General features: G+C 40.4%; 6 protein-coding genes and 1 non-coding gene across 14 annotated transcripts; 4 read left to right on the forward strand and 3 right to left on the reverse strand.

The window, feature by feature from the left end:
- Window positions 1-1,439: 1,439 nt before the first annotated feature.
- Window positions 1,440-11,641, reverse strand: LOC107387645 (LIM and SH3 domain protein 1). 2 transcript variants are annotated; one of them, XM_015962738.3, is made up of 8 exons: window positions 11,553-11,641; window positions 11,385-11,468; window positions 11,197-11,291; window positions 10,040-10,124; window positions 5,886-5,990; window positions 5,250-5,319; window positions 5,097-5,170; window positions 1,440-1,792 (listed from the first exon to the last, which is right to left on the reverse strand). In XM_015962738.3, exons 2-8 carry the CDS (start codon window positions 11,451-11,453, stop codon window positions 1,619-1,621), a joined length of 672 nt encoding a protein of 223 aa, XP_015818224.3. In that variant the 5' UTR covers window positions 11,454-11,468; window positions 11,553-11,641; the 3' UTR covers window positions 1,440-1,618. The 2 variants fall into 2 exon arrangements, with proteins under 2 accessions (XP_015818224.3, XP_054605323.2); XM_054749348.2 differs by lacking the exon at window positions 11,553-11,641 and having other exon boundaries at window positions 11,385-11,546.
- A 736-nt stretch (window positions 11,642-12,377) lies between these two features.
- On the forward strand, window positions 12,378-12,449 carry trnac-gca (transfer RNA cysteine (anticodon GCA)). The gene has a single exon. It is a non-coding gene; the product is annotated as a tRNA-Cys (tRNA).
- Window positions 12,450-14,546: 2,097 nt separating this feature from the next.
- LOC107387644 (plexin domain-containing protein 1) lies at window positions 14,547-43,392 on the reverse strand. Of its 2 annotated transcripts, none has more exons than XM_015962737.3 (13): window positions 43,178-43,392; window positions 26,952-27,106; window positions 21,443-21,583; window positions 21,301-21,370; window positions 21,058-21,180; window positions 20,859-20,977; window positions 20,645-20,744; window positions 18,817-18,912; window positions 18,667-18,748; window positions 18,527-18,587; window positions 18,336-18,459; window positions 14,931-15,091; window positions 14,547-14,853 (listed from the first exon to the last, which is right to left on the reverse strand). In XM_015962737.3, the coding sequence occupies exons 1-13, from the start codon at window positions 43,251-43,253 to the stop codon at window positions 14,728-14,730; spliced, it is 1,434 nt and encodes a 477-aa protein (XP_015818223.3). In that variant the 5' UTR covers window positions 43,254-43,392; the 3' UTR covers window positions 14,547-14,727. The 2 variants fall into 2 exon arrangements, with proteins under 2 accessions (XP_015818223.3, XP_015818222.3); XM_015962736.3 differs by having other exon boundaries at window positions 21,443-21,586.
- Window positions 43,393-56,408: 13,016 nt separating this feature from the next.
- On the forward strand, window positions 56,409-58,389 carry LOC107387586 (dickkopf-related protein 3). Of its 2 annotated transcripts, XM_054749349.2 has the most exons (4): window positions 56,409-56,715; window positions 56,850-57,024; window positions 57,107-57,308; window positions 58,073-58,389. In XM_054749349.2, exons 1-4 carry the CDS (start codon window positions 56,563-56,565, stop codon window positions 58,131-58,133), a joined length of 591 nt encoding a protein of 196 aa, XP_054605324.1. In that variant the 5' UTR covers window positions 56,409-56,562; the 3' UTR covers window positions 58,134-58,389. The 2 variants fall into 2 exon arrangements, with proteins under 2 accessions (XP_054605324.1, XP_015818127.1); XM_015962641.3 differs by lacking the exon at window positions 58,073-58,389 and having other exon boundaries at window positions 57,107-57,312.
- Window positions 58,390-63,176: 4,787 nt separating this feature from the next.
- tectb (tectorin beta) lies at window positions 63,177-70,476 on the forward strand. Of its 2 annotated transcripts, none has more exons than XM_054749350.2 (11): window positions 63,177-63,432; window positions 63,498-63,573; window positions 63,753-63,943; window positions 66,017-66,168; window positions 66,247-66,349; window positions 66,486-66,589; window positions 66,673-66,756; window positions 68,979-69,141; window positions 69,335-69,413; window positions 69,771-69,803; window positions 70,210-70,476. In XM_054749350.2, the coding sequence occupies exons 2-11, from the start codon at window positions 63,507-63,509 to the stop codon at window positions 70,305-70,307; spliced, it is 1,074 nt and encodes a 357-aa protein (XP_054605325.1). In that variant the 5' UTR covers window positions 63,177-63,432; window positions 63,498-63,506; the 3' UTR covers window positions 70,308-70,476. The 2 variants fall into 2 exon arrangements, with proteins under 2 accessions (XP_054605325.1, XP_015818220.1); XM_015962734.3 differs by having other exon boundaries at window positions 66,277-66,349.
- Window positions 70,477-71,932: 1,456 nt separating this feature from the next.
- gucy2g (guanylate cyclase 2g) lies at window positions 71,933-98,110 on the reverse strand. Its single transcript, XM_054749351.2, has 22 exons — window positions 97,763-98,110; window positions 96,561-96,909; window positions 96,335-96,444; window positions 95,213-95,398; window positions 94,977-95,121; window positions 87,568-87,703; window positions 87,330-87,433; window positions 87,048-87,214; window positions 86,801-86,938; window positions 83,869-83,952; window positions 82,920-83,024; window positions 82,770-82,841; window positions 80,436-80,604; window positions 79,950-80,105; window positions 77,845-78,022; window positions 74,398-74,538; window positions 74,121-74,313; window positions 73,741-73,915; window positions 73,399-73,497; window positions 72,694-72,785; window positions 72,481-72,588; window positions 71,933-72,158 (listed from the first exon to the last, which is right to left on the reverse strand). Exons 1-22 carry the CDS (start codon window positions 98,108-98,110, stop codon window positions 72,075-72,077), a joined length of 3,339 nt encoding a protein of 1,112 aa, XP_054605326.2. The 3' UTR covers window positions 71,933-72,074.
- A 5,834-nt stretch (window positions 98,111-103,944) lies between these two features.
- acsl5 (acyl-CoA synthetase long chain family member 5) lies at window positions 103,945-112,864 on the forward strand. Of its 4 annotated transcripts, none has more exons than XM_015962730.3 (21): window positions 103,945-104,081; window positions 105,706-105,874; window positions 106,403-106,514; window positions 106,783-106,847; window positions 107,082-107,183; window positions 107,252-107,351; window positions 107,531-107,709; window positions 107,778-107,810; window positions 107,889-107,940; window positions 108,762-108,835; window positions 108,909-108,986; window positions 109,046-109,180; window positions 109,259-109,393; window positions 109,468-109,563; window positions 110,519-110,591; window positions 110,670-110,758; window positions 111,085-111,201; window positions 111,977-112,120; window positions 112,186-112,287; window positions 112,488-112,559; window positions 112,711-112,864. In XM_015962730.3, exons 2-21 carry the CDS (start codon window positions 105,719-105,721, stop codon window positions 112,846-112,848), a joined length of 2,052 nt encoding a protein of 683 aa, XP_015818216.3. In that variant the 5' UTR covers window positions 103,945-104,081; window positions 105,706-105,718; the 3' UTR covers window positions 112,849-112,864. The 4 variants fall into 4 exon arrangements, with proteins under 4 accessions (XP_015818216.3, XP_015818218.3, XP_015818215.3 ...); XM_015962732.3 differs by having other exon boundaries at window positions 103,971-104,081; window positions 105,710-105,874; XM_015962729.3 differs by lacking the exon at window positions 103,945-104,081 and adding an exon at window positions 104,842-104,887.
- Window positions 112,865-143,266: the final 30,402 nt, after the last annotated feature.

Raw genomic sequence — 143,266 nt, forward strand, 5'->3', positions numbered from 1 at the left:
TAACAAATTCAACTCAATACTTTGTAACATAACCTTTGTTGGCAATAACAGAGGTCAAACGATTGCTATAGGTCTTTACCAGGTTTACACACACAGTAGCTGGTATTTTGGCCCATTCCTCCATGCAGATCTTCTCGAGAGCAGTGATGTTTTGGAGCTTTCGCCGAGCAACACGGACTTTCAACTCCCTCCACAGATTTTCTATGGGGTTGAGGTCTGGAGACTGGCTAGGCCACTCCAGGACTTTCAAATGCTTCTTACAGAGCCACTCCTTTGTTGCCCGGGCGGTGTGTTTGGGATCATTGTCGTGTTGGAAGACCCAGCCACGTTTCATCTTCAAAGCTCTCACTGATGGAAGGTTTTGGCTCAAAAGCTCACGATACATGGCCCCGTTCATTCTGTCCTTAACACGGATCAGTCGTCCTGTCCCCTTAGCAGAAAAACAGCCCCAAAGCATGATCCCACCCCCATGCTTCACAGTAGGTATGGTGTTCTTGGGATGCAACTCAGTATTCTTCTTCCTCCAAACACGACTAGTTGAGTTTATACCAAAAAGTTCTACTTTGGTTTAATCTGACCACATGACATTCTCCCAATCCTCTGCTCTATCATCCATGTGCTCTCTGGCAAACTTCAGACGGGCCTGGACATGCACTGGCTTCAGCAGCGGAACACGTCTGGCACTGCAGGATTTGATTCCCTGCCGTTGTAGTGTGTTACTGATGGTGACCTTTGTTAATGTGGTCCCAGCTCTCTGCAGGTCATTCACCAGGTCCCCCCGTGTGGTTCTGGGATTCTCGCTCACCGTTCTCATGATCATTTTGACCCCACGGGATGAGATCTTGCGTGGAGCCCCAGATCGAGGGAGATTATCAGTGGTCTTGTATGTCTTCCATTTTCTGATAATTGCTCCCACAGTTGGTTTTTTTTCGCACCAAGCTGCTTGCCTATTGTAGATTCACTCTTCCCAGTCTGGTGCAGGTCTACAATTCTTTTCCTGGTGTCCTTCGAAAGCTCTTTGGTCTTGGCCATAGTGGAGTTTGGAGTCTGACTGTTTGAGGCTGTGGACGGGTGTCTTTTATACAGATAATGAGTTCAAACAGGTGCCATTAATACAGGTAACGAGTGGAGGACAGAAAAGCTTCTTAAAGAAGACGTTACAGGTCTGTGAGAGCCAGAGATTTTCCTTGTTTGAAGTGACCAAATATTTATTTTCCACCCTGATTTGCAAATAAATTCTTTAAAAATCCTGCCATGTGAATTCATGGATTTTTTTTCCACATTCTGTCTCACAGTTGAAGTGTACCTATGATGTAAATTACTGACCTCTGTCATCATTTTAAGTGGGAGAACTTGCACAATCGGTGGCTGACTAAATATTTTTTGCCCCACTGTACTAACATCTGAGCTTGTAAATTATAGTTGGCAATAGACATTGATCTGTTTTTATTTTTTATTTTTTTTACATTTTTGAGAACAGTGAAAATCCCAATTTAAAACTGAGGAACCAACAAAGAACATTTTATTTTATTTTGCAAACAGGTTCTGAATCCACACACCAGGACAAGACGTAAACCTCCTAATGTGTCTTTGGCAGCTCGGTTTTTACTTTTTTGTCTCAAACGGGTCGCATGTAGTTGGCTGGGAGCATCCCCCGCTTCCCCGTTCGCTGGTTGCAACCGAACATCCATCCCTCATCAATCGGCACCACGTCTAAGATCAGATCTCCTTCCTGCAGAGAAACTTCATCAGCTTCTGCTGCCGTGTAGCTGTACAAGGCCTGGTAGCGCCCCTGCATGAGTGGAAACACACCAGGAGCAACTTGAATGAACAAAGAATGATTAGTAAAATGAATTTGCATCTATGAGGGAAGTGAAACAGTTTTACACAAAACATTCTTTTGATTTTAGAATCACAAGCAAAGAAAACATTTTTATCAAGCAAACTTGCAAACAAAAGTTTAGCGTTGTTTAGTTGCATACAGCTCTTGTATGTTGGTACTCAGATTTTTTTTTACATTGAGGAGCATATAAAGCAGCACTATGGTGATTCAAGGACACTTCCGTGTGTGTGTGTGTGTGTGTGTGTGGTCTCTACCAATGAGCACTCAACAAATACACAGTTTTGCAGAAATGACCCTCCTTGAACATAAAAACTATTTATGGTCTAATGCTAACTTTAAACTACTGATGCTTCTGCGGTTCAATTACATCTAATGCCTGCAGATTTTTTACATTGAGGAGCATAGGCGTCATTTTAACCGGGGACGCCGGGGACATGTCCCCGGCAAAATTTGTGATTGGCAGCTGTGTCCCCCCCACTTTCAAAAACGCCTGCTGATGAGGATTTTTGTTTTACCAGCTCAGATCTTATCCAGGGGTCGGCAACCTATTCCCATCAAAGAGCCATTATTACCCGTTTCCCACAGTAATTCTGGACGGACCTTAATAAGCAGTGACTTAAGTGAAGCAGGCAGGTCGCACTAGAAAATTTAGTTTAAAAAGACGTCATAAATGTGTTCCCCCGTCATTTTTATTTATAAAATATGAAGTAAAAACTCACAATTTAATTTTCATTCATTTGTCATTAATATGTAGTCTACACCCGTGCGTTAACCATCTTCCAGTAAACGCACAGCATCCAGCCCACCTCTCCAAATGCGTAAAATGTGCATCAGCCGCTAGTTAGGCGCACCATCAGCTGATCAGCCCAGACAAGAGCAGAGCAAATAGAGACAGAATAGAGGATGATTCTGTCTGGATGTGGATGGAGATTACATTTTACAGCAGCCTGATCATCATTTAAATATGTAAACCATCACCTGTCTTCTAGTCCATGCTATCAGCATATATTTTAATTGGTGTGTGTGTGTGTGTGTGTGTGTTTTCCACTTCAAACACTGGTCTAACCAACCAGACCAGCGTGTCCAGTAACGTATTAATGTTACAATTAAACAGTTTCCCTTCATGTAGGCTAGGAACATTTCACCTGCCGTGGCCCGACCGCTTCTGCTCCACACGAACTTTGTGCGTGATCAAATGTCTCTACGCATCATGCGTCTCCATATTAGAGACGGGAACAAGCGCTGTTCAGCCAGTTTCATAATTTCATAAGAACATTTTTCCAAGTGACACATCCTTCAGAGAGACCGGGTTTCCAGACCGCTTCAGTGGGAGGAAATCATTGCATGCACCATGGTTCTGCGCTGCGCTGCGAACCCCTCAGATCTTCAGCTCACTGTCCACCGTGGGCGCTCCGAGCCGCGCTGAACACAGTGTCCAGTATAAAGCTCTGATGTTCTGATGGGAATCTTTTACCTCCGCGATGTGCGTTAACGATTAAAATGTCAGCTCATCCATGTGCATCAGTGTGCGTGGGGGTAATTCTTTCAAACCAAGCAACATCCTTGAGTTCATCCGTCAAAATAAACAGTCAAATGGAAATATATGTAACCTGCCGTTTAACTGTTTTGCCTTCTTGTGAAGATTGTTGCAAAGAGAAACAATTAAACTTGATTAACCCCAGAGCCACCCAGAGCGCATGTGGGAAGGTTCCTCCCACTGAAGCGAGTGTTTTCCAAACCCGGTCTCTCAGAGAGACTTGTCACTTAGAAAATGTTCCCTGATGATGAAACTTTGGCTGAATAGCGCTTGTTCCTGGCTCCAATGTGGCGACACATCCAGGAGCCGTCTGAGGAGAATCCCAGAATCTCACATCGTCTTCAGCTAATAAAGCGCCTATGATTACGCACAAGCGTGACGCGTCAACCCGGTCTCACAGTAAGACCAGGTTGGACCTGTTCAGGTTTACGCAGACAATCTTTACATTTAGAATTGGCATACAGATGTAAAATTAATGCAGTAAAATATAAAGCATTTTATTTAAATATCCATTCATTATTTTACAAACACAGAGCCGCATCAGATGGATGGAAGAGCCGCATGCGGCTCCAGAGCCGCCGACCCCTGTGCTAGCCTACTTTATTGTCCCCAGCAATTTTTAAACCCCACTCAAGTGTATGGTTATTGTCCCCAGCAATTCTGGAAACAAACTGACGCCCTTGTTGAGGAGCATATAAAGTAGCACAATGTGGCAACCAAATAAAACCAACGTTTAAAGGGTTAGGGTTAGGGTTTGTTCAATAAACCGGACCGGCACCCTACAGTTGCAAGTGAGATATTCTAGCCACAGAGACTGATAGGGGTCTGTCAAATCTGCTCGGTGATGGACGATGTTCTGGGGGATGATTGTTGCTGTACCCCTGGCCATTCGGTGCTCTATGCACAGCTGCGTGTGGGCGGAGTGCTGGTACAGGGTAAGACAATTGCTTAGATTTCTAAAAAGTCTACATTATTCCTGAAAGGGGGAATGGTAAATGACCTGTAATTGTACAACACCTTCATAGGGTCTACAACTCCCCAAAGCGCTTCACAACACAGTCATCCACCCATTCACACACACAATGACACGCTGCCCTGGGGCGCACTGACGGAAGTGAGACTGCCGAACACCATCACCACCAGTCCCTCTGACCAACACCAGCAGGCAAGGTAGGTTAAGTGTCTTGCCCAAGTACACAACAGCAGCATCCTCTGGTTGGAGCTGGGATGGAACCTGCAACCTTCCGATTACTAGACAGCCTGCTCTACCTGTTGCCTGGGAAGATGTAAGAAGTTGCCTTTTGATTCTGTAATTTGTTTGAACAAGTATGATTGTTTTGTTTTGTTCATTTGGGCTAAAGAACACCCTGAAAACAAAATAAGGGATTTTGTAACCACACAGAAACATGACAGAACCTCAGTCATCTTCATGTTGAAGTTTGGCAACCAGCAGGACAACACTGTTTCTTTATCCTAACCTTAACAAGGCCTTAGTTTCTCTCTGGTTCTTATCTATATTCGCCATAACAGCTTTGTTTCAAGTGGTTTTTCAGTAGGAACCAAGGTTGTCATTTTCTAGAACCACTCATCATTTTGCCTAATTTTTCATCACATCTTAGCTTATGAATTATGATCAATTTGCTTGTATTTTAACCACAAATTCCAAAGATGGCCACAAGAGGGATCAGTGGAACTATAGTGCTGTAATAGCCTTACCCCTCCACCAGATGGCGCTACAGCAGCAGGGCGCATTTGTTCAGCAGGCTGTCCGGTGGTCGATGCTTGGTTTTCTGCACAAAGATAGACATGAAATCAGCTCAGCTGTTCAGAGTTAAATGTGGGGATTAGGCGTGTAGCAGTATATTTCACCTTGTCGGTTTTCAGGAGGAGGAGCATCACTGCGAATCTTGCTCTTCTCGAATTCTTCATGGTATTTTATCTGCACATACATGCACATTAAATCCCCAGGAGGGCACTGAACCCTCAGCTGTTCTGCTTTAATTAAGCTCTCCCTCTTTTTGGAGATGGAGTAACTAAACAGTCGGACTATATAGTTATAGCAGGTATTAGACAAAGGAGAAGGCAGTGTGAGGAGGAGAAAAAGGAGCAGCAAGCTCATTCTTAAAACCTCAGGAGGAAAAGGATGACAGGGAAATGTGGGAAAGGAGAAAAAAAGGACAAGATTTTGACCTGTTGACATGCAGCTTATTACCCACCATTCCTTTCTGCAACTAGCCCTCATGAGAGAGTGTGTGTGTGCGTGGGTGTGTGTGCGGACAGCAGTGGGGTTTGTGTTCACAGCTGAGAGACTTTGACCATATAGGGCTTCAGGTGGACGGGGAGAAACGTCAGAAATGTGCCTCTGTGTTTCTGCAGGGTCTGAGATCCTTCACTGCCATCTGGAGATCCTTTTCTCCTCTTTTCCTCATGTTCAGCTTTGAGTCTACTAGTGAAAACTGCTGTCAGAGTGAACAGGAAACATTTAGGAAACCAAACTGGACTCACATTACTGATCTGGTCTTGAGTCTTCTTGAGTCTTTGCATCTCCGGAGTGTCGACCACCACGCTGAGCTTCCCCTTGTTCTTTTCAAAGTCCTCCTTGTAAAGAGCCTGAAAACACAAGCCTTATTTCAGACTAACTGTTGAATGTCACGAAACATCTATAATTACAGGATTTACATCTACAACCAAGTCAGTTTGTTGCAACAAAAAAACTCAAAACAACAGAGAAGTATTTATTAAGAAATTATTAATGCATATTTTAGCAAATAAAAGACTGAAGACATTAGTTTAAGTTCAAAATATTTGTCTTTAGGAGGAAGCAGTCACACGTTACTGATCTGAAGATAAAATAAAGGCTTTCATTAAACAACTGAGATTAATCTCTCAACCTAAATAAAACCATTCATAACAAAATCCACAACATTAACATTCAATTCTATATGAATCCCAAATAAACACAAACAGAGCCATGCTGTGATTTAGTTGACAGTTTGTCACAGTTCTCCATAGGTTTAGACCTCTGGGGAGCGTTTAAAGCATTAAACAATGTCAAAATGTTTATTTGAAAGTAAATCAGAGATTGCTGCACGCATGCACACACACACACACACACACACACACACACACACACACACACACACACACACACACACACACACACACACACACACACACACACACACACACACACACACACACACACACACACGCAAACTCAAGTGAGTCATGTTCTGGCTATGAGGGATATGCTGCCCCAGAGAAAGAGACTTTTATGGGAATAAACAAAGACACGGGTAGGTTGGATGAAAGAATGAGAAAGGAGAGAGAGAGAGAGAATCAAGACGCTTTAGATGTGATCTTTAGATTTTGATGTTATTTACAGTCATAAAGTACAGTTTAGTTATGTTTGGAATGATTTTAACTCAAAACAGAGCCCCTCTAGAGACTCTTGTGTTGTTACAGCTGCTGGAAGGATGTTGGTTCTGCTCTGTTTCTCCTATGAACGTGTTTTTGTGGTAACTGGATGGGTTCATGTGTCTGAAATTGCAGCTATGTGGACTGAACCAAACACCAGAATCACTGTCTTTGATTTGGTCAAAAACAGTGATGATGACAGAACCAGTCTGTGGGGTTGGCTGTACAGGAACTAAAACGGGGTGAAAACAGATTCTAAAAATATGCTCAGCAATTCTGAAATGTGTTTATGTAAAACTTATAATTTAATAAAATAAATAAAATAATTTAATGATTTATTATTATTATTATTATTATTAAACAATTATAGTCTTACCAATAGATGGTAAGTGGCCTGTATTTGATATAGCACCTTCTACAGTCCTAGAAAGCTCCCAAGGCACTTTACAACTTAATCAGTCATTCATCCATTCACGCACACATTCACACCCTGATGCTGATGAGCTACAATGTAACCACAGCTGCCCTGGGGCGCACTGAGAGAAGTGAGGCTGCCGTACACAAGCGGCCACCATACCAGCAATATCAAGGTGGGTTAAATCGTGTCTTGCAAGGACACAACAGCAGTGACAGACTAAGCGGGGCTCCAGTAATGGGGTGAACACTTAGATAGCTTCCTGAACAGCCTCAATTAGGAGAAATACATTTTATACCCTTCAGGTACTAGCTTGTCCGAGTGCAGCTAAAATTGAGCATTTTGCTGCTAATTTAAAAGCCACAATATATAAGAACTGTGCAGTGAAATAATCACAAAACAGTCTAATGTCTCAATCATGGAAGAAGGAAGGTTACATTGAGACAGATTTCCTTTTCAGTTGACTTGGGGGTTGTCAGTTTTTCGCCTTTTGTCTTTGTTTACAATTTGTAAGCCCACAGGGTTGCTAAGTCTGTGCCAAGCGAATGCTACCACACCTGCATTTATAATGAGAAGCCGGCAGGCAAAAAGCTCCAGATTTGTGGACAGTGTGTTATCCAGAACAAGTATCAACCCAGATGTTGTTTTTTATACCCCCTAAAAATCAATCAATCAATCAATCAAAGCTTTATTTATAAAGCACCTTCCGCAACCCTGTCAGGAAGTCCAAAGCGCTGAACATGGTTCAGTTGAAGGTAACTAAAAAGCCACAGAGATATGTTTTACTCATATCAGGTAAAAAAAGGACGGAGGCTGACGCTGAGTTAACAGTGCTAATAGCGAATTAGAAACCGTCGGCTCTAAAACTGTCATGCTACTTTTTATTCCATCAACTCAACTGCTTGCCACATTTAGTGTGGTTTTCTGTGTTTAATGCTCCTTCCTTCGTCATGAAGAATGATTCGAAGCTCGCTAAACTAATCATCTCCTCTTCTCCAGGTCTTGTTTGAGGACGTCAATTTGGTTAGACAAACATCTGTAGTCCGCTACGTCTTTTCACACAAAACCAAGAATAACTTTTGCTGCTGTGTGATAAGAGCTTTCTTGGCATCAAAATGTGTATTCAAAATGATCGGCTTTTATACGGAATATGTAACACGAACACCAAAGTGACATCTAGTGTGTGGAGGTTGTAGTTGCAACAACAGAACGAGGTTTCCAGCCGTCGGGATACCAGGCTCACTGTCGATACGTGAAATGCTTCACTTGGGTCCATCTGTTGTAGACTTCACCTAAACTCACTCTGGTTTTAGATATTTTATGGTCGCTCCCCTTCTGAGAAGGATAACAACATCTTCTGGGCTCAGATGCAGCTGCTGAACTTGCAGAGTCCGCCATTTTCCACAGAGCCAGCCTCGCTGTGCTGAGCGGACAGTTCGGCAAGCTGCAACAATGCCCTCTAAAGGCTGGTAGATGTAAACATAAACCCAGTGTTGTGCCCGTCAAAATAAATGTGATTATTTTTTATTAAAATATGGCTTTTACATTGAATACTATAACTTCATCCTGCACACCTCTAAACACCCCGTGGAAGTATTGTTTTTAAAAATATAGCTTTTTGTTAAATTGTTCCATATTAAACCTTTAAATAAATGGCTCATATTAAACTGAATCAGAAAATAACTTTTATCCTCTTTTAGACTCACATTGATTTTTTTGGACAGCTGGGGACCCATGGTCCGGAAGCAAATGGGCGTGGCTTAGACTCTCTATTGACCCTTTGTACATGATGTCACGCCACTCAAGGGACCACGCCCTTGATGGATGACAAAAAGACCATTTACCCACAATGAAACTCCAGTGAAGCTAGTCAAAACAAGCCCGTTTGTAGCCTTTTATCGCTTTTGTTGAGTTGATTTCACAGTAAAATGGCAACACCTTGCTGTGCGGTGGGCTGCACTAACAGAGAAGGGTGTAAAGTCAAAAACTTCAGATGTGCAGCGATCACAGATCTGAGATTAGTAAAGTGAGTGTTTAGAAACACTGACTATTGTTTAAGATGGGTGATTTTTTTACATCTGTTTGCAGGACAAAATCTATGCAGATAAACTGTCTCCCTGCTCTGTGATCCTCTACAGAAACCCCACATGCATTGGTTTTAACGCCTTTTATGTACTTGATGTCTGTGGTTTGGAAGTTTCTGCAGACAATAAAAAAAAGGATCACAATCAGGAAATCTCTAGATGATCTGTCTCTGAGATGTAGCAGCTAAACTATCCTTCTCTGTGCTGAGTTAAAGCGTTAAATGGACGTTTTTTTTTTCTGCTTCTTGCATTGGAAAGTAGGCTGGATGACAGGACACTCCTCAATGCAAAGTTTTCCTGATGGGAACTCTTTTTAAATTTGCGTGACTTAGAGGACTTATCCTTTAGATCGGGTTAAAGAGCTGGCAGGAGAAGTGTGATTAGATTAAGAACAGATGAGGGAGCCAGTGCCGTGACACATTTACTCTGTCAGACACACAAAAACTAGCCTTCTTGTGCATGTATGACTTCATCATGTCATATAAGCCATGCCAAGTGCTCTTATTTCAGGATTTTGTGATGGCTTTGCCTTCTTCAGAATAATTTAGTGATTGGAAATGTTGACCTGAGAATCCCATGTGTTCTGGTACTAATGAATGGAGTGAAGAGTCTGTGATAAAAGGGAGAAATCCACCAAGTCTGGGTGATAAAGTAAGATTAAGATTTAAAGTGTTTCTGACAGCAGGAGAAAACCAGCACTGGGTGGAGATTACAGCAGAAGGAGGCCTGATCTGTGATCTCACCTGGCTGTTGAGCATGGTCTGCTGTTTGAGACGCAGGTTCTCCGGAGTGTCAGTCACAATGGTGAAGGACGTTTTAGGATAATGCCTGGAGGAAGGAAAGAAATGGGTTCAAAAGCACATTCTGACCTCAAGACACAGCAACATTTAAAAGAATTATTCATTTTAGTTTTTGTAAGACAAAAGTTAAAGATTTTTATGACTCGCTACAGCTTTCCAAGTCAAGAATATTCTTAAATAAATATTTTTAAAACATCAGATGAAAAATTAACAGGAATTCATTTTGGATTCCAGCAGATAAGAAATTCCTGAGAAACAATTCAGCTTATTTTAATTTGAATGGAATTTAAAACTCATCATCCATTTAATCATATAGTTAGTTGTTTGTATTTTATGTGAAAACAGCTAATAAATTAAAACAAAGTTTACAATACCCCACCCACATTCAAATGTTGTATTGTTCTAACCTGGCTTTGGTGCAGTGAATTTTTAAAGTTATTTACAATTGACCTCTTTAGTTTTACACTTTTAATTTATCAGGAAAAGCCACAATATTCAGTAAAATGATAGCAAATAAGACATAATTTTTGATGTGTGTATTAAAAACAAAATTTCTTTCATTTGTTTTTATGATAGATAATTAAACCATAATAAACTAAATGGTTAAAATGTATTAGCATCTATTTTACAACACCAAACTGAGCTAAACTCATCAGGGTGGTTATAGCATATCAGTGACTTCATGGATGAGTTCATTTGTTTAAAAAAATGAAAATATTTTAAAATAGGTTCACGTGAGTGAGCTTAAACTTTAAATGGCCATAAATAAAATAAATAAATAAAAACATAAAATAACATCTGTATTATTTTAAAAGGATATTTTTGCTTTTCCTAAAACGTAAGTTTAGTTTAGTTTAGTTTTTGTTGTTATTACTGATATTGTTTTAGACCTGTTAAGAAATGTGTTAATTGATGAAAAGGCTGGCTTTATCTTGTTGAACTTTGTTCATTTTTGTAATTCATTTTTTCTTTTTGTCTCTTAAATCTCTCCATCATACTCCTAACCTAAACATTTACTCTCACAGCCAGGTCAATAAAAAGTAGGCTATATGGCTTGAGTTTGTGTTTTAGTTTTAGCCATGTTCAGGGTGAATACTCACATACTGCAGTAGGGTTTCTTCTCAAAGCCTTTATAGTTGGTCATACTCAGAGCCATCTTGCAAACCTCACAGCTGAAACAACCTTTGTGCCAATACTGAAACAGTTTAAAACAACACAATAAAATTAATATATGGTGACAGTAGAGAAAAACATCATGTCAATAAATGATATATATTAGTCATCATACCTTATCCAGGCAATTGATTTTTTCTGTTGGATAAACTGGTTTGTTGCATCTTCCGCAAGGCGGATTCATGTTGGCTCAGTGGGTCTTTGCTCAGAGAGAGAGGGAAAAAATCTCAAATAAAAAGAAATCTTAGAAAAGTAGGACCACTGTTGAGCTGCCAAAACTTACCGTCCAGCGCGCGTCTGCAGGTCTGCAGGCATTTCAGCACCGACCCGACGGCGAGGAGGAGTCAAGTCTGCATGGTGCCTTCAGGTATCCTTGGAAATATGAGACTTTTGTCATGTCACGTTGCCAGAATCATTTTAACATTTTAGATTGTATAAACAAAATAATTTGTAATCACATGTTTTTTCACAATTATCATGGTTCAGTCAAAACTTCTACTTTTATTTTTTCGGTTATCATATACTGCATCAATGCTCCGAAGTTTTAATACCTGAAGAATTTGATTTCACTCGAAGATTTACGCAAGTTAATATGTAAGAGACTCACTGGCAGATGCGTGATAATTAATATAAAAAAACAGTTAAACCCACTTTACCTGTATTATTGTGTGAATTTTGCTTTGAGTTCTTTCACGTGTTTGAGTTAGAAACAGATTTTAATGTTTTTTTGTTGTTGGTTAAATCAATCCGTAAGCGCGGAACAAAGTCTAAATATGGACACGATAAGAAAACAGCCTAACAGAACACACAATGGATCTTTTCGAAGGACTTTTAAAATCCACATCGAAATAAGGATGAATTCCCCCTTGAAGAAGAGTGACTAACTTGCGCTCTCTGTCGGTAGGAAAACAAACAAAACATCCAATGCTGCCATGTTTGTTTTGTCACCGACGGTAAGCTAGTAGTTTACCCTCACGAGCCCCAATAACTCAGGAAAGAAATGTACGGAAATCTAGAAACGCCTACAATGTATACAAAATAGAAAACCCAACCAACAGAAAATGCTATACATAATCAAATACAACATATTCTGCTTTTTCGTTATCGTGGGGGTATAGCTCAGTGGTAGAGCATTTGACTGCAGATCAAGAGGTCCCCGGTTCAAATCCGGGTGCCCCCTCTTTTTTCACATATTACTTTTGTTTATATACAAATATAGTTTAACATGAAATATAAACAACTATCTAATTGCGCGGTGCCATCTCCTGTCTCGCATAGAAACAAATTACTTGATTTCCTCATCTATTCAATCTTTATGTCAGAATTTTGCTGTAAACTATATTTTTGCTTTCCTTTTGTGGGATATGTTATGGAATAGGCTGTTTTTGTTTAGATCTTTACCCTTCTGGAGGATGGTGATCAAAATGATAAATCTTATCAAGTCTGGTCAATCAGTTTGGTGTTGCAGCTCTAGGTCCGTATTTGGATCAAGGTTTGAGGGTAAATAACATCTAAGCACTGTTCATAATGGCATAGATTATTTAATTGTTTTCAATAATTAGGTTACTCAAAAGTTGTTATGCCCTAAGTGTTGTAAGATGTTTAACTATAAGTATTTCTATAATAAAAACAAGGTAAACCAACCAACAAGATGGTAGTTCAGCTTCAAGCTGTACTTTTATTGTTGTGATAAGTTGCTGCACCATTAGCACCAGTCCAAAGTCTGTAAAAAATATTGTATGGCTCTATAGCGCTCTCTTATGGAAGTTTTTAAAATTGCCTGTTTAGAAGTTGAATTAGTGTTTGTATGATAGTTGAATTTATTCCATTGCGAAATGACTTACAGATATTTTTTAGGTATTATATTTTATTATATTATATTAAATTTTTGCATTGTATGGCGCTTTTATGCTTTAAATGCAATTATCTGCTTTTATGTCCTGATTTTTGTGTTCTAGGTTTTTCTTTATACTTTGGGCAACTCTGCTTTTTTGGCATTTTACCACCCAAATGTTTTGTTAAATATACTTTGTTTATTTTAGGAAAAATGTTTTAGTTTTGCTTCCGAGTGGGACAGGGTCACGTAAACTTGAAAATATGTGGGAATTATTTCAAATCAAATCAAATCAACTTTATTTATATAGCACTTTTCATACAAAAAATGCAACTCAAAGTGCTTTACAGATTAAAATGGCCCCATAGATCCCACATTCCCATCCCAGCCCCCCTCCCCAAGTATACAACAATTAAAAATTACAGTTCCCCTCCCGCACCCAACTTCCAAAGTGGACATACAATCACCCGCACACACACACACACACACACACACACACACACACACACACACACACACACACACACACACACACACACACACACACACACACACACACACACACACACACACACACACACACACACACACACACACACACACACACTCGTGAACACCAGAGGAAACAATAGGCTGAGTTCAGATGAGTCAGGTAATGAACGACACATCATCAGCGGAGCCATCTGCCTTGGCAGCAACAGATCAACGGCATCAGCCAATACACCGGCCCATGACGCCCAGTGGCGTAGGGCAGAAACCCCCACCAGTGCCCGGGCACTACCTGGGGAGCGCCCCGGCCGCCGCCGCCCCTGACCACCGGCCCCAAGGCATTAAATACTTCAAATGATTTTCTCACAATTAGAGGATAAGTTTCATAATAATTTTGAGCTTATCGAGATTGTTGAAAACATGAACAGAAAAGTGTGTTTTGCTACTGCACTCACCTCGATAAAACCTTTGATGTTTTCTTCTAAGAGCTGGCACAGCTGTCCTGAATATCAAGCTGTTACTTTTTCATCAAACACAAGGCGTATCTCCACATTGATCGTCAGCTTTTATTAAAAGACATTGAAATAACAATGTTCAGAGAAATCTCTTGACTACTCCAAAATCCAGTCATATTATATTTTTCCAAAGCAGTCCAAGATGATCATTATATTCACTATCAGTCGTATAGTTAGATATCTTTTGTAGATACGTCCACAAAGCGTTGAACCAGTCGACACTTGAAGTTCCATGGAACAAAAATAACTCTTTAAAGTAAAAGATGAGAGAAACATATAGTTGAGCTGTACGCGCGTTTGCAGTTTGAAGGCTTGTTCAATTCATTCCCTGACAGTTTCTTTCATTGAAAGTTCTTCCTTTATACATCATCATCATCACCCTGTCAGACCCTCCAACCCCAGGATCACATGGCGAAACTCCTGTGTGGTGGCAAACAGCAAAATACACAGAAAAAGCAGGCAAGACCTAGAAGAGCAGTTACAGTAAACACTTTCCATCCACAAAAGGTTGGTTGGAATGAGGACACCTTGTGTCTGTAATCTGCCTGAATGGCCAACTTCATCCTTTTTAGTCTCCTTGCACCCTCAAAAAAGACCCTTTTCTGAAAAGTCCAGGATATTTAGCAGCAGGGCTCTGCTTCAATGAATCCTTCCTTCTCATGAACCCCGAGCTCCACTTCAGCATAGCTGGAGTGACAGCTCTGGTTGCGAAACTTCATGGAGGGCCAGTAATTATTTGTGCGTCTCTGCAAAACAACAAGGATCATGTAAGTTCTATTAGATTCATTAAGTGTGGGAACATGTTTTGCATTGTTTTTCTCACCTGCATGAGGTAGAAAGGTGGAGCAACCGTTGGGTGTGTGTTGATGTAGTAAACAGCCAGTAAGGTCAATGTTACGAGCAGAACTAATGCAGCAACAACACCCGCTATGATGGCTGCGTTCTCTGTTATCCCTCTGTGGGTCGGAGCAATCGTCTGTAAATCTGAAGAAAAGAAACATTAATGAAACAGATCATCTGCTTCAGATCACTAAATGCGTACTCTATACTGACTTTTCTTGAGTTTACAGATTAAACATAATCTAGTAGTTTCCATTTAACAATCAGGCAATTTAAAGAGGAGAGATTATGACTTATTTCTTAAGATACAATAGTTCTATGGCCAGTAAAAAAACATGTTCATGAAGCTCTTTGCACTAAATGCCTCTCACAGAAAGTGATTTCAGCTTTTGTATTTCTTGACAGTTTCAGTACCTTCCAGAATGAGCCATTTCAGTGGTTTGTCACTTTTAAGAAGACAAGCTGGAGCTGGCCACGTCCACCCATGACTCTCTGCTATAAGCTAAGGAGCTCCAATATCTGGGAGAGTTCGGAGTATAGCAGCTGCTCTTCTAGCAGTAGCTCTCTCTTGCATGTGAGAGGTGATACCATTCTACTATCCCCATTTGTGACATCACACATGGGGGCCTTTTGAAATGGCTTGTTCAAGGCATAAAATTATCAAAACCAAACACTTACAGATGCATGAGGGATTTTTTTCACGTTTATAGTGTTTACAAAGGCAGTAGAGACCCACATGGCACCATACATTGTGGCAAAGGTGACGTTAGCATAATATATCCTCCTTAAAAACAGACAGAAAACTATCAGCAATTTAACGTCTAAATAATTTACATTTACAGACATTTTTATTCTATTTTTGCCAGCACCTTACAACTTTTAATGCCAAAATTTTCATTATGCAACATTATTTTGAGTTTTATTAGACTAAGTAAATCAAATTTATAGGAAAAGTATAGGATTTATAGGAATACCCATCCACCCATCCATTACTTTTCAGCCACTTCTCCGGAGCGGGTCTTGGGGGCAGTAGTTTAAAGAGCAAGTCACCCCCAAATCAGCTTTCTTTCCCCAATAAACTGTATAAATGAGTGCCCAATCATGCTGTAGACACCTGTAGTCAATAGTTGAGCACTTTAGTGCATTTTAGTTAAAATTTTCTGCCTAAAACTGTCAGTGTTGTGCCGTTGTCAGGTAAAAACTCTGCACCTCTTCTTCTACACCTCCTCTAAACACACCCACATCACCCCGCTTCTCCTCCAGCTTCATTGGCTGCCAGTCAACTTCAGAGTTCATTTCACGATCCTGGTTCTGGTCTATAGGGCCTTACATGGACAAGCGCCATCTTACATTGGTGATCTTCTTAGTCCCTACACCCCCAGCAGGTCCCTGAGGTCCAGTGATCAAAGCCTACTGGTTGTGCAGCGCACCAGGCTAAAGACCAAAGGTGACAGATCATTTGCTGCTGTGGCCCCCAGACTCTGGACCTCTCTCCCCCTGAGCCTGAGATCAGTGGACTCAGTGGTCTCCTTTAAAAAGCAGCTGAAAACTCACTTGTTCAAGCTGGCTTTTGTATGACCTTCTCCAAACCCACTCTCTTTATTCTGCTCTCCCCACCTATTCCACCTTCCTCAGGATTCACTGATTTCCCTCTTTCCTATTTATTCTCTCTCTTTCGTAACATTTTTAATCACAATTGTCCATTTTGTGCTCATTTAAAAATATTTGTAACCATTTTCTAAATTCTTTTTTATATTTTTACATTTTTTGTTTTTGTGAAGCGCCTCGTGATTTTTATCTTGAGAGGCGCTATAGAAATTATATCTTCTTCTTCTTCTTCTTCTTCTTCTTCAATGCAATTGAATTTAAATCTGTCATTGCTATTGGCTAAGAGGTACCCTAGAATGTTATCTGGTACGATATGATGTCACAATGTTGTTGTAAGCCTGTGTGTGTGTGTGTGTGTATCTGTTAGTAGCTCTACCCTCTCGGTCTGCTAGGCAACAGCATTTGTTGCATTTTCAAACAGGAAGTGGGAGAGAAGTAATACTCTGGTAGGGGTTGACTTGCTCTTGAAGCAGAGGAGCCCAGACTTCCCTCTCCCCAGCCACTTGGGCCAGCTCTTCCAGAGAATCCCAAGATGATCTCTGGCCAGCCAAGAGACACAGTCCCTCTAGCGCAGGCATGGGGAACCCTGGTCCTCGAGGGCCGGTATCCTGCATGTCTTTGCTCCAACACTTCTGATTCAGTAGTTGATTCACCTGTTCTACAGCTCATCAGGCTCTGCAGAAGCCTGTTAATCACCTGCTGATTGAAATCAGGTGTGATGATGCAGGGTTGACACTAAAATATGCTGGATAGCGGCCCTCGATGGACCAGGGTTCCCCACCCCTGCTCGTGTGTCCTGGGTCTTCCCTTGGGTCTCCTCACAGATGGACGTGCCTGGAAAACCTCACCAGGGAGGCATTCAGGAGGCATCCTGACCTCAACTGGCTCCTCTTGACGTGGAGGAGCAGCGGGTCTACTCCGAGCCCCTCCCAGTTGACAGAGCTTCTCACCCTATCTCTAAGGGAGAGCCCAGCCACCCTGCGGAGACAACTAATTTCAGCTGCTTGTATCCATGATCTTGTTCTTTCGTCACTACCCAAAGCTCATGACCATAGTGAGGGTAGGAATGTAGATCAACTGGTAAATTGGGAGCTTCACCTTCTGGCTCAGCTCTCTTTTCACCACGACAGATCGGTACAACGCCCGCATCACTGCAGATGCAGCACCAATCCACCTACTGATCTCACGCTCCATCTTTCCTTCACTTGTGAACAAGAGATACTTAAACTCCTCCACCTGAGGCAGGACCTTGTCCCTGACCTGGACAAGGCATTCTACCCTTTTCCGACTCCAGACCTTTTATAGGAATAGTTTTAATTAATGCTAGAGCTGTTATAAATAAAAATGAAGAGCTCTTGAGGTCATTTCAAATTTTTTTCAGCAATTTAATACACTTTTAAATGCTTTTATTTAAGCAATATTTATAATAAATTGTTTTTAGTTCAGCTAAAATCTCCAAAACCTTATTTTTGAGGATTCCATGAGGATGATGGATTTTATATCCTGTTTTTTTTGACATCACACCTGTATCATCATTAGTTAGATCTCAGTAAATATTCTTCTATTTTTGCAGATTACTCTTGATCGGTAGAATACAACAAAAGAAAGTTCCCATGCCTAACACACGCTTCAGTGCAAAGGCATCATTTGCCATGTCTGACTAACACTTCAGAACAATTTTTATTGGCCAGTAACTTTAGTTTCCGTCATTAAATTGAGCCAAAATAACTCTCTTAGGAATCAAAGTTTCCAGTTTGTTTCCTCTGTCACTGAAACTCACCTCTAGTTACCAGCTGCTCTTCGATGTCGGCTGTGGATGGTGTTGGGCCTGCTGATGAGTGGTTGTAGGAGCTCATCGATCCCTCAGGAAGCACAGGGTCGTAGTCCTCACATCTGCCTTTAGACTGTGTGAAAACAAGAAGAATGTGACAAATCTCACCTCTGTTCTGATGAATTGGTGCAATGTCTCACCTCCTCGGGGCAGTTGTAATCCAACCATTCATGTCTGTGCCGATCAATACCGTCAGAACATCTGAAACTCAGTGAGGATCAAATAAGACCAGAAAGACTAATTGCAGTTGTATAGGACAAGATGTCAAGTACAATGTTACCGTTGGAGAGTGTTGCACCAGCCGCAGCCACTTGTCAGGTTGGACGTCATGCAGAGATCACAGGAAGTGTGCTGAAGACAAGCTGTAGGAATCAGAGGCACAAAGTAAAGCAGAGCCTTCAAGCATGAACCAGCTTGTAGAAACACTTACTGGGTAGAGGTGTAAACTCGAACGCAGACCCATTCACTATCCTTGTGATGTTGATCTCAACACGATGGTATTCATAGATGGTACGCCGCCGTGCATCTTCAAAACAAATGTATGCGTAAGTTTGCATGATTTGTTAGTATATGCTCTAGGCTTAGATTGCTGGAGGACATACTGACCACTTTCCACACTCTGCTACTTCTAATTTCTTCTACCACTTCTCAGATTGTAAAGTAATTGTATTATTTCCTGCTATTTCAGCTGTTAACTTTATTTTCTCTCTAAGTGTTTTCTCCTCAGAATAAGCTAAAATGATGTTCTGCTGAGCTGTGGTGCCCTGATGGAGGTGGCCATCGGCTTGAACACTGTTGCTAACCATTTAAACATTCTTCCTCTCCTGATAATAACATTTTACTTTCCTTGACATTGAATGTGCTACTACTAGTTTACACGTTTAATTACAGATTCACTAGGATAAATACAATAAAGTTTATCTCTCACGAAATAGAATATTATTATTGATGTTATTTGCTGGGTTCCTTATATAGGAAACTTTTTATTGATTGGCTTAATGAACTGAATTCTATCGGAATGTTTACTTTGTGAAGTGCCATGAGACGACTCTTATCGTGGTTTGAAGCTCAATTTCCATCCATCCATCCATCCATCCATCCATCCATCCATCCATCCATCCATCCATCCATCCATCCATCCATCCATCCATCCATCCATTTTCTTCCGCTTATTGAGAGTTGGGTCGTGGGGGCAACAGCCTAAGGCCACTAAGGCCAGCTCTTCTGGGGATATCCCAAGGCGTTCCCTGGCCAGGCGAGAGACATGGTCCCTTCAAGTTGACCTGGGTCTCTCTTTAGGTCTCCTCCCAGTCGGACGTGTCCAGAAAACCTCATCAGGGAGGCGTCCAGGAGGCAACCTAATCAGATGCCCGAGCCACCTCAATTGGCTCCTCTCGATGTGGAGGAGCAGCGGATCTACTCCAAGCCCCTACCGGATGACTGAGTTTCTCACTCTATCTCTAAGGGAGAGCTTAGCCACCCTGCAGTGAAAACTCATTTCGGCCGCAATATTAAAAAAACTGAATTGAGTTGAATTAGAGTGTTAATGCTAATATATGAAAGCATTTAATCTAATGTTTTGCATCATTCTCTGAGCGATAAAATAAAAAAAAAAATAAAAAGTTACGTACTTTCTGATAAACTCAACTGGAGGCTGAAGACTAAAACAAGCTACATGTGTTGCCTGTAGATGGTTTTTGTAATAAACTGAGTTAAGAGTATATAAGTATTTATAAATAAGTGTTTCACATACCAGATTTAACTCAACTCTCTTGAGAGAAATAATTGGATTTAAATCTACAATTCAATTGGATTGTGCAGTATTTTCAAACTGTTAACCGTAACAAACACTGAAATGTTTCTAGCTCTGTTTGCTAGAAAGATCATCTGCCAGACCGATTGTAACAACACTTTTAAAAGGCCTTCGTTGGATCAATGTACAACTTCAACTGGTAAATGTTTGGCATCATCTTGATTCAAGATGACCCTGCAGCCAGCTGACCTAAGCTAGTAAGTCAGTTTAATGAAGACATCCTGGAAACTTTGACAATTCTGACGGGAACATGAAGAGAATAGTTAGTTATCCCTAATTCTCTGGTGTGAAAGAGAGTGTCTTTATGTTGTTTTATGTTGCGTTTATGATCCCATTTGGTAAAATTGTTCCTGATTGGGTGTTTTTGTAGAAACAGTAAGCTTCTAAAAGCTTAGAAATCACTTTATAAACTGAGGAAAACACTTTTTTCCCCCCGAGAACTGACCTGGGAGCTGTGAAGCTGGGATTAATGCCATGAAAGCATCAGAGAGTCCAACTTTAACCGGATGGTCTGTAGAATTCATCTTCTCCACCAGCATGGGAACCTGAACAAGAACAGGTGAGTTTTAGCATTAATCAGATAGAAATACAAGCTGAGATTCATCTTCATGGCACGAATCGAGCCAATGTGATTTACTTTGGCAACATTCCGAACTTACATCCTTGTAGTTGAAAACAATAGTCCCATTGCTGTGGAGGACTAGCTGGAAAGTGAAAGCCCCTTCATCCTCTCGGTCCTTTAGTCGCACCTTGTCCCACTGCACCACGAACAGATTGCCTAGAGGACAGCAGGAGAGTAATGCCAACAGGTGGAGGCCAAACTGGATCTTCTCGTCATCATAAAGAAATTTTACATACCATTGTCCATGTACCTGACTGTTGAGTTCTTGGAGAAGCTGGGGTCAAAGTTGGCCATGAGGGGAGCAATGTATTGTGTTGCAGTCAGCATTCGATGAGTGACCTCACCCATGAAGAGGAACCCTAAGAGATTTGAAGCAAAATCAGCGAGACATAAGATTTGCACTAGCTTCATACACCTTCTCATTTCTTCACATTTCATTTAAAAATTATATTATACAGATATCAAAGAAAGCAACTCACCTCCTGTTGCTACAATTACTTGTCTCAAGTTGTGTCCATAAAAAGGGAAATCAAAAGACAGCGCCACTCTCTGTAAAAATGAAAACTCATCATCAGACATGACTGAGTGTGAATGAAAGATTTCTGTTAGCTGTCATCTTACCGCTCCCTGTCGGTGCGCGTTGGACAGGAGGCCATGGATTCTCACTTGACTTTTGTGCATAAAGTTCAGCTCAACCCACAAGCTTTCAGTTTTTCTGTCTGCTGGACCAAAACTCTGCCATCTATAGTATTTCTGGGAGTCCTTCTAAGAAAGAGATAGACCACATTAGAAATGTTGAGAGTGTTTGTGCCAAAGAATAGAGAGTTATATCTTGAGTAAAATCTCATATATGTTCTCTGGCCTGAACTCATCTGCTTCTGTAAAAAAAAAAAAAACTAAAATCAAAGTTTCATGCACAACTTTTTAAAATTAGGATCCAAAAGCTAGTCTTGATTAAAGAGCAAGTCACCCCCAAGTCAACTCTTTTTTTCCTGATAAACTATATAAATGTGTGTCTAATCGTGCTGCAGACACGTGTAGTCAATAGTTTTGCACTTTAGTGCATTTTAGTTAAAATTTAATTTTCTGCCTAAAACTGTCAGTGTTGTGCCGTTGTCAGGTAAAAACTCTGCACTGCATTTGAATTTAAATCTGTCATTGCTATTGGCTAAGAGGTACCCTAGAACGTTAGCTGGTACCATATGATGTCACAATGTTGTTGTGAGCCTGTGTGTGTGTATTTGTTAGCGGCTCTGCCCTTTCGGTCTGCTAGGCAACAGCATTTGTTGCCTTTTTCAAACAGGAAGTGGGAGTGGAGTAAGACTCTGGTAGGGGGTGACTTGCTCTTTAATAATTCTAAGTTGTCTAAAAACCACCTGGCCATTCTAATGTGTTATCTTGGACAAACCATGTTTATACTTTTGTTTAAAAATAAAGTGTTTTGTTCCTTTTGAATTTCTATGGTAAGAAAATGAAAGTAGATTTAGTTTATTTCTCTGCAGGAAACAGAAATGATCATCAATGCAGAATAATATCTGCATCAACCCTTACTCCTAGAAGAGTTTCATTTTAAAGGTGTGGTTCACTCATTTAATTATTACAATTGTAGTAGGAAGGAGTAGGAATGAATGCCTTGTTAGACGTACTCAAAAGGAGGGGTAAAAAACACTGGTGCACAATTTCCTCGAACTGTAATCCCAATCCCAATCTTAATTCTCGCATTACGGTCTTCTATAGTACACTTGAGGAAGTGCGCAGTAAGGGTTTGAGTGCGTAGTGCACAAATGTGCCGAATTGGGACAGGGAGCATCACGTCATCGACCACAACGCATGCTGGGATGCTGGTCACTTTTTGTGCTACTTTAAAAAAATCTTTATTAACAACTTTCAAACAAAGAAACAAGCAAACAAACAATTATTTGACAAAATTTGCAGTCATTGCTGTCGGCATTTAATCTTAATCAAAAACACTCAGAATGTGAATACATATCATTAGTCGCAGTGATGCAGACGCTGAACTGATCTGTCGTGGGGAAGAGGGAGCTGAGCCAGAAAGCCAGGCTCTCGATTTACCGGTCGATCTACGTCCCAGTCCTCACCTATGGTCATGAGCTTTGGGTAATGACCAAAAGAACGAGATCGCGGATACAAGCAGCCGAAATGAGTTTCCTCCGTACGGTGGCCGGGCTCAGCCTTTGAGATAGGGTGAGGAGCTCGGACATTCGGGAGGGACTCGGAGTAGAACCGCTGCTCCTCCGGATCGAATGGAGTCAGTTGAGGTGATTTGGGCATCTGGTCAGGATGCCTCCTGGAAGCCTCCCTGGGGAGGTGTTTCGGGCATGTCCTGCTGGCAGGAGGCCCCCGGGTCGACCCAGGACACGTTGGAGAGGTTACATCTCCAATCTGGTCCGGGAACGCCTTGAGGTCCTGCTGGAGGAGCTGATGGAGGTGGCCGGGGAGAGGACGGTCTGGAGCTCCTTCGTTGGTATGCTGCCCCCGCGACCCGGACCCGGATAAGAGGAGTTCAAAAGGGACGTGGTAAACTTCTCCATTTGAGAATCGGGGCACCCTACGCACTCGCGCCGCTGGACGGGATTGTGCAATTGAAGGGCTCTAAAAGCCGGCTCTATGAAGTGAACGGCGGGAGCCGCCTCGTCATTGGTTGGGTTTGGACCGAGCCAACGCGAGGGGGACCTTTCAACTACCAAGGTGGAGGTTAAAAGCAGAGGGTATTTGTAACCTCCCCCTCGCCAGATGGTATGTTCTAGTGTTCCCCTTGGGCGTCAAATACGAAAATTCACAGTCAGAATGCATGGGAAACAGATGCTTGATCACAGTGAGAGTAACGTTTTAAGTAGCAAGAGGGTTAAGGTTAGGATGAGGGCGAGGGGAAGGTTATAAATAGTGAAACGTTAAGGTTTAGGTGTGGTTAAATGAGCTGGTTCGGTGCCGCATCAGCGGATACCCCATCACGTCAGTTTTACGCTGCATTGGGATCTGCAGTTAGAAAAGGGAAAAAACCCTTTTCACACATAAGTAATGAAAAAGGGCAGTTTTGGCGTTAGGGGTCTGAGGCGGAGGGTGGCTGACCAAGCGTTTGTTTTTTGACACGCTGGGAGTGAGAATGTGTTGGATTGTAGGCCAGTTTCAAATTCCCCCTTTTTTCTGCTAAGTGTGAAAGAAACCGTTGAGTGAAAATGTTACTGTACTTCTCCATGTGAATCTAAACAAAGTTAATCTCAGGATATAAAATGTGGATTTCTGCTACAAAAGCTTTGATTGTCTGCGTTGTTGGTATGTTCAAAGAAAAAGGAAATAAATTTAAAAAAGGAGGGAAAGAGTCTTTCTCACAGATTTATTCTCCCTCGTTGAGCCCATACATCCACTTGAGGGAGCTATTTACACATGTTCCATGGTGTCACACAGCCTGTGTCTTCCTACTTATGTCCAGTTTTGATGGCATTATTAATGTATGGTATGCTCCAAGGTGACAGAGAGCAATGGTTATGGGGTTTGGTGTTGGCTGAGAAAGTATAGCAGTTAAATGCAGAACTCACACAACCTCTCCGGCTGCTCCACATACAGCCGATGACCCACTTTCTCCTCCATCTTCAATGCCTGACACCAGCCTATTTTTCTCAAGGGGGGATTTCTAGTTGAGGAGACTTACAAACTTTTTTATTTTTTCAGCTGACTGATTTTTGTTTTATTTTGTTTTGTTTTCTTTAAAACGCTTACAGCAGAAGTACGGCAGGACTTTGTGTGATCTGGTCCAAGTGAATCATTCATGAGCGTACATGTGCACGCACACACACACTCGCGGACAAAGAAACATTGTTAGCTGGCAGGTTCAGCACTTTGTCTGTTTTCTATTTGAGATCCAGGGAGAGGGGAACGGAATGAGCAACACGGTTTATTTGGATTGAATTTTACTGAGGCTGATTTAAGTGAAAACTGTGTGTGGGGCCCAAACAAAACGCAATGAGACAAACACTGATTGAATGAGCTAAAAATGGCACTGGACACTAACTGTCTGCCTCAAACTGCCTGACTGAAAATGCAATCTTCAAAATAAAAACAAACTTTGCAGTTAAGCATCAATGCAATGAATTTATTTAGTAAAAAAGTATAAAGCTGTTATATTTACTTTATTACTTTACAACAAATAAAATTATTCAAGTTAGAAGAGTTCTTCCATTGCAAACAGCAATAGAGATGATGAGTTCCAGTTCTCTTGTTTATGTTTTTTCTTCCAGTAGATTCAAGATTTTTTAAGTGAGTGTTTTGAATTTGTGCGATGAACTTTCAGGGGCTTTCCCAGAGGTTTTCAAAAAAAAAAAATAAAACCTCAAAAGGGATTTACCTTTGGCTTTTCTCCAGTAAAGAATAAAGTGTTCCGATGTGTTACAGAGGTGTGTTTGACCTTTTTTAAATGTGAGAATAACAACTTTGCTATGAAACAAGACAATGTTGGTTTAGGCATCACATTGTGTGACTTAGAGGATGACATGCTGTGGAGTCCACCCCAAAAGATTTTCAAAGACAAGCAACATTTCTTCAGACAAACATGTTGGTATTGTTGCTTTTTAAATTTGAGCCAAATTAAGTTTATGAGTTAAAGCTGCATGTTTAACAATAAAACCGTATTCACAATTATTTTGGACAATGCTGAAATTACAGCAATTTACTGTCATTGCTGTGTGAGTTGAAGAACACTCTGCACATATTTCTCTTCTTCAGCCAAAAAACCCATTGGGAAAGATGAGGTGTGATTCATCAAAATTACAATTGAAAGCAGCTCTGCACAACACTTAAAATGGGGAAACGCTGTTACAGAGGCTCGGATGGTAAAGAAGGAAGCAAGTGCGCCTTAAAAAACGTTTTTCTTCGTGTCATCATTTGATTTAGTCTGATTTACATTGTGCCTCATGTGCAGCTGCTCAATGCAATCATACTCGTGCCTCACCTGTGAGTCACAGCATATCAGCTCTCCTCAGTCTCTCCCAGTGCCAGACTGTCTGCAGCCAGAACCACAGCATTCCAGTGCTCCACAGTTTGTGTTTTTGACCAAATCTGTGTCCCTTTGACCGTGTGTCTTTGCATTACTGTTGTGGGACTGTATTTGTGCTTCCACCTCATAGTTTTTGATCACAAGCCTGCTTGGACATTGTCTCTCGTACACATGCATGTTATTGAGTTCCAGTCCTGGAGGGCCAGTATCCAACACATTTTAATTTTAACTCCATTTCAACACACCTGATTTCACTCAGCAGGTGATTAACAGGCTTCTGCAGAGCCCGAAGAGCTGCTGCACGGGTTTAACCACTGAATCTAGTGTGTTGGAGCAGAAAAACAATTAAAACATGCTGGATACTGGCACTCCAGGCCCGGAATTGAATTACCCTGTGTTACATGATCAATCTGGTTCTCTTGCTTTTTTAAAAAAATTCTCTTTAATGGATTTGGTTCTTGTAAGTAAATATTTTACATTGTTTACAAGTAAAACTTTGACTGCAAATGTGAGCAAGTCTATAGCTTCTCAAGACACCAGGGTTTGTTATAATCCCCCACAGCAGTGGTTCTCAATTCTGGTCCTGGAGGGCGGAGGGCAGGTGTTCAGCATTTTTTAGTTTTAACCCTGCTTCAACACACCTGATTTAAATTAACAGGCTTTTGCAGAGCTTGATGAGCTACTGAACAGGTTAATCAAGTGTGCTGGGTTAGGGAAACAACTAAAATAGGCTAGACACCGACCCTCCAGGACCAGGATTGAGAAACATGCCCTACAGGATTAAAAACTGCCGGTTTATGATAAATATCCAAACGGATAAAGTCTTAATGAATCCTCCTCCATGTTTACTTTGCGCAGGTGTCATGTGCTCCCCATAAATAGTCCAGGTGCTTCACCTCCAAACTTGTTAGTTCTGCCAGGTACACTCTACAACGTTTTTGTTAATTGCAGTTAATAAAATAAGTTTTACAACATTACACCATGAAAACATTTTAAAATTGATTTAGAATAGTGTTTGTCTACAGCACCATTTAGAATCTGCTCAGCTTGTTTCAGCAGCTACTCGTCAAATTTAGACTCATAGTTTATTGTAAAATGTGTCATTTGTTTGCATCTCACCACTATGTAGGTCACGTTGTCTGGTAAGGTACTGATATCCAGTACCTTACCTCCTCCTGTCTGTGCTGTTTCTCTGTGGTTCTGCTGGTCCCTCCTGGTTCTGTGAAACCTGGATCCATCTCCATCTGTCCTCAGAGCTGTCCAGCTCAGCACACCTGGAACAAAACACAAGTTACGGTAAGTGAACTGAGTCAACACACATTGATTCGTATTCACTTTACATTTTGTGGTCACATCTGCTTTTTATTAGGTACTATAACGTGGCTCATTTATAGGCCAACATATCCACAGCAAATTAAATCCACATTTAGAGGTCATGTAGCAAATATTCTAACAAAGGTTCAGGAAAGTGACAGAGTGGGTTTTCCTTACATCTGTAAAACAAAACTTGTCATGATTCCTCTTTAATGTCTTCATTTTAAAAAGACAAACGTGTGTGTGTTTGGGGTGGGCTTCCAGTATTTAAAAGGCTTGATTTAAGCCTTGTGAGTAGAGTGGTGTGTGTCTTGGTGTAACATTATATTTAAAAGCATATTTAAAATAGGTATGTGCATTATCAGCAATAGACTTTCTGATGACCTCGACCAGTCGTGTGTTTTTGAAAACATCTGCTCAACAGATTGTAGCTGGGTGTTTATACCTTTTCAATCCATCTGCGACTCACTGTTTTTGGAAAATGGTTGCAGAATCAGCAGAACACGCTGATTGTTCAGCAGAGTGAATATCTCTGCTGTTGTCTTTCTGAAGTCCAGTTGGTTGTTTCTTGTGAGCTACCTTTGAAGATGATAAATCCAGAGTTCCTTCCCTATCTATACTGTGGGTCATGTCCCTTTTTCTTTGAGGGGTTTGTCTGGGCCTTTCTCATTGGTTTGATGTGGTTATATTTGTTTGTTCCAGTTAAAACATCAAACCTACATCCTTCAGTGATTATAAAGGAAAACAGTGAGTCTTTGGTTTTGCAGCTGTGCTTTGTCCTTTCCAATACAGCAGTACTTATTCATACAAAGCCACAAAGCAGAGTAAAGGGTTTTGTTTGTCCTGGAAGAACTTTAACAACTCGGACACCCCTGACTGAGAGCCAAAACTTTGCACCCAAAGTAACACTGATGGAGTGGCGCTACTAATAGGCTAACAGTGCAATGCGCTCTCTCAGATGCCTGCTTGTAAGATTTTACTGCAAAACTTCAAACCACAGAAGTGGAAGCACTTATCCTAAAATGTTAATGGCCATAATCTATGATCCATGACCTGTTGTTCTGCTTGATGGAACAAAAGAAAGGCTATATGAGGCCTTTTTAATTTATTTAATATTCAATTAAAAAACTCATTTGTAAAAAAAAAAGTACAATAAAATAATAACATCATCACCATATGGGTAACAATACCATCACTGATGGGACAATGTGTAGTTTTAACTATTAAACTTTGGAAATATCCATCAAAATGTTGTTGAAAATTTATAAAATGATGTCCAGTTGTTGGAAAATATTGGCGGCTTTAACATATAATCATAAAAATCAGGTCTAAAATACATGGGAGCAGATCTAAGGGTGTTTCTCAAAGCCAAGGCACCTGGACTCACTAGGCGATGTCTTGTGAGGCCCGGTGGCTTGCATACAAGCCCAAGTCAAAGAAAACGGTTAAATGGAACGGACTTGCATTACATCACCGCGGCTTCCGTGGCGGTCAAGTAACGTCACATGATACAGGAGGTAATGTTAGATTTTATACGTATAAGTTTCAATATGAATACATAACGAGACTTTTACTTTTTATATTGTGTATATATTGGTTAAATTAAATATGTAGGCAAATCAATTTCCCTCTGGGATTAATAAAGTATTTTTGAATTGAATTTGAATTGAATTAAATTGAAATTGCTACCTGCTAGCCACCGAAGCTGCAAATACTAAGCAACTAACCAACAATAGATAAATGCTTTGGATAAAAAAATAAAATAAAATAAAATAAAACATTTTAGTAATAAGCCTTATAGCTACAATTACTTGAAAATTTCCCCCGAAAGTAGCTGTCGGCTTCTGATCCGCCATCCTTTTGAAGATACAGCACTGCATTCTGGGAAATTTTTGACTAAAGTCAGGCCACAAGGCACTTCCTGTGTATCCTTGCTCAGCTAGCTAAACGGCTAAAAAACAGACGCCTCGGTAGACCATGGACATTGGAACATGCCTTGGAGTTTTCTTCTAGGCAACCAAAGGGCGGGACCAAGACATCAAGGCGAGGTTCCTTGGCATTGAGAAACACCCTAAGTCTCCGGGCGACCCCATATTAGATGCCATGTTTCCTTCTACCGGAGCCCGTGAGGACAAAATGCATTTACAGATTTGTAACAAGTGGTTACAAAACGTTTGCCATTCATGAACATTGTTGTTTTACACATTTACCTCTTCACTCATTGCCAGTGATGAAAAGGAGTCTGATGTCATTTTGCTGAAGGTTGTGCTCCCAGTGATTTTTGACCCTAATGACCATCCGTTGGTAAGGTCTTCCTTGAACACAAAAATACTGCTTGCGTGCAATAATTTAGGTATGTATTGCCCCCTATCAGCAGGGAAAATCAAGCCCCCACAATGCGGCTCAAAAATTGAGGCCAACCCGGAAGTACCAAAAATTGCAGTTCCACACTCATCCGCTGGGGGCTGGTGTCAGAAGCGAGCAAATCCTCATTGACTGCCATGTTAAAAATACCAATTTCACAGCAGAAATAAACATGTTTACAGCCTGGTACCAAAACATGTTTTTGGTTTAAATGATCTAGTTTACACTCATAACAAATCTGAGGTGGGTGCATTTTTTTCTCACTCTTCTGTTTAAGTGTATTAAAAGCCTAAAATTCTGTATAATTAATGAGCATCAGACCCACGTGACCGCCGCCTCAGACCCACATGAACAGAGCTCGCTCTGTGGAAAGGCCTCAGTAGAGCCTCGGTCTGGCTTGGAAACTGTTCCAGGATTTTGAGTCTCTGTGTTTGTGTATTCTGTTTTGGATATTATTTGTGCAATTGTTGGACAAAATGACTTGCTGTGCCATTAATTGCACTAATAGAGCATCCAAGGAGTCTCCACTTCATTTTTTCGGTAAGTAAAATTATATTTATGTATTTTAGGTCACTGCCGAGCTGAGCTTAGATTTTAACATGTACTGTTTAACCATGAAATTTAATGTAATAGGGTAAAACCCAGTGCATTTAACATAATGCTGCACTTTAGAAAATGGGTTGAAATATAACATGTTGGTGGAGCTGGGTTCCGACTATCGGCTCGTGGAGCTCTCGGGAGACCTCTGTTTTCCACCCCTTTCTCCCCTCCCCGCAGCCCGGCGCATCTCTGTCTGATCGCGGCTTCTGTCTGCTGTGTGGGCTGCCGGCTGGCTCTCCCCGCAGCTCGGCGCATCTCTGTTTGATCATGGCTTCTGTCTGCTGCGCGGGCTGCCGGCTGGCTGTCCCCGCAGCTCGGCGCATCTCTGTCTGATTGCGGCTTCTGTCTGCTGCGCGGGCTGCTGGCTTGTGGAGCTCTGGGATGGAAACCTTTCCACCCGGTTCTCCCCAGCAGCAGCTCCGCGCATCTCAGATTGCAGCGGCGCTTGTCTACTGTGCGGCTGCCGGCTTGTGGAGCTCTCGGAGACCTCTGTGTTCCACCCGGTTTTACCCAGCGGTCAGCCCGGCGTATCTCTGACTCAGAAGCTCTGGTGTTGTGCACAGTTAACTCCGGTTGTAGCTAGGTTGATACCTCCGGTAGCTTAGCTCCCACCTCAGCGTTAGCTTTGGGTTAGCTTCAGGTTAGCTTGTAGCTAGTTCGACCGGTTGTCGTCAGTTGATCTCCGCCTTACAGCCCCACCCTCAGCTCCACCTCTCTTCCCTTTTGTGGAATTGTCTGGGCTTGACGGAACCTGTGACACGGTCAAAATGGTGGCCACCTCCCATTTAGCCTCAAAAACGTGTTATTGGAGCCTATGGAAATGAACTGTCCAGTATATATGTTGATGGGGAAAATGCACAGCATCACTTTAATGAAAAAATAAAGAAGAAACATTTTTTCTGAATAATAAAACTTTGCGGCACACAGTCAATAACGATGTTGGTACAAATATTGTTCCAAACATTGGGGATGTCGATTATTTAATGTTAATGCCTCATTTCAATAAATGTAACTGGGGAAACTCTAGTTTGTCTTTATTCATTGTTAACAAAAGATTTTACATTGTTTCACATCTTTGCTTGTTTTCATTGACCAAACAGAGAAGTTGTTTGCTTTCCAACAGCCTTGTTTGTAGGTCAGGTGAGCAAACAGCATCTGTCTTGTGGATTTAGCTGTACTTTCCATGTTAAATGTTAGTTTGGCTCTTCAGCCATCTCTTCTTCCACAGGTAAAAACTGAAATTTCACCTTCCAACCTCAAAACCTTATAATGACAACAGCTTTCATGGTATGTGTTTAATCTTGAGAGGCTTTGTGAGATTTTCAATCTCACTGGGAAAAGTTGGAGTGTGAACTCGGTTCATGTGAAAAGTGTAGTATTTTCTAGCTGCATATCTCATAGAAGGACCAACACTGTTATGGGTGATTTGTTTTATTTTATCCCCATATAAGGTGTCTCTCACGTGTTAAACATAGTAGGACATTTTTAAAATCCTGCCTTGAGGTGGTGCTAGCATCACCTCAGAACTAGTTTCAACCTTCAAAGAACTCAACTTAGTTTCAACATAAAGAGCCAAATTTCATTCAGATGTGAAAAATGCTGTAAATGAAGAATGCTATCATAAATGGAAGTGCTGATCAATTCTTTTCATCAATCAACAAAATCATTGAATGAACAAAAATGAAGTCTAAATGAAATCAATATCTGGTGTGACCACCCTCTGCCTCCACAACAGCATCAGTTCTTCTAGCTACACTTGAACACAGTTGCTGAAGGAACTGGGCTGGTAGGTCGCTCCAGACATCTTGGAGAACTAATCACAGATCTTCTGTGGATGTAGGCTTCCTCACACCCGCTGACGTCGTTAGGTCCGTTTTAGGGAGGCTTCAGCCCCCCTAAAATAATCACAAGCCCCCCTATCATTTTGGTTTATTTTATTTTTTCAGTTAACTTTTTTTTATTTGTTCACATCTACATGCTCAACACAATCACGACACGTGTAGTTGGTACATGAGTTTTTTTTTAGTCTGAAACAGAAATAATAATTAATGAATATAGAACTACACCGTCGCACACAGGAAGTATCAAGAAAGGACTTCCTCCCCTTAAGCCCGGCAGCTTTGTTGACAAGTCAGGGGCGGGGGGTTATACAGCAAAACCTTTATATCGATGAGCAAACCCTGCTCAGCGCTCTTGTAAGTCACTCAACATCACATTAGGGTAAGACAGCAACAGCAGCACACCGTTAATATTTCAAGGTTATAGTTCAGACGAGAGAGGAAAATGTTACCGCACCGACATGCTAATGCTAACTCCGCTAGCATGTTTACATGCCGCAAACCATAATGAAAAGCCGCGCCATAGTTAAATGGTCGGAAAACTCCCCTGAAGTGACGTGATTAATGAGCCAGCCAGTTCATTGAGTGACAGTGCCACCAACTTGAGCGTACAGTAATGAGTCTGCACAAACAGAACCTGCTCTGCGCTTGTGTGCAGGAGCTGCAGCCCTCTGTGGGCTCAACTCTGTCTCTGCGATGCAAATCTCTCCCTGCTCTCCTCAACAAGTAGCCTCTCCAACAGTCAATCACAGACAGCTCTGTTTTATCCAATCAAAGCATGTCCAGGAAATACTGCTTTACAGAAAAACACCCATTTAACAGCTAATTGAACTGCTTTCTGCTGCTGGTTAGCTACCAGTCACCATCCACTGCCTGCAAGATACTTTGTTGTAATTCATGTGTCATGATTAGAGTGACCATATTTGACTTCCAGAAAAGACACATTGCCCATTCCTAAAACTGTTAAATTGCACTATTTTCAGTTAAAGAGGACTTTTAATTTCAACATATAAAGTGTTTCTTCTCTGTTTGGTCAGACATAAATGATCCCTTGATGTGTAAAAGGAAGTGAACAGTGGAAATGTCCCAGGAAAAGAGGAGGGTTAATCAACCTAATTTAATATAATTATATAAAGTCCTCTTTATCTGAAAAAAGTGCAATTTTCCTTGCAGTATTTCCTGGACATGCTTTGATTGCATAATGGAGAGCTGTCTGATTGGCTGACGGAGAGGCTACATTGCTTTGTAAATTGCAAATTGAGCAACAACAGGGAGATTTGTGCAGGCAGAGACAGAGTTGAGCATGCAGAGAGAGGGCCGCATATGACTGCAGAGCAGGTTGTGCTCCTGCAGATTGATCACTGCACGCTCCAGTTGGTGGCACAAAAATCACTCCACACTACAAACCTGAATCAGAATATGGCCGAATGTGTATATTATTGACCATTTTTCTATATTATATATTTTTTCTATAATATATATATTACATTATAGGTACATATATGTATCTATAATATAGTAAACAGCCAGTTTTATAATGTCACATATATTCAAAAGCTACATCAAAACATATATTAAAACCTATATGTTTATATGAATTCTTTCCATGTGGGTTGTCAATTGCTTAATATTTCCTATGTTTACCTATGGGAAAGAAAGGAGATATTGTACTCATCTAACTTTAACATAAATTTTGGCAGCTTAATGTGACATTATTGAAAATGCCATCATCATGAGCAACCAAACATAGGCTATATTAGGCTAACAGTTGTCCATATTCTGTACCATCTATCCACCAATGGCTGTTTCAATTATTGTGAGTGAAAACTAAATGGCTTAGTAGCATTTTTTTTTTGGCATTAGAAATTGAAAATGTTTTTCAATGTGTTGGCTAGATGGATATACGAAGATTTTTTTAAGAGAGTGAGTGAGGAACAGGAGAGAGACCAGGTGGTTGATGTTGAGGAGATCTGCATGGTCAAGGTCAGTGATCTACAGCGAAAACAGGGGCGAGCGCACCGTTATGAGCGTTTACCTGAGCACAAAGTTCCCAAGCAAAATTGAACAGTTTTCTATTTAGGAGTGAACAGGTAAGAGACTTTGAGAAAAAAAAAACTATAATAATCATGTGACCTGCAACCTTATGTCAAGTTGTATCTGTATAGTTGACTTTCTGTATTATAAGTTCTACTACTTGCTGGATATTTTCATATATACTGTTATTTTGTCTTGTAATAATTATATACTCCTTTATTCCATATCATAGCAGTGTTATTCATATATTAAAACTGTCAACTGCACACTCATTTGGCAGAATAAAAGTTTGACAATTATTCATTTGTTCTTTATTGTCACATTTCAGTAACATTTATAATTAAACAAGTTGTAATTAAACAAATTAAATAAATGACTACAACATTTCCCCCTGTTAAGTGCAGTAGACTGAAATGAATAACTTTATTTGGAAATATAACATATCAAATTTTTAATGGACTTACATAAAATCTTTCTTCAACATAGACCCCACTAATTAACTGATTAAGTGTTATTTTTTATAAAAAGAAGAGAGAAAATGCACAAAAGTAGGAAAGGAAAGGAAAGTGATAAAATAATAGGTTTTGTTAGATTTTCTTCAGATAATGAATTAATTGACAAAGTTTTTGCAGGGTGTGACAAAAAACGTTCGAGGTCAAGCTCCTGGGGCTAAGCCCCCCCTATATCTCAATCCTAGTGACGTCCATGCTCACACCCTTCATGTAATTCCAGATCAGGGCTCTGAGGGGGCCAGACCATCACTTCCAGGACTTCTTGTTCTTCATGCTGAAGTTCTTAATGACTTTGACTGTGTCTGGGTCCACTCAGTTTTGATTTAGTAAATTGATTAAAAAAATGTAAACACACACACACACACACACACACATACTGTATATATATATATATATATATATATATATATATATATATATATATATATATAATAAAATAATTTTTATTTATTTAATTTTTTTTCAGAAAGCACTCTTTACAGTATTTTTCACACCTGCCTCAAAACCTTTGCACAGTACAAACGATTTTTGGTTTGATTTTTATAATTTTAATGAGGCTAAACCTATGATAATAAACCCCAAAATGGTTGTACCAGTCTCTAAATGAGTGTAACCAAGGCTCTCTAAAAGAAAAAATGGGACAAGAAAATGAAATCTAGAGAGGTTATCATACACTCAAGGGAGTTCGCTTTAATGAGGAGTCTTGTATGATCAAGATGCAGCAGAAGCTTTTTATTCATCTTCGGATCATGAGGCTTGTAATTGGGTCAGATTGACACACATCATCGCCACTGAGCAGCTGAGGAGGCGTCAAACATCAGGGGAAAAGATGAAGTGGGTAGGAAAACCGGAAGTGGTGCATCATGTAGACAGAATATGAAAAGGTATCACCTTTTATGGAGTACTAGAAATGTTCCTTAATGTAATTTTCTGCTTTTACATTTTAAAAGCATTGAGCCAACTTTTTTTCCTCTCGTACAACCATCCGAATGCAGATCTAGATCAATGCCCAAGTACAAGATATCCAACAGCTGAAGAAAGAGCTGGGCTTTGCCTTGATAAGACTTTAGTAGCTTGAGGTCTGGCAGGCATATGTGCATGTGGACACAGGGAATGTTCAAACTGGTTAAAAAAAGAAGAAATCTGTTCCTGTTGCATTTTAAACAAGGCCCAAAGCACCCACATCTCAGAAGACAGATGAAAATAACATGGTGGTGGGTAGCAAGTAGCTTCACTGTACACACACGCTCTGTGATGTGTCTGCCATTTAACAAAATGCAATCATTTCTGGACATTTTGAGCATTTCTATTAACTGTGATCACATTGTTGGTTTATATTTATACATGGACACAATGCCAAATTTCTCATTTAGTAATTCAGCTAATCTTTCTAGACCAGGAGTTGTTGACCTAACTGGGAACGAAACCTCTAATCCTTCAGGTTTTTGTTGCATCATTACAAACAGGGATTAGCTATTTTGAGTCACCTGCATGGCAGCAGTGTCCGTTTTATCGGCCTCTTCAGATGTGCCTGCATTGCAGCAGCCACCTTGCATATCTAGTGGGTGTTGGGAGTCACATCAAAGTAGGACACCGCACGTTGAGCCATTTAGAGTGAGCTATGAATGCACACATCACATCCATTCATCCCCTTCACTGATCCTTCTGCACTGCTCCTGCCTCTTACCAGAAATATGCTGTCGCTTTATTTTTCATGCACACACATCATCTGTGGATTTACAGTTTTTCTGACAATCTAAGTAGTTCAATAGGTGACTTTTAAAGCGGTATGCAAATGTTAGATTGCAGCAAATGGACAAATCAAAAGCCAATCATAGGTTCTTAAACAGAGACAAACTCTAAAGGGTCTTTGAATCCGTTTAATTAATCAAAATACTTTTAACTAACAGATTTAAATTATAATCACCTTATATAGAGAAATCATAGAATTACAATTGTTTAGATCAGATCTTGGACGCTGCAATTTTATCCCATATTGACCCTTTGCATGTGACATTACACTATATGCGAATGCCTCTTTAGACACTATGGACGTCAAAGAAACTTTTTACGTCCATTACAACGCTGTAAAGCTTGTCCAAAACAAGCTAGTTTGTAGCCTTGTATTGCTTTTGTTTTGCTGGTTTCCTTTCAAAATTGTAAATAGGTTGCTGCATGGTTGGATGCACCAACAGACAAGGGTGTTAACCACACTTGTCTTTTTATCAAGTACTTTTGATGAAGACAGAAGACAAGGGTGAGCAGCAGCTGTCAGACGGACTAGCAGCCATCAAAGAATTTTTAGATCTGCAGCAAACATTTTACTGGTTAAGATTTACATTCCTAAATGTCATCATCAAGACAAGGAGAGACTTTGGTGGATCTGAAATGACAAATATGATGTGTTTATACAGGTGAAGCAAAAAAATTTAGATCATGGTGCAAAAGTCAATTTATTTCAGTTATTCAACTTAGACTGAGAGACCATCTAAAGCAGTGAACCTCAACTGGTGGCCCGCAGGCTACATCCACCCTGCCAGACCCTTCCACCTTTCCACCCGGCCAGGGGCGGCATTAGGCCCGGCTACTTAGGCTCAAGCCCCGAATGTTTTATGAAAAGCCTCAGATCTAAAACGTGGAAGTAACATACAGTACCAAGTCCAACAGAGAGGGAGCAGCTGGCAGTCGTTTGTATACAGCCTGCCTGAGCCTCCACCACTGAAGAAGCCCTTCAGCAGCCGGCTTCTTCTACAGTCTCTGCCTGAAACGCAAATGTAAAGATGGACAAAAGGACGCGACAGAACCCCAGCTATGATGAGACTGGTGTTTACTCAGGTTTGTGAGTCTTATTTGAAAATATTTGTTGTGCTGCTGGTTTGCCTAAAGTTAGCTTACTATCAGGTAAAGTTGTTGGAGAAAGAAAGGGAATATTTACTATCATCTCACACTAAACACTAACAGGAACAATACTCTGCCCTGAATATGCTTAATATGTAGCTTCAGATTAAAAATTATGTGGTACAAGACAAATATATATGATGTTGACTAGTGCGTGCCACCTGTGTGTGTGTGTGTGTGTGTGTGTGTGTGTGTGTGTGTGTGTGTGTGTGTGTGTGTGTGTGTGTGTGCACGCACGTGCACATGTGCGCGTGTGTTGAGCCCCGGATCTTCTTCAGTCCTAAATCCGCCCCTGCACCTGGCCTCCAATCCTTTGGGCCCTAACGCCTCCCAATTGGGGGACTTTGAAGTTTAGCAGCTAAATTCATATCCCAAATATCAATAATTGTTTCTGTTCTCCAAACAAATACAACTACAATCAAAACAGTTTAGATGAAAAACAAAGCCCTTTTAAATATTATTAAATTATAATAAATTAAGATACAATAATACTCACGGTGTCTGCTGGAAAAAACTCAGACTCTTGAACAAATGTAGTTGAGGTCCTCTGATCTAAACGCTCAGGAACCCTTTGCAGGTGTTCTGGATTCATTAGCTGATTAGGGAGTGACACTTTGGAGTCTAGAATATTCAACCTTTTCATAATATTCTAATTGAATGTGTGGGTTTCATCAGCTGTAAGCCATAATCATCACAATTATAACCAATAAAAGTTTGAAATAACTGGCTTTGTAAGGAGTCTATCTCATATAATAGTTTTACCCTTTTAAGTTGAATTATTGAAATAAACTTTTGCACCATATTCATTTTTTTGTTTCACCTGCCTTCTTTATTTAGTATCCATAAACCAAAATTTCACTTTAGAGGATGTGCGTACCGTTCAGTTAATTGCTATACTCATAATATTGTTTGATTGCAGGAATGCATGTGTAAAAGTTACATCATTCAGATAGCATGAGCTTCTCTATTATCGATATCTTGCCCCCGCAGTGTGAGCAGCAGCTGGTCCAGCTGGACCCAGCCAGCAATAAACCCTAGTAGGGATCTGGACTTTTTAGGCGTTTTAAATCCGCTCTAGAATGAAGGGAATGCTCTTTACCACATGAAGTTTTAAATTGTGCTGAGTTAAATTCTGGCAAAGTTGGCAACTTGATAAGATCAGTTAACACTTCAGCAGGGAGAATGTAAGAGCCACTTCATAAGCTAGTTAACTCACACTTTTGTAAATACATCTTTCAGTGAGCTCCACTTAGGTGAGCTGAATCTTCTGACAGGTGAACTGGGCTTGAACTAGTAGAAGCTTGGCTAAAGTGACTAAAAAAACAACCTCAGTTGCCACTTATAGCCTACATTCAATGCTCCTGTAATTCACTGTTGATGTCCACTATGGCAGACCCATGTTATCACGTGACATAGGTGCAAAGGGTCATGCCTGATCTCAGACAATCAGTTAACCCTAAAAGGTTTTGGTTGATTCTCAACTACTGTAATGCATTGTGGTGTCTTTACTATAAAAATGGAGCTCCACTCAAAGCATAACTTCATTCTGATCTCTTAGCATGTTGTATCTCAGAAGCAGAACAACTCAACCCAGCGTGACAGTCAACTCCTGCCTCTAGTGGAGTGGAGTGGTAATACAACCCACAGGCATTTGCGTTACTGCATGACCAGTATATCTCATGTCAAAACGTTTAGTTTAACTTCTGTAAAACCATCGACTGTTTAGTAGCTAAAGTTGCTACCATAAATTGGGTTGACAAAAACATTGTAGAAGTACATCTAATGATGACTTTCTGAGAGTTTCATTAAAAATTTCCATCTGGTGGTTACTCGGTGGTTTGCCAACATTGCAGACAAACAAACCTGACTTTCACCCTTTAGTGATAAAAATAATGTATTCCCTTAAAATAATCTGCTTTGAGTAAATGCACATGCAGAAATTAGAGTTCAGGGAACAGCAAGGGGATGGAGGGAAGATCTTTGTTGTGGATGGAAAGAAGAAATAAAAAAATATAAAAAATAACGTGTGTCTTTGAACAAGGAACAAAACTATTACATATCAGCCAAAGGCTGCCAATGAGAAAGGATTCAGTCTCAAATGAAAGTCTTGACCCCTGTAGTTGTGTCTATTCTTTTTGTCTGGAGTCAGGGATTAGTGACACGCCTGCATGTTTCACAACTTGGTAAATTATATTACTGAGACTTTCACACACAGTTTTTATTGAATTTGGATTTAAAAAATCAGTTTGGAGCTTATGATGTGGGTGGAAGCAATTTGGCTCCTTATCCTATGAAACAGCAGTAACCACAACACATAATCCCAAACACTGGCAGCTGGAGTGATAAGAAAACACAATGAAATGGAAAAATGTAGCTTTCAGATGTGCAGATCAATCACGTGTAGAGCTTAGAAGCTGTTAGATTTAAATGATGGATGATCCTACACTGAAGACGTTTCATATTTACATTTGGAAAGGATTTTCCATTTTTAACATTGGTGGTGTGATTCCAGTTAGCAGATGGGCAGAATATGTAACTATCTGCTTTGAAAGATATCTCCAGAATTTATTTTTATAAGAAGAGATGAAAATAGGGACCTACGCTAAAACACATCAAATATCTTGTTGATCGTAAACGAGTCTTAGTTTGACAGTTCTATGATTTATTGTCTTGCAACATTAAGATTATCGGACCCTATGTCAAACCGCAGTGGTTCAAACATCAAACAGCTGTTACTTTTATAACCACATTTGGCAGCTCTTTTGGTGGTTCAACAACTGAAATTGAGTTATTTATATTTGTTGGAGTAAAATTTAATACCGGTGATGTTATTGTATGTTTTTGTGTTGTAAAATTTTAATTTAACAATCAAAATTAATTTAAACACATTCTTTTCAGATTTTTTCTGAACGTCTTTTTGACAATTAACAAATATTTGAATAAAGTAAAAGTGTTTATAACCAAGCGTTGCTAAATAAATAAGAACTGCTGGAGAACACATTAAGAAAATTGGAAAGTGTTGCTTTCTGGCTGATAAAATTTTTTTCTAGTTATTCTAAAATAAATAGCACCAAGCCATCACTGTCTACTCCTTAGGTCTTAGGTTGTTTTCTCTGGACCTCTCAGTGTTTATGGATTGGGCATACTTGTGCAGCACATTCTTCAAATGCTTGATTGACTCAAGATATGCAGAATGTGTAGCCAAATTCACACATCTAACATGTGGTTAGACTTCTCACACTATTCTAAAATGACTTATGGTGTATGACAAAATCTATATTCCTGCTGAAACAGGGCACGACCCTTTAGAATATCAGACCCATTTAGGGATGAGCTTGGTCAGCGACAGTTGGAAGGAAACACCATAGATGTGAACACTAGATGTCTCGTCCCCGCTGTTCGCCAATGGGATGCGACGTAGGCACGTGGCAGCCGTCTTATCTCAGACAGCTGCCCCCTTTCTTGACATTGGGGTGTATGGTGCATGTACTATTTAAACAATTCTAACTTGCTCAATTTTCAACCGATTTTCAAAAGGTTTGATTTGTTATAAACGCCAAAGATGTGTCTATGAAATAGGATGGGCTTGGCCCAGAAATTCCTGTTATTTTACTCCACAAGTTAACTTAGAATTTTCAGGTCATAATCAAGTCATCTGTCCAACTTCAATTTACATTTAATTTTGACAATGATACTAAAGAAATTCCAGAAATAAAGCTTCATTTATTTGCTCAAACAAGCAGAAAGTGCAACTGAAATTGATTATAGTCACTTATAAGTGGTGCTGCATTTAGCAGTACAAGATCAAACCCAGAACGAAGAATGATTTATGATTTTTGTCCATGTCGTGCCACTTTTGTGCTAAAATAACAAATATGCTCAAGTCTTCATCAAGTCAACAGATGCAAGTCGATTCAAGTCGCAAGTCATTGGTGTTCAAGTCTGAGTCAAGTCATAAGTCTTTAAAGATTTTATCAAGTCAGAAGTCATTAAAATGATGACTCGAGTCTGACTCAAGTCCAAGTCATGTGACTCGAGTCCACACTTCGGGTGATTAGTTAGATTTTCGTTGTAATCTGTTAACTTTAGATATGCATTTTTAACTTTTTGTGTATCATTCAGATGTGTAATAGCTTCTTACCCGGCTTTAATTTAGACCATAAACAGGATGAATCTTAAATAATGAACCTCATCTTCTGCCAATTCCACATGCATTTTTTTCTTTGTCAGAAACTTTGATTCATGACTAAACATCTGCAAAACAAATGGAATTCTTGTCCGCCTAAGATGGTCTTCATCACCGCTGATATGCAAATGGTAGCCTGCTGTAAATATTTGTGTTACATGTCTTTTAAAATCTTCAGCACACTCCAGGGCAGATGTCAGCGTTTAGTTGAGAGCAGTGCAACCTCAAATTCTTCAGCGTGACGTTCACCACCAACCCTAACAACTTCTCCAAATAAATTCCATATTGAATAAGCATTTCCACAAACAGATTCCAACTCACGGCCTGATCCCATTCTGCAAAGTGGGATGTTTGGAAGCCCGGTCTCACCGGTTTTGCCCAGGTTTCATGGGCGGGTCGTGTGTTTCAGCTGAATCACCAGACTGATTTAAACAGTAGGCAAAATAAGCACAGAGGTTTAGTGTGAAGCTGCATTCTGGTCAAATTTTGTGCCAATCAATTGCAGATGTTCATTCAGTCTTGATGTTTTGTTCCTTTTGGGGAAGAAAAAAAGGACAGCCTTACTATCACTTTTGTGCAACCTCTGTAAAAGAGATTTAGCAGTCTGTGTTCAGTCCTGAGGAAGTACAGGACTGTTCTTAGATTCGAATGTTTGAAAATGCAGCAAGTTACCACACAACTTGCTCTGTTCTCTTTCACTATCTGTTCTCCTCAGGCCCAAAATATGAATTCATAAAATCAATCAAACTAGGGAACAAGTTTAAAGGGGACGAGCAGACGGCTAGACGAGGATGGAGATTCTTCTGGACTTCAATTAGACATATGCAAGGATGAATCTGTCTCTGTGGTGCATTGGGTCATCCTCTGCAGAGCTAGGCCCTTGATCAGAGGATGGGACCACAGGAGAGGCCAAAATAACTGGAGCACCGCTGATTGTCGGAGGAGGAACAGCAACAGAAGAACGGGGGCTACCTAAAAATAATGCATCTCCAAGGAGAACAGAAATACATACATGCACATGTAGACACATGAAGACACGGACAAAATGGTAGAAGTGCTTTAAAATATACATGTAAGGAACATATAAAAAAGATGCACATTCTGGCATAAAAGTAGGCAAAATACATTCAAATCCTCATCATTTTCTAAATGAGCTTTCGTCTTTTGCAGTGAACAACTCTTTACATCAACATCTGGTTAACCTCAAACATTTAATGGCCAAAGTAAAAAAAAAATCTTGAATTATTTTAGATTTTGTGAAATGACAGTGGTTTTGGAGACATCCCAACCTTTTACACAAACATTAATGTGCTTCCCTGTGAGTGACAGAGAGGATTGTAATAAGACCTGACAGCTTTTCAAGTAACCACATGCTCCTACAGATACAAACATTTGTAATTCAAACACGGAAAGTGCCAGAAATGTATTATGAGTGTGCCTGCTGCCAAAGACTGAGGCCGAGAATTCAGGTCAGGTCATTTTCCAACCTTCAGACATTTGCAGCAAACCCTAGCCCTCTTTCTGCAGTATTTGACTACATTTTTTGACAACGTTTTTTTAAATTGCAGTTTTCCAATATGGTGAAATGAATGATCTTACCTTTGTGCTCTTGAGCCCAGACTCTACCCAACTCTGCCTGGGAAAGACAGATGAGGAAAACAGCACACAGCCCCATGTCGGGACAACTCTTCTTCCTCCTTCTTCTACTTTTAATGCTCCCTTCTTCTTTTTTTCTGTTTTCTTCTGGTTGCTTTGCTTGGAAGAACAGGGTGCCTCACTCCTCCTCTCCCTTACCTTTTCTCTCTCCTCTACTCTCTCTCTCACACACACTCACAGATGCTTTTTTCTCAATTGAGCCAAGGTTTACTGCTTTTTTTCCCTCCTCCGTCTCCTCTCTCTGCCCCCTCAGAGCAGATATTGTTGTGATCAATCCACGCTAGGAAAAGAGATGACAAACAGCTGAAATGCTACAGTGAGAGGTCAGTCCTCTTTGCTTTTCCTTTCCTCCAGCCACTTTAAGTTCTTCTCCTGGAAGTCATTTTCCTCTCCATGCCCCTTCTTTATACACATCTGCTTCTTTTCCTGCCTTTGCCTTTCTGTGTCTCAAGGGTATTCTGGATTTTTGCATCACCTTTCCAAACAGGAAACATTTAAGTATTTCAACATTTTTGTGGATAATGAATTGGAACAAAAAAGACTGTAGGAATAGGGAGGAGCACGTCTCCCCCACGTGGAAACATGCTGAACCAACAAGTGTGGTAATTAGATAGTTGATATATTGACATGTGCTTTCCCTCTGGGTTGACAAAACCTCTCACTGGAGAGTTTAGATATCCTAACTTGTGTTTTTAGCCAGTGAACTTCTAATGTAGCAATTCCCTGTGGCTTGTAATGCTTTTACTTCTCCTGTGGAATAATTTCTGCTTCCTCATCAGTTTTTACTGGTCAGTTTTAACTTCAGGGTGCTCATCTAATTCTCATTAAACTGTCTTCTACTTGTCCAGGAAGACGTTCTCCTTTAGTACAGAACCTACATTTAAAACTTCTTTTTTCACCCACTGTTGACAGGTGGACTATGATGTTTTTGTCTCTGTAAGCGTGTGTGTGTAATTGTTGTAAAAGTATCTCATGAACTACATTTAAGGGAAACTCTTAAAATATATATATATATATATATATATATATATATATATAATGTATTAGGGCCGGAACTTTAACGTGTTAATGACGATTAATTAATTAGAAAAAAATAACGCATTAAAAAATTAACGCATTTAATCGCAGCTTGTATTTCAAGCACGGCGGAACCTTTGTCATTGCACGACTTCCTCGTAGACTGAATATCACTGACACACACAACAATGCACAGTGCTAATGACTACTAAAACTGAATAAAAACAGAAAGAAGTTGCTTTGCTTGGACTGATGCAGGATTTAGGAAACACGTCCGCCTCTTTTCTTAACTTGGAAAAAAAACGTATTGTATTTCGGGGGTCTATATACTACAGCACAGGTTGCGGATGACCAAGTTCGAATAAGCACATTTCAAAACTGGTATTAGGAGACCAGGACTGCAAATGTTTCATCTTCAGATTAGCTTTATAAATAACCACCAATCCACCGCCACGTTTAGTGGTCCTCGGCACATTAATAAAGGCACAGTCTGCTGGGATCAGTTCATTAAAAACAGCGGACTCACCAGGAAGAATCCATGACTCCGTCACACAGAGGATGTCGAGAACAAGCGTTGTAAATAATTCATTCACAATGAATGTTTTGTTAGCCACAGACCTAGCATTGACCAGGCCCCACCTTAAGGATACTTCAGAACTGTGGATGGTGGAAGAAGCTCTAGTCAATGATCGGAGATTCCTCAGATCGGATCGTCTCCGACTGAATCTCCGAAAGGGTGGGGAGCGCTTGCCAAACTCCCATGAATTGCCGGCAACAGGAACGAGCCACGGATCCACCGGATCCACCGCATGCCACAACGCCAGGAACCGAGTGGACGAACACAAGACCACTCGTGAACCGCCAGATGAGGCAAGCTTCAATGTTTTCAGCTTTATGAGCCGTCTACCCAGACAGACTCTCCTCCTACGTTTCCTCCTTGCAGAGTGCGTAAATGGCGGTGTTTCCCAGCACGCCGAAAGGCTGTCCAGGTAGAGGGGAGAGGAAGTATTCCGGTGCTCAACAGCTTCAGACGGTAAAAATCCAGTCGAAAAACCTACTTTAAAAAGCGAATGACGATCATACACCAATCTCGGGTGAGCGGGTTGTAACACATAGGCTAAAAACAATAAAAATACAAAAAGTAGAGCAGCTGACAGACGGCAAGCCGGCAACACTGGCGCCATCTTGATCACCAAGCTGCAACAACAAGACCACAAATTGGAGAGAGTGACTAAACTTGGCCTTCACGGAGGTGTGACTGGTTGGCACGGTTGCCTTGCAGCAAGAAGACCCTTGTTTCCTGGCAAAGTACTTTTTTGTGTGAATTTTGTATCTTTTTCTATATTCTTGTTTTCTTCCTGCAAACCAAAAACATAGGTGTTAACTGGAAACTTTAAAACAACCTTGTGCATGAGCATATGGTAAATGGCCTGCATTTGATATAATGCTTTCTAGAGTCCTGGAACCCCCCCCAAGGTGCTTTACAACACAATCAGTCATTTATCCATTCACACACACATTCACACACTGGTGGGGATGAGCTACGATGTAGCCACAGGTGTCCTGGGGCGCACTGACAGAGGAGAGGCTGCCAAGCACAAGTGCCACCGGTCCCTCCGACCACTACCAGCAGGCAACGTGGGTTAAGTGTCTTGCCCAAGGACACAATGACAGCGACAGAACCTGCAACCTTCCGATTACGGGGCGAGCACTTAACTCCTGTGCCACCACCGCCCACAATATGCATATGCAAGGTTGCATCTTTCTTTATAACCTTGCGATGGAATGGTGACCCAGCCAGCTGTACCCCTCTCCCAGTCAGTGTGTTTACATGTGCATCTTAGTCTAGCTATGGCAATATTCAAGGCAAAACTGCTCCCAACTGACCTCCATTTGTCTGCCGTTTAGCTAACTGACCAAGGATACATTGGAGGTGTCCTAGTTGCCTTCTCTCAGTCTGAAATTCTCAGAATACAGTGCGATATTTTTTAATGGATGGCGAGGAGCCAGCAGCCACTTCGGGGGCAAATTTCCAGTTTAATTGTAGCTATCGGACTTATATCTAAAATGTTATTTTTAGATCCAAAGTGGTATCTATGGTCGGTTAGTTGCTCAGCAGTTGCAGCTTTGGTAGCTAGCAGGTACTAACATGCTTACATATTTAATTTAACAAATATAAACACAATTTAAAAGTAAAATGCTCTTTATATATCTATACTGAAATGTATAAAATATAACTTAACCTCACGTGTCACGTGATGTGACATGATGGCTCGGAGCCACGGTCACGCACGGTAAGTCTGTTCCATTTAACCATTTTCTTTGACCAAGGAAGGACAGTGCCCTCGTAAGCAAGGTGCCTTCCTGCCTTGACATTGAGAAACACCCACAGACTGATGGTGTTAGCTTGTTGTAAGCACAAGCTACAGAAGGCCGCAGCAACAGTTTGAAATTCACTTTCAACTGCGGAGGAACAGGAAACTGCCTAGTGTTACCTTAAAGTGACAGTGTGTATTTTCCTTGGCGATAGGGGGGCAGTACATACCTAAATCATTGCAAGCAAGTGGCATTTTTTATTCGAGTAAGACCTTACCAACGGCTGGCCATTAGGGTCAAAAATCCCTGCAAGCGCAATTGTTTAACATGTACTTCATCAGATCGTTCAGCCTCCAGCAAAATGATAAACACGTCATCACTGGCAATGAGCAAAGAGGTAACTGTGTAAAACATCATTCATGAATGGTAAAAGTTTTGTAACAAGTTGTTACAAATCAGTAAATGCTTTTTGTCCTCACGGGCTCATGTAGAAGCAAACATGGCGTCGCTCAGAGACTTAGACCCCCTCCAGTGTAATTTAGACCCAATATGTATAAGCTGTTTTTACAGGACCATGGCGTTTGCAAAACGGGATTTGCTGCGGCTCCCTGGGGAGGATTTTGGCATTTATAGTAGCAAAGCTGAAGCTAGAATGAACAGCCATCAGGCACCTCTCAAACTAAGATGGGATAAGAGGAGGGATAAAGGGAGGTCGCTGCCCCCCCCTTCCATGTGACGTACAGGGTTGCGCATTCAGCGTCAGATGGAAGACACATCAGACTTATGAAATGTCTTTTTCAGGACCTTTAGCTTTGATGTGACCTGCTTTTTGTCCCGCTTGACGCCCCACTCAGCCAGTGTTTTCACTACTCTGTTGAACAGCTGGCTGTCTCTCACCATCCCCGTAAAAAGGCGACTTATCTGTTCGTCCGGTCGCACGGCCAAAAGCTCCATGGTCTCCCCATCCGTCCAGTTTGCCATGTTGTAGGTGGTAGAAAAGATGCTAGTGAGAGGCCATGTTTATCTGTGTTTATATCCTTTCCGGCCGGCAATCGGCGCGTATAATACGTCACTAACGCGACCACCCTCTTTTGCAGGGGGGCCTCCCACAGTCGCTCCAAAGGGATTAGTGGGGCTGACACGTGTTTAGCCGTCAGAGGCAAGGGGCTCATGCGGCAATATTCCTACGAGGCTATGCACATCAGAATCGAGTTTTATCACCTTTCCCCTTTGCTCATTGCCGCATTTACGAGACCCACAAATTCGGATTCATCACTCTGTAATGACGCGATGGTCTGTCTTATAAAAGAGGTAAAAGTCAAATGTTACGAAGCCGCCAATATTTTTAAAAAACATTTTGATGGATGTTTCCAGAGATTAACAATAAAAACTACACGTTGTCTCTTAAAGGGATGTACTGATGATTTAGAATCTTGCAATTCTCATTATTCCTAAAAATTATTCCAGTCTCGAACCATTCAGCTGAACATGTTTTCTTGGTAATTGTAAGACAAGCTCTCCATACTCTCACATTTCTCTGCTACCTGTAGGTGGTCAAGGTCCATTACAATAGACAGACATCAGTCTGCCCATTGTTTGTGTTAGGCCCTAATTGTAAGAGCCACCGTGATGTTGATTCTGACAGATGGCTCATTCATTATGAGCACCATTAGCAGAGACTTTAACTCTGAAAGAACATGTTTGGAGACAGTTATCAGTTGTTGGCTTGGGGTAAATAAAAAGAGGGGATTTCCAGCTGTAAATACTGACGTTAAACAACTATTTGAGTCTGATAAGTGGTCAGAAGTTGTCTTTCACATTGTGATTCTCATGCGGCAAAATGCATTACTTTTAATTATTCAGACTGTTTAATTAAGAAAGACAGACAAGGTTGTGGGTTTCTTCCTTCTCTCACACTCAATACACTCAGAATGATTGCGTATTCTTAACCCATATTAATCCATGTTTTGCATAAACTAATTGTTGCTATTGTTCAAACTAACTGACCATCAATTAAATTAGTCAGTGTCAGCCTATTTTCATAAGAATTTAACCTTCTGAAGGTCCCAATTATACAAATGTTATCCAGGATTTTAAGCCTGAGCCGTTTCTCAGTTTGGAAGGTTTGGACTTCCTCCATCTGGGCATTTACCACTCATCAAACAAAATAATGTAAAAAAAAAAAAAAAAAAAAGCTAAAAACAACGTTTTTAAGATCAGTGTTGAGACAACTGAGGAAAAGCATAGTGCCTTTTTGTTCTTTCCAGCAGAGTGACGTCTGTGTTTTGGACCAAAATAGCTCCAAACATCAGTGGTTTTGTCGGTAGAACCACAATAAGGATGAGTTTATTCCAAAATGGGATAAAAATAGTCTAAATGTTCCTTTTATCTTAACAACCAATTTGTTTGGAATTCCAAGAGAGTGTTTAGCCAGCTGCTAACAACCCAAATGATTTTTTTGAAAAGCTGAATTTATGCTGTTAGAGCAAGTTTCCATTCATGAGTTGGTTTTTCAGACTTATATTTATGTCTTGACACACATATCAATTCATGCTGTGCTTCAAGAGGTTAACTGAACTTTCATTTAATTTCATTCAAAACCTCCCACTAGTAAGAAAAGCACACAGTCTTTCTTGTTATTTTTCTTTATACTTGGAGAAATGACGAATGTTCTAAATGAAAATCCATTTTAAGCAGAAATCAACATGAGCAGAATCTAACCCCCTGATTGCAACCCAGAAGTTAGAGCCAACACAAAACACCCCCCTCCCGGCACACTGGCAGGTTCCACTTTTAAGCCCCGCCCCTCCATGTAAACAAATGGGGCATGTCCTGAAAGCAGAACAAAGGGGTGTAGGGACTGAGAAGATAAATGATAAATGAAAAATGACCCGCACTTGTATAGCACCTCTCAGAGTAAGGACTCCAAAGTGTTTTACACTACAGTGTTTCATTCATCCATTCACACACACATTCACAAGATCACCAATGTATGATGGTGCTTGTCCATGTAAGGCCCTAAAGACCAGAACCAGGATCTTGAAATGAACCCTGAAGTTGACTGGCAGCCAGTGACAAAGGATTCCTTGGAGAAATGCAACAGATGGATGCTTTTTGTGGTTTCTAATTGCCTTGGAGTGAGGACAATTAAAACTCTTTCCTCCATGGTGTGAAAGGAAACAGACTCCAAATGGTCCTGTCCACATTGTGACATGATTTACATGCTAAAGGAAATATTTTCAACCGATTAGCATAGCCACACACTGGTGGAGAGAAGAGGACGTTTGTGGAACTGATGCAATTGTTCTTGTTGACACTTTTCAAACAGGTGCAGAGGAGAATGTGAAGCTACAAAATCTCCACGTAGCGTAAGAACATCAAGACCCGAAATGAAAAGAATGAATGAACATATCACATTGTTTCCCTAGTATGTTAGACTTAGTCTGGGTTTTAAATACATCTAAAATGCCATTAAGATGGTTGGTAAATGTAAGTTTTGAGTATAGAATGGCAGCACAAAAGTACCGCAGTTGTTCCAGTCATGTGGTTTTCCTTGTATCTTTTTATTATCTGTTCACTGTGTGGTGTGTTAAAGTGCTGAGGGATTTCTTGATTACATTTTCAAATTTAAAATCAAAACGTTCATGAAGACTTTTCATAACGATGCATTAGTGCCACTGCAAAGGGAAGAAAAAGAGAAACTGCTGAGGTTAAAAGTTAAACGTCTAGAAAAAAAAGTTGACTTACATGGGGCAGCAGTAGCTCAACAGGTTGAGCGAGTTGCCCAGTAATCGGAAGGTTTCAGGTTCGATCCCGGCTTCGGACAGAGAATTCTGCTGTTGTGTCCTTGGGCAAGACACTTCACCCACCTTGCCTGCTGATGGTGGTCGGAGGGACCGGTGGTGCCTGTGCTCGGCAGCCTCACCTCTGTCAGTGCGCCCCAGGGCAGCTGTGGCTACATCGTAGCTCATCACCATCAGTGTGTGAATGGATGAAGTGTAAAGTGCTTTGGGGTCCTTACTCTGAGAGGCGCTATAGAAGTGCGGGTCATTTATCATTTATTTACCATTTATGTTTATGTATTTAGCAGACACTTTTGCCCAAAGTGACTTACAAGTCATAATGAAGCCAGCAGGTTGCCCTTGAGGCTAACAACAAACACTAATCAATCAATCTTAGGTGGCAGTGAGGCAGCATGATCAGTCATAGAGGGAAGTGAACAAGGAGCGGACAGTAGAGGACAGGTGCAGGGAGGGTGCTAGTTTAGAAGATGCTCTCTGAAGAGCTGGGTGTTCAGGAGTTTCTTGAAAATCAACAAGAAAGCCCCTGTTCTAGTAGTGCTAGGTAGGTCACTGCACATCTGTGGAGCGACACATGAAAAGAGTTTGGATTGTCATGGTGTAGGCACTGCTAGCCACGATCCCTTGATGACCGGAGTGGCCGGGCCGTGACGTAAGCCATTGCAAGAGGATTCAGGCACATGGGTGCTGTACCATCCAGGACTTTGTATGCTAGTGCTAGCAATTTCAGTTCAGTTCAGTTCATTTTTATTTCAAACATTTCACACATATATCATTACAAAACATAATTTCATTATTTGTTTGAAAAGGTGTAGGAAGAAATATTAACTTATTTGTCCCTACCCCCAAGTTTTACTTCTTATTCATTTAATTTTCTTTCCATCTTAAATTAAACAAACCACCTATGAGGAAAAAAAATATATATATATGTATTTTAAAAAGCAACAACAAAAAACTAAACAAAACCAAACAAAACAACCTATGGAAAACAGAGAATGTGTAAATTTGCAGATTCACCAGTTATGGAGAAAGAAGATAAACCAAGCAAACCAAAAAAATAAAAATAAAAAATAAAAAATCACCGAAAAGAAGCACAACAGCATAACCATCCACTTTACCGTCCTGGGTTAACCATGTTTTCTTCATTCTTATACTTACTTAAGATTAGATTTTTATATTTGACTATAAACTGGTTTATGTTTTGACTTTCTTTCATCTCTTCTGTTAGACTGTTCCATAATTGAACTCCTGCAATTGCAATTGACATAGTTTTTAAAGTTGTTCTAGCACTTTGTATTTTCAAATTCCATTTCCCTCTTAAGTTATACCCACCTTCTCTTTCTTTGAACAATTAACAGATTTCTTTTGGAAGCAATTTATTTCTTACTTTATACATTATTTGCGCTATTTTGAACTTCACCAAGTCTTGGAATTTAATAGCTTGGATTTCGACAAATAGTGCATTTGTATGGTCCCTGTACCCCACATTATCAATTATTCTAATGGCCTTTTTCTGTATTATAGTTATCGTCTGTATGTTACTTTTGTATGTGTTTCCCCAGACCTCTACACAATAACTCATATATGGCAGTATTAAAGCACAGTATAATATGTGCAGGGTTTTCAGATCCAACATCTTGTTTGCTTTCCCCACGATGGCAACAACCCGTACCAATTTCCCCGAACAAAAGTAATGTGTGGCTTCTAACAAAGCTTATGGTCAATGATCACACCAAGAAATTTTATTTCATTTACTCTTCCTAAATATACATTATCCACACAAATGTCAATTTTAATGTTTTTCTTTTGGTTACCAAATAACATAAATCTAGTTTTATCTAGATTCAATGATAATTTATTTATATTAAACCACTTTTTTAATATCATTAATTCCCGTGTGATCATCTCCAAGACCTGTGTCAATTCCACACCTGAACACAGTATAATTGTGTCATCTGCAAATATTACAAACTTTAACGTTTTTGATACTCTACAGATATCATTTAAGTACATAATAAACAATTTTTGTCCCAGTACTGTACCTTGAGGTTTGCCACAAGCTATATCCATTTGAACAATTTGAATTTGATGCCTGCAGCTAGCGGTAGCCAATGGAGCTCAATGAACAGAGGGATGACATGTACCCTTTTAGACTGATTGAAGACCAGATGTCTCACAGTACAGGCTGGAAGACCAGTTAGAAGGGCATCGCAGTAGTCAAGTTGGGAGATGACAGTAGTTTGCACCAGGAGCTGTGTGGCATATTGTGTTAGGTACGGTTTGATCTTTTGTATGTTATACAGCGCAAAGCGGCATGAACGAGCGACAGAGGCAACGTGATATTTAAAGGTCAGCTGGTCATCAATCACAACACCCAAATTTTGTACTGCCTTTGAAGGAACCAGAGATTGGGAGTCATAGCCTAGTGAACTAGACCAAATTCTTACTTTGTCTGGCTTGCCAGGCTAAGGGAGTCATGAAGTCAGTAAAAACCACCTTACAACCCTCAGGGATGAATGCAATTGGAACAATCAGTCGGCGTCAGCATCACAACAGGGTTTGTGTTCTGAAATAGTAATTTTTTTCTCAACATTTTGACTGATCTTGACCCTTTTGCCAATTTTTTTCCATTTTCCCCTTATGGTGGCACTGTGATAGAGATTTTGAATACTGGAGCAACACTGCATCAATTTACTGTGATATCTATGCTGCTGTGGGACGGCAGCACTGTTGCCTTGCATCAATTAGAAAACCTTGCAAAAGAGGTTTTTAACCTCAATGGGATTTTCTATCTAAATAAAGGTATTTTTTTTATTAATTAGGTTGCAGGCTCAAATCCCAGCTGCAGCCTTTCTGCATGGAAATAACCTGTTCTCCCTATGCATATACAGGTTTTCCTCTGCACAGAACAAGAACATATATGTGTGTATTCTCTTTGACTATAAATAAAGAGCTCGTTCATGGGTGAACTGGCAATCAGGGTTAGTGTTATCACAGAAATAGGTTACAGGTTTACTCCATATTTTCATAACTCATTCATATATAAAACCTTGTTATTTGGATACACTGAAATGAAAAATGTGTTTTCTTTATTTATTTGACAACTATTAAGTAAGTAAATGGTTTTTTTTTGTAAAGCGCCTTTCGCAGATATGAATCACAAAGCGCTGTGCAACATGAGTAAAATCAAGGCAAATACCTCAAACCGATAAAAACAGATCATAAAAAACAATAGCAGTGACAAAATAGTAAACAAAATCAGGAGTAAAAACAAAGTCAAGGTATGAGCAAAGACAAAGCCATCTTTCAGAATATTTAGCGGGGGAATGTCTGGATGAAAAGGTGAGTTTTAAAATGTTTTTTGAAGACCTCTACAGTTTTGGAGAGACAGAGTTTTGAAGGCAGACTGTTCCAAAGTCTGGGGGCAAAAGTCTGAAATGCCCTGTCCAAATGCTGTTGCTTGACAGACCGAGAGGGCGGAGCCGCTAACAAATACACTCACACACAGGCTTACAATGGCATTGTGATATCATAATGTACCAGATGACATCATAGCATACCTCTTAGCCAATAGCGGTGGCAGATTTAAATTCAAATACAGTGCAGATTTTTTCCCTGACGACAGCACAACACTGACAGTTTTAGGCAGACTATTTTAATTTTAACCAAGATGCACTGAACTGCCAAATTGTTGACTACACGTGTCTGTAGCACGATTAGACACTCCTTTATATAGTTTATCAGCAAAAAAAATGTGATTTGGGGGTGACTTGCTCTTTAAATTGAATTCTAAATTCTACCGGGAGCCAGTGGAGGGACTGTAAAACTGGAGTGATGTGAGTTTGTCTGCTGGATTTCGTTAGGAGTCTGGCTGCTGCATTTTGGATGGCTTGAAAGCGTGAGAGGGAGGTTTTGCTGAGACCAATAAAATGAGCATTACAATAGTCTAAGCGTGATGACACAAAGGCATGGATGATTATTTCCAGATCTGCAGTTGAAACCAGTTTACGGACTTTTGAAATGTTTCTCAGTTGAAAGAAACAAGAGTGTGAGATGGTTTTGACGTGTGAATCTAAACTTAAAGCTGGATTAAAAAATAACTCCCAGGTTTCTAATGTTGGACTTGGCTGTTGGGCAAAAAGAGGCAATTTCCTACTCGATTTTTTGCTGAAGTTCCGGGGGTGCAGCGATCAGGGTCTCTGTCTTGTTGGCATTGAGAACAAGAAAGTTGCTGGACAGCCAGTTACTGATCCGGGTCAGGCAGAGCAAGGGTGGCCAGCTGTCCAACTGGTATGGCATGAAGGACATATAGAGCTGAATATTGTCAGCGTAGATGTGGTAGGATATGTCAGGGAAAGACTGAATGATGCCAGCTAGAGGAAGAATATAGAATGTGAATAGTAGAGGCCCTAGAACTGAACCTTTTGGGACCCAGCAGGTTACAGAGGCAGTATCTGAAGAGAAGGTTTCTGACTTCACTGTGAATGTTCTGTTGGTGAGATAAGAAGAGAGCCAGTCTAGAGCAGAACCTGAGATACCAGCCAGAGCATTTAACCTGTTCAGTAGAACGTTGTGGTCTACTGTGTTAAATGCTGCACTGAGGTCAAGCAGAACCATGACAGAGCATTTCCCTGCATCAGCAGCCATCAGGAGGTCATTATGCACCCTTACTAGAGCAGTCTCAGTTGACTGCTGCTTCAGAGAGCCAGATTGGAAGGGGGCAGAGATATTTGACGTAGAAAACCAGGATCTGAGTTGGGTTTCAACAACCTTCTCAAGTACTTTGCTGATGAAAGGTAGCTTAGAAATGGGCCAAAAGTTACTGGTGGAGCTGGCGTCAAGGTTGGGTTTCTTTAAGAGAGGAGTCACTACTGCATTTTTAAAGTAAGATGGAACACAGCCTTGGCTCAGTGAGCTGTTGATTATAGTCAACAGAGATGGACTGATAGAGGCAAGGGACCTGACTTAGACAGAGGGAGGTAACACATCTGATGAGCATGATGAGAGCTTCATCTGACTGATTACTGAGGTTCAGTCATTTAGTGTGATTGGGGAGAAGGAGGTGAAAGACTCGGAGCGTTGAGGGGCTTCCTCGCTGATGGGGGGGAACTGGTGAAATGCTAGATCTTAGATTCAACGCCTTGTTTGCAAAAAGGTGGAGAAATATGTTCCAATCATCAGCTGAAGATAGCTGAGCCTGCCGAGGAGGAGAAGAAACGATGCTGGAGATGGTATCATACAAAACCTTAGGATTATTCTTATTTTGGCATATGAGGTTGCTTAAGAAAGAAGACCTGGCATTTTCTACAGCTTTGTTGTATGACTGGAGAAGTTCTTTAAAATATTTGTGATTAACAACCACACCTGTCCTCTTCCACCGACGTTCTGCTTTTCTACAGGAGCGTTTAAGATTAAGAATCTGGTTTTTCAGCCAAGGTGAACTGGAGACACTGGAACTGGTTTTGTGTGGGGCAGCCTGATCTAGAATTTTGAGGCATTTTTTTTTATTTGCGGAATAAAATGGAGAGAAATAAAACATTTTTAAAATGAGTCCCTCTCCTCAGTCTTTTCCTCCTGGGAGCACTAATGACTGATGGTAATTACATTTAATGAGAACATGGGGACGTCTCCTGGATGCACCTCTGCAAATTGCTCCCAGTGAGGGGTCTGAAGTGGGATAGGGTAAGGGGCAATGGGACAGTAGAGGTTGGGGCCAGGAGTGTTTGCTCTGGGTTTTGGGGCCAGGACCTTCAGTGATAGTTGTCACTCACTGAGCAGTGAAACATGCCATGCATTTGTCTGCTTTTGTCCTGCTTGTTTGTCCTACAGAGATAACCACACAGAGGTGATGCTTGTCTTGGCTCTATTGTCGAAGGCTGTTGTTAGACCTTCCATGCCCCGTCTCCCCTCATTCCCAGCTCTGTGACTGGTCTTTTTGCTGCTGTTTTCTAGCTGCAGGGGGTAACTCGACCAATTTAGTTAATCCATTAATGACCAATTGTCTCCTCCTACTCCTGCTGCTTGGGCAAACAGCTAGGTGGGGGAGGTCAGGCTTTGTTGACCTATAAAAGTCAAAGTGGAAGCAGTCAGCCAGTGTCACTGGATGGCTCCAGTCAGCACTGACTTTACAGACCTTTACTAAGCCTTTTGCTCTTTCTGATTTGCTCATTTTTAACTTCACTCTTGTGTGTGGAGATGATGGGGAAGCTGAATTTGTTCTGCCTGCTTCTGAGCTTCTCCTATACTGAAGCTCGTATTTGGGCCTGGATGCTCAACATGCCTCATACCCCTCCCAAAGAAGGGGCTAAAGCACTCAGAGAGAACATTCCCATCTCCAAAGCTCTCACGGTAAGAATGCTTTCTCATAAATACAATGCTTTGTTAATGTTGCCATTCCTATCGTGCTGGCTTAGAGCCAAAAACAGTTCCAAATAAAATAAATGATAAAGTGAAGGATTGAATGTGCTTGCTCTCTTTGTCAGGCTGTGTGCGACCACGACAGAGCTTGTGGACGTGGCTTCTCATGCGATCGCCACTTTGGTCTTTGTGTGCCTTTACGAGGGGAGGGCCACTACTGCCGGAGGGATGCACAGTGTGTCCGTGGACTCAGCTGTATGTTTGGAAAGTGCCACCGCAGCATCCCCAATGGTCAAGAGGGTGAGACAGAGAACTAAACATGGATCTGGAAACAGTTTGTCTTGATCGGCTTAAAGAAAACCCCCTTTTGTCATTCAATCAGGCTCCAGGTGTAAAGTTGACAGAGACTGTGAAGCTTCCATGTGTTGTGCCCGACATCACGGTGAGCAGGTGTGCAAAAGGCGGCTGATTGGTGGAGAAAGCTGTTTTGTTCCTGACGGCGGCCTGGCATTCAGCATCAACCAGATTTGTCCATGTGAAGACGGCCTGCTGTGTCGTGAAGACAGTGGACCGCACCGGAGAGAGTGAGTACAAAAGCATGTCCAAAGAAAAGTTTTTACATCAGAGGTCCTGGAAACAAAATGTCGTGCTCATGAATGTGGGTTTCCAGGAACTAAAAATAACTCATTGCTTCATATGTGCAGTTTGCCTCAATCTAATATTTGACAAAGTGGTCAAATAACTGAAATGTGGGCAAAAGAATATTTCTTTTACAACTTTATCTTGTCAGACAGGTAACAGTAATATAAACCTCCTTACTGTCTGAAATTCTTCATGAACTTTTACTGACCCAGAATGTGTTTCTAGTTGCAGATTGTAAAAACTCAGATGTAACTTTGTGTCACACATGATCACTGCTGCCTTGGTTCATCCTGATGACATGCAAACAGAGGAACTGAACTCTTCTTTTGTGTTTTGCTGCAATGTTTTATAGACAAAAGATTAGAGTATTGTGTTGAAATCATAAATCAGCAGAGCAGTTTTGATTCTTACACAAGACTGTTTAGCGTTTACATAAATATCCCACTATGCATTGCACACTATGTAATGAGTTTTTACCATTGAAAATATAGTGCATGTGAAAGTCTGACTGGGACAAGCAAAACAGAAACATTCTCCAAAAATTATATTGATGATCATGTCAATGATTGCTATGTTGTACAAACTCACATAATCCCATCATTATGTCAAATGCATTAGTTCTAATCCAGATGTCTTTTAAATTAGCTGAATTAGAAAGAAATGGGCTTAATGAGCAATGTCTAACTTTGGTTTGTTTCCTTTCCAGGAGAGATTTTATTTACCACCCGGAACGAATCAGCTGGACCTGCCAAGCACCCAAACTTTAAAACTACACAACAATTCTGAACTAATTTATTATGTAAATATGACTTATATAAAGAAATGTATGTATTTCCACATTGTCTGTCTCATAATGTAACCTTTACAGGTCATCATTTTGTAAAATTAAACAAAGGCACTACTTTACTGCATGTAACTGGTCTGAACCAAGCCACAGCCTCACATTTTCCTAAGGTTTTTAGGGATGTTTTATTCTATCTGTTAATATCTGTTTCTCTTTGTTTCTAAGAATAAAAGTTTTCAAAATAACAAAGTCTATTCAAAATTCTGATACTCAAAGCTGGTTTGATCTAGTTTATAAACAAATAGCTATTTCAATATATATATATATATATATATATATATATATATATATGTGTGTGTGTGTGTGTGTGTGTGTGTGTGTATATATATATGTGTGTGTGTGTATATATATGTGTGTGTGTATATATATATATATATATATATATATATATATATATATATATATATAATATCTCTACTAAATACATATCATAAATGAAAAAAGCAGAAAGCATTTTTATATTTGCACCTTCTGTCCAGCCAGGCAAGACCGCTTTATTTACAGTTAATAGAACATTTCATATATCGAAGCAATTCAATGTGCTTTTCAGGTGCAAGAGAACAGCGAAAACATAAAACATTCATCAAACACAAGTCAATGCAACATAAAAAACAGATTTTAAAATCAAATCTAAAATACACAAACAAAATTTGATGCATTAAATAACAAATGGGCAAAGTTGAATATTGAACAGTTAGAGTGCAAAAGGTGCATCATGAGAAACAATCACTGAAAGGCTGATGAATGCATAAAATGGTTCAATTTTGAAAAGTTACCAGATTTCGGAAAGATTTGAGGTCAGGAGGAAACCGATTCCGTCTGTGTGTAGGATAGTAGCTAAAAGCAGCTTCACCCTGTTTGGTTCTGACCCGAGGTACTACCAGCTGACTGTTTCCTAAGGATCTCAGAGCCCTGCTGGGTGTATATATACAGGAAGGAGATCCAACATGTATTTTGGCCCCAAGCCACTGAGTGATTTATTAAATAGTAGAAGTACTTTGAAATCAATCCGGTTGTCTAACACCTGTCTCATACCACACAAATTAAAACTCTTACCTTAGTGACTAGAAAAAAGAAAATAAGGGGATGCAGTTTCCTTTGAAATTCAAGTAAAAGACTCACAGGAACTGATACTGTGTCTCCGTCTCTGAGCATGTTTCTCAGATCCCAAGGATCAGTTGCATAACTCAGAGGAATCTTGCGACTCCTCATTGTGAACATCAACAGATGCTGAAACGCTAGATGTCCCATGACCCGCTCTCAGATTGATATCTTCCTCCCTCTAAGTCTTACGACTGCTTCTGTCCTTCCATTTAGATGCTAATTCTTTTCTGTTTACCTTTTCAGGTTCAGGGCTACTGAGTTCAGTTATTCCTTAAAGAGCGTTTGCATATTTTTGCCCATTTAAGTTTTTCCAAGAAGGCATTTGCTACATGGAGAGGAGAGACTAAACGAACTGAATTTCAAATTTTCTTTCCGAACTAAAGCTTGAATGGAGTCATTTGATTTTTTTTTTTACAAATACAACTAGAAATGAGGCTGAACTCATCTTAAAGATCATTTTTAAGAGTTTGAAGTGTAGAAACTTTAGCTGAAAACCAGTAGGTAGACTGGCCAGTTAGAATGCACGTTTCACACGCTGAAGAAAGGATGACAAGACAAAAGTGATATCTAATAGCACAAGAGTGAGAAACCTGATATTATTCAGCACCGCCAAACCAGAGGGTTTCACCTCCTCTTTGGAACACTAGTGACTGTGTAGGCCCTGTTTTATCTGAGCCACCATCTTTACTGTTTAAGGGATCCATACACGGCTGCTTTCTTAGTTTAGCATCTGGAAAGTTTTTCAGGTGTAGAAAGTTTAGAGAATTTTTACCAGGGGAAAAATAAATACATCAGAAAATCTTAGATGCTCATGTAGCGTGTTTTCCCCAAGATGTTTTCCGGCAACTTTGGCTTTTATAATGACATTTTGAAAGAATTTGTATCAATTCAATTTAATTTAATCAAAAATCAGTCAAAAGAGGCGCCTTTCATAGTTGAAGTTTACAGAAGCACATTAGTGCCACTGCAAAGACTAAACTAAGGAAACGAACACCGCTCTTAAACCTGACTGTATTTGTCCTGTTTTCTCTTTTTACAATGTAAATTTACTATGAAACCATTACAAAACAATCTAATGACTTTATCGTGTTGGAAGGAAGGTTATATTGACACAGATTTCCTTCTCAGCTGGCTAGGTGGAGGTCAGGTTTTCTCCAAATGGCCAAAGAGGTATGGAGTCATTGTTAACAATGTTTCAGTTTGTGTGGTTGCTGAATCTTCACCAGAAAAATTTCCAGTGTTAACATTTGTAATGGAAGAATAGTTGTTATCATGGTAACAACTAATGGGGATCCTGACTAAATCAATAAAATAAATGTGACACCGGCCGGCAAAATGCAGCAGCATTTTGTTAAGATCCTGAGTAAACAGGAGTGGCCCAGAAGTTATATCTTCTGCTCCTGAGGAACCACAGCATGCATTTGTTTTACTCTAATATCGGGTAAAGAAGGCTAGAGGCTAACATTGGGCTAACAATGCTAATAGTGAGTTAGAAACAGTCGGCTCTAAAAATGTCTTAAGCACAATAATAGTCTAAAACATGTTACCCTAAATTCCTAAAACCTACAAAAATAGCTTATTAATACTTTTTTCTGGCAAAACTCAAACTTTATACTGCACAATTATACTGGCATAAGAATGAGATAATAAAAAATGACACAAACAATTAGGTTTCAGGGACATTGAGAAACCGTGCAATACTGTAACATTTCAACTTTTTCTTTTGAGTGAACTTAATATACCATGGAGCTATTTTCTCTTTTTAAAAACAAACGTGGGTTCAACAGCCAAAGCCGAGAGGTCCAGACTTCCCTCTCCCAAGCCACGTGGGCCAGCTTCTCTGGGGGAGTCCCAAGGCATTCCCATAATCCCTCTAGCATGTCCTGGGCCTTCCTTTGGGTCTTCTCCCAGTTGGATGTGCCTGGAAAACCTCACCAGGAAGGCATTCATGAGGCATCCAAACCAGATGCCTGACCCACATCAACTGGCTCATCTTGATGTGGAGGAGCAGCGGCTCTACTCCGAGCCCCTCCCAGATGACCGAGCTTCTAACCATATCTCTAAGGGAGAGCCCAGACACTCTGCGGAGAAAACTAATTTCTGCTGCTTGTGGCCACAATCTCATCCTTTCAGTCACGACCCAAAGTTCGCGGCCATAGTTGAGGGTTGGAACGAAGATTGACCGGTAAATTGAGAACTTTGCCAATCAGGCTCAGCTCTCTCTTCACAGATTGACACAGCATCAATCTGCCTATCGATCTTGTGCTCCTTTCCTACCTCATGCCTGACCTGGAGAAGACATTCTACCATTTTCCGCCTCCTCAAGACCATGATATTGGATTTAGAGGAGGTGATTCTTATCCCAGCTGCTTCCCACTCTGTTGCAAACTGCTCCAGTGACAGCCGGAGATCACGTACTGATGAAGCCAACAGGACTTCATCATCTGCAAAAAGGAGAGACCTGATCCTCAGGCCACCAAAACAGATAAAACCTTGGCTGAGCCTAGAAATGTCCTGTCCATAAAAGTTATGAACAGAGTTGGTGACAAAGGGCAGCCTTGGCGGAGTCCAAATCTCACTGAGAATAAAGCTCGACTCACTGCCGGTAATGGGACCAATCTCTGACATCGGTCATACAAGGACCTAACAGCCCATATCGGTTTGGTGAACTCCTATGTTCCCTATAAGACCCTCTTAAAGATAGTTTAGAAAGAAAGAAAATCAAAGAAAGAAAGAAAGAAAGAAAGAAAGAAAGAGAAATAAAGAAAGGAAGAAAGGAAGAAAGAAATGAAGAAATGAAGAAATGAAGAAATGAAGAAATGAAGAAAGGAGGAAAGAAGGAAAGAAAGAAAGAAAAACAATCTATTATATAGCGCTTCTCAAGACAAAAATCACAAGGTGCTCAAAGAGCACTACCCAGCCTGAAACGGCGCTGTACAGCGTGGGTTAAGTCAGCTCATCTGAGTGTAGTTTTGTTTCCATGCCAGCTCCGTGACAGAAAAGCCATTTTTAAAAAACAGTGCAGTCAATTTGGAGGGATTTTTCCCCATGACAAAATAGCTTGAGGTCATCAGTAAGGTAACCTTTATGCTCCACGGAAACACAACTCAGCACACAAATGGTGGTGTTGCTGGACATTTTCCTCAGTTTTATGGCTTTTTGTCAGACCCTGAACCAGGAGATGGCTGCGGGCAGTGAAGCGAAAGGCAAAAACTCCAGAGCAACTAGTGACTCTGCCCCCTAGCCAATCAGCGGCCAGAGTCACGATGCTGGCCCGACTCAGCCTCGCACCTGAATAAATACTGAACCGTGCCCTTGGAAACTGTGATAGGACTGAGCTGCACTGGTCCGAGTAACTCTGATGAGTAGTGCTCCCAGAAACCTAGCATAAGGGTATAGAGCTGGTCCAGTTTTCCAAGTACATACTTGAGAAAGTTATTGGCTGAGATCAGCTGTGTTGGTGGGTTGAACAATTTCCACGTCTAGTGGTTTGTTTTCTACATGTGACGTTATCTTTGCTTGATTGAAACATTGCTAAACTCACACTATGTATACCTTAAGAAAATAATAATAAGTTTAATTATTTCATAATTGTAATCAGGACATAACCATGTCGAACATAACAGTGGGTCAAAACACAGAACTTATTTTTCAGATTTATTGTTTTGTCTTAAGATTTTAAAGTTCATTTATTGTATATCTTGTCCTCCTCTGTTTGTTCATGTTTATTATCTTCACAAACATCAGATTCATTGTCATTTAAAAAGTCACAACTGTATTAGGTGTTCATTAGTATCTAGAAGCTTTCTTTAACCAGTTTGTATAATAGGTGACTAACACTAGAGTTCAATAGGAGGCTGGTGATTTAAAAGTCAATGTCTAAACCGCACAGAGGGCTTTTGTAAAAAGCCTTACAATAGAGCTCTCAAAGAAGTCTTGTAAGGAGGGATCATTTGAGACAGGAGAATGGTTGAAAGCCATTTTCCTGAACCTGTAATCGTATAAAATCCCTCCTTGAGTTCTTTGGGGGTGTATTTCTGAGTCTGGTGCCAGAAGACTGCTGAGGAGAAATGAGGATCCTCTGACATCCAGCAACTTGAAGGTCTTCTTCCCACGAGGTGAGTTACATTTCTCAATTTTGTGTAATCCTGAAGTATTTTGTGATTTCTAAATTTCTCTGCAGTATCTCATTATGGCTTCCTTTGGTGCTCTTTTATTGATGTTTCCTGCTGCACTGGCATGCGCTCCACAAAAAGCAGGTAACTGTTCTGTGGAGCAGATTCTTGGCTATATGTCCTTAACAGAAGATCGGCAAATCCCATATTTTTTATTCATTTATTTACACACTGCTTTATTATAATCCTCAGTCAAAAATGCACTTTTTCTAAATATCAACCAAAATATAATAGTAGCATTTATTTGTGCATTTTAATTTCAGATTACGTCGTGGTCTCATGTTTTCCTAACGCCATCATTGCCAACGTCCCAGAGTGTCCTTATGGCTGGGAGATAGAGCAGCTGTCTCTGGGTGGAGTGTGTTACACTGGAATACATAGTCCAGGTTATTATCGCTTCATTATCCCAGACCTGACCCCCAGAAACCACTCGTACTGTGGTACGCAATCTGAGGTAAGACACTGTCAGAAAAAAACCAAGCAGAAAAACCTTCCTTTTTACATGTTTATGTTTATGTATTTAGCAGACGCTTTTGTCCAAAGCAACTTACAAGTGATAATCGGCATGTTGCCCTTGAGGCTAACAACAACGATAACAACAACTTGACATCAATCATGGAGAGGAGGGAACAAGGAGTGGACAGTAGAGAGGGGGGGACGGGTGCAGGAAGGGTGCTAGTTAAGAAGATGCTCTCTGAAGAGCAGGGTCTTCAGGAGTTTCTTGAAAATTGAAAAGGAAGCCCCTGTTCTGGTAGTGCTTGGAAGGTCATTCCACATTTATGGAACGATGCATGAGAAGAGTCTGGATTGTCCTGAGCGTGGTGTAGGCACTGCTAGCCGACGATCCTGTGATGACTGGAGCGGCCGGGCCGAGACGTAAGCCTTTGCAAGAGGATTCAGGTAGATGGGAGCCGTACATTTATCTGTGTGAAACAAGGATGATTTAAAACCTGTTCATACAACAGTTCATGCTGGAATAAACGCTGCTTTAGAAATTGTTCAACTCATCAACAGTGCAACCAACAGGTCAGGGGCATATCGTGAGCATGGTTCAGCCTCAGATGTATGATGCCTTATCTACCGCAGAATAAGAAAAATGTGTCGGGTACCAGACCATGTTTGGGCAAGACAAGGCAGCTTTATTTATATAGAACATTTCATACACAGAGGCAGTTCTATGTGCTTTCCATTAGCAAGAATAGCAACGTGACAGAAAATACAATTTAAAAAAAGAAAGTGAAAGGGTGAGCAAATACAATGCAGAAGGTGCAGCATAAGAACATTCATTCAAAGGTTCATGAAAACATGAAGGTTTTCAATTTAGATTTAAACGTTACTCAAGTTGGGACACATTTGAGGTCATGAAGAAGCTGATTCCATCTGTGAAAAGCATAGTCGCTAAAAGCAGCTTCACCCTCTTTGGTTGTGACCCGAGGTTCTACCAGCTGACTGTTTCCTAAGGATCTTGGAGCCCTGCTGGGCGTATGTACAGGAAGGAGATCCAACATGTATTCTGGCCCCATACCATTGAGTGGTTTATAAACCAGCAGAAGTACTTTGACATTTATTCTGTAGTTTACTGGTAACCAGTGTTGAGATTTAAGAACATGAGTGATGTGTTCGGTTCTCTTGGTTTTTGTTAAGACTCCAGCAGCAGCATTCTGAATCAGATTCAGTTGTTTTTCAGCTTTTTTGGAAAGACCATTTAAAATACCATTGCAATTGTCTAGCCTGCTGTAGATGAATGCATGAACGAGTCTCTCTACGTCTGGTCTGGATATGAGACCCCTGAGATGTGCTATTTGATGAAGATAAATCTTGGTGTCAAATAAGCTCTGAGAGTACATTTTAAAAATGTAATTAGGTAGTTTGAACTTGAAGCGTTTGGCCACACTGTTTCCTAATCCAGTCATTGATTGTGTGTATTAGCTTTAAGGGTCTTTATTATTGTAAAAAACTTTCAACAGAAAGCATTAGCCGCTGAAAGGAAATGGACAGGGAAATGCTCTGGTCAGAAAAGGCCACACAGCTCTGTCCATTATAAAATTTGGATTCATGGAATCACCCACCCTGGCTTGTGATTGCAGAAGGCTGGTGTTGATTTTGCAGCCAGGAGAGAGCAGAACGTGTCTCGGCTAGTAGAAACTAGCGGTTACCATTAGCGATTACAAAAAAGCAGAACTTTTTATTTGTGGACATACAACATCAGCATTGATTTTTTTTACCCACAAAAAATAAAATTAAAAAAAGCAAATGTAGGAGGTGGAAGACTTGCATTGCTGTTAGCCAATCAGAGGTAAGATGTTAGCATTTCGTCCTCTTTCAACAAACTCCTGCTTCCTAAAATGGGAGCACCATAGCTTTCTCCATGGAAAATGACTCACAAGGCATTCATTCATACTAGAGACCACAGTAGATATATTGGAATAATGAGTTAAAGAGACCTTTAAGTTAGATTTACGGATGAATATAATAATGAAGAAAATGTGAAAGTGGTTTTCACCATTTCTGACATTGTTTTGTGCAGTATATGCCAGGCAAAGACCCCAAGTACATCTTCTATAACTCCATTGTGTCCAACGATACCTCACTGACAGTCAGAAACCAGCCGGTCAACTACACCTTCAGCTGCATGTACCGAGCAGCCTACCTGGTAAATAACGCTGTCTTCAGCCAGAGGTAAGCACCCGTTCAGGACAGGAGCCAACCACAACTACTGAGTGGATCATTTGTGCATGCTGACACAAAGACTTGCAGCGTTTTTACTAAACCCTCTGCTTTTTCTAGAGTCGCTACAGTTTATGTCAACAATGGGAGTTTAGGCACTTTTAGATCTCAGTTATCTATGAACGTGTTCACGGTGAGTTGCTGCTCATAGTTTCACATTCTCCAGTGGAAGAGACTTCTGTATTGCTGTGGTTGTCACAATAATTCTTTATCATTAGTTAATTGTGATTAACTGATAAATAAATCACAGGAACTCGTATGTTTGCCAGAACTCCAAGTTCCTGTACGCTAAAGATGCTCCATATGTGATCGACACATCTGAGATTGGATCTGAAGTTTTTATTGGCATTGAGGCAAAAGGTCTAAGCAATAGGTAAAATTAAAAGTTTAAACCTGCTTTTGAAGTTTTCAGAAGTTTATACGCAGATTTACAACTGTTTTTTTTTAACCTGTCAGGTTTAAAGTTGTGATAAACAACTGCTGGGCCACTCCAACTCCATATTCAACAGACAAGAAGAGGTGGAGTCTCATCATCAACAGGTGATATAATGACAGCTTCCATTAAGACATTATCTGTTAAAGGTCAACTTCACTGTATAAACATTCTTTAATTATTACCTGTGATTATAATCGGTCAGTCTGAGTTTGTCATGCAGGCTGAACATGAAGATAGTCTTCTACACCCATTTCCTACACCCATTTCCTGCATTAGCTTATGTAAAAATCTAGGATTTGAAAATCCTGACACTTAACATGCATGGACTCACCCATCTTGACTCACGACGGGGAATGTTGTTATTGGTTTAATGTCCAGGAAACAGCAGATGACGTCTCAGCTAGGCTAGTAGACACTAACTGTTTGCATGCAACTCCACCACATGGCAGAACTCCTCTAGGCTTGTGGAGATCTTGCAAAGCAAACAGAGTCAGAGGAAGTCACATTGCTGTCAGCCAATGAGAGGTGAGATGTCCAAATATCAGGAAATAAGACTTCAAATCCTTTCATGCTCTGCCACTCTCTCCTCCAGATGACTTCAATGGCCCAATCCCAATCCTCGCACGTTCACGCTTGCGCCCTTCAGTTGCGCAATCCCGGCCAGGGGTGTGAGAGCGTAGGTGGCCCCAATTCTCAAGTGCGGAAGCTGACCACACCCCTTATGCATCCTTGATCTGCTCTTCGCCCAAGTCTGCACCAGTGTGGACTTAGGCGAAGGGTATTACCCACAATCCATTGTTGCTGGATCGAAGGCTCAAATGCCTTTTCTGAAAATATGTATTTTCTAATGAAAGTAGTTCATTTTAGGACAATTAATTGATACTCTGAGTGTTATAGACAAAAATTTAATGTGGACGGTAATGAATATGAATTTTGTCAAATTATTGTTTGTTTTGTTGTTTGAAAGTTGTTAATAAAGATTGTTTTGAAAAAATATCACAACGACCAGCATCCCGGCTTGCGTTGCGGTTGATGACGCAATGCTCGGTGTCCCAATTCAGCAATGATTTACACACGTGTGTACCACGCACTCGAAGCCTTACTGCGCAATTCCTCCAAGTGCACTTCACAGACCGTGGGGCACAGTATTGGGATTGGGCCGATGACCTTCGTACAGACGCATCAGAACTTTTTTCCCCCAGAGGACGTCTTACTCATTCCCACTAGAAATCACTGCAAATGCATTAAAACTATGAATAAAAGTTTATGTTTAAATCAAACAAATAACAAATAATTGTCTTTCCAGAGAAGAAGAAAAGAAAACAACTATCTTTTCTATAGCGCCTCTCAAGATAAAAATCAGGAGACGCTTCACAAAAAAATAATAATTTAAATATAAAAAATATTAAAAAAAATTATTAAAATATGTTTAAAATGAGAAAAAATAAAACAGTTTGATTTAAAAATATTAGGAAAGGGAGAGAGACAATTAATAGTGAAGAGAGAAACCAGTGAATCCCAGGAAAGGCGGAATAGGTAGAAAGACCAGAATAAGGAGAGGGTGGTGGTGAAGGTCACACCAAAGCCAGCCTGAACAGGTGAGTTTTCAGCTGCTTTTTAAAGGAGACCACTGAGTCCACTGATCTCAGGCTCAGGGGGAGAGAGTTCCAGAGTCTGGGGGCCACAGCAGCAAATGATCTGTCACCCTTGGTCTTTAGCCTGGTGCGCTGCAAGAAAATGTAGTTTTATCTTTGTACTTTTTTTTCGGTAAGCAAATTGCTCAATGGTCTAGCAGTATTTAGTTGATAAGTAATTTTAACAAAGATGCATGAAATACATGAATGCTTTTATAAAAAAACTTGAAAAATCAGCTGCAGACCACAAAGACCTCCAGGCTATAATAAAGAAAAGAGTTGATTGTTTTTACCTCTTTTTTTATTATGTTTGATCAGTCCAGATCTCTCCAGCTATAGATATTATACTGAAACCTGTTTACACACATCCCACCTCCAACTAAACACCTCTCACTGGGGTGTGCTAACAATGTAACAGCTGTAAAACATCTTTATGGGGGAGCTAAACTACTCTGTTTACTGCAAAGTGTCTTAAGAACTTGGGGGGATATACATTAAAACAAAATGTCTCTCTCAAGCTGCATTTTTGGATTAGTATGAGTTTAATTATCCATTTTTCCATCAGCTTAAACATCTGTGCTACACCAGATGTGCGGAGTGAGGGGACAAACACTTTGAGGAGTGAAAGGGGGGCTTTGTTCACCTGTCCAAGATTTTGTTTATCCTAAAAATGTTCATTTCCCCTCCAATAGCTGCTCTGCTGACAACACTGTGAGCATTTATGACAATGCCAAAGACAGCCGATCCACGTTCAAGTTCAACTCTTTTCGGTTCCAGCGGCTAGAGAAGGTGTCCACTGTGTGGCTTCACTGTGAGGTCCAGATCTGTGACGGGGAGAGGCTCTTCTGTCAGCCTGTGCGTCATATCTTTCTTTCTTCTTTCAATGAAGCAGCATTTTGCAAAACTTTTTCTAAAAAGTGTACTTTTTATTACAACCCCCTACAAACATTCCTTTTTTCTTTTTCAGCATTCACATTGAACATAATACTGCTTTGTATCTGTCAAGAGAGAGCTTAACTTCTGTGTTGTTACATTTTTTACCTTGAAGAGTCCCTGTTCTGTGCGATCTCTGTCAACAGAGGTGGACCCAAATGGTGGGATCCTCACAGCGGAGTTTCAGATTAAAGGTAGTGTCCAGACACCAGACAACACCAGAGTCTTCAAAAACGGACCTGGGAACATTATTTCAGTCATTTCTCCCTTTAATAAGACGAGTTGTAATTTGCAGGAGGGTTCAGGGGAGTATGTCACATTTTTGGGATTGCTACTCACATGTGTGACATTTACAACCTTTTGGAAGTGACTAATCAGGCTTTCCAATAATTAAGATACAGTATATGTTGGTACTTTTATAAGAGAAATTATCGACTGAAGTAACTTTTCCTAACTTTTTTTAGTATATTATATTTTAAATCAGATACATTTTCAAAAGTGTTTTTGCTGTTGATACATTCATGTGTTGTTTATGACTGATCTCCTTATAGGTGACATCTCTTCCAATAATGGACATATTACAGGTAAACCATTCTGAATATATTGTTTGAATTATTTACATCAAAAGTCATTGATTTGAAGTAATTATTCTTCATAAATGAATATTCCGAAGTAGAATATAATTAATGTGTACACAATATTCAATATTCTAGACTTAAAGTGTCACACTCCAATCAGCTAATTCTTCCAGAACACCTGCAAAGAGTTCTTGAACCCTTAGATGGTCTCTCATTCTAAGTTGAATTACTGAAACAAATTAATGTTTGCACCATATTCTAATTTTAACCTGTACAATGACTTATTTTCATGAAATCTATTCTTGTCATGCCCGCATGTCTAGCTGCACAACCCTGTTTCACCTGATTCCTTATAATTTTTCTAATTTCTGATATTTGAATTAGATCTAATTAATTTCCATTCTTGACTCAGGAACCTCACTGTTCATCCTGCTTCTGGTTCTGGTGAACCTGTGCTGTGGTTTACTAAATGGATCAAATGTGCAGTTAGACATTGGTGTTATTACCTAAACACACGAACAGAGGGAAGGGTCACCCAAGACTCAGGGAGCGAATGAAAACATCCCTCCTTCTCTCGTATTGTCACAGTTTGTGTTTAGCACATTTCTTAATGCTTCTGTAATCTTCTGTTGTGATACATAAATGTACTTCTTCTTCAATAAAGAAAACTTTGAAGGTATTTTTTTTCAATAGACTTTATTTGGTGGATTTTTACATGGTTAATAAATAATATTAAATCTGAGTCAACATTACAGAAATACAGACAGCATAAATCAAACAATAAAGATTACAAATTTCAACAACTAATACAACAAAAACATATTTTATTCAAATATCTTACATAAGGATAAGACACAAACACACACACACACACACACACACACACACACACACACACACACACACACACACACACACTTTGTAGTGGTCAAAACTAAACTGTTTCATTACAGACATACTGTACATTGTTGCCCGTGGTATTTTTTTGTCACAGATCTCATCTAAGAGGCGACTGAAAACATGTTGTTTTGTTTGAAGAGGTGATTCAAGGTTATGAATGAGTAAAACTGCTGAAAACTGTAAGCATACAAAAATAAAATTGATTATTATGCCAATAATAATAATAATACAACAACAACAACAATAATAATAATAATAACAATAACAATAACAACAACAACAACAACAATAATAATAATAATAATAATAATAATAATAATAATGGAGCAATAAAAATAATGGTAATATTAATGGTGCACATTTATGTTTTTTTCTCAATTCACTGTGTCAACATATGTATTTCTTCTTTTTGCTTTATTTATTTAGAAATTTATAAAAAAAATTATAATACAGTTTTAAATTTTTTTATTTTTTAGATTATTTCTCTTTTCTGTTTTCATTTCCTAAAACTATATCACCTGAATTCTAATTGTTTTTTAATTATTATAAATATAATCATTTATTTATTTGCTACTATTTCATTTTTGCAGGTTCTCTCTTTTTATTTTAATCTCTTGTCATATTGATGAATTTTTATTTTAATTATTTCTGTATTCATTCCCGATTGTAGCAATGTAGAGTTTTCCACAGATCTCTGGGTTTCTCATAAAGATGTGTTTTTGTTTCCCAGTGAGTTAAAAGAAATTTTAAAGCCTTTGTGATTTCAACCATAATCAAGAAAAAATTTATATTCTTAATTGTTGTAATCACTTATCCTTTGCTTTTATTGTCAAAAGAATGCTAGTAAAAATGTTTAAACGTTTTTAATAACTGAATATTTTCTCTGGCTCTACTGCTTGTACACATCTGTTGGGTCATTAAGCCACTTCACTACAGAAAACTAAACCCCTCACTTCAGACATTATGACAATAAGAACCTACACTACTAATGGAAAAAAATTACTTTTTGCAATTTCTGGATAAAATTAGTGTCATATTAAAAAAATAGCCTTTAAATCATAATGTTCACTGGGAAATAGTCTAAATCACAAACAGTAAAGGAATTTTTTGTTTCATTACCCCTTAAATTACCTTTTAATTTTCTAACATTTCTGGTGTTTGAGCACAAAAAAGCACTTAGGACATATAAGGGTTAAACAACAGTCAACACACAGTGTGACAGATTTTTGCTCCTCTGTTAGCTCCTCCTAAAGCCAGCATCTTGTGTCTTTACCCTGCCTGTATGTAAGAACAGATTTGATTAGTGGAGTTTTCCATTGAATTAAGGATGTTTTCATTAAAGATGTTCCTCCTGTTTTATACAACAGCCTGTTTTGTTTAAACATTCACTGTAGTCATCGTTGATCTTGGCATGAAGACCTGAGACCTGCTTGTGTCCGTAGCTCTGATCAGCGCTAGTTTCTATAGCAGAGACAGAACAAAAACATGATAAACGCCCAGTTTGCACACATAATTCAACAGTGTCAAACCAGTCAGTGTAATATCTCTTTAGGCAGTTCTGTTTAATGTAATTTTGTGTCTTAGAAAGAAATTTTTTTTAGACATGCCAAGATAAATGGACAATTAATACAAAATGTTATCAGCACAGGCTGTTTGAAAATTTCTGTCATTTCATTTACAGCGTTTATTGCAGTCTGTTTTATATTTATTAAAGAAAGAATGTAAACTTTAACGTTTCACTTTATCAGGGCCAATGCAGTGAATTGCTTTCCTCTGCACATACCTCTGTCTGTACTTTCAAACAGTCAGATTTTGGTGAGTTGTGGACAACAGGAGCAGGACAAAACCCCTTTTTGTCCAACAGCCAGTATGTCTTCTGCAACCCTTTACCCTGTTTATCAGACAGACCACGTTCTGGTCACAACATGTCTAAAACAAAGGGGTTCATACAATAAAAATGGATAATAACTATATTTTTAATAGAAAATCAAATTACCTTCATTTCAATTTCACCTCTTTCCTCCAGCTCAAATGATCCTTCCTGGACAAGAATATCAGCCGTGGACTGGGATATGTGAATCTTCAGGGCTGCATGTCACACACAAGCTTTCATAACCTTTTTATGTATATGTGTGGGTTTATTGAACAAGGACAGCAAAAAGACAATGCTACATGGAAGGGCAATGCAATTGTTTTGTACCGAGGTTTTCTAGCCAGAGGCTAATTTCACATCAAATAACAGCATTCTTAACTACCCCCCCCCCCCCCCCCCCCCCACACACACACACACACACACACACATACACACACGTAAAAACATTGTTTCTGATTTTCCATCCCATAACTGTTAAACAATTTGACTTAAATCTAGTTTTTTTTTTGGTATGATTTGGATTTGTGTGTTTATCTGGACCAGAGTGGTATCTGACACTCCTACAGTCAAAAGCTGTGCTTTAGACTTCCAACCTCATGTCTTTAGTGCGCTCTAGTGGAACACTCTGATATCGACTGACCAGGAAGTACTTTTCTGCCCTGATAGTCTAACTTCCTCTTCTGCAGAAGCCCTTTACTTGTAATTACAATCCTCCAAAGCGTGTTACCAGAGATTAGAGTGGAAAAAAAGACTGATCCCTGTACGTATTAGTTCACTTGTCCTTCATTAGAGGGAAACATAAAACCATAATACTAAGCATTTACTCACGTAAGCTGTTACTTTCCATGCGAGAGGCTGTGTTGACTGTGTCACCAAAGAGGCAGTAGCGGGGCATGGTGGTTCCCACCACTCCAGCAACCACTGGACCTACAAGAAACATAGCAGGACTATTTAAGAAAAAGGGCGCTCCCCCAGCCCTCATGGATCTGTGAGGGACAGTGGTAATCACATAGAAACACATGGATCGGCCACCACAGAGTCCAGACCTGAGCTTAGAACCTTTGGAATGTGTTGGAGAAGGCTTGAACAGTGGTCTATACACTGGTGAAAAATTAGAGCAACTAAGTGGCTAACTCAATGATTTGTTGTTGCTTTGGTACAATCCCTTACCTGAGTGGATGCCGATGCGAATTGCGAGGCTCTCCTTCGGCATGTGAGGGATTTTGAATAATTTAATAGCACCAAGGAAATGTAGAGCCATGATAGATATCTCTAAAGCATGCTGGTTTCCATTGCTGATAGGCAGGCCACTTGCCACCATGTAGGCATCACCAATAGTTTCCACCTTATGGAAACACAGATGGCAGTTTTTTTAATAGGTGTGGGAAGATTTGATCTAAAAATACTTTGCAGCACAGTTTATTCAGGAGAGATTTTAGGCGTTTGCAGACTTATTTGGTCGAAAGTTCAATGTTAGCAGGAAATCAGGAGCTTTTGTGTTGCTCTGATTGTTTTGATGTCTTCGGTCATTCTCCCGTATCCACTCTTACTTTGTAGACGTCGTACATCTTTATGATGTCGTCAAACAGGCTGTAGAGGTCATTGAGGAATGTAACCACCTCCATTGCAGAGCTGACGGAGCACATGGAGGTGAAGCCCACAATGTCTGAGAAGAAGATCGTCACCATTTCATAACTTTGTGGCTCTACTGACTTTCCCGACATCAGCTGATCTGCGATGTACCTTAAGTGAAGGAAACAACATAGGCATGTTATGGTTGAGTTAATAATTTTAAAGTGCTGTGTACGTGTCCTGAGCTTGTGTTACTTTGGTAACATGCTGGAGAGCAGCTTGTCTGCTCGGGCTTTCTCCACCGTGAGCTGATTGGTCCTTTCGTCCACAACTTCTTCAAGGTGATTTGCATACTTCTCCAACTTGTCCACCATATTATCCAGGATATTCACATGGCTATGACATATTAGGTTGTGATGACATGATTTAGTTCATTTGTTCACAAGCAGGAAATCTCAAAACACATTTTAATAAAACCCAGTTATGAATTTGCCACTTGCCGAAGAGTTAGTCAAATACTTGAAATTTCAACTTTAAAACAACATTTTGAATATATTTGTCTAAGTAACTAAAGCCATGATCTCAAGGGGCTATGAGACTGTGTAGTCACGAGAGTTTCCAACATGTCTCGAAGCATTTGGGAGGGTTCTCAATTTCCTTGCATGAATTGGAGAATTTCTTGATGCTGGAACGTTTATGTTTGTGTCTGGAATCCTTTGCTTCTTGGTTCTTGGGATTCTAAAATCTCAACAAACATGACAGCATGTGACCAGTTGTGAAGAAACTGAGACATAATTAACTAATTTCTGACATAAAGGAGCAATTGGAACAATAAAATGTTTGAAAATTGAAATATACCATTGTAGATGGTAAAAAAAACAAACAAAAAAAAACAAGATAAATCTGAACTGTTTTCTTAACATTTTCGTTGCAAATTAAATAGCAATACAAGAATATAATAAAAGAATTTGCACCATCCACGTGCAGTACAAAGACTCTCCACAAGAGGACTCCACCTCCTGCTCGCCGTATGGTTAGTTCTCGTTTTCTTAATGAGAGTACAGCTAGCAATTTTTCTGCTGCTTTTGATCAACCCTGTTCTTCTGATAATGACCCAGCTTCCTTACCTTCTCAGTTTAACGAGCACTGCCTCTCCATTCTGGACAATATCTGTCCTGTCAGAACCAGATCAGTTCCTGCAGTGAACCCTACTCCCTGGTTTAATGACAGCCTTCGCAGCCTAAAGCACCAATGCAGAAAAATTGAGCGCTTGTGGAAGAAAACCCGTCTCCACGTCCATCTGCTGCACCTAAAGGATCTTCTGACATCCTTTAACTCTGTAGTCAGAGACACTAGGGTTTCCTATTTTTCCAACCTGGTGTCCCAGAGCAAAGGGAACCCCAAGGTGCTGTTTAACACCATCAGCAGCATCGTCTCTCCTGCCTCTCCTACAGCCTCCATCCACTCTGTTACAGACTGAGAACTTTCTGTCTTTCTTTGTGGACAATGTCAATAAGGTTAGATCTAGCATCTCTCCTTCAGCTTATCGCTGCCTCTCCTGACTCCAACCAGGCCCATCATCCTAGATAGCTTGGCTCCTGTTTCTTTGCCAGAGTTAACCAAACTAGTTAACTCTATGAAGACCTCTGCATGCCCCCTCGACATCTTACCCTCATCTTTGTTTAAAAGTGCTTTTCTGTCCATCGGTCCCAGCGTGCTCTCCATTATTAATGCTTCTCTGGTTTCTGGCCAGGTCCCTGCTTACTTTAAGAATGCTGTAATCCACCCGCTTCTTAAAAAATCGAGTCTTGACCTCTCTCTCCATAGCAGCTTCAGACCCATCTCTAAACTTCCGTCCATCTCCAAGATCTTGGAAAAGGTTGTGGCTAAACAACTCACAGCTGCTCTTGATGAACATAACATCTATGATAGCTTCCAGTCAGGTTTTCGTAGAGCTCATTCTACTGAAACAGCTCTTCTTAGGGTTTCTGATGACCTTCTGACTCACAGTGATGCAGGGGACTATTCTGTTCTGGTCCTGCTGGACCTGACTGCAGCCTTTGACACTGTTGACCATCACCTGCTACTGGAGAGGCTGAGAGACTGGGTAGGCCTATCAGGAACTGCTCTGGAGTGGTTCTCCTCTTATCTTTCTGAGCGCTCCTTTTCTGTGGCCATCTCCAAGTTTAGGTCCTCCACCACCTCCCTAACCCATGGTGCCCCACAAGGTTCTGTGCAGGGGCCTCTGCTCTTCCTCCTCTCTCTGCTTCCTCTTCAGCACATCCTGAGCTCCTTCAAAGGAATCTCCTACCATTTTTATGCAGATGACATCCAACTGTACAGCTCCTTTAAGCCCCATGAGATGTCTAAGCTGCAGCTTTTATGCACCTGCTTAGACTCTATCAAAACCAGGATGGCTGCGAGCTTTCTTCAGCTGAATGAAGATAAGACTGAGATCCTCATCTGTGCCCCAGACAAGCTGGTTCCCAAAGTCAGAGACTTTCTTGGTCAGCTTGCTTCTCACACCAAACCTTCCGTCAGGAATCTTGGCTTGACCTTTGACCCAGCTCTCACCCTGGATTCTCATGTCAGTTCTCTTGTTCACTCTTCCTTCTTCCATCTCAGGAACATTGCTAAGCTGAGTCCCATTCTGTCCCGCTCTGAACTTGAGACAGTTATCCACACCTTCATCTCCTCATGCTTAGACTACTGCAACTCTCTTTTCACGTGTCTGAGCAGAACCTCCCTGAACCGTCTACAGGTGGTTCAGAATGCCTGTGCTCGGCTTCTGACCAAGTCCTCCAAACACACCCACATCACCCCGCTTCTCCTCCAGCTTCATTGGCTGCCAGTCAACTTCTGGGTTCATTTCAAGATCCTGGTTCTGGTCTTTAGGGCCTTACATGGACAAGCACCATCATACATTGGTGATCTTCTTAGTCCCTACACCTCCAGCAGGTCCCTGAGGTCCAGTGATCAAAGCCTACTGGTTGTCTAGTGCACCAGGCTAAAGACCAAAGGTGACAGAACATTTGCTGCTGTGGCCCCCAGACTCTGGAACTCTCTCTCCTTGAGCCTAAGATCAGTGGACTCAGTGGACTCCTTTAAAAAGCAGCTAAAAACTCACTTGTTCAAAGTGAGTTTTGTATGACCTTCTCCACCACTCTCTCTTTATTCTGCTCTCCCCACCTATTCCACCTTCCTCGGGATCCACTGATTTCCCTCTTTCCGACTCACTCTCTCTCTCTCTTTCTTATTTTTTTATCACAATTGTCTATCTTTTGCTCATTTTAAATATATTTTTAACAATTTTCTAAATTCTTTTTTATATTTTAACATTTTTTGTTTTTTTGAAGCGCCTCGTGATTTTTATCTTGAGAGGCGCTATAGAAATGATATTTTCTTCTTCTTCATCTTCCACTCAATTGGATGAAGCGCAGAGTGCCTATATTTCTTAGAAATCTTTCAGAATGATTGTAACGACATTTGCAACTAGTTTGCAATCATGTCATATGCTCTCACGCGACCTAGTCGGAGATAAAATGCATGAATGTGCTTAATGTCAAAAAGTATTTTGGTGTTCATATGATTCATTGATAGCACTAAATATTTTTAAAGTAGACATTAAAACTGAGATGGTCATTATTTAACTAATGTTTTGGATGATGGTATTTGTAGGAAGAAGAGCTCCCACCAACAGACCTCTCTGGACTGATGTCCTTCAGTCGCCTTCGTATAGAACCAAAGGGTGGTCGGTGGTCTGGGTTTTCACTCCAGCAGGCTTTCAGCAGAGCATTGACCTTCTCGTCACAGAGATGGTCAGACAGCATCGGCCGCAGAGGTTCCCCTTGGAAAGGTGTCCTCAGCTGCATTATAATCTCTTGGGGAAATGGGCAAACATTAGCGAATTAGTATTTTTTTAAATCAATTTATCATCCTGTCTTCTCTATCACATTCTTTCATTCAATTAAACAGTTGAGTATGGGCTCTTGAGATCCAAGGCTCCAAGAAAAAGTTCCTTTAAGGTCTTTGATATTGATACAAATGTTGAAGTTGATTGAATGTTTAATCAATCATCAGGTAGTTTGTTAGTAAGGATGTTTGATACCAGCATTTTTTACTGTTATCTGATGTAATTTTACTCAAGAAAAATGCTGCTCATGTAACGTCCAAAGGGGTCAATTTTCACCTATATATTGACCAACATAATAACCTTTTGTCTACAGAAATAAACCCCCTTTCTGTTTGGCTTTCCAAACCCAGAAGGTTCTGTTTAGCGCATGTTGACATTCCATGAAGACAAAACATCCAGACAAACATTCTCTTCCAAGGTCCTACACTCTCTGCATGAAAGCCAGATGCCAGCATTCTTCACTCTGAATAAGGGAAGACTCCATGACTTTTACATGTCATAAACTTACAATAATCATATGGGATGAATGAACAAGATGTTTAAATGAAATGTTTAGATAATCTGTGCTTAATCCAATGATGGCTTTAAAATGAATATTGTTCTTACAATGATCCATTTATATCATAAATCACTATGTGCTTGATTTAACAAGTTAATCATTGTTTACACTCATATACATTACATTAAGATACTCATTAAGGTTAAAATGCACCTCACATAAGGTTTTGATCATCCTCATTCACAGTGTTAAAAACATATTTGTATCTGAAGGAAGGCGTGGCTTTCTGAGGGATGTTGGTGAACACTCAGAAACGAGTCAAATTCTGATTGGCCAAACTTGGCCAGAAATCATAACAAAGTAGTTTAATAAAACAAGAATTACTTCCTGATTAATTCAGTTTCCAGCTGACCCCGATTTGGCCAAATCAGGAAAGATGCATCTTTTGAAACAAACTCTTTTGACCTTAAGTCAAAACCTTTCTGCGACATTGCAAGTGATAACAGCCTTCACAGCTCTTTTCAGAGCTACTTCAACTCAGACATCCACCTCAGAACTCTAACCTGCAGACCCCGGGTTGGATCTCATGGCCGGGGAAGCTGAACTCAGAGGAGGCTACTTATCTCTGAGTATTGTGTTTTCGACGTCCGGTGACCTTACCACTCCGACCGCAAAGCTCCGGACCGCCGGGAGCAACTCATACCAGGGTATCGTAAGCCTGCACACTGGTGTCTGAGGTTTTTATCAATAACTAACTCTCTAGTTTATAGCAAACAACAAATTATTTTACACCCAGATTTCACAATTTCTCTCAGATACAAACAACTGTTGCCAAAACATCTAGCTTCCATCACAACACCTCACATCCATCACATCACATTTCATTATTCATATCTTGTCATGTATCGTTAGTTTAGGAAAAATAATTAAATTCATTTTATAAATGATATACTGACTCTGTCTGAATGCAAAGTGTGTTTATAGTCCCTGAATAAGCAAAGAACACTAGAATCTTCTGATTAAACATTCAAAGCTCAATCAGATTGATATTTCATATTTACATGGAATCATCACATCTTATTGGTCATCATTAATATGTATTAATTGCTACACTCATTATAAAACAATCTGTGAAGGGCTATCTGTGATGGTGGATAAATTTCCCCAACCACATGGTACGTAACATTTGTGTATTTAAATGGATAAAGACAGATACAGATCATTTCCAATATTACATTTTAATGCAAATATCGACCCAAAAATAATGGTAGGTTGATAATATCGGATAATCCCTAATAATTACTAACTTCCCTTAATATGTTGTGTTTTTAGTTGTTCAGAAGGCTAATGCAGCTCCATTACTAACTCTGATAGAATTAGGCCTAAAGGACTTACCTTTAGGGTCTAGGTTGATGTCTTGATATGGGCCAGCTTTAGAGTTATACATGAGTTCCCACATGATGATGGCAAAGCTGTAGATGTCCCCTTTAGGTGTACCATTAGATGGAAGCTCAACCTGTCTCAGTAGTTCTGGGGCCGTCCAGTACAAATCTAAAAACGATAGGTAAAACTCCAGAATTGAAAATGAAAACTGAAGTGTCGTGTATAAAAGTTCTGGTAACCCAAGGTTCCACCGTCTCTGAAAAACTCTGCTTGGGGTTAGTGTGTGAATGTTTTTGAAGACATGTATGGCATTGTTGTGTTATCTGTTTGCGATTGCCGTCATAGACATAACTGAGAATTACAAGTGTGATTGTGTTACTAACTTAATACGTATAAACCTGATTTTATGGTTGCTTGTCTGATCTCCCAGTTCTTAATCTGTTAGGTAAAGCAGGTTCCATCCTTGTTCATGATTGCATGGTGCTTGATCTCATTTACCTTCATAATCAGGGTTTTCCATTAGACTGAGGTTTGTTTTTTCCTGGTATTTAAACTCCCAAAGTCCAAAACCAGAGAGCTTGATTTGGAGCCGGCTGTCCACCAAACATGTGCTCGGCTTCAGGTTTCCATGAAATTTAAGAGCGCTGTTGTGAATAAAGTCCATTCCCTGAGTCACACAAACAAACAAACAAACCAATAAATAACTTAACACATTTCAATAACAAAAAAGTAGCACTACTTTAAATAAGGCATATTCAGGAAACTTAACATCAAAGGTAAAAATACCCCTGGAATTGTCATTGCTTGTCTGCCGCTCAAAAGCCTTCTCAGTGGCCTAGTGGTAGGGTGCCCACCCTGTGACTGGAAGATCAGGGTTCAAAAGTGGTCGGGTCATACCAGACTTTAAAAATGGGACCCAATGCCTCCCTGCTTGACACTCAGCCTTGAGGGGTTGGATTGGGGGGGGGGGGTTAATGCCATATGAATACATTTTTATCAAAGTGATTTAGGTGTGACGAGTATAAATCAAGTGTGATTGGCAAAAGAAATTATGAAAGACTAATCTGTAGTGATTTAATCTGATTGGAGGCAGGCGGTGCTGGTATAAAGTTCTTATGGGTCAAAATGAATCACAACTTCTCTGTCGCTGAAGAGAGAAACCTCTGCCGAAACACAGGCAAGGTGTAGCCACACACACACACACACACACACACACACACACAGTCTCATGACTGGTGTGGGGTAACCGTGAATCGTTAAAAACAGGAGAGGAATGTAACGTTGATCATAACTAAGCAAAGATCTAAATAATTTGGTTTGAATAAAGATGTTCTGCTAGCGTTTTAAAAGTGTTGATTCAGAATCATATGACCATGTTTGCTTGGGCAAAGGTTTTGGAGATGGCTACAGGAAATGGCTGCAAGGCTGCCTAACGGTGACTTGATGGAAAAGGAGAAGTGAAATTAGTGTGTAAGAGAAAATGAATGAGTCGTTAATACTTTATGTGTGTGAAGTTACAAATGTATTGATATTGAAAATGTTATGAAGTAACCCTGAGTGTTTATACATATTGTACCAAGATCCTACGAGTGTATTAATCTGTAACTGTGATTTGGTTGTTGATGTTGAAGTGAGGATTAAGACAGGAAGTGTGTGGTTTTACTCTGGGACCGATGGCTGAGCATGAAACAGGACTCTGTTGCCATGGAGAGCGGCTGCAGGGCTGGACAAGAGTCAGCTGATGGAAATAGCTGACTTCACAAGAAAAGCAGTCTCATCTACAGTTTCAGAGTACAACAACTGGGTCAGACAGAAATCTGGGTGCTATTCCTGCCTGTGAGAACACCAGTCAACAAGTGACGAAGACTGCTACAACCAAGGGCTTTGGGGTGCGGTCATCACACCCAAACACCGGATTGCTGAGCAGGCGTCCCACGGGAAAGTTCCATCACCATCGGGGGATGATTGAATTAGAAAACCCCAGAGTCTGGCCCGGCAGTGCTTGAATCGCAGAGACATCCCCTGGTTCACTCTGGGGGAACTTGGGCGGAGCAGAAGAGTGAGCTCTTTCCTCGATCACCCAAATTAACAGAGAATCAAATCTCAATCAGAGCAAAGCCACGGCCATCAGGGAGCTAGGGTGAGTCAGATCCTAAGAGAATTTACCTGTAACAACATTTTCTTTTTGCTTGATGATGATCATCCATGATTACCAAGCTTGCCCATGCTAAATAAAATTACAAAATTAACCAAAAGAGAAGTTATGAACAATCAGTTTGTGACTGATTATTTTTCATAATTAAAACACATTAAGGCTACAAGTGTACTACATCATAAGATTCTTTTATAGGTTGCTTTAACCAAACACCATCCTAGGAGCTATTTCTTTTACAAGTTCCTAGAAACTCCCAGATGGTAACATGTGCACGGATCGGAGGGATCTGCCAGAACGGGTGTGGCCGAGAGGTTCGGACTTCCTCAATCGGCTACTGAGAAGCACCGAATCCAGGAGGAGGAAGGCTGAGGCATCTGAGTAAGGCAGCTATTTTTGGGTGAGTCCCTCCCAACACACCAGCCTAATAATTTTCACCAGTAATCTGTAGTGGGCTCTGTTTCCCCTCAGGCCGGCTGGAAGTTCGGACCCTTGAGACGGGGGGCTGGTAGGAACCATGCTCCCATGTTCCATGACAGGGGTCAAACCACCAAATAGTTCCTGAGCACAGCCACAGCTGCAGCTCAACGCTCCCCTTCATGAGGATGGGTCAAATGTGGAGATGCAATTTCACCAGTGTGTGATGACTAATGGGACTTTACTTTTAATGTTACACTCACGTTGACAATGTCGTATGCAAATGACAACTTAAACATCCACTCGAGATCTACATCTGAAGCCCTCAGGACATCCTGTAAAAAGACAGAACAACTTGTGAACAGTTTGGTTGCGCATCAGCATTAGCTGTAAAAACAGAGTTTTCTTCTCACCTTCAGACTGCCTTTCTTGCAGTACTGGATGACCATGCAGATGTTTGGTGGTTCAACGCAAACCCCAAAGAACTGAACCAAGTTCTCATGTTTCATCTCTTTCATCTTTCTTAAAAAGTTGAAGATAATTAGGCAGAATATCTATGTCTTTGAGTGGACAATGAAAACAAATCAGCATTTAAATGCCATAATAATTAATGCAGGTATTTGAAAGAGTTAAAAAGGTTCAGTATTATTTTTAATTAATGTCTGTGAACCATAAAAAACACATTTAAATTTAACATCACATTTTCAAAAATCAATATTTTTTTATTATGGTCTGTGGGTAACACTTTACAATAAGGGTCCCTTTATTGACATCACTTAGTGCATTATTAAGCATTAATTAACAAAGGATCCCTTAATTAATATTCCTGATATTATTAACTACTAAGTGTCCTTAAAGGGAGTCTAGGCAGTGCTGGCTTGCTTTTAGCACCCCCTAGTGTTTGTTTGTAGAACCGAAACCAAAATCCATCTAGTTGCTGTGCGTTCGTCTTTTCAACACCTTAATCTAACAGTTTAAATGTCTCCCCAGTCTTCCTTAGGGTCTACAGGAGTTAGTCATCACTGAATTTAACACATTAGCTGTGTTCATGATCTAAAACGTGCAGGAAACATGCTGAAACCAGATTGCAGCACCAGGTATGTCAGCTCCATTTTTTCTAAGTCCAAAAAAGTCTGGACCGACAACTGTGCAAAGTTGCAGAGTATCTCTTTAAGGTTAGGACAAAGGGTCTGGGGGGTGTCTGCTTAGTAATGCACTACTTAATATTGATATTAAGCAGTTGTTAATACTTTATTTAATAATTTATTAATGCTTAATAATGCACTAAGTAATGTTAATAAAGGGACCCTTATTGTAAAATATTACTGGAATTTGAATACAGGCAACCAAGAGGAGCTTTACCATATTGAACTCTGCGATGATTGAAGGTTTCTGGAAGTTACAGCTTGCAGGGTTCTTGACATACTTGATGGCCACATGATTTCCCTGGATTTACGTAAAAAATACTCATCAGCCAGAAATTATGTCTCAGGATGAGTGTACATTGCTCAAAAAATACCTTTTTACAGTAGATACAACTAATCTTGTCATGTTCTGTGTCCTGTGGACACCAGCCCCTTCCAGGTTTCCCTCCCATGTTCCCTCAGGGGTGCCCAATCACGGCCCTGGAGGACCGGAATCCAGGATTGGTTTTTCTACTCCAACACACTTGATTCAGTGGTTGAATCGCCTGTGCAGCAGCTCACCAGGCTCTGCAGAAGCCTGTTAATTAGCTGCTGATTGAAATTAGGCGTGTTGAAAGAGAGTAAAAACCAAAGCATGCAGGTTACCGGCCCTCCAGGACCAGGATTGGGCATCCCTGCTCTAGTCACATCATATTTAGTTGTCCCATCTCGTTTATTGCCAGTCTCCCCAGTATTAGATTCCTTCTTCTTTTGATTTTTGTCTCTTTGGATACTCAAGTTAGAGATCTGGTGTTTCTTGTTTTTTCTTGTGTCTCTAGTTTAGTATGTTCTATATGTTTATATTAAGTTAGTTTCTCCCTTTAGATATTGTGTTCCTTTGCCTTCAATTAGCAAGTGACCAACAGGTTTCTGCAGTGCTTGATGAGCTGCTGCACAGGTGATACAACCACTGAATCAGGTGTGCTGGGCTAGAGAAACCACTGAAACGTGCTGGATACCAGCCCTCAAGACCCAGAATTGAATAGCCCTGCTCTAGTGTCTCCAGCCATGTAGTTTTACTCTTCAGGTTTTAGTTATTCTTAGTTCTACTCAGCTTTTTAAGTTTCTCCTTCTAGTTTCATCTTCAGCTCTCTGTATGTTTTATGCATAGTTGGTCTCCTCCTCTGGTTTATTGCATTTCCTCCCCACTCTGTTTATTGGTTACACCTGCTCCATTTTCCCTGATTGCTCCCCTCTAAAATCCTGTCAAGTCTTTCTGTGGTTGTTGGACCATTGTCTCCTGTCAGCGTTACTGTCTCTTGTGCTCCCTAGTCTCCTTCTAGTAAGTTTGCTGTCTGTTGCTATTTTCCGGACTATAAGCCGCAACTTTCCCCAAGCTTTGAACCATGCGGCTTATAATGAGGTGCAGCTTTACTGAAGATTTTCCTTTGCCTGCCAGGGGCCGCTTTAGCAGAAAGTGAAAAAGGTGGAAGTCAAAACTGGAAATCGAAGAAAGCGCTCATTTTAATTTAGCACATGCAAGCAGCCGGCACGACAAATAATTTTTTTCAAATCCATACCCCCTCATCATGGAAACTACATGTATGAGTTCATATGATGCCGCATTTAAGTTGAAGGCCATCGATCTGGCAGTAAAGGAGGGAAACAGTGCTGCCGCACATAAGATTGAATAAATCCATGGTTCAGCGCTGGAGACGGCAGCGGGAAGAACTCATTCAAGCCAGCTTCACCCGGGGATGATGACAGCAACACGGACAGCGACACTGACATTAACACAGAAAAGGTATGTGACGAAGCTCTTCTGAGGCTGTTCAACTCCGACACTGAAGAAGAGGACTTTAATGGCTTTAGTGCCCAAGAGGAAGATGAGAGTGAATGACTTCTTCTGGTAGGCAAGTGTGTTTTATTAACTAACCAGGCATGTTTTGTGTGCAGTTTTTATTTTCTAATCATCCAGGGCTTATTAATGCTGTGTCAGCGCTGTTCTTTTCTTCTAAACATGCATGCAAATTACCGGTAATAACGTGTCAGTTCTGTTTTTATTTTATAACCATCCAGAAATATGAATACTATCAGTGCTCACCTGTGTTTAAAATTTGTTTTGTTGAATTAAAACAACAACAAAAAACCTTTGTGTAGCGTCTTTCTGTCTAATTAACTTATGTTATGGCCACACATGCACTGTGTGCCGGAGACCTGCATGTGGCTGCTGCGCTGCTGCTTGTATTTGAGTGCGGCGTGTGTGTGTAGAAAACCTTTTTTATTTTGTTGGTGTGGCTTATATTGAGGTGTGCATTATAGTCCAAAATTACAGCACCCAACTCTTCCTAAATAAAGCAATATTACCTTTGAACCAACAATCTGTGTCGTTCTGGGTTTCCTTAATTTTTGGTCCAAACCTCTACCTAACGTGACAAATCTAGGACCAAATTAAGAGCTGCAGCCTACATTTTAGACTGTGGAACCTCAGACCTTCTCTTTTGACAGATGCGGCTTCTTTTACCTCTTTTTCAAAACACCAATCCAAAATATAAACATTCTTGTCCTTGAAGGAGTGTCCCTTATTCTTGAGTTGTAGGTTGACAGAAATTTGGATCTTCTGTGTTATAATATGTGATTTTATAATGGTTGTTGGGGTCTCCCCATATCCTAACACATCACACTTCAGATTGATTTTTGGATTGAAGTTCCCCAGGGTGCTGTGTTTGGAGAAAAATCTTCTACATTTTCAGACACTCCAGCAATTTATGGAATGAAATCCTTTTTATGTATTTTGCCTTTGTGTTTTAGTATGACCATGGGAAACTTTCCAGACTTCTATGCTGATTTTTTAATAACAGTCGAGTTTTGGAATCTGCAGGATTGCAGTGCTTTCCTGATGAGTCTCTTGGGGCTGTTGTTGTGTGCAAGCACAGTCCGTTGTTTGCCTCTACGTAGATGTTAAAATATGTTAAGCATGTTTTGACCTATAGAATGTGTGAATTTGTATTTACCACTTTGTATTTAACACTAGTATAGGCTCAAAAAATTAAATCAGCTGTTCTGGCAGTAGAATAGAAACAGAAGTACCGGTACTCCTTCCTCCCACTATACAGACTTTACTTGCAAGAACCTAGACATTTTTACAATAAGCTCAGAATAAAACCTACCTGATATAGACCTATGGTAGTATAGATGTTTTCTTTGCCTGTCTTGTCCCTCAGGTCATAGCTGTTGCTAGAAAAATGGCTCTGACAGCTACTGGCACTACGACTTCCTGTGGAGCCAAGAGATGAACAATGGTTTCCCTAGAGGACAAAATAAATAAATAAATAAATAAATAAATACACATCATTCAACCACATCTACAATAAAATCCTGCCCTTTGAACTTTTCTGCCCTTTCTTGAGCACTTACTGAGGGCTCCCTGATGATGGTGATTTCGCTGTAGTTGATTATCCACCAGTTGGAGTCATCCAGCCTCATCTGGAGCCGAAACTTCTGCAGCATTAGAACGCCAATCCACAACACTGCCACCACACCAATCATGGGAAAGGTCACTAGCACAGCCAGCAAGGCGACTTCTGTGTTTTTTGAAAATGGTAATTAATAAGAGTTTTACTTAAAATTGGAGTTTCAGGCTTAACATGTTTTACAGAGCTTTATTGCTTGTCATTTTGCTTTTCATGGTTGCTTTACCACTAGACAGCCATTCACAGAGTTCGCCACTAAAACCACATTCGGGTATGTCAGAGGGTGGCTTTCCTTTGGGCCATACCACAGAAGCATACATTGACGTTGGTCTGAAATGTAAAACTTTTATCAGCATATGCACCAAAGTGTAAAAGAAATGCTTCTTTTTTATTGTTATACTACAATCAGAATGGATTTGTGAGTCATTTTCTAGCAAATTCCTTTATTAATGTTTCTTTCTTACCTGATGATTTTGGTTTGGCTTTCAAAGTGGAGGATAGGCACAAACTTGATGCCATTTCCAACAAATTGCAGGTCATAAATTGAATAGTCCACATTTCTCTCCCCATCTGTGTCAAAGTGAACTAATCCAGAAGCACCTGCAAGAGACATGACTGCAAGTCAGTCTGACAAATTAACTTTGTTTTAGTACAAAGAATGAACATGACTGCTATCTCTGTTAGCTTGCTTGGGTTCAGGTCAGGCCAAGACCGTCCTCCAACCAGCAATTTCTACAAGTTTCCCCAGTGGGATCCTGATGTGTTCCTGAGCTAGCCAAGACAAATAATCTTCCTAATATGACCTGGGTCAGCCCTGAGGTCTTCCCTGGAAGGGCATGCATGAAGCACATCTCCTGGGAAGTGTCCACTGGGCATCCCAATGTTTGAGCCTTTCAGTTCAGACATGGTTAGGATTAACAGAGACATAAATCAGAAATCATTGGGCAGATTGTGTCATTCTGATCAATTTATCAATGGTACTGCAACAAAATATGGACAACTGCATGGACAGTTTGACATCAACATTAATATTTAGGATAATTTTAAACCTTTTAATTTCCCTCAAGTACATACAGTATAACTTAACAGCATACTGTTTTGTGCAATTGGGATTTAGAACAAATAAAAATGGAACTGGAGGTAGAAATCTGCAACTAAAACCATTTAGCAACACTGTCCCTCCAGATTTAGTTTAATTTAAAGTCTTTCACTGAAGACTTTTGCAAAATGTTCAGCAAACTCTTGGATTTGAGGAGTTGCCCTTAAATAAAGCTGACTCCTTCATGGGGTGTAACAGTACTTGCATTTGTATTTGGATTTTAGGTGCTGGACAGACACATACCAAGTTTCCACGTGGATGTCAATCAATCAATCAATCAAAGCTTTATTTACAAAGCGCCTTCCGCAACCCTGTCAGGAAGCCCAAGGCGCTGAACATGGTACAGTAGAAGTAAAAATATAGTGAATAAATCGAAAATAAAAGCAATTCAGAAATAAAAGCAATTCAAATTACAAAATACTAATTTAAAAAAAGGTGAAACATTCTAGTACAGGACAGATGGGTAAAACAAGGGATGGAGTGAACCAATGAAAACTGTGAAAGAAATTCAACGTAAAAGAGGGCCGAATCAAACATGTTCAGGAAACGCCAAGCGGAGAAGGTGTGTTTTTAGGCGACTCTTAAAGGCTGGCAGAGATGGGGACAGCCTAACTGAGGGTGGCAACTGGATCCTGAGAGACGGTGCTAGGACTGAGAAAGCCCGGTCCCCGCGAGTACGACACCTAGAACGAGGGACAGCGAGCAGGCCTTGTTCAGAGGAGCGCAGAGCGTGTGATGGGGAATGCTTGTTCGGGAGTGTGGCTAGATAGGGGGGAGCACCACCCTGGAAGAAATTGTAAACAAAGACGAGGATTTTGAATTGTGCACGATAGCAAACCGGAAGCCAGTGCAGGGAGGCCAGAACTGGACTGATGTGGTCCCGTTTCCTGGTCCCAGTCAGGAACCTTGCTGCGCTGTTCTGCACAACCTGTAGGCGACGCAGTGATGACTGACACAACCCTGAATAAAGAGAGTTGCAGTAATCAAGCCTAGAAATAACAAAGGCATGCAGTACCCGCTCCAGGTGGGCTCTCGACAGCATAGGCTTGATATTTGCAAGGCGTCTCAGGTGAAAGAAACTGGACCGGATCACCGAGTTGATGTGAGCCTCAAATTTAAGTCCAGCATCAATTTTCACTCCCAAACTGGTAACAACTGGTTTTGAGTAGGGAGAAAGAGGGCCAAGATCAACATAACAACCCACATTCCTGCAGTTGGGGTGAAAAACAATGAGCTCTGTCTTTCCCACATTCAATCAATCAATCAAATTAAAGCTTTATTTATAAAACGCCTTCCGCAACCCTGTCAGGAAGCCCAAGGCGCTGAACATGGTACAGTAGAAGTACAAATATAGTGAATAAATCAAAAATAAAAGCAATTCAGAAATAAAAGCAATTCAAATTACAAAATACAAATTACAAAAAAGGTGAAACATTCTAGTACAGGACAGATGGATAAAACAAGGGATAGAGTGAACCAATGAAAACTGTGAAAGAAATTCAACCTAAAAGAGGGCTGAATCAAACATGTTCAGGAAACGCCAAGCGGAGAAGGTGTGTTTTTAGGCAGCTCTTAAAGATAGATGCAGATAGTTGGCCATTAGCCAAGACTTCACCTCGTTAATACAGGACACAAAGGACTGGATGGAGTGGCCTTTCTCCTGACACAATGGAGAGTAAATCTGGCAATCGTCAGCATAGAGATGGAATGATAGGCCATGTTTACGAAAGATTGACCCCAAAGGTAGCAGATAAATGGCAAACAAAAGAGGACCAAGGATAGATCCCTGCAGGACCCTCCAGTGGAGCCCCTCCCAAGAAGAAAAAACATCACCCAGTTTAACGCAGAATGTCCTGTTGTGGAGATACGATCTAAACCAATCTAGAGCAGACCGTCTGATCCCAACCCATCGTTCCAAGCGATCGAGTAGAATCGCGTGGTCGACTGTGTCAAAGATGCCGTCAGATCTAACAACAGAAGCACCACAGATGTACCCTGATCTAGTGATAGATAGATATCATTTAAGACCCTCAGTAGAGCTAACTCTGTGCTATGGCCAGACCTGAACTCTGATTGGAAAACCTCAAACAGATCAGAGTCAGCTAAATTTGAGACCAGCTGCTGATAAATGACTTTCTCAAGCAGTTTTGATGTAAAAGGCAGGGTAGAGATAGGCCTGTAATTTGTGATCACAGTGACATCTGCACCAGGTTTCTTCAGGGTCGGCCGAATAACTGCTGCTTTCAAAGCAGCTGGGACCACACCTGTGCTGAGGCTCCCATTGATAATCTGACCAAGTGATGGGCCAAGGCACAGAAAGGCAGCCTTCCAGAGGCGAGGCGGCAGAACGTCAAGTGGAGAGCCAGATGGCTTCTGCCTTGCAACAAGCTTACTCAGCTCAGAATATGAAACAGTATTGAGGGAGCTCAGGGTGGGTGGTGATGGAGGAAGTGGAACAGTGTCAATAAAGTTAGCGGAAATAGCTGCTCGAATGCCTGATACTTTATCAACAAAGAATCTGTGAAAATCTTCAGAGTTTCCAGCAGCTGTAGGAGACATGGAGCTAGGCTCCTGATACACCAGAACAGAGTTTAGTGTTTTGTAGAGAATCCTGGGATTCTTGGAGTTTGTTTTGATGATGTCTGCAAAATAGGCCGTTCTGGCAGCCCTCACAGCATCCTGATAAGCAACCAGAGATGCTCTGAACAACTCACGCGAGACCTGTAGGCCATCCTTTTTCCACTTTCTCTCAGAGGATCTACACGCCTGCCTACAAGCCCGTGCGACATCAGAGAGCCAAGGCTCCCTCCTAGGCTGAGACTTGCAAAGTTTGAGAGGGGCAACCACGTCCAGGACCTGATTACAAAGTACATCAAAGTGTTGTGAATAGTGATCAACGTTAGATGGATCTGGGTTAAAGGTCTCTAACCTTACAGACATACAGTCCACAAACTTTGAAATAGTTTCTGCATCCAGGGCTCTGAACCTAGTAGCGGGAGCTTCACACACAGGGACAGGACATGGCAACGTAACATCACAGAGTATAGGAGAGTGGTCAGAAAACACAGGAGGCAAAGTCACAAGGTTCATGACAGGGAGACCAAAAGAGAGAACCAGGTCCAGGGTGTGACCCCTGGCATGAGTTGGGGATGATACCCATTGAGTTAGATTGAATGAATCTCGCATATTAAAAAAATCTTTAGCAAGCACATTGTCAGGACAGCAGATATGGATGTTAAAATCACCAAAAAATAGGACATAGTCATATTTTAGGATGCAGTCTGCCACAAGATCACAGAAATCATTAAGGAAGTTAGAGTCAGTCTTTGGAGGGCGATAAATCAGCACAACGAGCAGGCGGGGGGAGATGCACAGTTCAAATAAGCATAGTTCGAAGGAAGAAAATGACATGGTGGGTGTAAGCTGTTTACAAGGAAAGCTGGATTTAAAAACAACAACCAGCCCTCCACCTCTGCCCCGTGATCTGGGGATATTAAAACAGGAGCAGCCAGGTGGTACCAGCAGCCCGCTACATCAACGGGAGGACGAAGCCTCAGCAGCACAGCTCGATCATAAGTAAGCAGAGGATCCACACCATTCAAAAAAAGCATCAGAGACAACAAAAATGCATAAAAGCCAATAAAACGCCAATAAAAGCCAGTAAAAAGCAAGGTACCACTGCGTAAAGAGGACGAGCAGCTCGCAGCGTGCACCCGCGCAAGCGCCATCTTAACTCTCCGATGTGTAACTGTGTTGCATTTTATCCAGCAACATAAGCGGCTGTGTCCAAAATCAGCATCCACTGAAGGGTCTGGTTGATGAAGACTTGTGTAGGTACCAGACACCAGGTGTTACTTTGACAGGGATGACCAGAAATATGTAACGTGATGAAGGAGCTATTCCAAGGTTATCAAGGTTATTTAACCTCTTTCCACAGTTGCCTCTGACACAGTGGTAGAGTGCATGAGACAGCCTCAAGGTCATGCATTTGTTTCTAAACTGTTTACTTTCCAGCAAGAAAAGAAAGAAGATTAATAGACTCTTTTCTTTTATTAAATCAAAGAACTCTATTTTTAAATAAAGCTAATCAAAACTGCTGTTAGTCAATAATAAAATGTGACCGATCTGTGAAATCACAATGTTGTGATTAATATGTTTTAATAAGTAAATGACTTAATCTAGTCACTAGACACACGTAATGAAAACAATCGCATGACACATTGCTGTTGCTGATCCAATCAGAACCTTTCTAGTCTGAAGCGTGGTATAGTCTCTGTGGTGTTTATAAATCTGCCAGCTTTGATTCGACCAGAATTCAAAACATCCAGATTAATAAAACTAGATCCAACGCCATCTTAGTTCAGTTCTCAAGATCTCACCGAGTTCAGCGCATGCTAAGCGGAGTAATCGGACCGGCCATCCGTTCTTCCCTTTTAAAGCTGAGAACCAAGCTGAGAACCATCAAGCTGGAAAAATCTGTTGTTTTTACCAACCAAGCAATGGTTCCTTTCAGAATAAAAGCTGAACTCGCTGACCCAAGGAGGGTCCCCTTTTGACGCTGTGAACCACCTGTCGCTTTTACCTGGAGACAATCCAAGGACTAGTTTGTCGTGCTGTGACGCTGTACCACTGGCTCCAGTACCGAGAGGAGGGTCAGTGGACCTGACATTCTGGATCCGTGAAGGAGGTCTCCCTGAGGGTATGTGTGGATGCGACAAATGGCGTCTCATGTGTTTATGACTACTCCGGTCAAACTCTGATCAGTTAGACACAAAACATCATCCCACTCAGACTTGCCTCTCCGGATACGAGAGTTCTGAATAACACTCATTCACACACACCATCCATCTCACACCTCATTCAAACAGAACATCCATCATTAGAGTTAGTATTGTTTAAATTGTTTGAAATTATTTAGTAATAAATCATCTTAAACGTTTGAAGGACTCTCTTCTCTTGTCTCTCAGTTAATACAAAGTGTTATCTAATCCCTTCATTAAAAAGTTCCAATCTTCTGATTAAATAACCCAGTGGTCCGTAAGATTGACCCCATACGCGATAAGGGATCTTAACATCTCACGGTCCTTAATTAAATGTAAATTACTATCATTACAAATAAATGGCTGTGAAATTGTTCAAGCCTTCATATTTTACTCCTTGTCCTTTTCTTGGTGTATGTCATATCGCCTAGCAACTTTAACAAAGCTACACACGGTTTAAAATTAAACTGAGGCAGACCTCCAGACGAGTCATTGTGTACTTGGGCAAGACACTTCATACTTACCTTACCCACTGGTGGTAGTCAGAAGGACCAGTGGTGACTTGTGTACATTTCACCAATGAAAAGCTCTTTTTTCCCACTGTGATCCCTCACTGTAATAGCCTAGAAATCTAGACAGACTCTAGCAGAAGCAAAAGGAATTTGCTCTTCAGGTTGGTCTAGCCATGCTTCATAGGAGCCTCAGCAGGCGCTTGCCAATCACAGCGCTCTATCAGTTTGGTGGCCAATCACAGCGCTCTGTTAGTTTGATTTTTTTGGTGAGTGGGATGCTGCTGCGACGAAGCGGTCACTTGCTCCCCTCATTGGAATGCACCCATTAACTCATTCACTGCCAGCCATTTTCTGATCAGTAAAGTCCTTCGCTGCCAGCGTTTTTCAGCGTTTTTACTGTTTTTTTAAGAGTCACAGAACGTTGCGCACTATGATGATGTCAACGCCAAAGCTAACAAAACAAAGAGTAGCCCCACCTCTTACATCAGGAAGAATCCGCGTGTTTCAAGTGTTATCTGTTCTTTCATAATCCTTTGTCGAATTGTGATCGGCAGAAGCGGCCCAAAACGATCTTCTTATATGTGGATTTTCTGCTTCGTGATCACGTGACGTGTGACGTACATGGATGAAGATTGGCTTTAGGTCTGGGTTGTTTGTTCTTACAGTGCGGGGGCTCGTTCAGATGCCCACACAGTAATAAAATGCAAATGACGACTCTAGTCGCATTGGCATTTAATGAGTTAATTGAGAATCACTACCTTAAGTCAATTGAACTGCGACGTCAAAACCAAGTTTAGTGCCAAACCGAATGTTCTAGACCAGGGGTGTCAAATATGCGGCCCGCGGGCCATATCCGGCCCACAAGCGGATTAACTCCGGCCCGCGGGATGGTTGTGTAAACTTTATTTTCATACTTTACAATGTAGAGTGAAAATAAACTTATCATTGTGAGTAAGTTTTCTCTGTAATGAGTATAAACAAAACAAAGCTGCGTTCAAGGCTCACACAAGAACTTGAATCACATCCTGAAGTTGGCCGCCACTCAGGATGTGACTTCTGATATTGATGGGCTGGCGAAAGCTAAAAGATGTAAAGTAAAATGAGTCAAATATACTTTAAGTGCTGCATGAAACTGATCTAGCCATGTGATCTGTAAGCTCTTTGAATCACTAAGGAATGTTTTTTAAATTTTTTTTTTTTTTCAAATTTTCAAGTACACTTCAGGTGTTGTACTTGTACTACACTGTCCTCAGGCTCCAGCCTTGTTTTATATTGATTGTATTAAAACAAAGAAAACAATCTGAAGTTTTTTTTTTTATTTACCGGTCCGGCCCACTTGGGACTAGATTTCCCTCAATGTAGCCCCTGAGCTAAAATGAGTTTGACACCCCTGTTCTAGACGAACCATTCCACCCCTACTCGTGTACAATGTACACGTGTAACACTTCAATCGTGAAAAGCTGTGTTCAGTGTTGTGACAGCTGTGAACTGGCTGGAGTTACCATCAAATCGAATTTTGTCTGTGGTCTTCAGCTTTTGTAGAATGTGTCGACCGTCGTATGGATCATCTCCATCTTTCAGAACGTCCTTTAGTGCCATTGCATACAAAAGCACAGCGTCATGCAGGAAGGCAGAGTAGGGGCTAACCTGACATTTATTAAGGAAGAACAAATAAATAAAAGTGATTAAACTTTAGAATTTGATCGAGTTTTTATCAAAAGTATGTTTCTTTACTTGCCTCACTTTCCGATGTCAGGTTAGTCCAGAATGGATGTCCTTTTAGCCTTTGAAAAACTTGCTTGAAGAAGTCATAATACTCATAGGATCCTTCGTAGGATTTTTGGCCAATAATAAAAACCATGTCAAAAGCTCGAGTGGCAGCCTGCTTTATTCTGCTGCTCATGGTTTCTTTCCACAAGTTATCCTGTTTAGCATTAAAAGAAATCAGCAAATGGTAAATTGTAATTGGCCTGCACTTGTGTAGCACTTTTCTACATCAAAGGACTCCCATGCATTTTACACTACAACTACTCATTCACACATTCACAGAACCATTCGCAAGCTGAGAGAAGCAAGGCTGCCACACAATTGGCACCACTGGTTCCCTCCAACCAGCAGGCAAGGAGGGCGACATGTCTTGCTCAAGGACACAACAACTGAGATGGACTGGTTAAAGCCAGTAACCCACCTGTTACAGAAGAAAACCAGAACTCAGTATTGCCCAACAATAAATCAATAAAGTGAGATGTCTGATATTATCAGCTGATATTGGCTTTCAAATGTTGTATAAGAAATTATCGAGAGCGGGTTCTCAGAAGGTTGCAAGTTCGATCTTGGCTCCGACCACTGTTGTGTCCTTGGGCAAGACACTGAACCCGCTTTGCCTGCTGGTGGTGGTCGGAGGGATCGGTGGCACCTGTGTAAGGCAGGTCTTACCTCTGTCAGTGCACCCCAGGGCAGCTTTAGCTACATCGTAACTCATCCCCACCAGCGTATAAATGTGTGTGTGAATGGGTGTATGACTGTGTTGTGAAGCGCCTTGGGGGGTTGTACAACCCTATGAAGGTGCTATACAAATACAGGCCATTTACCATAACAATTACCTTAAAACATTTATGTTACAGTGATAATGTAAGATCATAAGACTTAATGATTGAATGTTTGGTTGTTTTATAACCAGAACCCCATGTCCCATTTCAGTGTGAACATGGTAAGATTCTCATTCTCTGTTTTGTTTTTCTGAATCATCAATCGTTCTTTTTCTCATAACCTCATAATGCTTGTAAATGAGGTCAACAATCTCATCATTTGAATCCCCACATATCTATTGATTTATTTTACTCCTGCTGCATTCGCTGACCTCAAAATGCTGCACCAGGAAGAAGACGTAGTCGCCATTCATCAGACCCTGACGTTCAGCCTCCAGCAGCAGAGCCATAGAGTCCTCTCTGTTGCTCAACACCACAATAACTGGAAGGAAAAGGTCACAAAATGTTATACTGAACTGTTTTAACTCGAGTAGGATAAAAAATGTGAAAATATTTTATCGTTTCTCCACAAACAGCTGAGAGAAACCTGTCTGTTACCTCTGGCGACAGTTGAGATGTACTTTACATTTTGGTACATGAGCTCAGGATTGCTGGTGTCAAACTTCACCTCAGCAGCCAGTTTGAACTTAGTTCTCAGTGGATTCTCCACTGTCTTCCACAAAGCATCAACTTTGTCCCAGGTGTTTGTCTCTAATCCCCCTCCAATCATGGCCACGTGACTCCACCCAAAGAACTCCAACGTTTTCACCAGGACCTCGGAGCTTCTTTTGAAAGGAGGCATGATTTTGATGTAGGAGTCATACATCTCCTCATCTTCCAGTTTGGAGGACTGACCCACAAAGCCGAACATGGGGATGTGCCACGTTGATGCAATCAGACCTGTGACCTGGGAAGTATTAAGAATAAAGTCAAGTTTTTCTTTAATGTGTAGTTTGTCACACTCATTTTAGTTTGTTTGATTAACTGCTAGATGTTTCCAGATGTTTTCCAAAAGCTATCATTTTTCTATATGGGATCATTCATTAAATATTTTAGATCTTTTTTTTTTACATTTAGATTAATCGCACTTGGACTTTTTCATTTAGTAAAAACATGGTAACCAATGAAAACTGTTTGATATAATTGTTTTCCAGCTTGTTTAAAGTTAATTTTAGACATTTCTCATTGAGAAATGATGTATTAGTCGCTGGTGCTGCTTAGATGGAATTAAATAGAGAGGTACATGTCCCATTTACTTTTTAACAACTGATTAATATTTTGTTATTAAAAACTTTTATTTATTTCGTCTTCCATCAAAGTGAAAATAGCACAGTTGGAAACAATGTGGCTTAAAATATGTGCCTTTAAACTGTAAAATGTACAATTGCGCTTACTGTGATATGCTTTGTTGTTTAACTTTAACTAGTATTCGCATTTCAGTGAGAAAGATATTTTTAGAAACATGCAATGCTGTTTATGTTAACGGTGACACCTACAACAAAATAAGGACACACCTGCACATTGACCTAAATGCAGTTTGTTTTCATCAGCTGTAATCCAACAGAAACACATGGGGAAACCGTAATAAAATATAAATAAACTGCCTGGAAAACATCAAATAAAAGCAGATGTTGTTGGTTGAGCTGCCTCCTTTTACCAGAGTAACTTTCATCACAAACACAAGCACAATCGTAGCTTGCAGGAGACACTGAGACTTCTTACTGACACCAAATAGAACACAACTATAGCAGGGTTCCTACCTCAGCTTCTTCTGGACATGCTGGACCAAAGAGAGCCGTCACGTTCTCTCTCCACACCTGGTGGATGAATCCTCCCAGGGACTCTTTAGGATTACAGTCTGTATCCTTGTAAACAAAATCCAGACTGTAGTTTCCCAGGAAGGAGGGGTTGTTGTTCACCTTCTCCACGGCTATTTGGATGGCCGAGCCCAGCCGACGAGCACTGAAGGGAAAGGACACGTTCCAGGGAGCCTGGAAGGCAATGAGCAGCCTGTGAGTTTGAGAACCTTTGCTGCTGCTGCTGCTGTTGTCCACAACAGCAGCAGCAGTTAGAACAAATGTCAGAACAAGTAACAATATGAGGCTCATGCTAGAATAATTTAACACCATTTTCATTCTGTTAGTTTCAGGATGTACCAGGCTTAAATACCCAACTGCCTTGGTGATGCCGGACTGTTGGTCAGGGAGGAGAAAATGTAAATATGTTGAGGAGAGTGGGAGGTACACAGCTGAGTTCATTATTTTTGTTGTTTGTTGTAATAAAAATAAGAAAAACATCTTCAAGATGATCCAAACTCATCCAGTGTTTGTATTTACACCTCTGGATAACTTTTCAAAGAGAAGATTTTCAGGGGATAATGCTGCATGCAGAGTCATTTATATTTAGTTGAGTTTTTAAAGCCTTAATCCAGAGATTAAACCATTTAAAGTGTAAAATATCAAAATTATATTCATTATAACCAACTAATTTTTCTAAACTCAACTCTTCATTGGCATAACGTTAATGATCTTCCTGAGACTGTGGTTCTTCCACCGTTACACTTTATAGTGTTCAATTTAAACCTGCTTTTGTTGTTTAGGAAGACTGAATTTATAATGCAAACATTACATTTTTACTATTTTTTTTTACATTGAGAAAATTAGAAATATTAAATATTAAAAAACAAAGTATGTTTCTTTGATGTCTGTTTGGTCATTCTAATCTTAAATATCTGGAGGAAATAAACATTTTACAGTATAAAATGCTTGGGTGTCTGTGACTTATAATATTATGTTTTATCATGCAATTATATAACAATATAACAATAAAAATACAAAAAATAAAATTGGTCCTTACCCTCCTTAGACCCTCCACCAGAGGGCAGTGAATGTGTATAGCACTGAATCTGGCAGGTTTTTGAGCTGCCCATTCTGTTTTAGGGGCAGAAAGGATCTCATGCAAATGTGCAACAATCATCTTAGGTGTGTTCTTGCTGTGTCTTTCTAAATCCATGCTTTCGTTCTTTTTTAAACACAGAAACAGTTTTGTTTACCTGTTTGTAGCTACAAGAAAAAGAGGGGAGAAATACAAGGCAACTCCACACCAAACTCACGGGTATGTAACATTTCACAATACAAACTAACAGAAGCAGAAGAGAGCATATTAAAGAAAGGTTTAAACTTTGCAGTCACACCAAAAGTAATACCATATGATGAATTTATTGTAGCAACAGAACTAGCATGTCAACAGATCACAGATGAGGGAAAGAAAGCAGAACTCAGAAATAACATAGTTGGGATATTAAAAAACAGCCAAATTCAACACAGCAATATTACAAAAGAAGAACAATCAGCCATGACAGCTTTATCCAAAAATGAACAGATAATTATTCTACCGGCAGATAAAGGAAGAACCACAGTAGTTATGGACAGAGAAAAATATAAACAACAGATGAAACAGATGCTAGAGGACAAAAATACATATGAAATACTTAAAAAAGATCCAACAGAAAACATTAAGAAAAACATGAAAAAATTTCTGAAGCCACTGCACGAAAAAGGCAAAATAACAGAAAAAATGTACAAACACTGGATTCCTACAGCAAACATAACACCAAGAATATATGGAACACCAAAAATACATAAACAAAACACCCCACTTAGACCAATAGTTGACAGCATAGGTACACCAACATACAACATGGCAAAAGATATCAGCAGAATCATCAGCCCGTTATTAGGAAACACAGACCAACACTGCAAAAATAGTATAGAATTGGCAAAATAACTAAAGGAAATTACAATAGAAGACAACGACATCCTCATCTCACATGACGTCACATCTCTGTTCACAAAAACACCAACCCAAAAAACTATGGACATAGTAGTTAACAGAATCAGACAAGACAAAACTTTACATAAAAGGACAAACCTCACAGCAGACGACATAGCACAACTGATAGGACTGGTAGCTAACTCCACTTACTTCACGTTCGATAACACAATATACAAACAACTGGAAGGCTTCGCCATGGGTAACCCGTTATCAGCCACCCTGTGCGAGTTTTTCATGGAAGACCTGGAACAAAAAGCCATAGCCACCGCCCCCCCAAACTGCAAAATAAAACTATGGAAACGCTACGTAGACGACATACTGGAAATCATACCAAAAGGTCAAACAGAAACACTAACACAACACTTAAACAATATTGACGACACGGGCAACATAAAATTCACTTATGAGTTAGAAACAGAAGGCAGCATAGCATTTATGGACATGAAAATCACCAGGCAGACCGACGGGACCCTAAACATAAACACATACAGGAAACCAACACACACAGACCAATATCTATTATGGACATCAGAACACCCCACCATACACAAAATGTCAGTAATCAGAACATTATATCACCGAGCAAACATAATAACAGAAGAGAGAGACCGTAAACAAGAGGACAAACACATACAACACGCTTTAAAGACCTGCGCATACCCGACATGGGCAATAAACAAAGGAAAACAACAAACAAAAACAGAAAGCAAAGAACAACCCAAAAAAAGAAGCAGAAACCCAGAAAGACAAGAACCAAAACCAGTGATAACCCTACCATACATCAGAGGCATAACGGAAAAAATAAGAGCAACAATGAAAAAACACAACATAAACACACCAACAAAGCCATACACAACAGTTAGAAACAGACTAGTGCACCCAAAAGACAAAATATCAGCTGGACAAAAATGTGGAGTCATCTACGAAATCCCATGCAAAATATGCAATAATACATACATAGGAGAAACCGGACGCCAACTCAATACACGGACAATAGAACACAGAAAGGAGTGCGAGAAAGAGGCAACTCGTAAACACACAAGAGCAGCAAAAGAAGAAGCAGAAAGTACAATAAAAAAGTCAGCCGTAACAGATCACTGCTTAAGAGAAAACCATATAATGGACTGGGACAACACACGGATCATAACCACCGAACAACAGAAATACAAAAGATGGATCAAGGAAGCAATCGAGATAAGGAGACGTGGATGTGGGACCATGAACAGGGACGACGGAGTTTACACGCTGGACCACGCATGGGATTGCATCGTCGGAGAGGGGAGAGCGGGCAGTAGAGGGCGACAACGTCCTCTGCTGCCCGCAGATAAACGGAGAAGGAAGTGACGCGCCACCATCAGCGTCAGCCTGAAGAAGCCGGCAGCCGTCGGCGAAACTGTAGCTACAAACAGGTAAACAAAACTGTTTCTGTGTTTAAAAAAGAACGAAAGCATGAATGTGCAACAATGTTCTAAAGGGATTAAAAATTAAACCTAAAAGATGCAATTTGATTTTCAGTTTCACGGCATTAAATAAAACCAGCAACTAAATTTCCCAACTCTGTACTTCAAATCTGAGAATATGTATTGTCTAAATCATTTATATCAGTTTCAATTGTAATACTGTCTACCTTCACTTCTTTACTTCAACAGTCAATCAGCATGGACACGGTTCTGCCTCTTTCCCAGCAGGTTTTTGTATAGGAACATTTCCAGGTTAGGCCAGGTGTCACTAAATGGCAAATATTCCATATTTAAAACAATAAAACAATTAAAATCTTAATTTTGTGGTACTGTTTCAAATAAATAATATTCAAGAACATAAAGTGAGCATCTAAACAGTGTATATTTAAAACATTAAAGTAAATCAAGAACATTCTGAATTAACAAACCATAATATTTGTTTATTTCCTTCAGTGGCACCATTATCAGAAAGATGCCTGTTCATGTCTGATTTGTGGACTTCTTGGTGTATAAAAATAGTTTGATTTTGTGTAGTGCACCAAGCCCAAAGAGACAATCTCAAAACATCTGGACCAATGTTCTCTTTAAAACCTACCAGATGTTGGAGCTCCAACCCAATCCCATGACAGAATGTGCATCCTAATCCACATAGACATGTTAAAGATTCGTCTTTAACAACGAATTTGTTTTCCTTACGCTTGTACAACAAACACCTAACTTTTGCTGCTTTTATACTGATGTGGTGTTTGACACATTGAGTCCTGGCCTTGTTTGCTTGGATTAAAGATTTTATCATTAGAAGAGAACCTTCACTAAAGTGTTGCACAAAGTTAGAACTTAACTTGTTGCATGAGGGTTAGTTTAGAAGTACAAATGGGGAAAGGATTTAAAATGTTTTGATCCTCATGAGTTGTACCCATCATGTGACATACAACATCTCAGAGCTTTATGTTTTAGACATGTGAGCACATGACTCTTTTTGACATCTTCTGGACATCAGGTCATTAAATCAGCGGTGATGTCAGCCATCAGCATTTTTTAAACAACAGCAGCAAAGAACTGTTTGTTTTTCAGGTAGGATGAGTGGATTTGACCTTCTATGAGTTCAGGGCAGTGCGGCCCGATCACAGAAGCTTGTTATTTTAGCCATTAGAGTCCATACACTATAAACACATTATGAGGTGGCCTTTCTCTCTCATGTGGACACCCTTATTATTCATTCTACTTAAAAAGGCTGTTTCCCTTCAGGTCAAAGGTTCTCAAGTCAGTGATTTACAAGTTTTATTACTTAATTCAGTGTAAATGATGGCTGTCTTTTGATAATATCCTTATTGCAAAATGTAACACGCCTTGGCCAGTTTTACACACAGCCCTGGGTGATTCACAGATTTGTCAGTCTAAGTCAGAAGTAGATTTTTTTATTTATTTTAAAACTACAGTAGCAAATTTGTAAAACTAAACATTTTTATGCCTCTGAACAATGTTCTGACATAGTTTAGCTATAAATAAATTGTGGAGATTAAAAAAACTAAGTGTGAATAAAGTGGTTCTCTCCCATTTGTCTAAAAACCTCTTCCAATAACACGTTTTGGACAGAAAACAACTATTACCGGCCGACTTCTCTGGGGCCTCCATTCATTACACACACCGGTGTATTCAGCAACAGAGCACTGTGTCGTGGACAACAAAAGACATTTGGACACAGAAAACAGTGGCTGGTGTTTAGCAATATCTTGTTTCCTCCAGCATTGCAGTTCTCCGGTTCTGGCAGAAGTGTCCAGGAAGATAAGCGAAGGGGAGGGTCAGTGTTCCGTGACCGCGTTTGCATTCAAAACCTAGCTTTTTTGCAGATTCACCATAGCAGCTTTAATTAAACCATCCTTATTGCGTGTTCTCACATAATATGTAAGAACGGAGAAGAACTTTGGCTCACTAGGATTGAATACTCGCAGTGGGAATAATGTTTAAAAAGTAAAAAAAAAATCTGAAGATAATGAGTAAAATAATGAATCCATAGTTATTTAAACAGAAAAATTTTCACATTTGAATATTAAAACAAGTCTTTTCTTTGTAAATTTAATCTTTTCAAGGTGAATATTGTTTTAGTTGTTGCTGAATATGCAAATTTCTATCGAAAGTAACTTTGTAATAAAAATATATCAGATTAGGAATTAAAAAGAAAAAAAATAATTTAAGGTTCAACCATCATTTGGTGGCTTTACATTATTGATGTTTTATTTTTACAAATCTTCAGCATGTGTCAGAGATTGCACTCATCTGGGATGTTTTTTTAAATCGTACATCCTTTCATTTTAAGGGAGATTTAAGTGAGATATGCTTCTGATTAGGGTTTAACAATCAGAGTGTATTCCAAAGGTTCCACATTTATATCTGAGGTTATCATCCTCATCCATAAATCCAGTGTGAAAGTTCACTCCAATCTGTTGAAGTTAAAACTCAAAATAAGAGCAGTGAAAATGACAACAAATACATTTATTTTAAGAGTGTGAGTTAATGTAATTGTTCTTTTTAAAGGGCAGCAGAGCAGAGATCAACGTGAGAATTGTTCTGCTCTGCTGGGTGTGTGTTTTTTTCTGCAGGAACCAGAGGAGGCAGGTCTAGCCTTGACTGGTGCCGAGAAGTTGTCACACCTGTGTGCAGTTTTAGGTGTTAATGACGGCAGGTGGACAGGTTGTACTTTAGTGGTGTTGCTGCATTCAGCTGCGTTTCCTCTGGGGGATCTGTCCTCTGCCTGATCCCTGACTGCAGCTGCTAATCCCACCAGGTAACTTCATTAATGAACCTTGTACTGAGTGCCTTGTAAAATCAGCACTTCACATCTCAGATAGTTTAATTATTTTCTAAATATAATCAAGTACTTTTTTGAAATGGTTGTTTTTGTATTAGTATGATTGTATTGATATTGGTAAATTTGGGCTAAAGGTCTTTGAGTAATTTCTACATGTTTTTAACCGACTGTGGTTTCTCTGGCTGCTGTTGAGCTTGCTGCTTTACCTTTGTGACTAAATCTAATCACAGTAATTAACTTTCACCATCTCAAACATTTAGTGGTGTTACATTTATGAGTGCTGACTTGATTTCAGGAATTTCCACTGATCAAGTTGTGCTTAAATAAGCTACAGATGCAAAATAGCACTAGTTAGGCCTGTAAGTTAAATGTTGCATATTCATAGAATTTTATTTTTTTGGGACTTTGAATGTCCAAAAAAAAGGATACATTTTGAATGTGATAAATCTAAAAAATAATTAGTGTTCTTTCATTAGATACTACATCTATCTGGTATTTCTGTCATCACCACAGATTAAGGTGTGTGCTTTCTTTCTGGACTGAAGTTGATCTCCTTTAGAGCTGACTAAAGGGGGTTTAAAACATCTCTGGGGAAGTTTAATGGATAGTATAAATTATACTTCACCTCGAGCAAGTTTTGTGTGGTACTTTTATCAGTGGAAGTGATGTCCAAAGGTCAAATGTGTTGATCCTGTCCGCTGTTATGAGTTCTTGTTGTTCGCTTGGCTCTCGTCAGAGCAGAGGAAGAAGATCTGCTGGACACACCTGAGGACCTGCAGCAGGTAGACCAGGAATGGTTTCACTTTGCCATGTGTTTGGTCAAAGACTTTTTTTTTTAATGTTATTTTTATTTCTTTATCTAGTTTGGTTGGAGGTTTAATTATAAAGTGGGTGTTGGCACCAATATTTATTTCTACTTCTACATGAACTAAATGTTAGGTTTTAATGCATGTGGTATACATGACTACTTCCAGTGTTGATGTAAAATAAAAATGCCACAATCTACTCCAGAATGCTTTATGAAGGCTTTTACCTTGGTTAGTTATACAGGAAGTAGGCTCAAATTTTAACTTCACTTAAGTCATTTTGCTTCAACAGCCACAAATTTTGGATCTTTGGAAAATTACAACAAAACTGGAATTGTCTAATTCTTTCACAAGTTTCCCATTTGTCCAGATTTCTAGCATTCTTTAATGAAGTGCATAATGCCCGATGCCTGTCATGTAGAGTTTTATACAAAGTGTGTTGACATAAATCAAAACCACTAACTGGCCTTTAAGACCACCATGACTACAGCTCGGGTGTGTGGCGTTTGAACTGAATTGGATGTAAGTGCTGACAGCCATCCAGAGATCTTCCTAACATTGAGAATTCACATAATAATGGAATGTTAAACATGCCACCAAAACAAAATGTCTTCATTCTGTATATGTGCACTTTAATGCATTTGCATTTTGAGACCGATGCTGAAGAATAGTTGTGACTCATGCTGACTTTGGACTTTATATGGCAACATTACCCAGAGTAAAGGAGCTCATTACATAAGGTGTGTGTGTGTGTCCATGATGTTGCTAAATCCAACCATTTCTTGTCTTGCCAGCCAGCCCTGCACCATGGACTTCATCATCCAGTTGCTGTTCTCCCCCCTCCCCACACCAATTGTCATCTCATTGATCACTCTTGGTGTTGCAACCTTGTTTTACCTCAACTCACGACCCAGTCCTGTTCGCTCTCCAGCTGACCTCAAACGGCAGTCTCTAGGTGTCAAGGTAGGACGCTCAGGCTTCAGGAAAGTAAAATACCTCCACGTTACATTTGGTGCAGAAGAAATTCAATGGAGCAGAGTGAAACATTTACATGATTAATTTTCAATTCATCTTCCTTTCTAGTGTAGTTTAGAACTTCATGAATGGCAGAGATGCTAGTTTTAACTTAAATTGTTACAATTAATTGTGGGGAGCCTAAGTCTCCTCCCCTTCCAGTCGACTCTTGTGTGCCTGAACAGAAAATGGGAAAAGTGAAAGGGGCTATAACATTTATTTCCTGAACTGCTTTGCCTTATGCCCTGAATCACACATTGTACCTCTACTTTAAAGTTTCAACACAAACATTTGCATCCTGTTAGAGCTCTTGCCATCAATGTCTTTAAAATTCAGACATATTTAAATGCATTGCACAAATGAGATTGGAAAATAACTTAGCGACTTGTAGATGGCATCTTAAAAAAAGCTTGCAGGGCACCCATGCAGGCTCTTCTCGTAAGATTGCTTTTCACCCCTCGAGTGCTTTGTCCTCAGGATGGAGCAAGAAAATCGGCCATTTTGGAGAACAACAACAACCTGATGTCTTATTACCATGATGATGCCAAGACCCTGTATGAAGTTTTTCAGAGAGGCTTGAACGTTTCAGGTCAGTCATTTATTGTGTGTTAACTGCAAATTAAGCTGGATTGTTTCTCATTTTCAAGTTTCCCTTTGCCCAGTTGATGCAAGAGGTTCTAAATGTGTTAAAAAAAAAAAAAAAAAATTGTATCCAGTGCATGGACTGAACTTTCTTTGGAGCACATTTAACTGCAAGCCTTAAGGCTGCATCCAGCCACTAGGAGTGCACCAATTCTTGTGTCTGTCTGTGCAACTTCATCTGCAACAATGTGAATACAGCACTGGATCTGTTACAGGTAATGGACCATGTCTGGGCTACAGAAAGAAAGGACAACCATACCAGTGGCTCAAGTACAAACAGGTACATCAAATTAGGTCCTAAGTGGACAAGGTTAAGGAAAGTCTTCAGGCAACACATTAAGCTGATCCATAAGTGATATTTGTACCTATTTTTATAAAACTGACACTTTATGCCCATAGATGCATAAAGCATAACTACAGCTGATGTACTTCTGCATCACTTCACTCAGGAACCATGTAGAGGCCACTAGTCCACCAGACCCAGATTGTATAGAAATTGTTATTTTTGTTCAAGGTTTCCGACAGAGCAGAATTTCTCGGGTCAGGACTTCTTCACAAAGGTCTAAAGCCCAACACCGACTCGTTTGTTGGCATCTTTGCTCAGAACCGACCTGAGGTGAGTGGATTCTTGGTAAACCTGCTCCAGGTTTTTGTCTTGTCTAACTGTTATGGTTTTACTTGCAGTGGATTATCGGTGAGCTGGCATGTTACACCTACTCCATGGTAGCGGTTCCCCTATACGACACGCTGGGTCCTGAAGCTCTAGTGTTCATTATTGACCGAGGTAATTGGAGCTCCTCTTGTACTCTAATGCTAATTACAGTGCCACTAAGAAGTCCAGTAACTCCCTGGTCCCTCAGGAGTTCCTCATGAGAACATGTCTAATCTCTTTATCTCGCCTATATTTTCAGTCTTTGAAAGTTGGATCATGTTTGGCTTCATGTGAACGTGTTGCTCTTTCAGCGGATATCTCCATTGTTCTCTGTGATGATCAGAAGAAAGCAGAAACTCTGCTGCAGAACCGTGAAAAAGGCCATACTTCTGTTCTAAAAGCCATAGTGATCATGGACGCGTTCAGCCCAGAGCTGGTTGAGAGAGGGGCGACGTGTGGGGTGGATGTTATGTCCCTGCAGGACATTGAGGTGATGCATCCTGAACACATCTGAAACTGAGCTCATGAACATAATTAAACTTGCTCTGTGCTCACCAGGCGCTGGGGAAAAGGCATCTGCAAAAACCAGTTGTAAGTTTCAAATTAAAGTTGTTTTTTTTTATTAACAGGAGTAGCATTAATGACTGAACTAATTTAATTTTCTAACAGCCACCAAAGCCAGAGGACCTAAGCATTGTTTGCTTCACCAGTGGCACAACAGGTAATGGCCTAATCTTCAGATTCCCCATGTGGAGCTACCGAAATGTTGTAGATTTGAACAAATGAGCTGAAACTAAGCAAAAGCACATTTAAAGCTCAAGCCTTCCACATGAACCTGATGAATTGAGATATCTGAGCTTGGTGGGCTTCAGGAGTCGGATGGTTTTATTTTCTTTAGAAATTCCAGAAAGGATAATCAGCCATGTAAAACTTCTACAATACACTTAAATTACATTTAAAATAACACACGAAGCTCTAGGAGATCTAGGACTTGGTACGGTGTTGTATAAAATACAAGCCATTTACTTCATCAAAGTCATTTTTAAGCTGCTTTGTTGCTCATGCATCTGAAATCAGGGTGTCATACCCTGGGCTGCATGGTGGTGCAGTGGTTAGCACTGTTGCCTCGCAGCACGAAGGTTGCAGGTTCGAAACTCTGCTGCAGCTCTTCTGCGTGGAGTTGCGTGTTCTCCCCATGCATGCGTGGGTTTCCTCCGGGTTCTCCAGTTTCCCCCACAGATCACAACAGGCCCTATAGATTATAAATTGTAAGTCGCTTTGGATAAAAGCATCTGCCAAATAAACATAAACATTCTGAAGTAAAGAACTTTTTGCAAACTGATTTCATTGTTAAAATCATTTGGCCAATTTTTCCCAAAACTCCTAACAAATCTAAAATTTTGTTCCCCTAAATAGAATTCTTGGAGAAAATGCATTAAATTCAAAATTAAACTCCTCATAGATGAAGATTCTACCTTTTATTATTATCATTTTTTTTACCAGACATTAAGGCCTTTGAATATTTATGCACTTGTTTTAAAGGAAACCCTAAGGGAGCCATGCTGACTCATGAGAATGTGGTTGCTGATGCTGCAGGTGTCCTGAAAACCTTTGAGGTGTGTGTGGCGGCTAGTGCATCTTTCAAACATCAGTTTTATCATGAAACTCAACAGTGATTCTGTCCTTCAGCCATCAGTCATTCCTTCCATGGACGATGTCCACATTTCATTCCTACCTTTAGCGCACATGTTTGAGAGAATAGTTCAGGTAAGATCCAAACAGCAGGTCAGATTGTTGATGAGGGGACTGAAGTTATTTTTTTCTAGACTGTAGTTTATAGTTTTGGAGCCAAAGTGGGATTCTTCCAGGGTGACATACGACTGCTACCTGATGACATGAAAACCCTGCAGCCCACCATTTTCCCCGTAGTTCCTCGACTTCTCAATCGTGTGTACGACAAGGTGTGTACGACAAGGTTGGTACAATCTATTAACATTGACTGTTTCTCTGCAGAATTTCCCATTTTTATTTGTCTCCAGGTTCAGAGTGGAGCCACATCTTCCTTTCAGAAATGGTTGTTGAACTTTGCTGTGGAGAGAAAATATGCTGAGGTGAAGGACGGCATCATCAGGAAGAACAGCATTTGGGACAAACTCATCTTCCATAAAGTCCAGGTACCTCCTTTGTCTGACTGAGAGCAGATGGGTTCAATAATTAGAAGATGAAAATGTTCTGAACGTTGCCTCAGGACTCTCTGGGGGGCCGTGTGAGGATCATGGTGACTGGAGCAGCACCCATATCCCCGTCTGTTCTGGACTTTCTCAGGGCTGCTCTGGGCTGCCAGGTAAAGACCTCCTAAACCCCTCTGTAGGTCTTCACTCAGCTTTTCCTTTCCAATATGGTGGTTTTTACATTGGCCCACCACGCTGATGCAAAAGTGGTTAAATGATCACTCAGACCTAATCGGATGAAAATATTAAAACTAAAGTTCAAGTCTAAGGCAAAGTATTTGAGCAGGATTTGGTGTAATATCCTGGTAAGTGGTCCAGGAACAGATTTTTAGTAAAAGCAGACTGAGCACAAGTACAGTGAAATTTACAGAGTGATTTCAATTGTTTTTTGCTAATTAACTCCCAATTCATTTGAAGAACAAGAACTAATCAAATACAGGAAGCTAGCTTATTCTTTTTATATGGACAATGTTAAATCTCATGCCCCCCCCCCCCCCCCCCAAAAAAAAGACAAATACTTTAGATATTAAGAACATAACATGCATGGCAGGAAAAATACTATTTTGAATAAACAATTTTTTTAACTTGGTCATTTATCTCACATAATCAAAGTTTGGATTTCATCATGTGACTGATTTCAGCATAACTCCTAATATTAATGAAATGGATTTGCAAATGTTTTGAGGCTGACCTTTCTTGTAAAGGCTTTTCAGAACTGATTATGTACATAAACTACTTTACTCTGATTTCACACACCCCACATTAAGCTGTTACTCATAATTGTCAGAAAATCAAACATTTAAACTTCTAACCAAAACCGGTAGTCTCAACACTGAAACGCATACTGTGGTAGTTTATGAAAATCCTGCCGATTTTAACAACTTGTCTAGAGTTCAGGAAGTCTTTCTGGATTTTCTGGTTTCTTTAGCCTGATGTTGGTTCCTAAATCTCTAAGGTTTAAACCTTTTGTAACCTCTAAGGAGCCAAAACTGACTCAAATAAATAGTAGTTTAAAGGGGAAGTTATTAGTTTTCAAAATAGTTGCATTGACCCAATCTCTGATCTTAGATCTTTGAAGCTTATGGTCAGACGGAATGTGCTGCTGCATGCACCATCACCATGCCAGGAGATGCCACAGCAGGTATGAAGCTCAAACGGAACAGTGGCTTCCTCCAGATGTAATTCAGTGTTTGTATTGGATGAATCTGCTTTACTACAGGTCACGTGGGGGTGCCTCTGCCTTGTAATTTTCTGAAGTTGGTCGATGTTGAGGAAATGAACTACTTTGCTTCAAACGGTGAAGGAGAGGTATGTTAAAGGAAAAATCTGCCACTGTAGGAGCCACAAAGGAATGCAATTTTCAGTTAGAATTGAAATTAAATGTTTAAGCGAAGTCTTGTATAATCATGCAAAGCACATGATGAAAATGTTCTTGTTGCAAGTTAAGCACAGCATGCCTCCATTTGGTTGCAGAACCCTCCTAAAGCTATATTTGTCAGGTTCTCTACATACGCTGACAAGTGGCAGTGGTTAAGTAGTGACATCGATGCATGACTGGGCCAAGTTTCAAAAGTTTAGATTTCTTTACTGTTGGATGAGATGTAAAACTTGTATTAACTTGGTTTTTCTTTTAGGTTTGCATCAAAGGGACAAATGTGTTCAAAGGTTACTTGAAAGATCCAGAGAAGACTGCAGAGGCCTTGGATAAAGATGGCTGGCTCCACACTGGTGACATTGGGAAATGGCTTCCGGTAAATATGATCGAAGTTTAGTGATTATATGTTCAGTGAAATCAAATGCTAAAATAAGAGGGGAGTGCACAGTCGATGTGAAAAGGCAAAAGCAGAGGTAAATAAAGTCTCAGGATGAATATTTGACCAAGAATATGGATTCAAGTAAATGTAGACTACAGCCTGAATAATGGCAGCTGCAAACCTCTGCATGGTGGTCAAATAAGACTCGTCTGTGTTTGGAGAACTCTGTAGACAAAGCTGACCCCAGAGCAGTGTGGATTTAACGAGGCAGGCAAGGCATGGGGCCCTTTGCATCTGTGCTGAACCGTTCTACCTTAGAAACAAACTGAAGTCTCATCTGTAGCATTAATGTTGATACAGATCACTGGAACGGTCTTTCTGCAGCACCGTTAAATTGCATAACATTAGCCAGTGTTGCTTCAGACTTTAACGTTCTTCCTGCTTCTCTTGCTTTAGAGAACACTCGGCTCGATTTAATTTTATTTTACTTCATGATCACCTTATCATTCTCTATTTGCTGCAGTCATGTAATGGTTCACTGCAGCTGCAACAGGGCATATAAGGCAGGCTGATGCCTTTTCAGTGATGTTTCTAGAACGACAGGGTTGATTCATTTTCATTTTGGAGAACTTCTCAAACATCTAAGTGTTCATCATGGGGGCCTTCAAATATTTAAGGGCCCAATGCTATCGTCTACTTACTCCTAATCACAAGTCTGAGTTGTATAAAATCAAAGAACAACATTGTTGTAATCCTGTGACTTGTTTGACAGAGTGGTGTGTTGAAGATTATCGACCGCAAAAAGAATATCTTCAAGCTTGCTCAAGGAGAGTACATAGCTCCAGAGAAGATTGAGAATGTGTACATTCGTTGTGGACTTGTGGCTCAAGTATTTGTGCATGGAGACAGTTTACAGGTAAACATTTCTGCAGTTTGTGCATTTAAATTATAGTTCTACCTGACTTAACTCTTTGTCTGCAGTCCTGCCTGATCGCCATCGTGGTTCCTGATGCAGATGTTCTACCAGGTTTTGCAAAAATTCTTGGCATCCAAGGCTCCTTTGAAGAACTGTGCAAGAACACGGTAATGTTTCAGTCTCCGGATCTTTTCACTAATCACGTGTAAGATGAACGTTGACTCGGGGAGATGGGGCTGCAGGAAACTTAATTCCATACTCCAGTTGGAAGTCAAACCACACTTGCTGAAAGAAGAGCAGGGTTGAATTGTCTTTTTAGCCATTTGGAACCACAATAATAAAAACACTTTCTCTTTTCTCCTTTCAGAAAATTAAGACGGCTATAATTTCAGACATGATCAAACTGGGAAAAGAAGCCGGACTCAAATCCTTTGAGCAGGTATGGATGGTTTCTGGTATCCAATGCAATGAGTTGGCAACATTTTTTTATTTTATCCACCCTAATTGTGTCAGAATTGCAAGACTGCACAAATGCCTAACTTATCTCTACCATCTAACCAAAATCAATCCATCTACACATTTAATTCCAGGTGAAAGATGTTCACCTCCACCCGGAGCAGTTCACCATCGAGAACGGCTTGTTGACTCCAACCCTCAAAGCCAAAAGAGCCGAGCTCAAAGTTCTGTTCCAGCCTCAAATCGACCAACTTTATGCCAACATTCAATAAAATAAACATCAGCTACTGTCTTGTTGTTCCTTAAGTCTCAGACCTGCAGAATGAACTAAGCAGAGTATTTGAATCCTGTTTTTTATTTAATCAGGTGACCGTAAGAATTAAGTTAATTTATTCTAGTCATTTAAAATGTGTGGGTCTATGAAACTGGTTGTCTTGCTGTAGAAACTGAGTCAGTGCTGCCCTCATGTGTTAAACACAATGATTTGATCAGTGGCTGCAGTTTTTCTGAAATCCCATGGCTGGTTTCCAGTTTGAATGATTCAAAATGTTTGAGCTCATCAGATGGAGACAAACTACTAGTCTGGAATATTAAGCTTTTGAGCCACAGCCACAAATTGGCATATTATGATGGCAGTACAAAAAAGGTAAATCTTCAAAAGCTTAAACCCAATCTTGCATTACAGTAAACTTCAAAAACATTATGGAAAATAAGAACCACCAGAAAATTATCAATTATCTGAAGAAACCTTTATAATCAACAACCTGACTTATTTAGTTTAATCTCCTATTGGCTTTGGGAATGAATAGAATACTGTTTTGGTAACTACTGACTTTTGATGGAGAAAATTAAGTGTTAAGAGTCCTAAAACTAGAATTTAACATTTGATTTAAATAACCAAATGTGAAAGGTTGAACAAAAGTAACATGGCACCAATTTCTATACTGAGGTAACTGAACAACTCTTGTAACTATGCTTTCATATGAAGAGAGTTACATATGAAGAGGAGTGTAACAGTTTTAGTGCTGCATTTTAACCTTTTATTTCTTGCAAAATGTTTAGTTTCAGTTTTTAACTTAGTGCAACATGGTTAATGTCAGGGTGAGGTGTATTGTAGATTACTTTACTCATCTGAGTTACATGTTTAAAGTTGTAGACCTGTCGGGGTAAAGGGTTAAAATCTATTTTTAAGTTGCAGCGCAAACTCAGTTTATTCTTGGTCTTGCGTTAAACATTAGAATGAACAAATCTAAATCGGCAACTAAAACGGTTACTGTGGATAATTCTGATATATTGGTGGATACATTCATTTTTAATGTAAAATCGTGCTGATATTTCTATTAGAAACGTGTGTGGTTTCACTGGAGATGAGTTATTTTGATCAATTTTCTAAATTAAAACTAAATGATGGCACATGGATGAGTAGCTGATGCTGCCCCCTAGCGGTGTAAATCCAGAGTTTCTGTGGTTTCGGTGAAAGTCGCCCCTCAGGGCTGTAGCTGCTCACTCCCCCCGCTTCACCTGGATCCTCCACCCGGGTCAGAACTCCTCTTTCCCGGATCGCTCCCTCACCTATAAGGGCCCAGGTCCGTCCGTCTGTCCCAGAACCAGGCTCGACCCAAATGTGTTGTGCGTTTTCAGCTCGTGTAGCATTATTAATCTTCCTGGACCAGACTCGAGCTGCTTCTTCAACATGGCTTCTTCCGCCACAGGTGACCGCAAAGAGCAGGTAAGCGGACTTCAGGAGTTTTCACGCCTTTTAAAGCAACTTTTAGCTTTATCCCGGTGCTTTGGTTGGTCGCGATGCAGAAATAAACCCGAAAATGTGAGTCTGCTTTTGGAGTCATGCGGGTTAAATTTGTTGTTCTGCAAGAAACTGGATGAATAGCCGCTGAACTCAACCGGCTGTTGCATTAAAACTTAGTTGAATAGTTAAACGTTAAATGATAATAAAGCAGAGATTGGGGATACGCCCAGAAGTTTGCATTGTTTTGAGTAATTGATATTTGGCATTAACCGCAATAACTAACTTTTCTGTGCAATCTGCAAAAAACACTCAGAATAAATGAATTTACTAGGGTGAAACGATCCCCTTTAAACAAATGACTCACTTTTTTCAGTTTATTCTAGTCAGGTTTTTTTTCCCGATGGTACAAAAATATCTTCAGTTTATTTTATAAATGTCTCAGTTTTGTGGCAGAAGGGAGGTCAGGTGACAGGTTGACCTGCCCTTGACCCACACCTTCACACATCAAACGCAGCCCCTTTGATGAGGGAGCTCTCTCCTCTTCACACCTAATTGACTAAAGGCAGCTCTCCCTTGTGTTGGTTAAAAAGATACAACCAGTTTTGCATGAATGTAATCCTCCAGGAATGCAAATCCTGAAATAAACTAATTTTGTTCAGTTCAACAATATGAACGTAATTTGCGGCAGGAATACTGAGTTTATGGTTCGTGTTCTGACCCCAAAGCAGAGCAAGAATATTTGAGAATTATCAAATGGTGAAAATATGGTCCATGTGTGCAGTAGAGGGATGAAATGCAAAGCCAAAGCTCCAGGTTTTTAAAATGACATCTGAGACAGGCCTGTTTCCACATTTAGATGAATGCTATAAACACCAAAATTTGGTCCTATTTTTCTAATATGAGCTTCATAGCTAGTAGTCTTTCTGTAACTAAGCTTGGCTCTTTGGCGTATGTTGTGTATCTGACCGATGTCCTGGTTCCCCACTGGCATTAGATAATTGCCTGGTTAGATCCAATAGATCAAATTACATCCATTATCAGCTATAAACACTAAACCCATCACACATTTGTTATTTCTGCTCCACTTCTTTAATATTGTGATGGGCTATCGTCATTGGATCAGCAACTTCTGTTGTAAAACTATGGAAGCAAAGAACACTTTGGTTTAAATGTCAAATGAAAGTAGACATGGTAATAACTTGGCATGTAGTCAAATTTGCGGTTAGTGAAAACATGCAAAAGGTTACAGTCAAGGATGCAAATACTATGAACGTGAAACTAATCCGGACTAAAATAAGCAAATATCCACAGTTTGGCCTGCTGAGGAATGATCTGTTGCATACTAAACTTTAGTTAAAGCTCTGTGTCTCTACCATAAACCCCTTCTGTGCTCCACCAGACTGCTTCAGAAACCCAAACCTGGACTCTGACCCTGCAGAAGAAGACATTTTATAGCCGCTAGTTTAGATGTTATCAGTAATGACCATTAAACATTTCACAATCAGACAATACAACATGTTTTTCTGTGAGTCATTCCAAAAAGGTGTTTTTGAGTACGTTATTCAGGTCTAGCTTACGCCGGGGACACACCGGCCGCAGAAGCGCCGCGAAAATGGGGCCGCCTTCATTCGGCGCCCTTGTTAAAGCTATTCTATAGACCACATGGGCCGCCGAAGCGCTGTGAATCGCCTCGCGCCGGCGCGTGCCGGCGCCCCAGCCCGCACCGTGCAGCGATCATTTCGGCGTCGGCTCAATTTTTTTCGCGAGCCGCGGGTGAATCGCGTCAATTCTGGCAGGAAGTCAAAACTAGACATAAGAGGCAGGCCGGTAAAGTTAACAAAATAAAGCATTTCAAAATAAAATTCCGCAATAGTCAAATGTGTTCGTAATCAGACACTGCAGAAAAACCACACGAACACACACACATCGAACTTGTGTGCGTGTGTGACCACGTGAAGGGGTGTGTGGTTTTGGGTGTCTTTTCACCGGAGCAAACAGGACAGAGAGGTAGAAAGTCTGAGGCAAGCAGTTAAGATGGATGACTTTAAATTAATTATGGAAGTTGAGAAACACTAGGAGCTGTACGACCCCCGAAAAACATGGTTATTTACGTACCCATTTCAGAAGAAACTGCTAGGATACAGCTGCAGAATTGGAGCGGGTTCCAAGAGATTCAACTGGCAGAAACAACTCATACCATAGGTACACACACACAGACACACACACACACACACACACACACACACACACACACACACACACACACACGCACGCACGCACGCACATGCGCGCGCACACACGTAGAGGAAAATAGCTGAGAAAAGGCAGAGAGGAAATGGAGGACACCAAGTGTTTTAAAAGAAAAACTACAGCTGAGTCGAGGCGCGCCTCGACTGGGGGTGCGTCTGATCTGAACTGAGGAGCGGCGAGCAGCGGCCGAATTTCGTGAGCGATTCGCTTCTCGGTGCTTCGCGGCGCTTCCGCGGCCGGTGTGTCCCCGGCGTTACCCGTCTTAAATAGCATCCTGAATAGTTTGGTTTAGAGAAACTGTGTTGATGTGCAAAAGGACTGAGTTAACTGCTAGTCAGACATACCCAAGGTCTGTTTACTTGGGCCGTTTTGAAACTGCAACAGTCTCCCACATCTGGAGTGGAGTCCATCCAGACTCTGACTCCAGAATAGACTGCTGCCATCTTAAAAGGATACAATGCAACTTCTTCATATTTTTAAATCATTTTCTTGAGCCAATACGTGTTAAAATGACCCTTTACAGGGTTAATGAAATGTCACTCAGACCCCTACCGCTCTCTGTAGCCAGAATATCCGACTTGCAACTTCCGAGTGGTGGGCTGCCACCTGTTTGGAAAAATGGAGCTGTAGTCTGCTTCCTGCACGTTTCCTGTATGTTTTAGATCACAAACACAGCTGATTTGTTTGATTTAGTGCTGAATCACTCCTGTAGACACTAATGAAAACTGGGGAGACATATCAGCTGTTAGATAAAAGGTATAGCGGAAGTTGTTTCTGAATTTCAGGAAAGGACTGTCCGCTCGTTGTTTTGGAAAAAAATGTGCATGAGAACGCCCAGTTAACCTCATTACACGTAGCTGCCGGCCCTGCAGCCAACTTCTTCTTTTAGCAGCAATCTGGATTGAATTTCTCTAAGTAGTATGCCGAACTTTAGCTCACCTGTTGAGCAGAAAACTGGTGACAGAGGCAAATGTGGGGAGCCCAAACTTCGCTTTGCGCATACGCAGGAAGTGAAAACTACCTAGCAACTTACGACGACGGCCTTGCGTGAATGGTTCACCAGCATGATTGACAGTTAAGCAAACCAAAGGTTCAGATGATCCACCCAGAAGAAAAAGATCCTCTACTATACCTTTAAGGTGTTCAGAAGATCAAGGCCCAATCTCAATACTCGCACTTGCACCCTTGCGCCCTTCAATTGTGCGTTCCCGGCCAGGGGTGCAAGTGCGTAGGGTGTCCCGATTCTCAAGTGTGGAAGTTGACCACTCCCCCATTGCGCCCTTAATCTGCACTTCACCCAAGTTCGCAGCGATGCGGACCTCGGTCAAGGGTATTACCCACAAGTCATTGCTGCAGGAGAAAAGCCTTAAGTTCCTTTTCTGAAAATATTTATTTTCTAATGAAATTAGTTTATTTTAGGACGATTATGTTGATGCTCTAAAACTTTCAAAGCAGCAATAAATGTAAATTAGTTTCAAATAACTGTTTGGCTGTTTGAAAGTTGTTGATAAAGGTTTTTGAAAAAAGTATGGCAGCGACCAGCATGCGTTGCGATCGATGACGCAATGCTCCCCATCTCAATGCTGCCATTATTTGCACACTTGTGTACTACACGCTCGAACCCTACTGCACACTTTCTCCAAGTGCACTTTTCTGAAGTCTGCAGGGCGCAGTATGAGTTTTGAGATTGGGCCCAACTCCCAGCGAGGAGATAAGTTTCACTTGTGGTTCTACTAAATGGACGCTAGGGGTGTGAAAGCAAGCCAAACTGCCAAGTGTGTCTTTAACCGTTTAAGACTGGTGGGAGCGCTGGCACTCTCATTTGCATATCTGTGTTCAAATGCTTGTAAAACTGAAACTATATAAGATAGAACAACATTTTATTTGCATATTAAACTGCAGGAGTTGCACTTATATCTTACACACTGAACACATCCCAGAGCCCTGCGCATTTCCGCTAATGAGTTTGCAAAAAGCAGCAAAAATGTGCAAATAAGAAAGGCGTTTTCATTCAGACACAGACACTGTCATTCTGATCTGTAGCTCACAGGGATTCACACACTAGAATAAACATCATCATGTTGTCAACGTGAACTTTCTGATTTTGTGAATCGCCTGCACTGACGGCTTAATTACTTATTCACAAGGACGCAGTCATGTATTTAATTATTGAGATATGCGATTGTTTGTTTTGCACTATCTTACATGGTACTACTGTAGATCTTTTTTTTTTTAATGAATATATTGTATATCATATTTCTATTTCACGTGTTCCTTTGTCTCTCCGGCTGCTTTGAGCATGTACATGACACAAGAATTTCCCTCGGGATAAATAAAGTTGTTCTTATTCTTATTCTTATTATCACTCACACAATCACATGCTTTGACGTAATTTTCCCGCAAAGTGTAGTTATTTGTAGTCCCAGTCTTTCGGCTTTTTCTTGTGCTTTTCATTAAAATTCTCCACAAAATGGCACCACAGCATGTAAAAATGTAAATATAAGTTCTGACGAACTTGTTCTATGGCAGATCTTAAAGGGTTAACTTCCTGGGACCATGCATCCTCTGAGGACATTAGTCTCCAGCTTTACATTATTGTATCTGATCTACGTGGACCTCCTGTCCCTTTTCTGCCTTTAATTTGTCATTTTTTAATTTGTACTAATTTAATAAAAATATATTTCTCTTAATATGTTTTCAAATAGTCACTAGTAAAACAAATAAAGTACTTCATTTATAATGTTTTACTACTAAAACCCAAATTGCCGACTAAACAAATCCAAAGATTAATACACATATCCAATATACCAATATAGACCAACTCTTGATTTCTGATACCAATATAAACTATTTTTTGTTGTGGGGTCTGCCCCCATAACAAAAAAAAATTTTTTTTTAGGTAACATTTCATATCACCTATCATGCACACTTCAACTTTAAACATTGTCTGTGCAAAATGGCTGGTGAGAGGAGGGAAGTCAGGGCCTCACTACTTAGGCTGCAGCCCCTGTGATCCGTCTCCGGATAAGCAGAAGAGAATGGATGGATGTAAAGGTTTTGTCATTAAAATAGTAAAAACCAATACCAATGTTTTCCAATATTACATTTTAATACCAATATCAGCCGATAATGGTGACCGATAATATCGGACATCCTGAGTTAAAATGCAGCTTTAACCTTAAATTAACAGTTAAATAGGGTTTTGGTCAGTCACTGCTTATTTGACCTGTTGGTCATCTTTCTTGTGTCTGTTTTGTTTGGAAGATATCAGACTTGAACCTCATACTAACTTTTCATGACGCCATTGCTTGCCTTTACGTCTGACTTTGGCATTTGGCAAATGAGAACTTGATGGACTTGTTTTGTCAGGAGGGAGTTTGGTGCCAAAGTTTGAAGATGCTCTAACGAGCCAAGCATTCAGGTTGGGGTTAATTAGGGTTCAAATAAGCATCGAAGCTTTAGTTAGCTTGTTGAGTTCCCTTCTTTCTAAAACATAAAACTTTGTATTTGAGCAAACTAGCATTTACTTTTGCTAAAGCATCAACGTGTAACTCATGTAAACTCAAGGAAGTCTTTTATTTGGAGCGCCTTGCTGTCTGCGGTTTCTTCCTTGTGTCCATTATTGGTTGACCACATATTGTAACAGGAAATAAAACGGCTTCCTTTAAAAGCGTTGATAGTTTTAATAGCCTTTTGCAAAGACAGGAGGTTTATTGTGGTAGAACAAACAATGTGAGGCTCCACCTATGTCCTGCTCAAAGCAAATGGTCACCACAGCGATAACACCTGGAGTCTGCAGAGCTGTGTGTGTTTAGGGCGGGCTGAACCCTGGAGGTGTAGTTTCTAACATGAAACACAACTTTGGCTTGTTAATTCACAGCTGATCCAAATGTAGATACTAAACAAGTCTGATGGTGGTAATCATGCATATTAATCTGGAACATTCTTGTGTCAAGTTTTTTGATTGGTCTCACTGACCACTTTATTACTCCTTATTACTGGTTTGAAGGCTTTTGCCTTCAGAGCTGCCTTAATTCTCCACATAGATTCAACAAGATGTTTGATACATTCCTCAGAGGTTCTGGTACATATTGAAAAGTCAGCATCTCACAGTTACATCCATGATGTGAATCTCCTAATGCAACCTTCTCAAAGGTTCTGGACTGGACTGAGATCTGGTGACTGTGGAAGCTATTTGAGTCAGATGAAGTCATCGTCATGGTGTAGAAACCGATTAGAGATTATCTGATCTTTGTGGCATGGCGCATTATCCTGCTCGAAGTAGCCATCAGGAGATGGGTCCACTGTGGTCATTAAGAGATGGAAATGGTCAGAAAAAGGGCCAAAATCTGGCGGTACAATATCACAACGACGGGAGATTATAAATTGTTTGAAGTAGTGTCTAATAGTGCTGTAGACACGTGTAGTCATTATTTTGGCATTTTAGTGCATCACATTCCAAATTTAAATATTCAGCCTAAGACCAAGTGTGGAGCCCTCTTCAGGTTAAAACTCTAAACTACTCAATTGATCTACTCCGCTAAAATGGTGCACTGTAACGTTGCTGGTAAACCACTATGTGAGCTGTACTGCCTCTGGGTTATAAAAGCAGCCAAGTCTCAGGCTAGGCCACTCCTACATAGTGAGTTGGAATTGAAATAGTGAGGCCACTCACAAGCCATCAATTCTAAATAATAGACACCCGCATCCAATCCCCCCCCCCCCCCACCCCCCACCCCCCCTCCTTTGGTGAGGCACCATACCATACCATGTTTACTTTTTATATAGCACTTTTAAAAATAACATGACAGCTGACCAAGGTGCTGCACAGAGCCAAGGCAGTACAAAGGAGAACATGATGCAAACGTGTAAAATGGAGAAATAAGCACCAATAGGAGGAGCTAAAAACAAAGTAAAATGCAATATAAGCAATGTAGAATTGCACATAAAACCCTAACCCTGACATTATAAAAACTGAGACTGGAACCCTATAGAGAACCATAAGCACTAAGGATAAGCTCATTTACCATAAAGTAATTGATAGAAATATATATTTTAGGTTGGATTTAAAATGTGCGAGTGTTGACGCCTGGCAGACACACAGAGGAAGTGCATTCCACAACTTAGGTGCAGCAAATGCAAAAGACCGTTCACCTCGTGATTTGTAGCGCAATATAATTCTGATGCACAACTAAAGTCCCACACTCGTTACATTTATGAACAGAGAGTAAAGAGAGAGTGGGATGACAGCTGAAATGTCCGTCAGACTCAGAAGTCGTAGCTCAGCGGACCGTCTGGCATCAAATACACACCACTGCTTGCGATTGCGTGCTTATAAGTGCATTCTGGAGGCCACTGTTAAAAAAACACTTTAGTTTCATTACATTTAACTAAATAATTACACTGACATTTCTTTATTTTACTAGACAAATTAGGAGTCAGACACAAGCAGGAGCGTCATGGCCGACTGACCTGTTGCTGGTCTTGGTTCAGTTTGCTGTGTCATGTTCTGCTAGGCTCAGCGCTTTGATGTGAAGATTATTGTGTTCCAAGAATGAAATAACAAATAAACTGCTCTGGTGCTGGCTCTTTGCAAACTGCTTCCTGTTTGAGCGCATTTGTTTGGTTATGTGACACGCTCATTTCTTCTTCTGCGGTCGCCCAGTAAACATTTGGGTAGCGACGCACTTGTGCCCTCTAGTAGCACAAAATATATTGCACCCAGTGCAGCAGAAGGACTTGAAGCACTTAACGGGTCAAAACTATTTTACCTGGCTACAACATTAACGGATAACTAACCGGTATGCATAACCACTCGTTTGTGTGTTTGTTAATTGCACAATTTGAGCAAGAGGACAGGTGTGTGTGCATGTACATGAATGTTTGTTAGTGGCTTGTTTCTCCGAGTGACTGAGAGTCTTCAAGGCTAGTGAACTGAGGTGGTGGTATTGGCAGTTTGCACTCTGTGTCCCTCGCTGCTGCAGACGCCTCCTTGTGGCACATTTTTCAAACAGAAAATGTGGATGGAGTAGGGCTGCTCAATTAATCGAATTTTAATCACGATTACGATCTGAGTTTTGAACGATTATAAAAACAAAACAAGCCGATTATTTGCTCCTCCCACTTGTGCTGCCCTGAGTTGCAAATGAAGCGCTCCTCTCACAGTGTTGCCGACTTGGCGACTTTGACGCCATTTCCAACAGCTTTTCAGACCCCCTTCTTGACTTTTTAAATCTTAAAAGTACCTAACGAACACCTCAGAAACATCTCTGGTAACCCTTAGCTACTTTCTGGATAACTGTCGTCGACATTTCCTGCAGGTTAGCTAAACACTCCACCTGCGCTCCGGACCGTTCTTCAGGACATTAGGAAAGGGAATGATGTAGTGATGTGTCAGTCGCTAAAGAAACAGCTCTCTGAGCCGGCTCCCTGTTGGATTAACCAGAGTGAGTAACACACACACACCGCACCTGCGGACTCCTGAGCCACTAAAAACAGCTAAATGTGCGCGTGCGGCGTGCTAAACACACGTGCAGCTTGCGCCGATTGCTGAGACCGGGTTGGGGGTGGGGGGTGCAGCTGTGGTTGGGACAATTATTACATTAACTGATGGACTTGTAAATACATAGTTTATAAATAAGGTAGAAATAAGTTCCTCACGCTGATAAATAATAACTAACCTCTCTGAGGACACGGTGCTAGTGCACTCTCCTACAGCACCTTGACACGATTCAGTAAATGTCATGCAACATTTTGTGAACATCAATTTATTTGCATTTATTTGTTATAAATGCCACTGTGTAATTCTTGCTGTCAGTATTTGCAAGATATTGGTATTTGGGTCTGTACTGGTTAGACTTAAATGAGTTAAACCAAGGTCTATAGCCCTTGGGTCATAAACTATGAGCTATAAGTATATTGGTCTTTTTATACTGGGAATCAGGAGTTATTTTAGTGATCATCTTGTTTCTTATTTCTTTTTGTCCTGATTGTGCCCTGAGCAATTTTATGACTGAATAAAAACAAATAAAAATCAACATACATTGAAAAATCGTCCTAAATAATGGAGATCTCAATTTCAGTAACCATAATCGTGATTATTATTTTTGCCATAATCGAGCAGCTGTAGGATGGAGTAACATACTGGTAGGGGGGTGACTTGCTCTTTAAAGTAAGTGTTCATAAGAACTCCACTAAATTTCACGACTAAACTGTGGGCTCTTGTCTTTATACTAATGTTAAACAGCAGTGATAATAGCAGCCCTCTCATAGTTTGCTCAGTCATCCTAATCCTCCTGGTTTTCCCATTAACTCGGTCTGTGTGAGTATTTTCTTTGTCCTGCTGATCGTGATGAGAATCGTCCAGTCCCGCTGACACAGTCTGCTTACTGATTCACTCACCCTTGCTGCGTGTCACAGCCCGGTATTGTTGTGAACACATGACCATGGTTGTGTGGACGTGATGCCAGTCGCTGGAATTTTGTGTGTTTGTTGAGAAGCTGAACTGGTATTTAGTAAACACCTGCAGCTGTAAAACACGAGTGTAACGTACAGAAAGGGTAATTTTTCACCTACATATTGACCTACATGCCACCGGTCATCTGCAGACATAGAATGTAAAATCCGCTTTAGCGAATGGAATTATATGTAGGTGAAAAATGACCCTTTCTGGACGTTACACAAGTAACCGAAGCATTGAGCAAACACCGAGTGCTTTCATGTCGTCTTAGATTTATAATCTTACTTACACCTGAAAGGTAATCCTTTAATGTTTAATTATTTATGTTTGGGATTACTCTGATTTTACCAGGGTATCCCTGGAGGTGTGCAGACCACTCTGTCTACCGCTTGATAAAAAAGGAACAAGATGATGATTTATGATCCTCTACAAAGGTTTTTATCTGTATTGATTAAATTCAGGGTTGTACTTTAACTGGTAAATTAAAATGGAACAGGAAGATTGTGTTATTATTGGAAAAGTGCTTACGACTGCAGCTCTAAGTGACATATGTTATGTTTATTTATTTGACAGATGCTTTAATTTTAACCTATAGGGCATGCTGTGATTTGTAGGGGAAACCAGAGTACCCAGAGGAAACCCACGAATGCCTGGGGAGAACATGCAACTCCACTCAGAAAGACCACAGCTGGGTTTCAAACCTGCAACCTTCTTGCTGCGAGGCAACAGTGCTAACAACTGCGCCACCATGCAGCCCAATGCAGATACAATAAATAATAAAGTTACTAAATTAGACCCATGATACTTGACTTCCAGACCAATCAACCACTCATTAAGTGCCTTAAGAACCACAGAGGACCAAAGCACTTTACATTAATATATGCTAAGACCAATATGACAGCATTCATACAATCTAAGATAGGGTAAAGATAGGAAAAAAACACTATGTAGAAGAAACTAGCAGTGAGCTAAAATACCTAAAACAACTCATAAAAGTTATTAGATGATTAGGTCTGCAGGAGCTAATGATGCTGTTCATAAATGATGCGATTGTTTCTGAGCCAATGGGATTTTTGTTTATGTTTAACTTCTTTGAGTTTTGTCCATTTCATCTTTTAATGGCATTTTTATTGTGAATTTTTTTAAGTGTATTCAAATTTTAGCCTTTCAGTTTTTTTAATCAGTAACTCAACTGGATTTGATATTCTTGAGAATGATACATTTGCCAGATGTGTTTTGAAACATTTCATTCATTTTCACAAGCATAAACTGTGTTGTGTCACTTTATCACATAAAGTCTCTTAAACATGTATGATAGCAGTGTTTTGTTGCATACATGCTACATTTAAAAAAAAAATTAATTTAAGTAAATTTTTATAGAAAATATTAAAAAGCAGCTCATCAGTAAATTCCACTTTCAAACCGCCTGAATAAATTAATTTCTCTTATTTTAATTACATTAAAGTTTTTTCAGGATCAGAATAAAACATGTTACTGTTGGTCAGCAGTGCCAGACAAAAGATCTGTTACCAATTTAACATCTGCACACTGAAAGAGAGGATGAGTGAATCAATGAATGGATGAATAAGCACCAGTGTGTTAGTGGTCATAAATGTAAGCTTCATGCTGGGTCGTAGCACCGACTGACTCCAGGATCTTTAACTGACGGGTTGATCCAAACGGACAAACATTCAGCAGCAGAAATTTCCTCTGGGGACACGGATCGGTGAATGGGAATGGTTTCCTCCTGCAGAAGGGGTTTTCATCTACGAATCTGATTCTCAGGAAATTTGATCCTTACTGTAAAGGGATTCGTTTGATGAGTCTTAAAAGATCATTTAAATTCATGATTTCATGCAAATGTTTTAGCGGGGGATAAATGTACTGATGATGTAAAACAATTATTTATTTCAAAATCATGAGATAATCATTTGGGCTAATTATCACTACATTTTTTGTTTATATAGTTTTAAATACAGCTTTTATAAATACCCAGTGAATTAATAACAAGGGACCAAGAGTGGCATTTTGTCATTTGAGTTGAAAAAGGAAGGGCTGCATTCCATTCTTGTAGCCACATTCTGATTGTTTTGTTTAAAAAAGAAAAAAAAGTACATAAAAACTTTCCATACCTTCTGAAGTCCAAACGTCTGCAGTAAAAAGGCCTGATGATCAGGTGTTAAATCATTGCACTTATAAAAATACAAAACTAAATTCGGAGCTACAGTTTAAGACCACAACTGTACTTTGTGCGTGTGCTATAGGGAAGTATGTAGTTAACCAGTTAACTGGCTATTAACCGTTAAGGGGCGGCAATAACCAGGTAGACATTTTATCACTAGTGTGTTATTTTATACTTTAAGCATTTTTTGGGGGAAAAATGAGTAAACACAATTTTTCTGTGACAACAAGGTCTTCATGACCTAAACACTATTGTAGGTGGTAAAAACCCTCCAAACTCCTGTTTTTGCATCTTTCAGGATAGATGGTGTAAAGATGGGTGTGTGATCGGAGGTGGGGCAGCAGAGGCAGCTTGTTGGCAGAAAGTGAGCGAGCATCCAACCCTCCAGCTGCCTTCGCGTCACCATGCAGCTCACTTGGTGATGAGACCATTTTAGGCGTGGAGCCGTGTCCTTTTCGCTGCCTTTAGCATTGTGTGAGCGCGTCCATCCCGAGACAAAGATGGATTGTAAATCAAGGGAGGATGGAAAGTCTGTCTCTTTGTGGCTCTTGTTTGTGTGTCTGCTCTTTCTCAATTGTCGTGTGTGTGTGTGTGTGTGTGTGTGTGTGTGTGTGTGTGTGTGTGTGTGTGTGTGTGTGTGTGTGTGAGAGAGAGAGAGGCTCTTTCTCGTTAGTGTAAAAGAGCCCCTTTTGCTTTATGACTGTTGAACCATTTTAACTGACACTTTGTTTATTTGGGTGTTGCACAAGAAGACACGTCTGATTGTTAGTTAAATAGTTAACAAAGTATTTATTGTGGATTGATTGCAGCACTTTGTTCTGTGTGCCCAGACATTCTTTTATTATGTTGACAAAACAGACAAAAAAACACTTGGAGAAGTTCAACACTCTAGTTTTGTGTCAGATATACCACACATATTAGAACATTAATGAAATAACAAAAAAAAAATTAATAAATACCATCTCGAGGAAAAATGTCATCCTCTTGCAATTTTATACATATCATGACATAAAAGAATTAGACATCTGCTGGTTCATAAAATTATTTAAACTTAACCTCAAGTGTTCAAAAACACTTAATACATACAATGAAGCCTAAATGAAAAAGCTTTACTGAATGCTAAAGGTGGAGCTCAGTATTTTATTCAGTTTTTACTGTTTTTTTTAAATACTTTTTGATGGTGCAGTTTTTACAGTTCACTGTTAAGTGCTATTTAAGCATTTTTGCATTGTTTAAGAGCAAAATGTATAGTTACTAGCTCACCTGTAGATTGCTTTCTAGATTACCTTCGTTTGGAACGCTAGACTTTACTTTCTGCAGGACTGAGGAGCTAATGGCTAGTCCGAAATCAGCCAAACCCAGTACTGCCATCTTTAAGTTTAAAGAGCAAGTTCACTCAGAAAGTGAGTACTATTTTTGAAATAAAACCACTCTGAGTGCAAACGTGACATGAAAACAGTCTTCTATCCCCATTTGACAATGAAAATAAAGTTGATTCTGAATCTATTTCCTGCAATAGCTGCCAGTACAAAAAAATAGAGGAAACTCTTTGATTAGAAAAGCCAGTCTGATCTATGCCACGCCGAAAATTAGCATTCATGGACTACTTCTTCCATCTAGGCTCACGACGGGGAAGGCCGTTGTTGTTTTAGTGTCCAGGAGAAATCAGAGCATGTCAGTTAGTAGAAGCTACCCATTAGCATTAGCAACTCCACCACACAGCAGAACTCCTCCAGGCTTGTGTTATTTCTGGAAATAAACATAAATAATAAAATAAACATCAACACTGGAGAGCAAACAAAGTCTGTGGTAGAGTCGCTTTGCTGTTAGCCAGTCAGAGGCAACGTGTCCAAATATCAGGAAATAAGATTCCAGATCCTGTCATCTTCTGCTCCCCTCTGCTCTGGATCACTTCTACTTCCTGAAATGGGAGCATCCGAGCTTTTTTCCCATAGATGTATGCGGAAAAACAAAAGTTGTCCTGTAGATGGGGCTGTGTCAGCATAATTGCTTCACAGCCAGTTTTATGTTATTATATAGAGACGGCAGCTGCTCTGGAGGGAAAGCGGGTTGTCCAGTAATCTGATGGTTGCAGGTTTGATCCTGGCTTTGACCAGAGAATGCTGCTTGTTGTGTCCTTGGGCAAGACACTTAACTTGCCTTGCCTGATGTTTATCAGAGGGACCTGTGGTGCCTGTGTCTGGCAGGGCATCTGTGGCTACATCGTAGCTCATCTCTGCCAGTGTGTGAATGTGTGAAGTGCCTTGGGGGATTGTAGAACCCTAGGAAGGAGCTATACAGATAGCATTGACTATATTACCCCAGATCTGTTCATTGCAATTAGGGCTGCAACAACGAATCGATAAATTCGATGAAAATCGATTACTAAAAGCGTTGGCAACGAATTGCGTCATCGATTCGTTGTGTCGCACAACTCTTCCAAAAGCGCCCCCCCCCCTTCCCGCACGCCGTTGCGCGCAGACCAGAGCAAGTCAGATCAGCGCGAGGGAGAGCCGCAGATCAGCGCGAGGGAGAGCCGCAGATCAGGGCGAGGGAGAGCCGCAGATCAGCGTGAGGGAGAGCCCGTACCGGCAGATCAGCGCGAGGGAAAGCCGGCAGACTTGCGCTGCTGCGAACCGGTTCCGCATTGTTGCACAGCGATCCAGGCAGCTGCTTCCAGCACACGGTCCATTCTCAAAGTGGAGCAACCAAAAAACTATAATTAGCACACGATCGTTCATGTCCGCACATGTTCTCTATTTTCTGTCTTATTTGTGCCTGAAGCGCGCTACTGCGGAGCTCATCACCTGTGCTGTGGTGATGTCACCTCACGCAGCATCGAAAACGCGCTCTGAGCTTTTCGGTCAGGAGATCCCTTTGATCTGCTCAAAAGTAACTGATGAGGTGAAAAGGTAAGAATCCAGGCAACAGATTTTCTGGAGAATTAAGAGGAGATGCAGGAAGATGAGAGACAGACAGGACAGGAAAATAGTTCAATAAAAACAAGAAAACAAAACAAAGTGTTGAAAAGTAAAATGTAGGTAGATTTATCTCCACTACACGTTTTTACCAGTAAAAAACAATAAGTTATACACATGTCATAGTTATACATCTGATACAATTCAGATCACCTTCAAAACTCAGTCACACACCCAGGGTTTCAAGACATTTTGGGGGCCAAGGCAAAATGCGACCCCCCCCCCCCCCCCCCCAATAACTGGGCTCCCCAGAAGCCTCTGTGTAATTCATACCCTCTCCAGTAGTGTTAGTTATATGGTGTTTATAAAAGCCCCTCAGACATTACTGACATGTTCTAATATTATCAGATGAAAAACTAAATTATCAGACATGCTGTCTCATCTGCTTCTTTTATAAACTTGCAAAAAGTAACTAAACCATTTGAAAGCCACTATTTGTGGATTCTCTGAAAGTTTCCATGGAGTGTGTGACAACTTATTTTTTCATTGATCCTATCGTCTAATCTCACAGCTGAAACAAGCATCCTTAATAATCTGTGCACAGGAAGCTTACCGATGCTGTAGTAAAACAAAAGGTATAATAATTTATTATTAATAAAACCTTGTTGCAGCACTAAAGCAGAAAAATTAGATTTTGCATTAAATATGCAAAATATTTACATATGAATTGTTTTAGAGCCCTTTAATTGGCAGAATCTGATATTAATTTAGTTCTTACAAAAAATGGGTCCCAACATTGTTTGTGTGGCGTTGCCATAGTGTGACGTCATAGGCACAGATCCCCTGTCCTCTTGTTTGGAAATGGAAATATGGTCACCCTACATTACACAAACTGTCCACCCGGGCTTTTGCGCTGCACAGAGACGCTTCGCTGCCTACGACTTTGAACGTCAGTTGAGAGTCAGTCTCATGCAGACTGACCAATGAAGAGAGGGCCTCAAGTTAAGACCCTCTCCTCATTGGTCAGTCCACACGAGGTGGGTCAAAGGTTACTCTGGGCGGGTTACGTGTTGTCAGGCATTCAAGTATTGAGTATATTTACTGCATATTACAGTAAAATATTCTGTATGTGACCACATTATGGTGATCCTTGGGTCGTGATGATGGAGCCCTTGAATATTGTTGCCCAGGGTACAACAAAGTGTTAATCTGGCCCTGGTTCCGCCGTCACATTCCCGCAGAAACTGGTTGATCACACCGGGGCCAGACTACTAGCATGTGGTTTTACAACCACAATGTCCTCAGAAGCAAAAACGCTTTTAAAAGGGAGGGAGGAGTCCTAACTGTTGCTGCAGGCGTGTTGTGTGAGAGTGCAGTTATATACTGGTTAATATATTTTTGGGTTCAGTTGCTTTCATGTGGCCTAATGTGAGTCTATTTGGGATCATTGGAATGATCAGCAGCATTTCTTGATGTGACTTTATGGCAGTTGCCCAGGGCATCATCGCAAGGAGGATGGCATTCATTTACTTTTGTTTTATTTGGTATTTTTTCAGTCATTTTTGGAAATAGTGATCAATTTTGATTAATTCACAGCCTATGTTTAATTACATTTAAAATAAATGTCAACAGATGAGATCAAACAAAACAGATGAGAATTGCCCTTAAGCTGTTTAACTTGGACCAAGCATTTTAGGTCACAGATAGATGTAGCTTAGGGTCTCTGTCTATACACCTTATAAGACAATTTAGGTGATGGCATGTTGTTTTTCTGCTATTGAACTGTTTTCTAATAATGTTGTGTTAAATAAAGTGAAGGAAGGAGAGAAATAATGTTTCCCTAGCAGTTTTTAAAAATTTCCCCATGTAATCCGATTAATCGATTAATCGTGTCGAGACCCCATCCGATTAATCGATTATCCAAATAATCGTTTGTTGCAGCCCTAATTGCAATTATTTTTAATTTCTACTATAACAACATCAAACTAAGTACTAAGAACTTTTTGCTGTTAAAATAGATTGCCAAACCAAGCAACACTGAACAAGTAGAGTAGTAAAATAACAAAAATGTCCTGTTAACACAAAGTATTTAAGATACAATATCATATATTCTAAATCTGGATTTACAAAGAAATCCATCATGTAAATACTGTCAAATTTGAGTTGCCAGGTAGTCGGATCCTCTAGAAAGTCTGGTTGTACTGAAGGTGGAGAAGGATGTGTTACAGTGTTTCTGTAGGGTTTACATTTGTCTTTTGTTCTTTTGCTCTTTCTTATTTTTCGTCCTGACTTTTCTGATCAATCCCTGCTCTAAGCATCCTCTTATGCCTAGTTCCGAGACATGAAAGTATCCTAGCTTCCCATGTCAGTTTATCGGAAGGACACACCAGGCGGGAGCCACCCCCTCTGAGAAATGAACCCCAGGTCACTGCGCTCATGATGACCTTTCCTTCGCAGCATCTGGTGCTTTTTCAGGTCCAGCGACTCATTAAATAAAGTCAGACTGATGAAAATGCGGATTGAGAAACATAAACTACCTTTTATTCTAAGTGATAATGCTGTTCGTGACAAACTTCCTCCCTAAAAGCACCAAGTGGTTCACCCAGCAGAGTTTTTAGGGTCTGTGTGGTTGCCATGGAGAAATGTTGTTACTATAGGGATTCATCTTTTGCCGTGGTGCTGCCGTGGCAACCAAGTATGAGCTCAGACTCATTTCCTTCTGACTGGTCGTTCTCAGGACTCTCTCCAAACATGTCATTAATATGCAACAAGCTTCAAGGATAGTGTTCATCATTTTTCTGAGTTTCAATGTGTAATCTGTAAAATAAAGCAACAGCAAAACAAAAGCAAACAGAGATCAAGGGCAAGGAAAGTGATTTAAAGGGTGTCGAAGGAATGAAGAAGCATTTTCTTCTTTTGGTTTTGGTTACGAGAAACTCTGATCTGTATCTTATTAGTGAAGCTGTTCTGAAATTCCAGGCAACCACAGACATGGCAGAGTTGTGAAACTGCGTAACTTGTGAAGTTGCATTTGCCATTTTTATTTTCACACCGTCATGTCCACACCTGAAAATATAAACATTCATTTGATACTAAGCAGAGATAAAGCCACAGCATTTTTGTTGTTGAGGTTGTTTTGAGCTGAAATGCTAAATTCTACCCATCATCACTTCAACCGTGGATTTCACAATTTACTGCTCACAGCTTCATGCTACAAGTTCACACCTGCAGCACTCTCAGGTTTGCCCTACAGCTATTTGGAAGCTGACGCAGGCCTATATTTACCTTGGAATTTCCATTAAACACACATCTATTCAGCATTTCAGTTACAAATGTTTGATTTAAGGCTCCAGTGAGAAATACATGCAAAACCTGTATGATTTATAGTCACATGGTAGATTATAATCTCAGGTTCGGGGCTGGCTAGGGTTACAGTTGTCCCGTATTAGGGCCCTGTCCACACTACCCATTGTTTAAGACAGATATTTGTCTCTGCTTATTAAAATATGTTTTGGGCTGCTCGGTTTTGGCAAAAATAATAATCACAATTATTTTGACATAAATTTCTATCTCGATTATTTAAGACAATCTTTAATTAACATTGATTTTGTTTCTTTTTATATATTTATTTGGTCATAACATTGCACAAGGCCCAACCAGAGGAAAAGTAACACAAATTAAATTGATACAAGATAATCACACACACAATTCCTGATTCCTCGTGCAAAAGAGCCAACACACTTGTTCATAGTTTATGACTGAAAGGGTATCGACTGAGGCTGAACTTATTTAAGCCCATACAATACATATTTGTATATGCCCAAACTGTACCAATTTGATTGAACAAATACTCCAAATACTGACATCAAAAGAGAGAGGAACAGTGCAAACATTTGTAATATAATGGTTAACTTCCACAACCTGCTGCAAAATAGTCATGTGGTCCTGTCCAGCGGTGCCGTAGGGGAGTGTGTACAGCAGCACAGCAAAGTGCTGTGGTTCTGCAGAACATTCAGTACTTTTGCATGAGGCCAAAAGGTTTTATCTCTGTTTTTTTAAAAACAACAGTATTAGCTAATGTGCAAAACCAGGTGCTACTTTGTTAAACAACAACACAGTGAACTACAAACGGTGAGGAAAGATGGCATCAGATCTGAGCAGGAGAGAGGACTTGTTGGATGTCCAGAGGTCAGTAAAGTTGCTAAAACCAGTCAGGTGGACTTTTTCTCTACATGTTGTCATTTCAAAAATGAGTTATGCTGGTTCTGTAATTTGCAGTTATGTCCCTCACCCACTCTGTGACAAAACAATATGGTTCCATATAATCCATATTCTAACATCAGAACTCCTAGCCTGGTAAGCCATCCTATATATGTGAAAATTATCTCCCCATGCTATTGCTAACAAACAACATGACAGGGCAGTCCGCCGTACACTGTTAAACTGTTGCTGCAGGAGAAAAGGCTCAAGTTCATTTTCTGAAAATTGTGTTTTTTAAGGAAATGAGTTTGTTTTAGGGTGATTAGTAGATGCTCTGAATGTTTTAGACAAAGCAGCAATGAATTGAAATTTATTTCAAATAACTGTTTGGTTGTTTGTTTGAAAGTTGGTAATAAAGGGTATCGGAAAAATTATCACAGCATCCTGCATGCGTTGCAATCGATGACACGGTGCTCCCTGTCTCAATCCGGAAATTATCTGCACACTTATGTACCACGCACTCGAAGCTTTACTGCACACTTCCTCCAAGTGCACTTTGCTGAAGACCGCAGGGCGAGTATGGGGATTGGGCCTTAGTTGTGCTCCGACAGGTCATCCCACCCACCAAATCATTGGAGTGTTGTGACTGGCCCACCAGGGGTAGGCAATCCTGACCCCCAAGTGCTGCTGTCCAGCATGTTTTCATTATGACACTGCCGATTCAGTGGTTGAATCCCCTGTTCAGCAGGTCACCAAGCTCTGCAGAAGCTGGTACTAACTTGCTGATTTAAATCGGGTGTGTTGGACCTGGTAAACAACTAAATCATGCTGGATGGCAGCACTCAAGGGCTAGGGTTGCCTACCCCTGCAATAGAGCATTGTGATTTGCCCACCAAACCAATAGAGCGCCGTGATTGGCAAGACACAAGACCGCTTGGGTCTGCTGAGGTTGCCATTTTGCGTCATCACGTTACTATAAAACAAGTTAGTTATGTTACCAGACTTCATTTTTCATTCATTCTGTACAACTTTTTCAGTTACCTGCTGTGGGTTTTTTATTTTTTTATTTTTTGCCAGACTTGCAAAAACCAAAATATTGCCATGCTGGCGGACTACAGTAAGCTTTTCATGGGACAATTTCCTTCTCCTCTCCTTGCTGCAACATCTTGCTCTGTTTTGTTTTGAGAGAGGAAGCCTTGGTGATGGAGCGTGCCTGAGTCTGGGTTTTTGATTGGTTGGGCAAAAGTATTGAATCTAGTATTAAAATACCCGGTCGGCTGTAATAGAAAACAGAAAGGAAAATTTTATTGATGTTTTTTTTTTACTCATATTTTTCTATCATGCCATACACCTATTGATCAATATAAATTGTTATTGTTCAGCCTAGCTTGATATATTTATAGACTTAAATATGTTCATAGTTGTTCATTACTCAATCTAGTTTGGTCTGATGACTTAAACTTGGGTTTAAGTCATTGCCCAACAGCACTTCTGATACATGCTGATGTAAAATTGCCTTCATTCTCTTAAAAGAGCAAGTCACCCCCTACCAGAGTCTTACTCCACTCCGACTTCCCGTTTGAAAAATGCAATAAATGCTGTTGCCTGGCAGACTGGGAGGGCAGAGTCGCTAACAAATACACACACAGACTCACAGCATTGTGACATAATGTACCAGCTAATATCATAGGGTACCTCTTAGCCAGTAGTGTTGATAGATATTAATTAAAATGCAGTGCAGAGTTTTTACCTGAAGAGGGTGCAACACTGACAGTTTTAGGCATAATATTTACATTTTAACTAAGATGTACTGACGTGCCAAATTATTGGCTACACATGTCTACAGCACAACTAGACACTCATTTATATAGTTTATCAGCAAAAAAAAGTTGATTTGGGGTGACTTGCTCTTTAAAATGGGAACTCTGCTTTGTGTTAATTATTAAAACAACTCATAAATGATTGTAATTTCAGTATTAACCGAAAACCTTTGAGCAGCCACATTTCATTATGAAGAGGAAAGAGGAGGATTTTGAAGAGTTTTTTCCACAAGTCTTTGTTTGTATTTAAAGAAAGAAGAAAAACAGTAGTCCTTCAGTTGTTTGATATTGTGTACATATCATTTAGTGTGAAAATCCTAGCATATTTTATTCTTCACAAGTTGGTCTTCTAGCAAATTTTTTCTAAGATCAAATTTCTCGGCTGCTCAGACATAAATGAGCCAGCCAACACTTGAGAGCATTCCTGCTACATCCACCGCTAACTCAGACATCACAGCCATCACTGAGCTGAGGAATGTAACATGTAGATCTCCCAGACAAAATTCACTCCATATTTCCCGTCTCTCCTCTCAGTTTTACAGTCAAAGTATAGCTAAGAGAAGAACAGGATCTCCTATATCTCTCTTTTTTACACTCAGAATGATCCTCATCCAGGGGCGCGGATAGGATTTTCAAACTGGGGGGACAAAGTTCCAATGTACCCTCCCCCAAACACATATACACACACACGCACACATGTACACACACACAAACTATTGCAAGAGCCTTAACTAGAGCTCAGTCAGTTTGTGTACTGTAATTTCATCCAATGGTTTACGAAAACACGAACACTTTTATATACGTGTTTGAAGCCATTGTGCAATGGAACGCTGGCAACAAATCTCTGCCTGATCAACACTATCCAAGTCAGTAAATTTGTTATTCTCCCAATCAATTACTAATCAAAACCTCGTGTTTTATGCAAAACCTTAAATTATTTTCAGCATACCAATCTCTACAGAAAACATAAAAGCCCTAAAAAAACTACACATGAAAAAACAATATTCACCTATAGGGTAGCCATCGTCTGATTTTGAACGATTCCGATTCCAATTCCGATTCCTTGTTTCAGTTCCGGTTCTTATCGATTCCCGATTTCGATTCTTTCAAGACATGACATGTTTTACATGAGCCAGCTAACCACATGTCCTACTTGATGAAATAATCTTAACTTCAACATGAATTTTAATTCAATGAACAACATCACCTTCATTTAGACAAAAACATGTTTTGGAGGAAAAAAGAAAAAGACTTGCAGCACAAGCAGTGTGTTTGTTTCTGACCACAACCAAAGTCTGGAAGAAGCCTCTGGGATGAGAGGCTAAATGTCTCCAACATATCCAGAAATGTCCAGCTGTTTTCAGCTAAAACTCTCAGGATGATCATGTCCAGGATGACTGAGAACTACACCTCCATGCTGCAGCAGCATTCAGTCAGAACAGAAAGTGAAACCTAAACGTAGCTGCTGTCAGTAACAATCTAACAGATTTTAAACATTAAAACTCTCAACAGAAATAGTTCAGGGAGGAAATTAAAATGTTCACAACTTTGTGTGTGAAATTTTTATAATAATAATAATAATAATAATAATAATAATAATAATAATAATAATTATTATTATTATTATTATTATTTATTGTGGCAGAAGCTGGTGTGGTCCACCACAAAGAAGCTGCTCTAGCATGATGACTTTAATTATTCTGCAGGTTCAGCCTTCTGACGCCCACACACACACACACTCACACACACGAGTGTTGGCGAGCGGCTTCGTCTGACTGCTGATGCTCCGTGTGTGTTTTTATTTCTGCAGTGAGACAAACTCACCTCACACCGTCCAGAGTTTGTTCTTTAAAGCTTCTATTAAATCCACCGTGTTGACGTATTTTAACAAGTTTCCTCTACGCTGCAGGAGTTCAAGTTTACATTACGGAGTAAAAGTCCGGCAGACACATTTGCTTATATCTGGGTGAGGGGGAGGGGGGCTCGGTGCTGCACACAGACAGCTGGTGTGATCAGCTCTGAAAAGTGTTGATCACAATTTGCAGATCACGTTTATTTTTCACGGAGATCTGCCGCAGATTCCTCTTCCGGTCGGCATTCTAGGAATCGAAATAAAAAACTTTGAACGATTCCGGGAAAAACTAACAGTTGTAACCGATTCCAATTGATGCTCGATGCCCAACCCTATAATCACTTATCACTTAGAGCAGTGGTTCCCAAACTTTTCTGCCTGACCAACAGATGTTCCTTTGTATTGTTACATTATTTTGAAATTTTCATTATATTTGGAAAGTTTTAATTTATATATAAATATATAAAGCTCTTTTAACATTTTTACATTTAACCTTTTTTATGATTATGTGGCACACTTTGACTTCCATATGTAACGCATCGGCATCTGCCTCTGCCTCTTTTTTTTACATTGTCGCTACATCTGCCACTTTAACTGTGTTTTTACCATCGCTTCTACATCCATCACGTCCCAAAGAAGGTTAAACAAACATCAAACCCAACGTTTGGAGCTTGTAAACTCGTCACACCTCTCGTGCAGCACCAGCTGTCTGATGCTGCAGCATCATCAGTCTTCCCGGCTGGATGACTGAATTTCTGCATCAGAGTCAATATTCTGCTTCATAATCAGAGTCAGTCATGACCAGACAAAGTGATCAGTCAACAAAGACCAGGCCTGCCGGCAATTATACGTTTTATCTAATATTTGCACTCTTCATGTTGCGTGCATCTCCTCCTCTCCCCGACTGGGAGCCTCTCAGCGGGAGGCAATTTTCAAACTCTAAAAACTCCCAAACATTGCTCAGCCTGAAGGTTCCACATCTCCACTATCTCCTGGTGTAAAGTAGTAACTTCATCAGGGATCATATTTGTAGATGAGACTTGTTAAAGTCAGCAATGAGGCTTTGGTGCTTTAAACGAGTAAGTCCCAACACTGACAACAATGTACTGAATCTATAACCAACATGCATAAACAGACAGATCGGTCCCGCCTACTTACACTGTTGGTCTTTTTTAAGTACACAGTATTCGTTGCTTGCCTTTTTCGCTTCATCCTGCAACCTAGCAACAACCACTTTGGCGCCTCTGGAGTTGGTGTTTGTTTACCTCATGCTGCATTCAATGTAATTGGAAAAAGTAGCTTCAAGCACTTAACCTCCGATTTTGTTTTCTTTCTGGCCTTAGTGCAGGGGACGGATCGGGGTCGATCTGAATATGGGGGGGGGGGGCAGATTCCCCCCATCCCCCACCCTAACTGCGCGCCTGTCCTCATCTCTTATCATCCATGTCTGCATGTTGTGTTTTTCCTCACTACTGAGCTGATTGTTTTGGCCCCAATAACAGCCCGCTGGTCCTAACCACCCTCCATCTCCTCTAACCACCAGGGTTCTTTGTCTGTTATCATTCAGAGTTATGGAGCACTTACTGTGAAGTAATAAAGCCCCTCCTCTTTCCAGCAGGCTTTTAATGGCTGACTGAGAGAGAATATTAGCTGCAAAGGTATTGTGTTACTGCTGGGTGCATGGATGTAATCACAATGAGACACATTGTTGTGTTGTTGTTGTTGGTGTGTGTGTGTGTGTGTGTGTGTGTTTGAGATGCCAGTTTTAATTCAGGCTGGGAGATGAGTTGCACTGATGAGACGGCTTGTTCATGCTAATAATACAAGCATCTGAATACAAAAGCTCTAAATTTTCAGTAGAAAATTGTTTGTAACACAGGTCAAGCAGAGAATTTGGTTCGAAATGAGGGGTAGAACATTTTATTGCTTCAATTTTATTCTCACACCCACACACGAGGGATCGGGTCACTGCTGAGCATTAAATTCCAGAAAGTCACAGCGCTCCAGGAAATTAAAGGTGCTCACAGTAACAAAAACCTGAATAAAAATGAGCTTCACCAAATTTATATGACCTATTAGAGGTCAGAGTGTTATTGCATTTAATTAAAGTCAGTATAAAGCAAAATGGGTGGTTTTGTGTACATTAACTTCTTGCACACTGGTGTTGTAATTAAACCACTTGAACCCATTAAAAACAGGTAAATTAGGAACTTTTATGGTATTATTATCATCACAAACATTTTTTTCAGCTTTTTAGTGCTCAGTGAATTGATCAAAAAAAAAACTTTCCCAGGTTATTGTTGTCATAGCAGGCTGTGGCCACAAGGTGTCACCATGTATTCTCTAATTAAATCAGGAAATATGACCCAAAGAGATAAGGACAAATATTATATCTCATTAAAGGGTTTACATCAGCTGGTTGGGCTTAAAAGCTTCAGAGAAACACAAAGATTGCTGAAGTCAGAATCAAAACAGATAGACATGGACACAGCCCTTAATGTTTCTTGGTTAGACTTGTGATTCTCAACACACACACACACACACACACACACACACACACACACACACACACACACACACACACACACACACACACACACACACACACACACACACACACACACACACACTCACACTCACACACACACTACAATAATCTGGTGATCCACCCCCTCCATGGGGGTTTCCAGTCTTTGTTCATAATTGATAAGGACTCCATAGATGGGGTGACAAATAAAAACTGTTATTTTCCTGCTCAGTGATCAGTTGTCCATCACTTTATTTTTTGTGATTTAATTATTCTTTTGTGTTACTTTTAAACTTTGTCAATGTGCATTTCTTCTAATCTTCTGCATTTTCTTTTGTTTTAAATTCACGTGTTTCAAGAAGTAGAAAAGGATGCTTTTAACAAAGCTGCAAAATTAACTTGTAATTTTTCCTCCTACAAGCATGTTCCCATATGTGCCTTAACTTCCTCATTCATTGTGGGCGTTGTCATTTCTACCACAATAATTATAAACAATAGGGATGCATCGATAGGAAATCTTTGGGCCAGTATCTATTTCCGATATTAAGATTGCCACTTTGGCTGATCTCTCTCCCTCTCTCTCTCTCTCTCTCTCTCTCTCTCTCTCTCTCTCTCTCTCTCTCTCTCTCTCTCTCTCTACCCCAGTGGTCCACAAATGGTGGCCAGCGGGCCACGTCCGGCCTGCGAGCCCTCTATTTGTGGCCCCCAAACCAGTGCGCACCCCCTATCCCCACCCCCGATGGCTGACTGGGAGGTGTAGGATAGACAGAGCTGAAGAAAATAATCAAAAATTCAATGCATGAGATGCGGGCATAAACGATTCTGCATCATAGAAGAGTAATCACTTATAGTGGAATGTGGTTTTGTTATTTTAACGGCAGCACCAGCGTAGCATCCACATATGTCAGAGTCTCCACATTTACCGGGTAGAAAACTTTGTTCCGCTTTTATGTGGTACTGCACGGCTGAGCACTGGAGTTGTCACCTGAGACCGAATCAGCCCGATCGGTTCTGTTGGATTTGGGCCGTAAATTATGTTAATTGAGCGGGTTGTCGCGCGGCGTGCTCTGCTCGCTTGATGAGAGAGAGAGAGAGAGAGAGAGAGAGAGAGAGAGAGAGAGAGAGAGAGAGAGAGAGAGAGAGAGAGAGAGAGAGAGAGAGAGAGAGAGAGAGAGAGAGAGAGAGAGAGAGAGAGAGAGAGAGAGAGAGAGAGAGAGAGAGAGAGAGAGAGAGAGAGAGAGAGAGAGAGAGAGAGAGAGAGAATCGGAGGACACTCCTCCAAACACGCATTATTATTTTCATAATTTCATTATTATTTCTCCTGGAAGCGCTCAGCCAGACCGAGTGCTGTGATATCGGGAGATCCGGTCTTGGGGAGGGGGAGGGGTCAGTGACGGCGGCTGCGGCGTGATCATCTGTCTCTTTTATTTAGGGACACAGAGAAGTTAAAAGGAGAGAGAAATAGAAGATAGAAGTTCTTGTTCCACTTTATTATTTTGTTTCATGATGATAAACTGATGTTAAATTCAACTTAAAGAGAAACTGGGAGGAAGTTTTGGTTCATTTAAGTTACAGGAGAACTTGTTTCATATCTGCTCCTCCACAGACAGCATGGACATGAGGGTCACATGGTGAGGGTCACACAGGAAGGGTTAGTGCAGTCACACAGCCGAGCTGGAGGGGGGCAGGAGTTGTCCTGCTTTATATTGCAAGCTTGTGTGTTATGTGCATTACAGCCAGCGATCCAAACAGCAGCAGCAGCAAGCCCATCCACTAGAGCCGCTTCTCAGGTGTAATGAAAAAAACAACCCAAAGTATGTAGAGTTGAGTCGAGTCGAGTCGAGTTGTGCTGAGTAATGGAAGTGTGGCAAAAGTTTGCTGACCTTGCTTTACTGTATAACTGTATAACCACCTAGTCCTGTCGGGCTGTAGCTTCTGTAGTGATGCAGCCTTGTGTGAAAATGTATTAGGTTTGCAACTTATTTTCATCCCAATTCTTCACATGCATGAACTTATACTAAAAGCTTACTCTTGTCACAGGTGCACAGGTGAGTGAAGCAGAGGCGAGGATCCAAATGCAGGGAAGAAGGCAGGAACGTTTAGAGGGTTTTTAATAAGGAACACACGGGACATGAAAACTATGGACAGACAAGGAACACAGAGCTGGTAGGGTTTAAATACTCGAGGAGCTGGGATCTACAGTAGTTGGGAGACGAGAGGCAGGTGGGAGCAATCAGGGGAGACAGGACAGGTTGTGACAACTCTCAGGTGCCTTTTGGTCTGCTTCCTGTAGAGGCGTCAGTAGTAGGGCTGACTCCAGAAATTGGTGGGATTATATCTCCCAGTAACCTTTGTGGCCGCTTCCGATCTCATGTGGAGAAGATGTACTTTATATTTACCTGCACAAGCAGAGCAGGGGAACAACACATGAAAGGTAGTGATGTGATGAGCAGTAATATTACCAGTTTAAGAAATAAGGATTACATATCTTTAAAAGTTTTGTGTCTTTGAATGTCAGTTGGCTTTGCAGCTAACTTGAATCGGATTGACTCCTAAAGTAAATCTGATTGTAAAATTTTCAAGTGATTAACAAAGTTTTTGTTAAAACAACAGAAAAAAAAACCCAACCCGGGCAAAAATAAATTCATAAATAAATTCACTACACAAAGTAGAATTTATTGTCATGGATTAAACAATTTAAAGGCATACTATGCCACTTTTTAATAATTTTCTTGAACCAGTATGTGCTAAAATGACCCTTTACAGGGTTAATGAAATGTTCCTTGCCCCGGGCAAGAGAAAAAGGACAAATCTTCAACCTTATTTTAATATTTCAACAATAAAACACACCAAATCATCATTTTACCTGCGGTCATTCGCTAGCCTGGCCCGCCAAACTCGTCCTCTAATTCCACACAGAGAGCTAGTCTGGTTACTCAGGCAGAGAGGCACATGAGAGGTGGGACTAGCCAGTTCAAAAATAACCAATCAGAAAAAAAGGTGGAAATGACGACTGCACCTAGCAATGCTGTAGTTTTTTAGCTGTGGTCAAAAATGGCATCTGGCGACAGCGCAAACATCTTTATTTAGAAGAAAGACTTTTAGCACTTATACTTGTTGTGGGTTTAAAGACATTTAACAGATGATAGAGCCGCAGCGAACTCCGCTTCAGATGCCATCTTCATTGTTTATGACAAACTGAGCATTAGTGTGTGTGACGTACGCTGCTCAGTGCTGACTGGCTCGGTTAGAATTCTCAGGGGGTGGGGTTATTTGGATAGAAGAGTTTCCAGACCCAGTGCCTCCCATAAGGAAGCGTGGGACTGGTTGGTCAGGCCAGTCATTCGCTAGTTCAGCTTAACTTCTATGAGCAAAAACATAACGCCATGAAAAATGATTCAATGATTCATAAAAGCAGAAAGAAATTTTATTACTTCTTTTACATATTTCTCTTCAGTTCAAACTGTTTAGAATGTTGTTTCTTTATCATATTTGACTTGTACATTATGTAAAATATCTTCAGCTTTAATCATTTTGAGATTTTTTGTGTTGTATTGTTTGGAAAAATAAACATAACACATCATAGCAATCACTTAAATGTTTTGTACTTTTTAAATTATGTTTGAATATGAAATGTTGCTTAAATGGCATTATAATGGCATTATATATTGTTTAGAATTACTGTGACTAAATGATGAACCCCGCACTCCTCAGTACAGACATTACGAACAAGTT

This window comes from Nothobranchius furzeri, chromosome 16, assembly GCF_043380555.1.
Source record: "Nothobranchius furzeri strain GRZ-AD chromosome 16, NfurGRZ-RIMD1, whole genome shotgun sequence".
Classification (NCBI taxonomy): domain Eukaryota; kingdom Metazoa; phylum Chordata; class Actinopteri; order Cyprinodontiformes; family Nothobranchiidae; genus Nothobranchius; species Nothobranchius furzeri.

What these genes read in the sequence shown, in the direction of transcription:
- LOC107387645 (XM_015962738.3), bottom strand. Translation starts at nt 11,453, where the DNA reads ATGAATCCGCCTTGCGGAAGATGCAACAAACCAGTTTATCCAACAGAA. An exon ending in AAATCAATTGCCTGGATAAG is followed by an intron (nt 11,292 to 11,384) that starts GTATGATGACTA and finishes AAACTGTTTCAG; the next exon opens with TATTGGCACAAAGGTTGTTT. An exon ending in TAGCGCCATCTGGTGGAGGG is followed by an intron (nt 1,793 to 5,096) that starts GTAAGGCTATTA and finishes CCACTCATGCAG; the next exon opens with GGGCGCTACCAGGCCTTGTA.
- LOC107387644 (XM_015962736.3), bottom strand. Translation starts at nt 43,253, where the DNA reads ATGGGGCTGTGTGCTGTTTTCCTCATCTGTCTTTCCCAGGCAGAGTTG. An exon ending in AGTCAGGTACATGGACAATG is followed by an intron (nt 20,978 to 21,057) that starts GTATGTAAAATT and finishes GCTGTCCTCTAG; the next exon opens with GCAATCTGTTCGTGGTGCAG. An exon ending in CCCAGCTTCACAGCTCCCAG is followed by an intron (nt 18,913 to 20,644) that starts GTCAGTTCTCGG and finishes TTTGTTTTGAAG; the next exon opens with ATGCACGGCGGCGTACCATC.
- LOC107387586 (XM_054749349.2), top strand. Translation starts at nt 56,563, where the DNA reads ATGATGGGGAAGCTGAATTTGTTCTGCCTGCTTCTGAGCTTCTCCTAT. An exon ending in CCATCTCCAAAGCTCTCACG is followed by an intron (nt 56,716 to 56,849) that starts GTAAGAATGCTT and finishes TCTCTTTGTCAG; the next exon opens with GCTGTGTGCGACCACGACAG. An exon ending in CATCCCCAATGGTCAAGAGG is followed by an intron (nt 57,025 to 57,106) that starts GTGAGACAGAGA and finishes TCATTCAATCAG; the next exon opens with GCTCCAGGTGTAAAGTTGAC.
- tectb (XM_054749350.2), top strand. Translation starts at nt 63,507, where the DNA reads ATGGCTTCCTTTGGTGCTCTTTTATTGATGTTTCCTGCTGCACTGGCA. An exon ending in TATCTATGAACGTGTTCACG is followed by an intron (nt 66,350 to 66,485) that starts GTGAGTTGCTGC and finishes TATGTTTGCCAG; the next exon opens with AACTCCAAGTTCCTGTACGC. An exon ending in AGAGGCTCTTCTGTCAGCCT is followed by an intron (nt 69,142 to 69,334) that starts GTGCGTCATATC and finishes TTTACCTTGAAG; the next exon opens with AGTCCCTGTTCTGTGCGATC.
- gucy2g (XM_054749351.2), bottom strand. Translation starts at nt 98,110, where the DNA reads ATGAGCCTCATATTGTTACTTGTTCTGACATTTGTTCTAACTGCTGCT. An exon ending in TCCTGGTGCAGCATTTTGAG is followed by an intron (nt 95,399 to 96,334) that starts GTCAGCGAATGC and finishes AATGCTAAACAG; the next exon opens with GATAACTTGTGGAAAGAAAC. An exon ending in AGACAAAATTCGATTTGATG is followed by an intron (nt 87,704 to 94,976) that starts GTAACTCCAGCC and finishes TGTCTCTTGCAG; the next exon opens with GTGCTTCTGGATTAGTTCAC.
- acsl5 (XM_015962730.3), top strand. Translation starts at nt 105,719, where the DNA reads ATGGACTTCATCATCCAGTTGCTGTTCTCCCCCCTCCCCACACCAATT. An exon ending in GAGAGGCTTGAACGTTTCAG is followed by an intron (nt 106,515 to 106,782) that starts GTCAGTCATTTA and finishes GATCTGTTACAG; the next exon opens with GTAATGGACCATGTCTGGGC. An exon ending in AAGAACTGTGCAAGAACACG is followed by an intron (nt 112,288 to 112,487) that starts GTAATGTTTCAG and finishes TTCTCCTTTCAG; the next exon opens with AAAATTAAGACGGCTATAAT.